The following is a 144179-nucleotide window of genomic DNA, read 5'->3' as shown; positions in this document are numbered from 1 at the left end:
TACTACATAGACTGATCATTTCTTCATCAGCCCTTTGCTCTTTTGTGTAAAAGCTGATGAAAAGCCTTGGGCAAAGTTGAGACTTAGACTTCTATTGGACCCTTTTACCTCCAGTGTTAAAGTAATTAACTATACATTTTGGGAGAGTGACCATTAAAAATTTGACATTTAACCTTTTAAAATCTGTACCTTTGAATATTTTGCTCCAATTTTTAAAGTTCTACTATATAAATCTTTAACAGTCTTCCTTAACAGACTAAGCTATCCTCTGTTCTTAATAAAGGGGAAAAACATTCTCTAGGAATTTGGTCTATAATTACATTTTTAAGTACAAGTTTTTTTTTTTTAGTGATTTTGTTATCTCTGGAATAATACTCTTCTAAGTATTTTACATAGCAAAGATTCATGGTAAGTACTCAATATATGTCCATTATTATTTTCAATTCATTTCCCATATACAAATTCTTGTCCTTTAACTCAGGATAATTAAGTCCTATTAAAAGCATCTTAAAGAAGTGTATTTATCCTGTTTCTTTATGCTTCCCCTGAATAGGGTCTAGTACTGCTGATTTACAGTGGTTAATTTAAAAGATATAGTTGACCTAAATATAAATTTAGCTTTGTTTGAAATTTCTGCAATTCCATTGAACATATTATTGTCCATCTGGATGATTAATCACTATAAATATAAAAAAGATGATCTCATATTGCCATTACATATACATTTTATGGCAAGGTAGAGTTAAACATAATCTTTGATAAATAAAACATTTTATTTATAAGGATACAAATAGAAACATTATTTGTTTACACTCTCTGACATTTTATAAGAATAGGGGAAAAAAGGCCCAAACTGGCTTAAATGATTAGATTAGTGAAAAAATTATTCATGAGAAACTTTTTCCTATTGAATTGAATTTGCAATTGATAGCAGAGTGTTAAAAAGTTCCGTTTACTTAAATGTTTATCTTGTTAAATATTACTGTCCTTGGAACTAGTGATTAAACAATTCTTTTAGGCAGTAGTTCAATATAAAAGTTAGTGAACTGATTACATCTTATTTTGTCCTACTGCAAAGTACAGCATTATAAAGGTTTCACACTGTAATTTACAATCACAAACCATTAACTGTCTCAACATGCAACTAAATGGTGTATTCCAATTTAGAAGGTGGCTCTAATTAGCTCTTAAGTGAATTTATTTTAAAAACACTGAATGCTATACAACAGCATTTGGTAAACACAGTATTTGAGGGATATTATTAAATAAAAAAAAAAAACAGTATGGCAATCACCAAATGAAGAAACAGAATGGAATTTTACAAAAGTTGTATTGAGAAATGTGATATATAACACTCTCAGGTGTACAACTTAATGATGCAATATGTGTATATACTGCAAAATGATCACCACAATCAATTTAACAGCTATTACCTTATGCACTTTTTCTTGTGATGAGAACTTGTAATATCTATTCTTTTAGTAACTTTCAAATATACAATGCAGTATTTTTATCTGGAGTGATCATGCTCTACATTACATCCCCAAGACTCGCGTTTTATAACTGGAAGTTTGTACCCATTTCTCCCACCATCATCCCTTGCCTCTGGCAACCACCAATCTGTACACTGAAATTTTTTTAGCCATTAACATAAAAACTGTACAAAAGTTTTCACAGTTTACTGTTAAATAGCCAACTATGATACCTTAAAATGGCCCTACTATTCAACAGAATGGATAACAGTTGATGTTGGATATAAGTAAAGAAAATCTGAGTAGTTGTCAGCTTTTAGGTTTTGTCATGCCCTCTAGTCAAAGACCAAATAAGGAACACGTCTATAGTTGAACAAGTTAGGTTTGTTGCTTGCTATTGTGAGAGAGAAGGCATGCTACGGAGAACTGTGGAAGTTTTCAGAGATCTAGACTCTGGCTACACAACGTTGGGGAGGGTGCAAGCAGTGATGTCCTGAAGTTGATTGTTAGAAAATGGGACAATTTTATGATTGGGTATCTCAATAAATCTTATTTATAAGAAAGGTACACTAGAGTGAGGCTAAAGCTATAATTGGTAAAGAAGCAATAGTCATTCATATTAGCTAGAAGACTGAAGTGTTTGCTCTTCTATCGTTCCACAGTTATTTATGTTCTTTTGTGTTCAGACATGATTAAGTGGGCTTGTTTTTGTCTTGCTCCATCATGGTCACACAGTAGCTTTGTCTAATCTTGGCATTCTGTAAAATTATTCTATGAGCAACAAAAAGAACACCAACATTTAGCTAAGAATGGCAGGGAAACTGATAAGAACACTAAGCCTATGTTGATAGTACCAGGCCAGCCCCCAAACGTTGGCAGTGGCTTTTCTCTTCATCAGTATTCATTTATGTAGACATTTAGTTGACTTTTTTCCTCTTCTTTGACAATTAGTTCATTTAATTCAGTAAAAATGTATACAGTGGCTTTGTTTTCACTGAATTCTGTACTATATTATCATGAATATTTAAAAAAAAGTTTTTCTTCCAGTTTTAATGAGATAAAATTGACAGTCAGGCCTGGATAAGTATAAGGTGTACAGCATAATGATCTGACTTACATTTATCATGAGATGATTACCATAATAAATTTAGTGAACATCCATTATGTCATATAGATATAAAAGGAAAAAATTGTCCTTGTAATAAAAACACAGGATTTACTCTCTTAACAAGTTTCACATATAACATTAAGCAGTGGTAATTATATTACTCATATTGTACTTTAGATCCTTAGTACTTATTTATCTTACAAATAGAAGATTGCAACTTTTGACCATTTGTCATCACATGTAGATGCAAATGTGCTCCTGAATAAGCAATACGGGTAGAGTGTGTGCTAAATCACTTCAGTCATGTCTGACTCTTTGCAACCCTATGGACTGTAGCCCACCAGCCTCCTCTGTCCATTGGATTGTCCTGGCAAGAATACTGGACTGGGTTGCCATTTCCTCCTCCAGATGGGGTAGAGTGACTCAGTATTATCTTTACTAAGTTTAATTTTTTTATTACAACTAATGATGTGATCTTTTAAAAATGTTTTAATGATACTGGGTGGACTTCCAATTTATATTAAGGACTTATGTAGGGGAAATTTTATCATTAAAACTAGTAATTCAAAAAGATTTGAAATAAATATGGAGAAAATAAAGCTGAAATAGGAACTAGATTTTTTGTTAACTTTGGAGAATCAAGGTTTACATAAAGTAAAAATAATAAAGAGCATATGGGATAGAAATAGCTAATGGCTAACATTTATTAGAATTAAATCAATAATATTAACATTTTGAGTGCTAACTATGGGCCAAGTACTAGACTTGCAAAAATTCATTTACTCCTTGCAAAAACAGCATGAGTTCTAGTATTATTCCAATTTCACAGATGAGGAAAAAGAATAAGACAAGTTGCAAAACTTACCTTAGGTCATCCAGACTAATATGTAACAGAAACAGATATGTGATATGAAACCATGTCTATCTGCCTTCAGTGCCAAGACCTCAATCTTTATGCTATCACTTTATTTTCTAAAGAGGTTTCTCTAGGAAGATAATAAATCATAAGATTTAAGGTTATTAGACATCAGAGTGGCTGTCTAGTATGAGGACACAGAGAGTATGATGCCAATCACTGATGAGATCATTATTTTAGACTGCTAAGTCACTTCAATCATGTCCGACTCTGTGTGACCCCATAGATGACAGCCCACCAGGCTCCCCCATCCCTGGGATTCTCCAGGCAAGAACACTGAGTGGGTTGCCATTTCCTTCTCCAATGCATGAAAGTGAAAAGTGAAAGTGAAGTCGCTCAGTCAGTGTCCAACCCTCAGGGATCCCATGGACTGCAGCCTTCCAGGCTCCTCCATTCATGGGATTTTCCAGGCAAGAGTACTGGAGTGGGTTGCCATTGCCTTCTCTGACTAGATTTTAGATTTATTTTAGACTAGATAATATAATTTAATATAAATATAAAGAGTGAGAAAGGTAATACATAATTTTATGCTATTTCTAAGAGGTAGAGGAACCAGAGATCAAATTTTTAACTTTTGTTGGATCATGGAGAAAGCAAGGGAGTTCCAGAAAAAAATCTAATTCAGCTTCTTTGACTATGCTAAAGCTTAGTAGTGGCCACAGGACTGGAAAAGGTCAATTTTCATTCCAATCCCAAAGCAAGCCATTGCCAAAGAATGTTCAAACTACTGCACAATTGCACTCATTTCATATGCTAGAAAGGTAATGCTCAAAATCCTTCAAGATAGGCTTCAACAGCACATGAACTGAGAACTTTTAGATGTACAAGCTGGATTTAGAAAAGGCAGAAGAACAAGAGATAAGTTGTCTACATCTGTTGGATCATAAAAAAAGCGAGGGAATTCCAGGAAAACATCTACTTCTGTTTCATTGACTATGCGAAAGCCTTTGACTGTGTAGATCACAACAAATTGTGGAAAATTCTGAAAGAGATGGGAATATCAGACCACCTTACCTGCCTCCTGAGAAACCTATATGCAGGTCAAGTAACAGAACCAGACATGAAACAACTGACTGGTTCAAATTGGGAAAGGAGTATGACAAGGCTGTATACTGTCACCCTGCTTACTTAACTTCTATGCAGAGTACACCATGAGAAATATTGGGCTGTGTGATTCACAAGCTGGAATCAAGACTGCCAGGAGAAATATCAGCTACCTCAGATATGCAGATGATACCACTCTAATGGCAGAAATCAAAGAGGAATGAAAGAGCCTCTTGATGAAGGTGAAAGAGGAGAGTGAAAAAGCTGGCTTGAAACTCAACAGTAAAAAACTAAGATCAGGGCATCTTGTCCCATCACTTCATGGCAAATGGGGAAAAAGTGGAAGCAATGACAATTTCTATTTTCATGGGCACTAAAATAAGTGCAGATGGTGACTATAGCCATGAAATTAAAAGATGCTTGCTACTTGGATGGAAAGATATTGCAAAGCTAGAAAGCATATTAAAAATCAAAGACATCTCTTTGCTGACAAAGGTCCATAAAGTCAAAGCTATGGTTTTTTCATTAGTCACATATCTATGTGAGAGGTGCACCATAAAGAAGGCTAAGTGTGGAAGAACTGATGCTTTCAAATTGTGTGTTGGAGAAGACTCTTGAGAGTCCTTGGACTGCAAAGAGATCAAATCAGTCAATCCTAAAGGAAATCAGCCCTGAATATTCATTGGAAGGACTTATGATGAAGCTGAAACTCCAATACTTTGACCATCTGATGTGAAGAGCTGATTCACTGGAAAAGACTTAGATGCTATAAAGACTGAAGGCAAAAGGAGAAGGGAGCAGCAGAGAATGATATGGTTAGATAGCATCACTGCCTCAATGGACAAGAATTTAAGCAAACTTTGGAGATAGTGGAGGACAGAGGAGCCTGGTGTGCTGCAGACAATGGGGCCACAAAGAGTCAGACATGTCTTAGTGACTGAACAACAACAACATAAAAAGCACAAGAACATAAAAAGCGCTCTGGAGCCTATATGCTACAACTAGAAAGTCAGTGTGTGGATCCCACATGATGCAACTAAGACTTAATTAAGCCAAATTAATTAATTACTTAAAAATAAATTATTGTTTTAATGAATGGATAATTCACAAAAAGGTAGCTAGTACTTTTCATGATTCTGCCACTATTTCCTAGAACATATGTTTCTTAGTGGATAAAGTACAAACCTAGATCTCTCTCCTTAAAGTTAGTATTAAATTTTAACAAGATCCACTCATACTGTCAGGAGTATTATATTTCTTTAGTGCATCACTAGATCATGAGTAAAAAGAATTAACAGAAGCCATGTTGTAAAATGACATAATCCTTTCAGAAAGTTGCCAATAACTTGACAAAACTCAAAAGCATTAAAAGTCTTCATACCCAGCTTCCTTATTACATATCAATAATCTAATAAAGAAAAAAAGATTAAAACCCAAAATGCAAAAAAACAAAAAGCAAAATGCAGGAAAAAATTGTGAGCAAAGAATTTCATCAAAATGGAGTATTACTTCAGCCATTAAAAAGAATACATTTGAATCAGTTCTAATGAGGTGGATGAAACTGGAACCTATTATACAGAGTGAAGTAAGCCAGAAAGAAAAACACCAATACAGTATACTAATGCATATATATGGAATTTAGAAAGATGGTAACAATAACCCTGTGTATGAGACAGCAAAAGAGACACTGATGTATAGATCAGTCTTATGGACTCTGTGGGAGAGGGAGAGGGTGGGGAGATTTGGGAGAATGGCATTGAAACATGTATAATATCATGTATGAAACGAGTCGCCAGTCCAGGTTCGATGCACAATACTGGATGCTTGGGGCTGGTGCACTGGGATGACCCAGAGGGATGGTATGGGGAGGGAAGAGGGAGGAGGGTTCAGGATGGGGAACACAGGTATACCTGTGACGGATTCATTTTGATATTTGGCAAAAGTAATACAATATTGTGAAGTTTAAAAATAAAATAAAATTTAAAAAAAAGAAAAAAATATTTATAATGTTGGAAACATACAAAATTTGTAATATCAGAGGACTAGCTAGGTGAATCACATACCCAAATAATTTAATACAATTCAGTCATTTATAATTTATCTTTTAATGTTTCTAAGGACGTAGTGAAATATTTACACTATGTTAAGAATAATAAAAAAGCAAAATAAAAGAATATGCACAAACATAAGATCATAACTATGCAAATGTATATACAGAAACTGGAGAGAAATATAGTATGTTGTTTATGAATATTTAAGAATAGTAATGACATATTGGGCTTCCCTGGTGGCTCAGTTGGTAAAGAATCCACCTTTAATGTGGGAGACCTGCTTTTGATCCCTGGGTTGGGAAGATCCACTGGAGATGGGCATGGCAACCCACTCCAGTATTCTTGCCTGGAGAATCCCCATGGACAGAGGAGCCTGGCTGGCTAGAGTCCATGGGGTCACAAAGAGTCAGACACGACTGAGCAATTAAGCACAGCACAATGACATATTATTTAAATATTCCTTAAAATTCTACTTTCCAAATTTTTGACAAGTATAATAGACATGTCTGTTATTTGCTTTCTTAAATACTCATTTTCTAGAATCTACTGTAAACGCAGACCCTTGAAAGGCAGACCTTACAACCTTTTAACTCACCTCCTCATATCCAACCATGGATAATCATCTATCCCAAAGCCAGTCAAGGCACTGGAAGTCCAATGCTAAATATTTCAAGAAATGAACTAAGACAGAATGCTCATGTCAATTACTGAAAAAAATAGATGCTGAACATTCTTAATTTCAACTTGTTGCTGGTGGTCTAACGATCATTATACAAAAGGAGGAAGAAGGTGGTGAGAGAAAAAGAGAAACCAAGTAGTGCAGCAGCAGATAGAAAGGTAGAAAGCTGATTTTAGAGTTCATAGGATTTCTTTTATTTATTTATTTATTTATTTTTTAAATTTTATTTTAAAACTTTACAATATTGTATTACTTTTGCCAAATATCGAAATGAATCTGCCACAGTTATACATGTGTTCCCCATCCTGAACCCTCCTCCCTCCTCCCTCCCCATACCCTCCCTCTGGGTCGTCCCAGTGCACCAGCCCCAAGCATCCAGTATCGTGCATCGAACCTGGACTGGCAACTCGTTTCATACATGATATTATACATGTTTCAATGCCATTCTCCCAAATCTCCCCACCTCTCCCCTCTCCCACAGAGTCCATAAGACTGATCTATACATCAGTGTCTCTTTTGCTGTCTCGTACACAGGGTTATTGTTACCATCTTTCTAAATTCCATATATATGCGTTAGTACACTGTATTGGTGTTTTTCTTTCTGGCTTACTTCACTCTATAATAGGCTCCAGTTTCATCCACCTCATTAGAACTGATTCAAATGCATTCTTTTTAATGGCTGAGTAATAATCCATTGTGTATATGTACCACGGCTTTCTTATCCATTCATCTGCTGATAGACATCTAGGTTGCTTCCATGTCCTGGCTATTATAAACAGTGCTGCGATGAACATTGGGGTACACGTGTCTCTTTCCCTTCTGGTTTCCTCAGTGTGTATGCCCAGCAGTGGGATTGCTGGATCATAAGGCAGTTCTATTTCCAGTTTTTTAAGGAATCTCCACACTGTTCTCCATAGTGGCTGTACTAGTTTGCATTCCCACCAACAGTGTAAGAGGGTTCCCTTTTCTCCACACCCTCTCCAGCATTTATTATTTGTAGACTTTTGGATCGCAGCCATTCTGACTGGTGTGAAATGGTACCTCATAGTGGTTTTGATTTGCATTTCTCTGATAATGAGTGATGTTAAGCATCTTTTCATGTTTGTTAGCCATCTGTATGTCTTCTTTGGAGAAATGTCTATTTAGTTCTTTGGCCCATTTTTTGATTGGGTCATTTATTTTTCTGGAGTTGAGCTGTAGGAGTTGCTTGTATATTTTTGAGATTAGTTGTTTGTCAGTTGCTTCATTTGCTATTATTTTCTCCCATTCTGAAGGCTGCCTTTTCACCTTGCTAATAGTTTCCTTTGATGTGCAGAAGGTTTTAGGTTTAATTAGGTCCCATTTGTTTATTTTTGCTTTTATTTCCAATATTCTGGGAGATGGGTCATAGAGGATCCTGCTGTGATGTATGTCAGAGAGTGTTTTGCCTATGTTCTCCTCTAGGAGTTTTATAGTTTCTGGTCTTACGTTTAGATCTTTAATCCATTTTGAGTTTATTTTTGTGTATGGTGTTAGAAGTGTTTCTGAAAATAACAGAGTGGTCTCAGTTCCTGACATCCCAAATCCAGATTTCATGAAGCCCACCATTAATTATTTTCATTCTTTGGAATCCTGAGACATCTGTGGCTTTATAATAAACAACTTTTTACTTGAATTAGTTTAAGTTGGTTTCTGTACCTTGAAGCCAAAAGAATTTGACAGGATAAATGAAAGAATATGTAGCAGAACATCTTAACATACATCGGTTCAGTTCAGTTCAGTTGCTCAGTCGTGTCCAACTCTTTGTGACCCCATGAATCGCAGCACGCCAGGCCTCCCTGTCCATCACCAACTCCCGGAGTTTACTCAAACTCATGTCCATCGAGTTGGTGATGCCAGCCAACCATCTCATCCCCTTCTCCTCCTGCCCCCAATCCCTCCCAGCATCAGGGTCTTTTCCAATGAGTCAAATCTTTGTATGAGGTGGCCAAAGTATTGGAGTTTCAGCTTTAGCATCAATCGTTCCAATGAACACCCAGGACTGATATCCTTTAGGATGGACTTGTTGGATCTCTTTGCAGTCCAAGGGACTCTCAAGAGTCTTCTCTAACACCACAGTTCAAAGGCATCAATTCTTCGGCGCTCAGCTTTCTTTACAGTCCAACTCTCACATCCATACATGACTACTGGAAAAACCATAGCCTTGACTAGACGGCCCTGTGTTGGCAAAGTAATGTCTCTGCTTTTTAATGTGCTATCTAGGTTGGTCATAACTTTTCTTCCAAGGAGTAAGCATCTTTTAATTTCATGGCTGCAGTCAACATCTGCAGTGATTTTGAAGCCCAGAAAAATAAATTCTGACACTGTTCCCATTGTTTCCCCATCTATTTCCCATGAAGTGATGGGACCAGATGCCATGATCTTAGTTTTCTGAATGTTGAGCTTTAAGCCAAATTTTTCACTCTCCTTTTTCCGTCTTATGAAAAAGGGAATGGGAATATCAGCTGGAAAAGTACAAGTTCCAATTGTGTCCCTGTGAATATAAAATTCAGTTGTTATTTTGAGTTCCGGAGTTAACATGCTTTCTTTTATGACTAGCTGAATTTTCATTTAAAAGCAGAAGAATGAGTCAGAGAGACTGGAAGAAGGGGAAGTACAAGAGATTCCAAGCATGAGAACGATTCAAAACACTGATGCTGGTTCTGATATGTACAAGAAAAAATTCCTCTATTAGCTAAGGTCAACCCCCAGCTAACAGAAAATGAGGATCTCTGCCCTATAACCATGAGGAATTAGATTCTGCCAACAGCCCGAAAGAGCTTGGAAGTTGATTCTCCCTTGAGTCTTCTCATAAGAACTCAGCTAGCTAATACATTGGTTTTTGTTCCTTGTGAAATCCAGAGCAGAGAAACCAGCTGAGCCAATTTAGACTTCTGACCTATGGAACTGTGAAGCAATAAACTTGTGTGTTTTAAGCCTCTATATCTGAAGTAGTTTATTTATGGTAGCAGTAGGAAACTAATACAATATCTTAGACTATCTATCCACAGTTGAACATTCAGAAGACTACAGACATATAAGAATCACAGTGTGAGCCTCTTCCATTTGTGATGCACAGAAATGTGTGATGTTTTAAGCCACCAAATATTCATATGATTCATTAGGTACTAAATAAATGATACAGATATAAGTACTGAGAATTGGGGTCTGCTGCATTAAAAATCAAAGCAAATGTCATTGGCTTAGAGACTAGGTGAAGGGTGAAGCCTTGGAAAGTGGAGAGTAAGTTGTTAGTGAAGGCTGAAAATATGGTGATGAAACTGCGATAGGAAGCTATAAGTAGAAACCAGGTGCCTAGATAATAAACAGAACCCTTCTACCAAATCAGGCAGCAGGAGAGGTAAGAGATGTGGGTTTGATCCCTGGATCAGGAAACTCCCAGGGAGGAGGACATGGCAACTCACTCCAATATTCTTGCCTGGAAAATTTCATGGACAGAGGAGCCTGGTGGGCTACAGTCCATAGGGAGGAGGAAATGGCAACCTATCCAGTATTCTTGTCTAGAAAATCTCATGGACAGAGGAGCCTGGTGGGCTGTAGTCCACAGGGTCACAAAGAGTCAGACAGGACTGAAGCTATTTAGTGCATGCACACATTCGTATGTGTGCACATGCGCGCACATACACACACACATAAGAATGGATAGTGAGAAGGGCATAATTAGATTCCTGGGAATCAGAAACATTTAAGGGATTCAGAGAGAAAGAGGCTATTAGTAAAGGAGATTGATTGGCAATGTCCTAAGAAATAGGCAGAGGACCAAGAAAGAATGATGCAAGCAAATCGATAATGATGGAGGTGCCAGAAAGTTGTTTGACTATGTTAATGTATGTGTGTATCAGAAAAAAAAATCAGATGAATGGATAAGCAAGCTGTGGTACATATACACAATGGAGTATTACTCAGCCATTAAAAAGAATACATTTGAATCAGTTCTAATGAGGTGGATGAAACTGGAGACTATTATACAGAGTGAAGTAAGCCAGAAGGAAAAACATAAATACAGTATACTAACGCATGTATATGGAATTTAGAAAGATGGTAACGATAACCCTGTGTACGAGACAGCAAAAGAGACACTGATGTATAGAACAGTCTTATGGACTCTGTGGGAGAGGGTGGGAAGATTTGGGAGAATGTCATTGAAACATGTGAAATGTCATGTATGAAACGAGATGCCAGTCCAGGTTCAGTGCAATGCTGGATGCTTGGGGCTGGTGTTAGGCCCAGGGGATGGTATGGGGAGGTTGGGAGGGAGGAGGGTTCAGGATGGGGAGCATGTGATTTTTTTTTTTAAAAATATTTAATAAACTTAATAAAAAAAAAAATATAAGTATATAAAGTGAAATAGTAATGGTGATAATCTTTAGTTAATAGGATTAATATTTATTTCTTCTCCTATTTACTTATATTTTCTATTTTTTCCTATTAAAAATATGTGTAAGCAAAGGGTTTTTCCTACTTTAACATTAATGAAGATATCTTTCTGTACAAAGAAACACTAAAATGCCACAGAGAAATAAATAAAAATGAAAAAGGTGTTGACTTGATCTGGCAATTAATACATTATTTTCAATTTAAAAAGCCATTTCATTTATCAAAAGAGGAATGGACAAAGAAGATGTGGTTGTTGTTGTGGTTTAGTCACTATGTTGTGTCTGACTCTTTTGCAACTCCATAGACTGTAACCTACCAGGCTCCTCTGTCCATGGGATTTCCCAGGCAAGAATACTGGCATGGGTTGCCATTTTCTTCTCTAGGGACTTTTCCCCACCCAGGGATTGAATCTGTGTCTCCTACATTGGCAGGTGGATTCTTTACCAATGAGGCACCAGGGAAGCCCCAACAGAACATTACTCAGCCATAAAAGAGAATGAAATAATGCCATTTGCAGCTACTTTGGATGGACCTAGAGACTGTCATACTGAGTGAAGTCAAACACAGAAACACAAAAATCATATGATGTCACTTATACGTGAAATATTAAAATGGGTACAAATGAACTGATCTACAAAACAGAAATAGAGTTACAGATGTAGAAAGAAATCTTATGGTTATAGGGGTCAGGGAAAAATTAGGAGGTTGGGATTAACATATACATATACTATATATAAAATAGATAACTAATAAGGACCTACTGTATAGCAAAGGAAACTCTACTCAGTACTCTGTAATGACCTATATGAGAAAATAATCTAAAAATGTATATGCTTAACTGATTCACTTTGCTGTATATCTGAAACTAACACAACATTATAAATCAACTATACTCCAATAGAAATTTAAAAATAAAAAATAAGTTACTTAGGAAGTAAAAAACATTTTTAATTAAAAATGATTTCATATGAATTTGGAAGATGAATGGAGGTTGAGGAATATATGGGAGCATCCACTTCACAGAGCTGTGGTAAGTAACAAACATGAAAAAGTGGGTAAAGAGCTTGGCCAGTGCCTTAAACATATTAATAGAGGAAGCACTCCAACAGCGAACACCAGTTAAGAATTTTAAGAAAGGATGACAATATCTATATTATGGTGAACACTTTTTGGATATAGGTTACCTTCAGCAAATCCTTTTGTTTGAATCTGTCTCCTCATCTGTAAATTGTGACTAGGAATATCTACATATGTTTGGTCACAAGGTTAATAATTTGATATTATGTGCAAAGCCCAAGCTCTAAGCTTTGGTTTTGAAATATTTCTGAATTACTGAAATAAAGAGGTGGAGACAGCAAGCCTATAAAATCCCTTACAAAAAGTTTGGCAGTGAAATAAAGGAGTGAGTGTGATCAAGATACACAGAGCTAAGGGAGAGTGTTTCAAGACAGGAGAAATCAAGTATATATGTTTATTTTCAGAAGAGAAAGAAATAATGAAGAGTGATAAGATAAAGCTATGAAAAAAGAACTGATGATTAACTTATGAAACAATATTATTGAAGGAATGGGAGTAGATGGGCTCTAAAGCATGGGAAAGGCTTTATCTCAGTGATCTTTCCTGTGAGAGCTGAAATCTGGGAAAGTATTTTCATGGTGTGTCCCAGCTTGAGTATGTTTCCACCTTAAGCTTGAAGAATATTCACTGACCCTTACAAGTTTGAAAGTGAAGAAGAACTAAAGAGCCTCTTGATGAAAGTGAAAGAGGAGAGTGAAAAATCTGGCTTAAAGCTCAACATTCAGAAAACTAAAATCATGGCATCCAGTCCCATCACTTCATGGGAAATAGATGGGGAAACAGTGGCTGATTTTATTTTTTGGGGCTCCAAAATCACTGCAGATAGTGACAGCAGCCATGAAATTAAAAGACGCTTACTCCTTGGAAGGAGAGTTATGACCAACCTAGACAGCATATTCAAAAGCAGAGATATTACTTTGTCAACTAAGGTCCATCTAGTCAAGGCTCTAGTTTTCCAGTAGTCATGTATGGATGTGAGAGTTGGGCTATAAAGAAAGGAATTGATGCTTTTGAACTGTGGTGTTGGAGAAGACTCTTGAGAGTCCCTTGGACTGCAAGGAAATCCAACCAGCCCATCCTAAAGGAGATCAATCCTGGGCGTTCATTGGAAGGACTGATTTTGAAGTTGAAACTCCAATACTTTGGCCACCTGATGTGAAGAGCTGACTCATTTCAGAAGACCCTGATGCTGGGAAAGATTGAGGGCAGGAGGAGAAGGGGACAGCAGAAGATGAGATGGTTGGATGGCATCACTGACTGAGTGGATATAGGTTTGGGTAGACTCTGGCAGTTGGTGATGGATAGGGAGGCCTGGAGTACTGCGGTTCATGGGGTCACAAAGAGTCAGACATGACTGAGCGACTGAAATGACTGAACCGACAGAACCGACAAGTTTGAATGTGATCATCATCATAATAATCACTTCCTTGCTTTTCTTGTTGTATAATAAAAATCATCCGTCCCCCCCCAAATAAAAGAAATTTAGAAAGATATTTGACTGAATAAAAAAATGAGAGAAATATATTTACTTGAGTAATGCCTTATACAAACACCTTACCCCAAAATTATTGCTAGATTCCAGATATCCTTATACAATTAAGCCTCAGTAATTTGAATTCCCACTTCATATAAACACTGATTAGCACAAGGTATGTGCTTGTTCCTTTAGTACCCTGAATTAACATTTGAGCACTTTTAATTTTGGAAGTTGTGTAAAAGGAACATTTTTAAGGTATTTTTGGCAGGTGCTTTGGCTAGCTTAACTGAATCTATTCATTAGTACAAGGGGACATTTTCCACTAGTTGAAGACCAACCATAAGGTAAAGCTTACTGAGTAAACATTTCTGTTTACTTGTCATGGCAAATTATTTGATTTACATTTGAACTAGTTTGCTATAGACAATAGATTTCCTTGATAAATTAATAAATAACACATAGGGGCCAAGGTACATGGCTGGTAATATGTTAAGGACAACATAACATTGAAAGGTTTTAAATAAAGTGAATAATAATATAATTCAGTTCAGTTCAGTCACTCAGTCGTGTCCAACTCTTTGGGACCCCAGAATTGCAGAATGCCAGGATCTCTGTCCATCACCAACTTCTGGAGTTCACTCAAACTCATGTTCATCGAGTCTGTGATGCCGTCCAGCCATCTCGTCCTCTATCGTCCCCTTTTCCTCCTGCCCCTAATCCCTCCCAGCATCAGTGTTTTTTCTGAGTCAACTCTTCATATGAGGTGGCCAAAGCACTGGAGTTTCAGCTTTAGCATCAGTTCTTACAAGGAACACCCAGGACTGATCTCCTTTAGGATGGACTGGTTGGATCTCCTTGCAGTCCAAGGGACTCTGAAGAGTCTTCTCTAACATCACAGTTCAAAAGCATCAATTCTTCGATGCTCAGCTTTCTTCACAGTCCAACTCTCACATCCATACATGACCACAGGAAAAACCATAGCCTTGATTAGATGGACCTTTGTTGGCAAAGTAATGTCTCTGCTTTTTAAAATGCTATCTAGGTTGGTCATAACTTTCCTTCCAAGGAGTAAGCGCCTTTTAATTTCATGGCTGCAGTCACCATCTGCAGTGATTTTGGAGCCCAGAAAAATAGTCTGACACTGTTTCCACTGTTTCCCCATCTATTTCCCATGAAGTGATGGGGCCACATGCCATGATCTCAGTTTTCTGAATATTGAGCTTTAAGCCAACTTTTTCACTCTCCTCTTTCACTTTCATCAAGAGGTTTTTTAGTTCCTCCTCATTTTCAGCCATAAGGGTGGTGTCATCTGCATATCTGAGGTTAGTGATATTTCTCCCAGCAATCTTGATTCCAGCTTGTGCTTCTTCCAGCCCAGCGTTTCTCATAATGTACTCTGCATAAGTTAAATAAGCAGGGTCACAATATACAGCCTTGACATATTCCTTTTCCTATTTGGAACCAGTCCGTTGTATCATGTCCAGTTCTAACTGTTGCTTCCTGACCTGCATACAGGTTTCTCAAGAGGCAGGTCAGGTGGTCTGGTGTTTCCATCTCTTTCAGAATTTTCCACAGTTTATTGTGATCCACACAGTTAAAGGCTTTGCCATAGTCAATAAAGCAGAAATAGATGTTTTTCTGGAACTCTCTTGTTTTATTGATGATCCAGCAGATGTTGGCAATTTGATTTCTGGTTTCTCTGCCTTTTCTAAATCCAGCTTGAACATCTGGAAGTTCACGGTTCGCGTATTGCTGAAGCTGGCTTGGAGAATTTTGAGCATTACTTTACTAGCATGTCAGATGATCATACTTACCTTATCACTTTTGCTATTCTGGATAAGTAAGTTGTCTGCAAAACACTTCACTCTGACTTTTTTGATCTCCACTCCCACTCTCTAACCCTTATACCTACTTTGAAGACATTAATCCTATTGTTGCTGTTGTTTTAGTCACATTAATCCTATTGTTGCTGTTGTTTTAGTCACTAAGTCATCCTACTCTTTGGGACTTCATGGACTGTAGCCCACCAGGCTTGTCTGTCCATGGTATGACCCAGGCAAGAATACTGGAGCAGGTTGCCATTTCCTTCTCCAGGGGATCTTCCTGTCCAAGAATCAAACTCGCATCTCCAGCATTGGCAGGTGATTCTTTACCACTGAGACACTAGGGAAGCCTCAAAATTAATCTTATGTTAGCCTTATTAAAAAATGCAAGCAGGCAATAAGTGGCATGTCATATGTTTCTCCCCTGCTGCCACTCCCCTTCTCTTCTCCTCTGCTTCTGTCTTCTCCCCTCTTCTCTTTGGTAGCCTCTAAGCCCAGGGACTTGTGAACACTGCTCTGGAGAGGTACGTTTGACATTAATACCTTACACAGGAGGGAATGAACACATGACAACTGGCCTAGTCAGGCAAGTGCAATAACAGCACCAAACTCTTAAGACCCGTCCTAGACAAGAGAGTGCAGAGGGTAAGATTTCTAATTTCTTACTCAATGCATAAGCACACTAACACATATATTTTGTAATTTTTAAAAATACGTAAAACATTAAGCCATCTAATTGGAATAACTCAGATGACTATGATATGCATTTTTATGATACACATTTCAAATATAGCATTACCAATGGCACAAATAAAACAGAAATTTATTCTCACACAAGTTAAGGGCCCATGCTGGTGTGGCAGTTGTGCTACACAAATTAATCACAGAGTCAGCTTCCTTCTATCCTGTGTCCACCTATGTGTTCATAGAAGATTCACTACCATCTATACAAAAGTAAAAAGGAAAGAGGGAAGGAAAGATATTTCCTTTTTCTTTAAGGGTATTATTTACAGGAGGTGGAGAGTAGGTCTGTTTATATGCCACTGTCCAGTACATAAATATATCTAGCTTGGAGGGAGACTGGAAAACTTCTTTTCCAGTCTAACTGATGTATCATTATTATAAGGGGAAAGAAAATGGATGAGGGGCATTAATAAATAGCAGTGTTGACCACAAATCTAAATTTTAGCTTAATAATTATTATATACATATATAATTTTATATATGTGATTTATATTATTTATATATAATTATTCTATTACATATATGTAAAAAATTAGGAACTGTAGCCTAATTTTCATTTTCACAGTGGTCAAAGTTTAAGTAATCCAAGTCTATGCCCCAAACACTAATGCCGAAAAGCTGAAGTTGAACGGTTCTATGATGACATACAAGACCCTCCAGAATTAACACCAAAAAAAGACATCCTTGTCATCATAGGGGACTGGAATGCAAGTGTTGGAAGTCAAGAGATACCTGGAATAAGCAGGCAAGTTTGGCCTTGGAGTACAAAATGAAGCAGGGCAAAGGCTAACAGTTTTGCCAAGAGAACGCAATGGTCATAGCAAATACCCTCTTCTAACAACACAAGAGATGACTCTACATAGGGACATCACCAGATGGTCAATGCCAAAATCAGACTGATTATATTCTTTGCAGCCAAAGTTGGAGAAACACTATGCAGTCAGCAAAATAAAGCCTGGGACCTGACTGTGGCTCAGATCATGAATTTCTTACTGCAAAATTCAGACTTAACCTGAAGAAAGTAGGGAAAACCACTAGACTATTCAACTATGACCTAAATCAAATCCCTTAAGATTATACACTGGAAGTGACAAATAGATTAAAAGGATTAAATATCATAGACAGAGTCACTGAAGAATTATGAATGAAGGTCGGTAACATTGTACAGGAGGTAGTGATCAAGACCATCCTCCCCCACAAAAAATAAAAAAGGCAAAATGGTTGTCTGAGGAGGCCTTACAAATAGCTAAGAAAAGAAGAGAGGCTTAAGGCAAAGGAAAAAAGGAAAGATTTATCCATCTGAATGCAGAGTTCCAGAGAACAGCAAGGAGAGATAAGAAAGCCTTCCTCAGTGATCAGTGCAAAGGAACAGAGGAAAACAATAGAATGGGAAAGAAAACTAGAGATAACCAGGGAAATTTTCATGCAAAGATGGGCACAATAAAGGACAGAAATGATATGGACCTAACAGAAGCAGAAGATATTAGGAAAAGGTGGCAAGGATACATAGAAGAACTATACAAAAAAGATTGTAATGACTCAGATAACCATGATGATGTGATCACTCACCTAAAGCCAGACATCCTTGAATGGGAACTCAAGTGTGCCTTAGGAAGCACCACTACAAACAAAACTATTGGAGGTGATGGAATTCCAGTTGAGCTATTTCAAATCCTAAAAGATGAAGCTGTGAAAGTGCTGCACTCAATATGTCAGCAAATTTGAAAAAACACAGCAGTGGCTACAGGACTGGAGAAGGTCAGTTTTCATTCCAGTCCCAAAGAAAGACAATGCCAAAGAATGTTCAAACTATCAGACAATTGCACTCATCTCACTCTAGCCAAGTAAGGCTCAAAATTCTCCAAGCAACGCTTCAACAGTACATGAACCAAGAACTTCCAGATGTGGTGTTGAAGAAAGGACATCTATTTTAGGTGTTAGTTCTAAAAGGTCTATAGGTCTTCATAGAATCATTCAACTTCAGCTTCTTCAGCATTTTTGGGCATAGACTTGGATTACCATGATATTGAATGGTTTGCCTTGGAAATGAACAAAGATCATTCTATCGTTTTTCAGATTGCATCCAAGTACTGCATTTTGGACTCTTTTGTTGACTATGATGGCTACTCCATTTCTTCTAAGGGATTCCTGCCCACAGTAGTAGACATAATGGCCATCTGAGTTAAATTCACCCATTCCAGTCCATTTTAGTTTGCTGACTTCTAAAATGTTGACGTTCACTCTTGCCATCTCCTGTTTGACCACTTCCAATTTGCCTTGATTCATGGATCTAACATTCCAGGTTCCTAGTTAATATTGCTCTTTACAACATCAGACCTTGCTTCTATCACCAGTCACATCCACATCTGGGTGTTGTTTTGCTTTGGCTCCATTCCTTCATTCTTTCTGGAGTTATTTCTCCACTGATCTCCAGTAGCATAGGTGAAAAGGAAAGATACACCCATTTGAATGCAGAGTTCCAAAGAATAGAAAGGAGAGATAAGAAAGCCTTCCTCAATGATCAATGCAAAGAAATAGAGGAAAACAATAGAATGGGAAATACTAGAGACCTCTTCAAAAAATTAGAGATACCAACAGAATATTTCATGCAAAGGTGTGCTCAATAAAGGATAGAAATGGTATGGACCTAACAGAAGTAGAAGATTATAAGAAGAGGTGGCAAGAATACACAGAAGAACTGTACAAAAAAGATCTTCACAACCAAGATAATGATGATTTTGTGATCACTCACCTAGAGCCAGACATCCTGGAATGTGAAGTCAAGTAGGCCTTAGAAAGCATCTCTACGAACAAAGCTAGTGGAGGTGATGGAATTCCAGTTGAGCTATTTCAAATCCTGAAAGATGATGCTGTGAAAGTGCTGCATTCAATATGCCAGCAAATTGGGAAAACTCAGCAGTGGCCGCAGGACTGGATAAGGTCATTTTCATTCCAATCCCAAAGAAAGGCAATGCCAAAGAATGCTCAAACTACTGCACAATTGCATCATCTCACACGCTAGTAAAGTAATGTTCAAAATTCTTCAAGCCAGGCTTCAGCAATATGTGAACCGTGAACTTCCAGATGTTCAAGCTGTATTTAGAAAAGGCAAGGAACCAGAGATCAAATTGCCAACATCCGCTGGATCATCGAAAAAGCAAGAGAGTTCCAGAAAAACATCTATTTCTGCTTTATTGACTATGCCAAAGCCTTTGACTGTGTGGATCACAATAAACCGTGGAAAATTCTGAAAGAGATAGGAATACTAGACCATCTGACCTGCCTCTTGAGAAACCTGTATGCAGGTCAGGAAGCAACAGTAAGAACTGAACATGGAACAATAGACTGGTTCCAAATAGGAAAAGGAGTATATCATGGCTGTATAGTGTCACCCTGCTTATTAAACTTCTATGCAGAGTACATCATGAGAAATGTTGGGCTGGAAGAAGCACAAGTTGGAATCAAGATTTCCAGGAGAAATATCAATAACCTCAGATATACAGATGAGACCACCCTTATGGCAGAAAGCGAAGAAAAACTAAAAAGCCTCTTGACGAAAGTGAAAGAGGAAAGTGAAAAAGCTGGCTTAAAGCTCAACATTCAGAAAACTAATATCATGGTATCTAGTCCCATCACTTCATGGCAAATAGATGTGGAAACAGTGGCTGACTTTATTTTTTGGGGCTCCAAAATCACTGCAGATGGTGACTGCAGCAATGAAATTAAAAGATACTTAATCTTTGAAAGGAGAGTTATGACCAACCTAGATAGCATATTAAAAAGCAGAGACATTACTTGTCAACAAAGGTATGTCTAGTCAAGGCTATGGTTTTTCCAGTAGTCATGTATGGATGTGAGAGTTGGACTATAAAGAAAGCTGAGTGCTGAAGAATTGATGCTTTTGAACTGTGGTGTTGGAGAAGACTCTTGAGAGTCTCTTGGACAGCAAGGAGATCAAACTAGTCCATCCTAAAGGAGATTAGTCCTGGGTGTCCATTAGAAGGGCTGATTTTGAAGCTGAAACTCCAGTACTTTGGCCACCTGATGTGAAGAGCTAATTCATTTCAAAATACCCTAATGCTGGGATAGATAGAGGGCAGGAGAAGAATGGGACGACAGAGGATGAGATGGTTGGATGGCATCCCCTTCCGACTCAATGGACCTGAGTTTGGGTAAAGTCCAGGAGTTGGTGATGGACAGGGAGGCCTGGCGTGCTGCGGTTCATGGGGTTGCAATGAGTCAGACATGACTGAGCGAATGAACTGAACTGAGATGAACTAAGAGACCTTTTTAAACATTGTTTTTTAACAAACAATTTTAACAAAAATTTTAAGAAAAAATTATAAATATAGTAATAAGAGGTTGGTGGAATGATAGAAATGCTAAAATGAATTACTATATAAAAAGATGAGCTAGTCAGAGGGTAAAGTACACAATGAAATGAAGCAGAATAAAATATATGCAATTCTTCTTTTATGCTTAAACTTTCAGATTCCTTTCATCTCACCAACCTTACAAACACATATATGACATTTGCCCCAATTTTGTGCCCTCATTCTTCAGTCTGAGGTCTCAATACCAGCAACATTTGCCTTGTCTATGACACGCTTGCCATCTAGTGACAATGACTTGTAACTACAGAATATGGGAATGTCGTTAGTGCATACAAACATGGATGTGCTTGTGTTTGTGCTTAGTCACTAGGCCCTGTCCAACTCTTTGTAGCCTGCCAGGATACTCTGCCTTTGGGGATTCTTCAGGAAGGAATATTCAAGTGGGTTGCCATGCCCTCCTCCAGGGCATCTTCCCAACCCAGGGATCAAACCCAGGTCTGACCCACATTACAGGCAGATTCTTTACCAACTGAGCCACTAGGGAAGCCCACAAACATGCATGCTTTACCTCAAAACAAACCATTCTTTTTTGTTTCCCCCAACGAATATTTATAGAGTTCATGTTATGAGTTGGAATGTGGAGAGACAATGGTTGGAAACAATTAATATGGCTCCTAAAAGTTTAGTGGAAAACAGATATCCAAATAATCACCAGTTAAATGCAAAAAATAGCAAATATAATTACATCTCTAGCACCAAAACTCTGCCAGAATAATTCACTTAATACTTACAGCAATTCTAAGATAAAGACATTGTCTTCTTACAGATCAGAAAACTGAAGAAGAGAAGTAACTTTCCCTATGTCACAAAGCAGAGCAAGATTAGAAGACACAGACTGTTTCACTCTCAAATCTATGTTTTTAAATTGACTATGAATGTAAAACTGAAACTGTGATATATGAAAGCAAGATAAAAATATGACTTGACAACATTCATTAATTCAATAAATATTTACCAACCTCCTACAATGTATCAGATACTATGTTTGGCCTGTAGATAAAGAAGCAAATAAAGACAAACATTCTAACCTCATGGAGCTTATATCATAAGCACATATATGCATGCACACACAAATACACATATAAGAATTAATATATAACTTTTAGGTTGTTATATGCCAAGAAATGAATAAGGCAAGTAAGTGATTACTACTACTACTACTACTAAGTCGCTTCAGTCATGTCCGACTCTATGTGACCCCATACACAGCAGCCCACCAGGCTCCCCCTTCCCTGGGATTCTCCAGGCAAGAACACTGGAATGGGTTGCCATTTCCTTCTCCAATGCGTGAAAGTGAAAAGTGAAAGTGAAGTCGCTCAGTTGTGTCCAACTCTAGCGACACCATGGACTGCAGCCTACCAGGCTCCTCCGTCCATGGGATTTTCTGGGCAAAAGTACTGGAGTGGGGTGCCATTGCCTTCTCTGAAGTAAGTGATTAGTGATGTTTAAATGAAATGGCATGCTACTTCCAGAGAGCACTGGCAAAGTCCTCTCTGAGGACAGGACATCTGAAAAGAGACTGAATAAATGTGAAGGATGTGCACATCTAAACCAAGAATGCTAGAAAAGAGTGACAGCAAACACAAAGGCATTAGAAGGGAGCCCGTTTTTCCTTTGGTGCCTTCACCCCAATATCCCCAACCCCCACTGAAGCAAGAATGACTAAAGGGAAGTATTCAAGAAGAATAGTAGTGGGATATCAAATTACAGCAGTACCCAGAAAACCTTAGAGGGCGTAAGAACTTTATATTTTATTCCAAGTGTGATGGGAAATCAAACTTTTAAGGAGGGAAGTAACATGATCAAATTAATTTTTTAAATTTCACATTAGTTAGTGTGAGGAAAGTAGACTTTAGAGTATATAAGGTAGAGGATAGTGCAAAATTCCAGGTAAGGGATATTGATGAAGAATCAAATCAAACTCACAAATAACCATAATTCAAAAAACTATAAATGTCGTAACAGAAGGTACAAAGTACATAGGGAATAAAAGAAAAGGTCACATTTGAATGAGGATCAAGAAAACATGAATCAGAGTCAAGTAATGGAGGGACCCAAAGAATTAGGGGAAAAAAAGATTAATCTCTATTTTTTTTTTTCCTCCATGCTTTCTTAACACAGCTTCCAGGTAGTCCTACAACAATTCTATTATTGCTGGTTTCTGACAATGTGATTAGTATATGTATTTTTAAGTTCTTGGAGTGTTGAGCACAGAAAATGTTGTTTGGAAATGATTAATAAATCTGCTCAAAGACCATTAAACTGCGGCACATTCATAGTCTGACAAAGTTATGTTTATTAATTTTCTGCAGTAAGAGATTGCACATCAGCAGAACTGGTGGAGAATTTCATCAGAATTAAGGAAGGAAAAACCAATATTCTCACTGGTATGGGGGCAAGGTGAAGTTTAAGTAAAATTTAAGTGAATAGTTCTTTGATAAGCTGAAAGCAAAGGATCAGGACTGGATTGAGAAATGGGCTTAAGGTCCTGTTTCCTTGGAAACTATGAAGTAAAAATGAATGCGGAATCATATCTGAGAACACATTATCTGACGCTTTACACTTGGGTAGGAAATTGAGGCTACTTCTCTGTATCAAAATAGCCACACAGTTCATTCCTCAGGAAGTATGGGGGTGTTCCCATCTCACTAAGGTGATTGCAAAAAAGCAAAGTTTCTTGTTGTCTATTATTTAAAGGAACAAAGTTTTTTCAGTGGTACATCACCGGAGTTAATTAACAAAGAGGTTTTTATCTATTTATTTTACAGTTTTTCACCCTCGTGCATAGCTTTTAACATTATTATCTCATTTATTAGAGAAAAATTTTTAAATGCGAATTTTGCCTAAAATGTTGAAGTTCAATTTAATAAAGCTCTTGAGAGTCCCTTGGACTGCAAGGAGATCCAACCAGTCCATTCTAAAGGAGATCAGTCCTGGGTGTTCATTGGAAGGACTGATGCTAAAGCTTAAACTCCAGTGCTTTGGCCACCTCATGCGAAGAGTTGACTCATTGGAAAAGACTCTGATGCTGGGAGGGATTGGGGGCAGGAGGAGAAGGGGACAACAGAGGATGAGATGGCTGGATGGCATCACTGACTCGATGGACATGAGTTTGAGTGAACTCTAGGAGTTGGTGATGGACAGGGAGGCCTAGCATGCTTCGATTCATGGAGTTGCAAAGAGTCGGACATGACTGAGTGACTGAACTGAACTGAACTGATGAAGCAGGCACATGCCTGTTTTGGGAATGAATGAATGAGAAGAGCACAGCAGTTTAGAGGTGAGTGGAGACATCTGCCATTTTCTCAGCCCACTTGTGAGTTAGTCATAAGAAAGCTGAAACTTCCTAGAAAGTAACCGACATTTAAGCTAGCAAATCACTGTAAGAAATAGCTGGATTACTTGTGCATAGGGTCTATCCAACAGGGTCATTTCCTTGAATGAATGGCTCCAAGTGATTAGAAGCAGTAACTGAAGGGGACTCATAAGTAGTCAGCTAGAAGTGGAGTGGAGTGTTAGTTGCTCTTTGTGACCCAATGGACTGTAGCCCATCAGGCTCATCTATCCATGGAATTCTCCATACAAGAATACTAGAGTGGGTTACCATTCTCTTCTCAAGGGGATCTTCACAACCCAGGGATCAAATCCAGGTCTCTAGCATTGCAGGCAGATTCTTTACCTTCTGAGTCATCAGGGAACCATCAATATCATGAAGTTGTATGGCAGAGATCTTGCCCTTTAAAGGTCCACCAAAATGACCCATATAGTTGGATATCTGCCACAAAGAGGAAACCAAGAGCCAAGAAAGAACTACATCTTTTTCCAGGGGCTCTTAAAGCAGAAAGAGGTGAAGGAACGCTGAAAGAAAAGATTACCCTAGCTTCTTCACTACAGATTTCCACAGAGAAGGGTATATATAAACTTAGAACTGAGATTACTATTTTAACTAGACTGAATGATAAATAATAGTGTTTTTTTAAATCAAAATGTAAAAAAATAAATAAATAAAAAATAAAATAAAATAAAATAAAAATGTAGGAAACCTAAGGGACATGTCAGGGAATGCAGATCCAATAAAACATGTTTGAAGCTGTAAAATACATATATATTTGTTACCATGATTTACATCTTGAAGAAACTGCAGATAAAGTTTATTTGGAACTTACTTATGTCACTAAACTGGAATTATGGGAAATGTACATGTTGTGAACAGAGGTCAGTACCCACATATTCATAATACAAAGATAGATGATTATACAAGACAAAGGTTTTCCAAAAACAGATCACAAAATTATTTTTAAGTAATATTTTTATTCCACAGTACTTCCAGAGACTTGAACTCATTTATCTCAAAAGAGAAAAATTAAATCCATAAAGAGACTAGTAGAATTATATATGTGTAAGCAGATGACAAAGGAAGAGATGGTTGGATGGCATCACCAACTCGATGGACATGAGTTTGAGCAACCTCTGGGATTTGGTGATGGACAGGGAAGCCTGGCGTGCTGCAGTCTATGGGGTCCCAAAGAGTCGGACATGACTGAGCAACTGAACTGAACTGAAGGTTCATGTGCAGAAAGCTAGTTTACTTACTACTCAGCAAACTAAGCTGTAAAGTGACAGGTGTAAGTTGTTAGGTCACAAAGAAAAGCTTGATTTGGGTCTCAGAAACATATATAATTAATTAAAAAATATATATATGTAATTAGGTTAAGATGAAATCATGATGGTGGGGCCCTCATAATGGGATTATGCCCTTTTAAGAGTTATACCAGAACATTCACTCTATCTATCTCCCTCTCCCTCTCTCTTCTACCATGTGAGAACACAGCTAGAAGGCCAGCCAGGAAAAGAGTTGTCACAAAAACTTGACAATGCTGACACTGATTCTGGACTTTCAGCTTCCAAAACTGTAAGAAAGTAAATTTCTTTAGGTAACCCACTCAGTTTATGGTATCTTTTTTATGGCAGCCCAAGCTGCTGCTGCCAAGTCACTTCAGTTGTGTTCAACTCTGTGCGACCCCATAGACCGCAGCCCACCAGGCTCCCCCATCCCCGGGATTCTCCAGGCAAGAACACTGGAGTGGGTCTAATGTAAATTCTGAAAACAGAATTGCTAGATGAAAAGGTGTATTTATATTTTATTTAAGCAAAGGTTAAGGATTTACTCTTCTGAAAGCTATGACAAAATCTACCATCATATGCATGCCAACATAAGATTTCACAGCTGGTTAAAAGGCTTATTTTACCCAGAAGTAAATCTACACAGGCTATCCATGAGATCCACACATCATCATCTCTCAATAAGTAACACAGTATAACACTGACATTTTGTCTTGACCAGCATGATAATTTTGCAATGAATTCTTTAGCCTAGTTTCTTAAAGTCAGCATGCAAATCAATGAATATGTAACCCCTAGTTGCCAGCAGGATATATTTTAGTTTCTTGTGAGCAATATTAATTTACATATTACATTCAGTGACCACTAATCTACTTATAAAGCATACGTTGGACCATTCAACTTCAGCTTCTTCAGCATTATTGGTGGGGGCATAGACTGGGATTACTGTGATATTAATGTCCTTTTCATTATAGGGGACCAGAAAGCAAAAGTATGAAGTCAAGAAACACCTGGCTGCTGCTGCTAAGTCACTTCAGTCATGTCCGACTCTGCGCGACCCCATAGACGGCAGCCCACCAGGCTCCCCCGTCCCTGGGACTCTCCAGGCAAGAACACTGGAGTGGGTTGCCATTTCCTTCTCCAATGCATGAAAGTGACAAGTGAAAATGAAGTTGCTCAGTCGTGTCTGACCCTCAGAGACCCCATGGACTGCAGTCTTCCAGGCTTCTCCATCCATGGGATTTTCCAGGCTAGAGTATTGGAGTGGGGTGCCATTGCCTTCTCCAGAAACACCTGGAGTAACAGGCAAATTTGGCTTTTGAGAACAGAATGAAGCAGGGCAAAGGCTAATAGACTTTGCCAAGAGAACGCACTGGTCATAGCAAACACCTTTCCAAAAACACAAGAGAAGACTCTACACATAGACATTACCAGATGCTCAATACCGAAATCAGACTGATTATATTTTTTGCAGCCAAAGATGGAGAAGTTCTAAACAAGACTGGCAGCTGGCTGTGGCTCAGATCATGAACTCCTTATTGCCAAATTCGAACTTAATTGAAGAAAGTAGGGAAAACCACTAGACCATTCAGGTATGACCTAAATCAAATCCCTTACGATTATACAGTGGAAGAGAGAAATAGATTCAAGGGATTAGATATGATAGACAAAGTGCCTGAAGAACCATGCATGGAAGTTCATGACATTGTAAGGAGGCAGGGATCAAGACCATCCCCAAGAAAAAGAAATGCAAAAAGGCAAAATGGTCATTTGAGGAGGCCTTACAAATAGCTGAGAAAAGAAGAGAAGTGAAAGGCAAAGGAGAAAAGGAAAGATACACCCATTTGAATGCAGAGTTCCAAAGAATAGCAAGGAGAGATAAGAAAGCCTTCCTCAGCGATCAATACAAAGAAATAGAGGAAAACAACAGAAAAGAAAGACTAGGGATCTCTTCAAGAAAATTAGAGATACCAAGGGAACTTGTCATGCAAAGATGGGCACAATAAAGGACAGAAATGGTATGGACCTAACAGAAGCAGATTTTAAGAAGAGGTGGCAAGAATACACAGAAGAACTATAAACAAGATCTTCATGATCCAGATAATCACAATGGTATGATCACTGACCTAGAGCCAGACATCCTGGAATGTGAAGTCAAGTGGGCCTTAGGAAGCATCAGTGAGAACAAAGCTAGTGGAGGTGATAGAATTCCAGCTGAGCTATTTCAAATCTTAAAAGATGAAGTTGTAAAAGTGCTACACTCAATATGCCACCAAATTTGGAAAACTCAGCAGTAGCTATAGGAGTAGAAAAGGTCAGTTTTCATTCCAATCTCAAAGAAAGGCAATGCCAAACAATGTTCAAACTACTGCACAATTGCACTCATCTCACAGGCTAGTAAAGTAATGCTCAAAATTCTCCAAGCCAGGTTTCAACAGTACATGAACTTCAAACTTCCAGATGTTCAAGGTGGTTTAGAAAAGGCAGAGGAACCATATATCAAACTGGCAACATCTGTTGGATCATCAAAAAAGTAATAGAGTTCCAGAAAAACATCTACTTCTTTTATTGACTACACCAAAGTCTGACTGTGCGGATCACAACAGTGGAAAATTCTGAAAGGGATGGGAATACCAGACCACCTGACAGATTTCTTGAGAAATCTGTATGCAGGTCAGGAAGCAACAGTTAAAACTGGACATGGAACAACAGACTGGTTCTAAATCAGGAAAAGTGTACTTCAAGGCTGTATATTGTCACCCTACTTACTTAACTTACATGCAGAGTACATCATGATAAATGCTGGGCTGGAAGAAGCACAAGCTGGAATCAAGATTGCCAGGAGAAATATCAATAACCTCAGATATGCAGATAACACCACCCTTATGGCAGAAAGAGAAGAGAAACTGAAGAGCCTCTTGATGAAAGTGAAAAAGGAGAATGAAAAAGCTGGCTTAAAACTCAACATTCAGAAAACTAAGATCATGGCATCCGGTCCCATCACTTCATTGCAAATAGATGGGGAAACAGTGGAAACAGTGGCAGACTTTATTTTCTTGGGCTCCAAAATCACTGCAGATGGTGACTACAGCCATGAAATTAAAAGATGATTGCTCCTTGAAGAAAAGTTATGACCAACCTAGACAGCATATTAAAAAGCAGAGATGTTACTTTGCCAAAAAAGTCCATCCAGTCAAAGCTATGGTTTTTCCAGTAGTCATATATAGATGTGAAAGTTGGACTATAAAGAAAGCTGAGTACCAAAGAATTGATGCTTTTGAACTCTGGTGTTGGAGAAGACTCTTGAGAGTCCCTTGGACAACAAGGAGATCAAACCAGTCCATCCTAAAAGAAATCAGTTCTGGATATTCATTGGAAAGACTGATGTTGCAGCTGAAACTCCAATACTTTGGCTACTTGATGCGAAGAACTGACTCACTGGAAAAGACCCTGATGCTGGGAAAGATTGAAGGTGGAAGGAGAAGGGGATGACAGAGGATAAGATGGTTGGATGGCATCACCAACTTAATGGACATGAGTTTGAGTAAGCTCCAGGAGTTGGTGAGGGACAGTGAGGCCTGGCTACTGCAGTCCATGGGATCACAAAGAGTCGGACACAACTCAGAGACTGAACTGAAGGCATACATTAATGCTTAGGGGATACAGAGAACAATACAGCAATTACTATTTTCAAGCTTACTAGCAAGAGGGAAACCATACACACATTCAGTTAACTATAATAAAATGTATATATGATGATTTGAACCATAAAAATAAATTCTGCCTTAGGAAAAGGAGTCTTTGGTGGTGGTTGCATTAAACTACAGAGTTTTGGCATGGTTTATTACACAGCAGTAAACAACAAAACCATTGAAAAATCTGCTGCTGCTGCTGCTGCTGCTAAATCGCTTCAGTTGTGTCCGACTCTGTGCGACCCCATAGATGGCAGCCCACCAGGCTCCCCCATCCCTGGGACTCTCCAGGCAAGAACACTGGAGTGGGTTGCTATTTCCTTCTCCAGTGCATGAAAGTGAAAGTGAAAATGAAGTCGATCAGTCGTGTCCGACTCTTAGAGACCCCATGGACTACAGCCTACCAGGCTCTTCCGTCCATGGGATTTTCCAGGCAAGAGTACTGGAGTGGAGTGCCATTGCCTTCTCCGTTGAAAAATCTAGTTTTCTGTATTTCAGCTGCTGCAACACAAAGGAGAACAGAAAGTGCAGAGATAGTGTTGATGGACAAGGAACAATATAGTGAAAATGTAACATTTGAACACATGAACAAAATTAGGAGCCAAAATGCAGATGTCTGTGGGAAAAATATTTTTGAAAGTTTTAGCTAGTATAAAGATCTTAGTCACGGGTCTGAAGAACTCAAGAACAGAGAGAAGGTTCATATGTCTATAGTACTGTGTGAAGGAGGGGGAAAAGAATAGATGAAGTTCGAAAAGTATTAAATACTACCCTGAAGAAGCCAGATCACATAAGCTCTTACAAATCAAAGGAAGAACTTTACCTTTTAGTCTAAGTGAGAGGAAAGGCCACTGGAGAGTTCCAAGGGCATAACAGAATCACTGTGGCTTTTGTAACAAAAACATATTGAGGAATGTATTATACATAATATTACACATGTACAATAAATTCTAAAATATAAAAATACATAAAATTGAGCATATGATTTATGAATGTATTTTCATACTTGAATAAATAAAAATAAAATTATATATTTATTATTGGGTTGGTCATAAAGTTTGGGTTTTTCTGTAACATCTTATGGAACATTTGAACAAACATTTTGTCAACCCATTATATATTTATATTTTATAAAAATATATAATATCATTTATTTATAAATTAAAATATGTATTTATTTATATATTTTTAAAATATAAATATATATATTTATTACGAAGAATTCCAAGAAGGCAATGGCAACCCACTCTAATACTCTTGCCTGGAAACTCCCATGGACAGAGGAGCCTGGTAGGCTGCAGTCCATGGGGTGGCTAAGAGCAGGACACGACTGAGCGACTTCACTTTCACTTTTCACTTTCATGCATTGGAGAAGGAAATGGCAACCCACTCCAGTGTTCTTGCCTGGAGAATCGCAGGGTCGGGGGAGCTTGGTGGGCTGCCATCTATGGGGTCACACAGAGTTGGACACGACTGAAGCGACTTAGCAGCAGCAGCAGCAGCAGCAGTATGAAGAATTGGCTCATGTGACTATGGAGGCTGAAAAGTCCCATGATGTGTCATCTGCAAGCTGGAGATCCAGAAAAGCTGGTGGTGTAATTCAGCCTAGGTTTGAAAGCCAAAGAACCAAGGGGAATTGATGCTGCAGAACTCAGTCTGATTGTTGAAGATGAGATGTCTCATTATAATCAGTGAGGCATGATAAAGGGGATGATTCTTCTTTTCTCCACCTTCTGTAGTATTCTGGCCCTCAGTGGATTATATGATGCCCATTCATATTAGGGAAAGCAATCTACTTTACTGAGTTCACCAAGGCAAATGTTAATCTCATCTAGAAACACCCTCAGCTACATACCCATAAATAATGTTTCATCTGGGTACTTATGGTCAAACTGACACATAAAATGAGCTGTCACAGAGTATATTTTTAATGGTGAAAGAATAGGCTTTACTATGGAAAAAAAAATTAGCCCTAAACTAACAGTGTATTTATTTAATAAAAATGAATAAAAGCTATGTCTTACTTATGCAAAATTTGGAGAGAGTCAAGCATCTTTGATATGGTGACCAGGTAGGTATTCTATGTAGTGTTTATCTCACAGCTCTTTGACCTTAATATGTAGCCCCCACAATCACTGCTTTCACATCTCTTCTTCTATAATATAGTTTGAAATTGACACATGTTGCTTTCATTAGCAGCCCACTGACCAGACTGAATTGTACAGTCCCACCTAACAAGGGAGTTGGAAAATGTAGAGAAATAATATGGAATAATTGCTGAGCCTTACTGAGTCTGCCCAGGTGGCAGTGCCTCTTAAAAATCAAAAGGTAGGACTTCCCAGGTGGCCCAGTGGCTAAGACTCTGCTCTCTCAATCCAGGGGGCATTTCCAGGTCAGGAAACTAGATCCAACACGCCACAACTAAGAACTTACTTGTTGCAACTAAGATCTTAAAAAAAAAAAAAGAGGGATAATAGGCAACAAGGAAGCACTGAGGGATGTTGTGAAAAAATTACTAAAACAATAAGGGTACCATAAGCTGAGAAAAGTTTGGGAACCTCTGGGCTATAGCAAGAAAAGGAAATGAGAAAAGCACAACTCAAAGCAGACCACAGCCACTTCCACTTAAACATAAAAGAAATGAAAGCAAATTACATTTTCCTCCTATCCCTCAGGTCAAGCCTTATAAGAGGGGAGGGTAAAAATTGTGAATTTATTAGAGTTTGAAGTTGATATTTCAAACCAACTTGGACTGTTAGTAACTGAGGGTGACCAAGATATTATGAAATCCACCTGAGTTACTGTCAAGGGAAGGATAAGGTGTATTTAATTGAGTACCACTAAAAGCAATTAAGTATAGAGAAAATAAAATTCTGTCATGTTCTTATCTCACTGAGTTGTGACAGCTCAATTATAGTAAAGACAATTAAACTCATCTTAATGATTCATGTAGTTATTACTGACTATAAGAGGAAGTGGTAATACTAAAGTTAATCCATTCATGAATTCATTCATTGAACAAATATATACATATGCCTACCATATGCTAGGGCTTCCTTGGTGGCTCAGACAGTAAAGAGTCTGCCTGCAATACAGGAGACCCAGGTTCAATCCCTAAGTTGGAAAGATCCCCTGGAAAAGGAAATGGCACCCCACTTTGGTATTCTTGCCTAGAAAATCCCATGGACTGAGGAGCCTGGCAGGCTATAGTCCATGGGGTCACAGAGAGTCAGACATGACTGCTGACTAACACACACACACACACACACACACACACACCCCATATGCTAATTATATATGATAACTGTTAGAGATGCTGGAGAAAGCATGCAAAGATAGTGTTTAAAGCAGCATGCTCCAATCAGTTTGGGGTTCCCAGGTGACTGAGTAAAGAACTGGCCTGCCAAAGCAAGAGACGCAAGAGATGAAGGTTCAATCCCTGAGTTGCGAAGGTCCCCTGAAGGAAGAACTGGCAACCCACTCCAGTATTCTTGCCTGGAAAAACCCATAGACAGAGGAGCCCAGTGGGTTACAATCCACGGGGCTGTAAAGAGTTGGACACGACTTAGCAACTGAGCACACCAATCCGTTTCTCTCTCTACCTTGGCTGTAGTTTTTTTTCTTTCTTTCTCACTCAAAGCACTTATTAATTCTCCAAAAGGAACCCATTTACTTACTTATCCACATGTTTCAGTCCGTCTTTACTACTAGAATATAAGTGCCAAGAGAGAAAGGATTGCTTTGTTCTTCCTCCTCTCAATTCTCAACACTGGCATTCCCCATGGATCAATACTGGTCCTGTTTCTCTCTACCTACACTCTTACACCTTGGATATAAATATTATATGTGCTGATGCTACATATGTACCCAGTGTTGCTGTTTCACCAGAATGCCGTACTTACACATCTAATTGCTGCTGCTGCTGCTGCTAAGTCGCTTCAGTTGTGTCTGACTCTGTGTGACCCCATAGATGGCAGCCCACCAGGCTCCCCCGTCCCTGGGATTCTCCAGGCAAGAACACTGGAGTGGGTTGTCATTTCCTTCTCCAATGCATGAAAGTGAAAAGTGAAAGTGAAGTCGCTCAGTCGTGTCCTACTCTTACCGACCCTATGGACTACAGTCCACCAGGCTCCTCCGTCCATGGGATTTTCCAGGCAAGAGTACTGGAGTGGGGTGCCATTGCTTTCTCTGACACATCCAACTACCTACTTTAAAAATGGATACTGAATAGGTTCTTTAAATTTAATGTTTTCCTTCCTCCCCTACAGTTCTTAAACTAGCTGCAATTTAGGAACTCTACTCATCCTCAGTAAATGACATCATCATTCACCTAGATGGTTTGGGACTTAAGCCAAAACCCCCAACTTTATGTGTAACTACTCTTTTTCATCTGCAAATCTATTAATTCTACTTACAAAATATATCCCAATTTCTGTTTGTTTTCTCCATATCTACTGTTACCAAGGGCTTCCCTGTTGGTTCAGTGATAAAGAATCCATCTGCCAATGAAGGAGAGGTGGGTTCCATCCCTGGGTTGGGAAGATCCTCTGGAGAATGAAATAGCAACCCACTCCAGTATTATTGCCTGGGAAATCCCATGGACAGAGGAGCCTGCTGGGTTATATCCATGGGGTTGCAAGAGTTGGACATGACTTAGCGACTAAACAACAACTGTTACCATACTATTTCTAACAGTGTCTTTTGCCTAGGCTGCTGCAGTAGCCCAATTAGTCTTCCTGCTTCTACTCCATTTTTCATATTGCAACTAGAGAAATTTTCATATCTAAAATGTAATCATTACATACATATTTACACAGGGCTCTACTAAAAAATTGTGTCGGTTTCCAATTGCTTTTCAGATAATCAAGACTCCGAACTAACCCACAGGACCCTCATGGTCTGGCTCTCCATACATGACATTTTGTGGATGGGTTCGTCACGGTTTCTCTAGTTTTTATTCGTTTTTCCCTTCCCAGCTCCCCAATCCGTTTTCCATAGAAGCCAAACTTTGGTATACTATTTATTGCTATATAGTTATCATCTGATCGAGTAGCAAATTAAAAAGAGCAGTAAGAGGCACCTTAGACCTCCAGACTGTAGTAGCTGCACCTAAAATACCTCTACCTAGAATTCTCAAGGCCCTCACTGAATGGAATCAGTAAAACATCTCAGCTTCACTCCATTCAGAAACAGAGCAGAATAGTCTAAAGTCCAGTCTTACTAGCAGGGTCAAATTCCAGCTCTCTCATTTACTAGCTGTGTGATTTACACCTCCTTGTACACAACAGAGTCTTCAACTGTAAATAGGGACTGATGTTAGGGTATCTCTCCCTGCATGCCAGTCCTGTCCAACTATGTGCGACCCTAAGGACTGTAACCTGAGAAGATCCTCTGTCCTCATGGGAGAATCCCATGGAATACTGGAGAGGGTTGCCATTTCCTCCTCCAGGGGGATCTTCCCGACCCAGGGATCCAACCTGTGTCTCCTGCATTGGCAGGCGGATTCTTTTACCACTAAGCCCCAGAGGCCGCTAGTTTCATGAAAGGGAACAATGGCCATACCTTATCAGGCTGCTGTGTCCCATGATTCAACAAAACAAAACACTGTTTGTGTCTCAATTTTTTCATCCTTAAAACTGAGTTAGCCTGGCTATGCGAAGGCTGCTGAGCCGAAAAACAAACAAACTTGCAACCGTCAGGTATTACCATCCCAATGCCGTGGACAAACACCCTGTATTTGTCAGCCAATCACAAGCACTTGGAAATCTGCCAGGATTAGAAACCTAACCAGCGTCTTTCGGGACCGTCCCGGTGCCACGCCCAGACCGGCGCGCCGCTCGCACATGCGCAGCAGTAAGTCCTTCTGCCCTTGGGGTTACTTCCTCCTCGAAAAAGGAGGCTGAAGTCCATCGTACTTTAACATATTTTAATCCTCACACCTCTCTCGGGGGAATTTTAGTTTTAAACATCATCAGCAGCTACCTGGAATTTGAATCAGTTTGGTTTCCCATCACTGGAACTTCCCCTTTCAATCTAAGGAACTTGTCTCCGAAAAGTTGTCATCAGTCTGTATTGCAGGTCTCGCGAGAAGGCGACCGTCTCTCGCGTTATTTCCTTGTTTCCAGAATCCTTAGCGCGGAGTGGAAGAAGACTCTTTTAGCTCCGCTTCTTTTGATGACTGCGGTTTCCTCAGCGGCTTCCCAGGTGCTGAGTCTGTGTGAGAAATGGCGGCCCCAGAACAGCCGCTTCCGATGTCCAGAGGATGCCAGAATTCTGCTTCGCTTTCTCCCCCGCGGGGCGACCGAACCCTTCTAGTGAGGCACCTGCCAGCCGAGCTTACCGCTGAGGAGAAAGAAGACTTGCTGAAGTATTTCGGGGCGCAGTCCGTGCGCGTCCTATCCGATAAGGGGCGCCTGGTAAGAGCGCGCGAACCCCTAGTTTCCGGGGAAGGTCCTAGGCCGGTGACGTGGGGAAGGGAAGTTCTGACAGAAGGAAAAAGAAGAGTGGGGAAGATGCGCTGGTGGAGTGGAGGCTTCCTCTTCCCCTTCCCAGTCTTTCTTCTTGCATATCAAAATATCTTTCGTCCCAAATCAAGTTTTAATTGGCTTGTGCCTCGATTAGTCGCCGCGCTGCGGAAAAGGGCGATTGAGAAAGGCGAAGCAGAAAGAATGAAAAGTAACCTTTATTATATTCCGTTTCTCACCCACCCTGGGAATCTCGAAACTCCTCGGAATTTAGAAATATTTCTCTTAAACTCAAGAGTACTCCCAAAAATATGTAACAAAGGGATACTTAAAAATCTTGGTTTGCTTATAAGCCAGCGTTAAGATATTCATCAAAATAGAGGAGAAACTACAGAAGTCGGCAACTTGAGTAAGCTAATTACAGGATTTCTACTAGATTTTTGAGGAAGATGTTCTTCATAAAAATTGTACAGCGTAGTCTTTCAGGGAGTGATAATTTAAAACTATTAAAAGTCCAACCCAGGAATGTACAAAATTACTTTATTTTCCATTATACCCGAAGATGTTTTACATGATTGCTCTTCATTAAAATAGTGACGGTGATGTTATTAAGTTTCTGCCAGATGATCTATGACGGGACAGGACATCAATAGTTGTCTCCCTAGGTGATTTTAATATGCAGCCAAGGTTGTGAATTGAGTTAAAAGAAAGACCCATTTAAACTTTGCATTTGGCTATATAGTGAAAAGTTTAGATCTTTGGATGCGTTACACATGGAACATATTTTATGATTTTGGATAGTTTAAGAATGGACCTCCCTGGATAGTAGAGGTTTTTAAACTTAAGGATTGTTGAAGTACATGAAAATATATTTAAAACATGCTGTGTGTGTGCACTTGCAAGGCTTTCATTTCAAAGAAGTCTGATCCTAAACTGATTTAAAAACTGTCCTGAAATTCGTAATCAGTTAAATGATCTCGATTTCCTGCCTTTTCTGTGATTTTATTAGTGTCAAATCACTGTCAGCTGGTAAAATATCAGATGTCCTTATGAGAAATTGAAATTATATTTTAAATAATTTGTACCTTAATTGTTTTTCAGAAACATACAGCTTTTGCAACTTTCCCTAATGAAAAAACAGCTGTAAAGGTACGACTCCTTCTTTTGTGTTACTTATTACCAACTTTCTATTATCCAGGCATAGTTAAAAAATGAAACATTAGGCTAAACTATAATTTTTAAAAGCAAAGTGAAGTAAGTGAAAGTCGCTCAGTCCTTTCCTTTCCTACTCTTTGCGACCCCGTGGCCTATACAGTCCATGGAATTCTCCAGGCCAGAATACTGGAGTGGGCAGCCTTTTCCTTCTTTGGAGGATTTTCCCAACCCAGGGATCGAACCCAGCGTCTCCTGCATTGCAGGCGGATTCTTTACCAACTGAGCTACCAGGGAAGCCCTTTCAAAAGCAAAAAGGTTTGTATTTCCAGAATTTGCCTCATTGGCTACATTCGGCTTGTCAGTTGGCAGATTTTGCCCAAAGTGTAGATATTTGGGCATAAGACTATTATGAGTTGACCAAAAGATTCATTGGGGTTTTTCCTTATGATGTTATGGAATAGATTAACAGGAACATGAATAAAAATTGAATTGTAACCTTTTGTATAATTAAAAATGACAAGCTTTGAAGGATGAAAACATCCTTTAGACATAAAAATTGTAAGGCAAGATGCTTTAAGCATTAAATAGAGAATGTATATTTAAAAAATCCTGGGGATCATTTGCAAAGGTGACCTTTGAGGTAGACCTTTAATGATTAGTTGGATCTTGAGACGAAAACAAAGGGAAATGGGCTTTCCATGTTTTGAGACCACTAAAGAAGACTGTGGAGCATGGAAAGCTCTAAGTGAAGCAAAAGCTGAGGGTTGAAATAGGACTTGGAAAGTAGGTTGAGTCTAAATTTGGGTTGAGGGGAGGAAGGGATTGAATTTTGTTTAGTAGTTATTCTTAAGGTACTTGATAAATTTAAGCTGACCAGTAATATAGTCAGCTCTATGAAAGATATCTTGTAGAGTTCATGTAATGGATTAGATGGGGAAAAAGATTAGACGTAGAAAAATCAAAAGGAAAACCTAGACAAGAGAACTGTTACAGTGGCCAAGGCAGGAGAAAAGATCTGAGTAAGGAAGTAAGAAGACAAAAGAAGAAGTAGATATACATTGGGTAGAGATTGTGTTTGTAGGTCCTGTGATCCCTGTAGATATGGTTGAGAGAGAGGGAACACTTGAAGATTTTCAGACTGAGTTCTTGGGTTATTACTTTAGCTGATATGAGGGGCAGGACTCAGAGAGTGTTTTCAAAGGTATGTAATGAATTCATATGTTATCTATTAACTGTGAGGAGTCGGTGGGCTACTTCTGTGGAAATATTTTAAAAAGCAATGAAAAATATGGGTCTAGAGTGGAGGTAGGCTTAAAAATGGAATTTCTTCAACAAAGTGAATGAATATGGCTGGCCAAAGGAAGAAGAACCAGCAAAGAAGACAGGGAGGGAGGGAGAAGTTAAAAAGGAAGTAGAACTAGAAAACAAATTCTCATGGATGCAAAGAGAAGAGAGTTTTAAGAAGACAAGATCCTCTAATGACACAAGGTGAAGAATTAACAGTCTAATAGTAAAGTACTTTTTATTGGGAAACTGTAGAAATGACCAAATTCTTAATAAGGGGAAAGGACACTTTAAATTGTAGTGTATCCATACACTGGACTACAACCCTCAGAAAATGAAGTCAAATGAATATGTATTGATCAGAAATGTAACCCAGATAGATTCATAAACAAAGTTGGGAAATACATATTATGTAACCTCGGAGTTCTTGAAAACTAGTACTATGTATGTTAGTGTATGCCTAGAACAAAATGTAGCAGAGCTATATACCAAATAATAAATGTTTTTCTCCCAGGGTGGAATTACAGAAGACTTTCACATTGTATATATTAAAATATAGGAAAACATTTTTTTCAAAAAAGATATTTTGAAATACAGTTTTAAAATATTGTTGGTAAAATATGGTAATGAACCACATTGTTTTAGAGTCAAGATTAACTTGTAGGAGAGGACATGGAGCCCGTCATTATCTTTGGGAAATACTTGTATCGAAAAGAAGGAATGAGAAGATGGTAGCAGTGATAGAGTTTTTAGGCTATAGTGCACCTGATTAATAGTTTTTTAAAACAAAGGGAGAGAGATGTTTATAGTAAGTAGCTGAGAAAGCTATGAGGACTAGTTAACATTAAAAATTAAAAGCTATAACTTTGAAGAGAACGTGTAACACATTTTGAGAGGAAGAAACTTGAAGTAATTCAGCTGTATTTCAGATAATCAGAGGTTCGTTGACAGTGAAGAGGTCTAGATTGAATTAAGGACTTGAAAATTATTAAAACATTTAGAAACTTGGTTTGTATAATGGAGTCAAATAAGAATGCATAAAGATGGTAAAATAAAATTATAGTCCCAGTTAAGCCCTAAAGTTCCATTTGTTCAAAAAATCCACGGTACCTGCTATGTGCTGGATGCTCCTTTAAATCTTGGGATCTATTAGTAAGTCAAACGCAGGTTTATGCCATCATATGAACTCATGTTCTTGAATGGAGAGACAGACCATAAATAATAAACTTAATAAGTTATTTAGTATTTTAGAAAATGAAGGATCAGGAGTGCTGGGTTGAGAAGGTTAAGCTACAGTTAAGGTAGTTAGGGTTATGTTTGACCAATATTTTGAAAGAAGTAAAGGAAGTTAGCTAAGGAAATAATATGGGGAAAGTGAATTCCAGTAAGGGGAATAAGCAAAATGCACTAGCTTGTGATCAAGGCATAAAAAATGGGGGGAGAAACTGAATTTGAGGTCAGAGAACTTAGAGAGGGCCATGACATGTGCATTCTAAGTACATTAGATTTTGCTGAATAAAATTGGGTGCCATTGTAGTACTGTGAGCAAAAGAGCATCATAATTTGACTTATATTTAGAAACTATGAGGACTAGTTGGGAGAAGGCAATGGCAGCCCACTTCTTTACTCTTGCCTGGAAAATCCCATGGACGGAGGAGCCTGGTAGGCTGCAGTAGAGTTGGACATGACTGAGTGACTTCACTATCACTTTTCACTTTCATGCATTGGAGAAGGAAATGGCAACCCACTCCAGTATTCTTGCCTGGAGAGTCCCAGGGACAGGGAAGCCTGGTGGGCTGCCGTGTATGGGGTCGCACAGAGTCAGACACGACTGAAGCGACTTAGCAGCAGCAGCAGAGGACTAATTAACATTAAAATTGAAAGCTATAACTTTGAAGAGAATGTGTGACACATTTTGAGAGGAAGAAACTTAAACTCAACACTTTGTGTTGAGAATAGATGGAAGGCAGGGAAGAGTAGAAACAGGAAAATGTGTTAAAAGATTAAACTGCTAGTTCAGTCCAAAGATGGTGGTTTCTTGGACCATGGTGGTAGCAGTGGAGATGGTAAGGAGTAGTTAGATTTTAGATTAATTTGGAGGTAGAAGCAAATAGCAATTTTTGATGGCTTGGTTATGCAACATGGGAAAGAGGTGTTAAGGGTTATTGCAAGATTTTTGACATGAGTAAATGAAAGAAGGGAGTTGCCATTGAAAGTTTCCAGATGGGAAACATTTGAGGTGAGGGTGGGGAGAGAAGATTCAATTCCTGGAGTGTTAATTTTAAAATGTTTAAAATTAAGAGAAGCTATCCAGTAGTTTGGAAATATGTTCCTTGACTTAAGGACAGAGATTTTGACTGAAATTATAAGTTGGGAAATTATCAGCGTAGAGACAGTCTTTAAATTTAGGGTACTGGATTAGATCCAAATATAGATCTCTGGAGTATACCAACATTAAGAGTTCAAGACAGCATAAATAAACCAAAGTGATTGAGGAGTAAAACACAATAACGTGGAAGAAAACTGTAGGGAAGTTATAATGTCTAGGGAAGTTATAATGTCTAGACTCCAAGTGAAGAACATGTATAAAAAAAAGAGTGATTGTGTTAAATACTATAAAATGAAGATTGAGAGTTGACCATTGGTGTGGCAGTACAGAATTTGTTTGTGACAGGCAGTGTCAGTGGACTGATTAAGGTATAAACCTGATTGGAGTGAGTTTGAAACTGGATGGGAGAGGAATTTTAGATAGAGGGCATAGATGTTCCTCGAGGAGCTTTACTGTAAGAGTAATTTAAGGGGAGGGAGGGGGAAGGGGGGAATAGTGATAAGTGGGATCTATTAATGAGGAAAAAATACTTTGTAGGATGGGAGAAATCAGATTGTGTTTGTATGCTGTTGGGGACAATCCCGTAGAGGACAGAAAATTAGCAATGTAGGTAGGAACACACCCTGTACAGTTCCAGAAAGAAGAAGAGGGGCTGGGATTTAGTGTACAAGTGAAGTGAAGTGAAGTTGCTCAGTCGCGTCTGACTCTGTGATCCCATGGAATGTAGCCTAGTAGGCTCCTCCATCCATGGAATTTTCCAGGCAAGAGTACTGGCGTGGATTGCCATTTCCTTCGCCAGGGGATCTTCCTGATTCAGGGATTGAACCCAGGTCTCTCACATTGCAGACAGTCACTTTACTGTCTGAGCTACCAGGGAAGCATATACAACAAGTCAACTAGATTTAAATAAGAACATAGATCGTTGATATGTGATAACAGATAGAAGGTAGAATATGTGGATTCAGAAGATGGTAAATGAGAAATTATGGTTTGGAATCCGAAATTCTCATTTTGTAGCTTCAGTTTTCTTAAAGTAGGAAGCGATATCCAAGGCTAAAAGAATGGGACAGGACTATCATGAAGTTAAGGAAGAAGGAAATAGTGCAAAATATTATCTTAGAGATTGGTAGAAAAAAATGAACTGAGAATGTAGTATGTAACTGGTTGGCTTCATTAGAGGTTGCCCTCAGATTTGTGATTGTGATTGTGAATTTAAAGTGAGACCAGCCCAGTTCATTATGTTTGTTTTTCTAAACATTTTCTGCTGCATTAGCACAGGAAAAGTTGGATTTAACCAGATCTTAGTTTTGCTAAGCGATTGGAAGTGATTGCCTAATGAGTAATGAAGGCTTGGCAGCCTGACATTAGAAATGGGTGAAAAATAGCCAAGGAAATGTTATCAGCATTAACAAAAAAAGTGTATAAATTACTTTATATGTGGTCTGTAACAGATAACTTAGGTACAGTTATTAATTATTTTACTCTTTTGTTCTTCCAACTGAAGGCATTGACAAGACTTCATCAACTGAAACTTTTGGGTCATACTTTAGTTGTTGAATTTGCAAAAGAGCAAGATCGAGTTCATTCACCATGTCCCTCTTTGGGCACTGAAAAAAAGAAAAGGTATGTAGATAGGTTTTCCTAGCCTTTTAAAAGTTTATTATTATTTTTTAATTTTATTAAAAATTTTTTTAAATTAAATTACTAATTTTTTTAAAGAGTTGTATCGCTCTTGGATTATTTTCAGACTAACAAGTAAATAATCTGAAACAGTAAATGATTGTATCTCTCTACTAAATCTAGTACTTGAAAGCAATACATTTGTTTGTTCCTAATTATGCATTCGTAACCTGAGTATTGATTTAATATTAGGACTTAACCAGTGTGAAATGAAAAGAGAGTAGGTGAAAGCGTTCAACTATTAAGTGGAGGGAAGGTAACTAGTATAAAGTCCTAATATATAGCAAGGTATCATTAATAGGCACAGACTTGATTCCTAGCTGTAATTCTTTGTAGCTATATAACCTTTATAAATTGCTTTACACCAGTGGTTCTCATAGTACAATCCCTGCACCAGCTGCATCATCTAGAATCTTGACTGAAGGAAAGATTGTTCGTCCTTAACCTAGTCGTACTGAATCAGAAATTTGGGTTGTTGGGGGTGGTGAGGAGGATAGGCCCCAGCTGTCTGATTTTTAAGAAACCCTTGCTGATGGACATTAAAGACATTTGTGTGCCACTATTTTATACCTGTGAACTTCAGTTTTGGTGGGTGAGGGCTGTCAGTAAGATTCATCATACCATCTTCGTGTCATTGCTATGAAGAATAAATGAAAACGTGGCTTGCCTTATATCTGGAATTAGTTTTCTTTTTCATTGGTATTTACTTAATAGCTGAAAATTGTACTTTCGCAGCTATTTTTATAATGCTGTGTTTGAAAAGATAGTGTCATTTTTGTCATTCTGTTTCTTCTATAGATAACATCAATTTTGATTCCATATTTCTTAGGTCTGATGATCCTGTGGAAGATGATAAAGAAAAGAAAGAACTTGATTGTTTAACCATAGAAAATGGAATTGCACCAAACCATGGGTTAGCATTTTTGTTTGTATTTCATTGTGTCTTTTGCTTTTATTTTGGATAGGTAGGTTTGTGTGTGGGGGTTATGTGTGTGTGTGTGTGTTGTCAAGATATTTTTAAAGGATATTTTAGTATATATAATGAAGATTTTTAGTGTGTTGATTAAACATATAGAGCATTAAGAGTTTGTCACTGAATTTGGTTCCATTAAAATGTTCAAAGTTGTAAGATAAGCTCTGAAAAGAAATGCTATATTCTATAATGCAGAGAGAAGGCAACTTGCTGTTTAAATGTAATCATTTAGATCTTTTAGGAACAGAGTACTCTTAGATTTACTGAATCATTTGAGCAATTTGTATGTTATTAGGTTACCTAAAATAAGTTATTGATATGAATCTTACTAAAACACAATAAGCATTTTAAGTATTTTTTTTAGGCTGACTTTTCCTCTAAATTCATGCCTCAAGTATATGTACCCACCACCTTCAAGTACAATCCTAGCAAATATAGTAAATGCTTTGGCAAGTGTGCCAAAGTTCTATGTGCAGGTAAGTAGAATAAACATTTCTCAAAGTAAATACTTTCTCGTACTTTTTAAAAAATAGTTGTATTAATCAGACTAATTCCTATAAGGGTGATAATATTACAGAATTTTAAAGATGCCTTAGATTGGGCTGTTATAGCTAAGTACCATGATCTGGGCGGTTTTTAAATAATAGAAAATTATTTTTCACAGTCTGGAGGTTGGAAGTTGTATATCAGTGTGCCGGTAGAGTCAGGTTCTGGTGAGGGCCCTCTTCTGGGTGGAAGATGGCCATTTTCTCTTTGTAACCTCATGTAACTGAAAGAGCGTGAGAGAGCTCTCAGTTGTGCTTTTTATAAGGTACACTAATCCCATTTATGGGAGTTCTACCCTTATGACCTAATAACTTCCCCAAAGCCTCATGTCTTAATACCATACCATTACATGTTAGGATTTAACATATGAATTTTTGAGAGGGACATAAACATTCAGTCCATTGCAGAAAGTATTGAAAAAATAACTACATTCAAGTAAGGGTTTTTATAAACTATAGTGTAAAAATACTATGTTTAGTATTAATACTAATAAGCATAAGCTAATTTGGGAAATGTAATTTCTGGTAATTCTTCATTACTTTAGCATATGCTTTTTCCTTTCTTAGAGGAAAAGATATAGAGGATCCCTCAATAAATGCTTAGAAATATTGACAATAAAAGATACTTTTAAGTACAAAATATAGATGATGATTTTCTTTATTTTTCTCTATGTTTAATAATTCGCAATAATCAAGGAAAAAACACTTTAGTAAATTTCACATTGTAAGAATATGACATTTTTAATAATGAGAATAATGGTATTTTGTACAATTGATAAATATTTTAGGAAGGTTGATCTTCTAAGATATACCAGTGCCTGAGATATACCAGTTTAGCCCTTTCCTGGTATTATAAAGGCAAGAGGTGATCCTTCCTTTGCACTAAATTAATCACTAGTATTATTGCAGAGTTTTTAAGTACACTATCAGATGTGAGTTGAATCATGATTTTTCTATTTGATTTCACATGTTTTATCCCTTTTATTAAGGTGCTTCATCTTATGAATAAAATGAATTTGCCCACACCTTTTGGACCAATTACTACCCGGCCTCCCATGGTAAGAAAGCTTTTGGAATTTTCAACATTCAAAATTTCGCTTCTTGTGGTGAGATTATTGAGGCTAAATTTTACAAATGTTGTGCCAGTGATCTCTAACGTGTATTGAAAATGAAGAACAAATACAAAGTTAACGTAATAATAGTCCTGTGGAGAACTGAAAGTGGGAAAAAGCCAGAACTTTTTTTTTTTTTTAATTTTTTCTTACTTGGCCATGCTGTGCAGCATGTGGTATCTTAGTTCTTTGATCAGAAATTGAACCCATGACTCCTGCAGTGGAATCATGGAATCCTAACCACTGAACAGCCAGTGAATTCCCCAGAATATTAAAGTAATGTTTTTGGTAATAGAGGCCATCATTTCTCTTAGGGTTATTCAGTCCTTTGATCTAGAACATTGTGCTATCCTACAAAATAGTAACATTTAACAAGCTGAATTGCCTAAAATTTCCATTTTTCTGGTTTTATTGCTAGTAAGTTACATTTGCAGAAAAACGGTTGATAATTTTTTTTATTAGAATTTACTATGCAAATCTATTGATACTTTTGTTGGTAGGTTATGTCTGCTCTTCAGTAATTTTAGTAGTTTTATTATTTTGCTGTAATACTCAGTACTGTTTGGTTTTTTTTTTTTTTTTTAAATTAATTGGAGTATAGTTTACAGTGTTGTATTTCAGGTGTGCAGTCACACCTAAATCAGTTATATTAATACATATAGGTATGCTGCTAAGTCACTTCAGTCGTGTCTGACTCTGTGTGACCCCATAGACGGCAGCCCACCAGGCTTCCCTGTCCCTGGGATTCTCCAGGCAAGAACACTGAAGTGGGTTGCCATTTCCTTCTCTGATGCATGAAAGTGAAAAGTGAAAGTGAAGTCACTCAGTCGTATCCGACTATTAGCGACCCCATGGACTGCAGCCTACCAGGCTCCTCCATCCATGGGATTTTCCAGGCAAGAGTACTGGAGTGGGGTGCCATTGCCTTCTCCGACATATACGTATAGCCACTCTTTTTTAGATTCTTTTCCCTATATAGACCATTGTAGATTATTGAGTGGTTTCCTATGCTATACAGTAGGTTCTTATGTATATTATGTATAGTAGTATGTATATGTCAATCCCAATCTCCCAATTTATCCCTCCCTCACTTCCCACCTGGTAATCATAAGTTTGTTCAGATTCATGAGTGATTCTTAAGTCATGTTGTAACTCTTTTATTTCTGTTTTCTAAATAAGTTCATTGTACCATTTTTTTAGATTCCATGTATAAGCAATATTATATGATATTTGTCTTTCTCTGACTTAACTTCATTTAGTAAGACAGTTTCTAGGTCATCTGTGTCACTGCAAGTGACATTGCTTCATTCTCTTTAATGGCTGAGTAATATTCCATTGTATATATGTCCCTTTAGTACTTTTTCAGATAACAGCAATGAGAAATTATTTTAGAAGGCTAACAAATTGAAAATTTGCTTTTGTATTGTGCATTGATTGCTTTTCTAATGTCTATATTAGCTTCATAATTTTTCTTTGTAACTCCAAAACCTCAATGCCTGGCATGTTGCGAGGATAATAGTTAAAATTACACTAGCTGCTGTTAACAAAGCTCAAATCTTAGTCACTTAACACAATTCAGATTATCTCTTGCTTGTGCCAGGTTCATTCCAAAAGTAGGGCAGAATGGTGTTCTTTCCTGAGTTACTAAAAAGATTCAAGTTAATCTGCACTATGTGCATTCCCTGGTTGGTGAGGACGTTACTGTGCAGCCTGCAGATAAAGAAACGAGAGAATTTTATGTGTGGGAAGTCTTTATGCTTACCTTTTCATTGACTAAAACTCGGGTGAAATCTAACTGCAAGGGAAGTTTGGAAATTTAGTCCAGCTAGGTGCCAAGGCAGAAGAAACAAGTTTTGTGATCGACTAAAGTCTACTAAGGCAAGTGTTCCATCAATATATGTTGAATGTGTAAAAGAAAATCATGAGGAATAGAGAAATGTGAGAATCATGTACCTGAATGGAAATAGTTTTCTATTCATAAACATCATAGATTACCATAGTATTTTTTGTTTTTACTTAGTATGAGGACTATATGCCATTACATGCACCTCTTCCACCTACATCTCCTCAGCCACCAGAGGAACCTCCTTTGCCAGATGAGGATGGGGAATTATCTAGTAAAGAATCAGAATATGAAAGCAGTGATGATGAAGACCGTCAAAGGTATGTAATGTCAGATATTTGTGTAGATTCTAATAAACATAGAATATATGAATGAGATTCTCTTACTCTTCATAAATTTTGCATATAGTTCTTCCTAATTCAGGGTCCTTAGCATTTGTCCATTCCCAGCTCCCCATCATACTATAGATTAAGGCCTGAGACTAGAAATCAAGACCTAAGGAAAAATTTTTGCATGATGAGTAATTTTTTTGATTGATCATGGTATAAAGTTGATCATTGTTTTTTATTGATTCTGTATTTGAGAACTTGCCCACTTGTTACAGTTTATTTATAACTTCAACATCAGTAATTGCAGTGCTTTTACGGTCTTCTAGCAGACATGGGCATGTACGGAATGGTGAAAAATTTGAGTCATTTGATATGCACATCACTCATGAGGTAGAACAAAGTGACATTCTGTCTTCTTGTTTCAGCTTATACTATAAATAAGGGTCTTTTTCGCCATGCTTTTCACATTTTTGTGCTGTTTGTTGTTGGTTTTGCTGTTTAAAATGCCCCCAAGTGTAGTGTTGAAGTGCTGTCTAGGGTTTCCAAAATCAAGAAGGCTGTGATGTGTTTTATGGAGAAAATTCTGTGTGTTAGATAAACTTTGTTCAGGCCTGAGTTATAGTGCTGTTGACTATGAGTTCAGTGTTATTGAATCAAAAATATATATTAAATAAGATGTTCTTAAAAGTAAACAAACATAAAACGAGGTGTGTAATGATCAGTTGATGAAATGTGAGCACGTGCTTGCAGGAACCTAATCCAGAATTTCCTTTAGGGACAGTGATTGATTATTCACTAATTCAGTGTTTGCGAAGGCTTTACAGAACAAAGTTAGGTTGTATTTCTGTTTTGTCAGTTTACTTCCCTGGAATTTATTTACTTCAAAGTAATTTCTAGAGCAACTTTATAGAATTTTATACAAGAATATTCACAATAAAATTACTGCAAACGAATTATTCTTTTATTGGTTGTTCTTGACGATCTACATATATTTTATTTAAAGCTTCTGGCAAAGAGCAATAAGTTGTTAATAATGTTCAGCAGAGCCTAAAATAGAAATTGCTAAACATTTTCTGTAAAGAGCCAGAGTTCTGTTGTAGTGGGAAAGCACCAGTGGATGATACCTAAATGAATGGATGTTGCTATCTTCCAATAAAACTTTCTATTTAAAAATGAACAGACAATGACTAGATTTGGTCCTTTGGCTGTGTTTTGTCAACCCTAGCCTTGAAGACCTGTATAGGCAAATGGTGAGAATCATAGATACACACAGAAGCCACCAGATACAGAGGGAGTGTTTTAACAGGAGTCAGAATCCAAGCAGAGAATCTAGGCACCGTATACAAGTAATCAGCAGCAATTTGACTGTTATTGAGGCAACATCCACTTGTATAGTGTGGCTCCTTATACATTCTCTTTCTAGGGAGAGAGTTAAAAGTCAAAGCTTAGGTGGGGTTAAAACTACCAAAACGGGAGTTAATAGATCATCGGTCTTGAATAGAAATATTTTTAAGGCTGGCAGCTTTTGATAGACTAATTTGTTGCTAAATAAAGAACAAGAAGTATTACAGTGGATTAATTAACCTCTGTAAATTTTATTTTCTTTATGAAAACAATGATAATAATGAGAAATGTTTTATAGGCTGGCCACAACTGTTTTCGTTTTATTTGAATTTCCATTTAGGGATGTAGTGAGGAAGTCTGCAACTAATTCATCTCAAGTCATGAGAACAAAGCCTTTGAATGAACTAAGCTCTGGTTTCATGCTTCTCTGTTATCTTTTGGAAATATTATAAAACATGCTACTATATATTTATCAGCAAATATTTATTGATTACATAAAATATGCCTTGCACTGTTGTAGAGGCTTAGTATACTTTTGGAGAGCAATTTATGAATATAGATATATGTTTCATATAACTGGATTTATTCATAAAATTTCTGTTAAACCATGGTTTTTAAGAGGCTTTAAAAATTTGTAGCATATGTTTTCATTTTTTTCTTGCTTATGGAAAAAGGGTTTAATACTTATTTTAACTCTTCTTAACTACATTTTATTGTGCTTGTTTTCAAATTTCACAAATTTAACTCTGGAGAAGTAGAGCTGTGACTAATGGTTTTGAACTTGCTTTGTGGAAACATTGTATCTGATCCTGTGGAAGAGCCAATAAAGACTAGAGAAGATCTATTCTAAATATTCATAATCATAATGGAGATAAGTTATATACAAAGTATCAATTGTCGCCCTTTGGTTGATTAAGCTACTTTAGAGTATAATATTTGAAAACTGTGTTTTCAGGAACAGTGTAAGTTATCTTGTTTATATAAGGATGCTTTCCAACAATTATGCACAAAATATTTTAAAATTAAGTGTTTAAGTCTAGGTTTTCTTTAATAATTAGAATATTAATCAAAATAATTTTACTGTGTTTGTAAGATCTGTTGACTATCTGTCAAGGCAAGAGCAGTAAAGTTACATAGATTTTATTTAGTGTATCTTGTTTAACTTTTTGACACAAAGTTCAGTCATTTATTTGGGGAACTAATAATTTTCGTAATAAAACATATCTTTAAAACTTGACAAGTTGCAATTAAGTAAATTCCCAGTTCCTTCAGGCTAAGATGAAAATTGATCAAGGAGATTGATAACTTGAGCTTTTGTCAAATGAATTATATCTTAAATTATGACTTAGAAATTCTACTTAAGCCATACAAATCATTTTATAATTTATAAGCTCAAATAAAAATTTAAGCTTAACAAAAACAGTGGTAAATAACTGGGCTTTTACATAAATCTTTTTTACTCTTCTTTCCGCTAATGTAGAATGACCAAACTAATGGAACTGGCAAATCTTCAGCCCAAAAGACCAAAACCAATAAAGCAGCGCCATGTGAGAAAAAAGAGAAAAATAAAGGATATGTTGAATATACCATCATCTGCTTCACACAGGTAGTTTTGTTTTAGATTATACGATAAGAGTTCTTTATATAATTTGTTTAATTGCTTCACTGAAATCATTTCTCATTCTGACTTCTATCAGTGCATTTCGTTTACCAATGATTTCTTATTTGCCAAATTCACAAGTATCCCTAATTTTCTCAAAGTTGACCAGCATTTGATACTATTGACTATGCCAGGTTTCAAAACTGTCCACCTTTAATTTTTTTGTTTCTCATATTTAACTCCGTCTCTTCTTCTTTTTCTTCCTACTTTTTTCTTTTATGACTTTCACTGACTCCCTTACTTGCTTTTTAAGTATTGGATTCCATATATTCCTGTCTGTAGTCATTTTCTATTCATATATTTTTACTTCTTGTTAATATCATTAATTTTTATGATTCACCAGTTGTAACTGATAGATTCCAAATCTCCATCTCTAGATTTAAACTCCTGAGTTTTATTTCCAGTTTCCTGTTTGTATACTCAATGTCTTGTATGCACTTAAGGTAGTATTCAAAGCAAAATTAATGTACTTTCATTATGTCTTTCTCTTCCTGTACTGACAGTTTTGATAATGGCATCACCAGTGTGCTTATATGAAAGTTTGTTAGTTTTTCCTAACTTCACTACCTGATATCAAACATTTTTTTGCTTCAGAGTACCCTCGCAGGTAAAAGTTCACATGGCTTAGCACACAGGACCCACCTTTAAATATTTATTAAATGTGTGATAAGTTCTATGCTAAATATTGTGGGGTTTGGAGCATGCTTCCAAAGCTCAGTGCTATCTTTTCAAACAGTGAGTTAATAATCTTATGGGCAGGTAAAACATACGCACAGATGACTGTTGTATTATCAATTATAATATTAAATGATATAACAAGATGTAACTGAGAATGAAAGATTGTGAGAAAGGAGAAGTCACAGCCAGTTAAGAAATCTGGAAAGACTTTAAGACAGAGGAGACAATTTGAGCTGGGCTTGAAGGACGAGAGGCAAAAATGAGTCAGGGAAGAGAGATGCAGTTTGAATAAAATAGTACATTTCCAGAGGTAAGGCAGTTTGGTGCGTAGGAATAGAAATGATGAAAGGGAAAGCTAGAAGGATGTGGAGATACCTGCCTTAAATGTTATGTAATGATATTTGAATACATTGAAGGAGCTGTTTTAATACATTAAAAAATTAAAAATTTCTCTCAGATTTTATCATCTTATAGTAAGCTTTCAGGAAATATACTGATGTGGGGTGATGATCAGGGCAATGCATATGAAAGAATTTTATTAGATATAAATTAACTTCCCAGTATGTCTTAAACTTTGTGTTAGAATAGAGAAATTGCCAATGTAATAGTGTTTATTACTGTGTATTTTGTTTGAAATGTATTATCCCTTTTGACTGATTATCTGACATTTTGCATTAACAAATTTTTTTTTGTTGAAATTATGGTAGAAATTATTAGCCTGTTTGCCATGGATTTCTGTGTACTTAAATATCTTAATCAATGAAAATTGCCATTAATTGCAGTTTTAATTCTGTTCAGCTTTTCTACAAGGTAAATTTCCTTTGAACTTGTAAGTAACTTCATAAATTGAGAAAAGTTTGTTAAAATGATGTTTTTACATTTTTCAAGGAATGGGTCTTTAATCTTTGGATTTTTTAGAATTATTTTCTCATGTTAAGTGTACATAATATGATGCATATTTCCCACCTATGTATGTTTTGACACCACAGTCCCGTGCTTTTAATCCCTATAACAGCACCAAACAATTAAAAACTAATATAGTTGACCCTTAAACAACATGGGTTTTAACTGTGTGGGTCCACTTGTATGCAGATTTTTTCAGTAAATACTACAGTACTACATGATCTGAGATTGGTTAAGTCCATGGATATGGATCCATGAATACAGAGGAACCATGGATATGGAAGGCTGACGAAGTTACATACATACAGGTTTTTGACTGCTGGGGTCAGGGCCATTAACTTCTTGAGTTGTTCAAAGGTCAGCTGTAATGTGAACCAATTAAATTTTCCAGTGACTACATTAAAAGGTGAAATTAATTTTAATAATGTATTTTATTTAACCAGTTATACCTGAACTGTTATTTCAAAATACAATTAATATAAAACATTGAAATGTTTTACATTTCTTTTTTTCCACACAAAGTTGTCAAACTCTGGTGTATATTTTGTACTTAGAACATAAGTACAGATTAGAACATAAGCAAGATTTCAAGTGCTTATTAGCCACATGTGGCTTATGGCTACTCCATTGGCCAGCATAGATATGTAGTATATAGAATACAGTGCATAAAATGCTTACATTACACACAGAATGAACTTTTTTGCATATTGGCCAATATCCTGACGTTTAGAATCAGTAGTCCTAAAGTTCTATCTCTTGTCATTTACTGACTGACTTTATGCAATTATTTAACATCCTTTAACCTCAAACTCCTTACCTGTCTAAACTGAGAATTTAATAATATCCATATGAGAATAGTTGTTAGGATTTTTGAAGCATTAAATGTAAGTTACTTTGTTCAGTGCCTCTAGTGTGTTTTATTAGCTTTTTAAATTTAAAGTTAATATGAAATTATGTTTTTCTCAAAATTTTGTTTGCAATTACAAAGTAATGCTATCATTGTTTATAAACAGCAGTTTACATCCAGTGTTGTTACCTTCGGATGTATTTGACCAACCACAACCTGTAGGTAATAAAAAAATTGAATTCCATATATCTACTGACATGCAAGCTGCATTTAAGAAAGATTTAGAAAAGCAACAGAATTGTGAAGAAGAAAATAGTGGTAAGCATATTCTAGTTCTTTAACATGCTATGTAAAAATTTTTCTCAGTCAGTTTTTTGTATTAGAATTAAATTTTATATGCTTCTGTTTTTAGTATTTGTGAGTATATTTAAAATGTGCAATTAGATCTTCCTTAGTGTCATGGAATACTATTCATTTTAAACTTTTTAAGTAAAACTAAAATTGGTGCTAAATGTGTTACCTTTTATTAGTAATGAACTCTAGGGTGAAATTTAGTCTGGTTTTTCCTGATGTTTACTTACCCCAAAAATATAAATGTTTCTTGTATTGAATTATTTTTCATTGCTTACTAAATGTGTGATGCTCTGTGGTTTTATTAGTACAGTTGAATTACTGGTTAGGAAAACAAGCTGTGAAATCTTTAGTAGATTTCATGTAATTTTTTTTAATCCAAAAGACACGGAAGGTTGTTAAACAAGATACCATTCTTTAGTTTAAAGATAATATACTGATATTACAGATTTCTTTCCTGCTTATTTTAAACATTATTTTGATATTATACTACAATGGCATTTCTTTATTCTTTTAATTTTTAAATTTTAGAAATAATACCAGCCTATAGAAAATATAATCAGAACAGAAGCCTGTGAAATTTTAAAAAGTTAACACCTCAAACCCCACTTTTCCCTATTTGACTTCTTAGAGATAAGCATTGTTAGTAATTTGATATGAAGATAGTCCTTCCAGATCTCATCCTATGCTTGTGTATAAACATTTTATTTTCTCTTTTTTTTAATAATCATCATAGGTTACTTTTTGAGGCTGCATTACACTCCATGATAGAGTTATGTCAATATTTCAATCAAACTCTAATGATTGAAGTTGAGGTTTTCATTTTATTATTACAGAAATTCTGGTATGTACATTTTTGTACATATATCTTTAAAAGCCCTTGTATGAATATAGGGTAGAGTTCTAGTAAGTATTGCAGATGTACTGAATGAATAACTAGTTTTAAGTCTTGTCTCTCTGATGGTAGTGAGAACACGTTGCCTTTACAGATAACTTTTTTTTTCTTTCAGTGTCTGTATTTGATGGCTAGTGACCCTTTGATGCAAATTTCTATTTTTTAAGCATAATTTACTCAAAGACTTAGACCTTATTGAGGGGTGTGGCAGTCATCCCATTCTGCATCACTGTAGAGTAATGGTGAATAAACAATGAAAACAGTTCTAAAGGCTCTTTTCTTCCTGATGCCTTCAGGCCATAAAAGATCTCTTGGAACAATAGTTTTTCTACATTAGGAGACTTTTAAGATCCTAAATGTGGCATGCAAATGTGGCATGTTTGCATCATTTTCATAGCTTTTTTAAGGTTTTGTTTGCCTTTTTAGGTAGTATAACTGGGAATTTTTATACTGCATGTTTAATCCTGTTCTTCCCAACCCTCTACCCCAAATCAGTTTAACTTTCACTGAAGCTAAAATTCATGTTTTCTGAATGAAATTCATTATATTGCTATGTTGTGAATTTAAAATTTATAATGATTTTAATTTTCTTAATTGAGTAAGTGTGCAAATACATATTTTTCTTGACTTCTTGTAGGACCACCAGTATTGACCTTTGTGTTTTTTGTTTTTTTTTTGGTGGGGAGAAGTATAATGGATGGATTTTTTTTTTTTTTAGTATCCTCAAATGGAAGTGTCTTATTTTATGATTTTCATGTTATAGTGACAGAGTTGAACAGTCATGATAGAAACCATATGGCCTGCAAAACCTAAAATATTTACTGTTTGAACCTTTATAGAAAAAGTTTGCTCACCCGTTTCAAAGTGTTGAGAAAAACACCAAAGAGGTTTAGTGCTAGAAGATATCTTAAAAATTAAAAATGGAAAAGAAAAACTATTTTGAAGGGAAGATTTTTAATGGCTAATGTCAATGTTAACTCTAGATTTACCTGCTACTGAAGCTGATGCATCTAATATAGGATTTGGAAAAATCTTTCCCCAACCAAATTTGAACATCACAGAGGAGATTAAAGATGACTCTGATGAAATGCCATCAGAATGTATTTCTAGAAGGGAGTTGGAAAAGGGCAGAATTTCTCGAGAAGGTAATTGCATGAAATAAACCAGAACTTACTATTTTACATTTCTTTGGCCCTTCAGAAGCAAAATAAATCTCTTCATGTTATTTACCTTAACTAAAGCATGTACTTCAAGACATATCTTCAGTTAAATGTTTTTAATCATTACTTTTGGTTTTTAGTGCTCATACTTTTATAGGGAAGAAACTATCAAAGTATCGCTCAATACAATGTTCCCAAAGTATATTTGTTTGGAAGACTGTTTTCATTTCTGAGACTTTTATATGACATCTTAAGTCAGTGTGACCAACAGTTTGGAATTCTGTATTCAAGATACAGTTGATAGACCATCACAATACTGTGTCTGAGATGTATGCAAAGCAGTTGTTTGTCTAAAAATATAGTTTTAACTCTTTGGTAATTAAAAGCTTGTGTTTATGAATTTTATATCCTAATATGATAGTTTTTTTTACTTCTAATGGATTTTTTCCTATTTTAATATATCTTAAAATATTTAGGGATTTTAGATTGACATGTGACACATAATATTTTCATAATAATTGGAAACTGACTTTCAAATAGCATTTTTGCTTAAACATCTAGTTGTCAGGAACACATTTCAGAGACTGAATAGAAATAGCTAAATAGAGATTCAGAGCCCACAGTTTGTCTGAAATACTTGATAATTACATTTTGAGTAATTTATTTTACATTTGACTATACTGGTTTCTGGTACTTAGGGAGATTGACTTTAATCAGAAAATAACACAGATGTTTGATAGCATCTTTATTTGCTTCAGTCTTTCAAATAAATTAAAATTAAGCTTTAATAAAAATATTTTGTGGATACATTTTAGTAATTTTAGATGCCTGATATTTTTTAACATCACTTTAGATTCTTAATGGGTATTTTTATACCATTAGTAACATTGTCATTAATTTCTATGATTTTAACATTTTCTTAATGCTTATTTTGTCTATTTAGCAGTTATATTTGATTTCTGTTAAAGTTTTTCTTCAAAAAATTGATGAAGCTGTCTTAATTTTGTATCCTTGTCTTGCTTTGTTTTTATGTAAGAAATGGAAACACTTTCAGTTTTTAGAAGTTACGAACCTGGTGAACCAAACTGTAGAATTTATGTAAAGAATTTAGCTAAACATGTTCAGGAAAAGGTAAGTTGAAATTTATAAATTGGTTTTATTATTTTGCATGTTTTCCCCTGGTTTTCCTTATTAGTCTTTTCTTTGTTGAAATTCTAGGACCTTAAATTTATTTTTGGAAGATATGTTGACTTTTCATCAGAAACCCAACGGATAATGTAAGTGGCATGTATATTCTCAAATTTTGTTTTGTTTTTAATCTGTTAGAAATTAACCCTTTTTAAATATCATTTTCCCTTTAGTGATTAAAATTATATGAAGAAATTGTTCATACCTATTGCATAATTAATCTTTTAGACATCTAGATCAGGATTCAGCAAATTTCTTTTTAAATGAACAGTAAAAATTTAATATTTTTATATTAAAATATTACAGTGTCTGTTGCAACTACTCAGTTTTGTCTTTGTAGCATGAAAGCAGCTGTAAACAATACATAAATGAATATTAATGACTGAGTTCCAGTAAAACATTTATAGAAACAGGCTTCATCATAAATTCTAGACTTCTTTCCTAACCCTAAAGCAGTGGTCCTCAAACTTTAACCTGTCTAAGAGTTTAGTAAAACCATTTCCTTGGCTCATCCTAGAAAGTTTGGTTTTCTAAACTGAGATAGGATGGATGAATTGGTGTTTCTAAAAAGCCTGTGGATAATGCCACAGCTGCTGGTCCAAAGATTAGATTTTGAAAACTAGTGTTTTAATGACTAAACCAGCAGTATATGGTACTAAAGCCAAGTGTTTTAGTCTTCCTGTAGTGGCAGCTTCTCTCTCAGTTGGAAAGACTTCCGTTTTATGAGTGCAAAAGAGAAGGATATGATTGTAAATGATTTAAAAGGTAATGTTTGAAGTTAGAATTTCATTCTTTGAAATTTTATAATTAGTTAAGTCTAAAATATGTATGACCTTGGCCATATAAATTGGAAGTAAAAATTAGAAAATGTAAGGAGGGAGACTCTTGAATGGAAGTTAGATAGAAAGTGACTAATTAATGTAAAATTAATATTTTAAAATCTTAACCCGGGCAATATACTTCTTTATATAAGCATGCACTGTATTTTAAAAATGTCCCATTTATACTCATTAGTGGCAGATACCTCTTTTTATTGGGATACCAAAAGTTTATTTTGCTGGACGTGCAAAATGGTAACCCTTGTTCCTGTTGTTGCTTTTGTATAAGTGGAAAAAATTTAAAAATATATACATTTGTGTGTGTGTGTATGTAAATGTATGTATGTCACACACAAATGTATTGTGTTATTGTGTGTGCCGAAAAACATCTATTTCTGCTTTATTGACTATGCCAAAGCCTTTGACTGTGTGGATCACAATAAACTTTGGAAAATTCTGGAAGAGATGGGAATACCAGACCACCTGATCTGCCTCTTGAGAAATTTGTATGCAGGTCAGGAAGCAACAGTTAGAACTGGGCATGGAACAACAGTCTGGTTCCAAATTGGAAAAGGAGTACGTCAAGGCTGTATATTGTCACCCTGCTTCTTTAACTTCAGTGCAGAGTACATCATGAGAAACGCTGGACTGGAAGAAACACAAACTGGAATCAAGATTGCTGGGAGAAATATCAATAACCTCAGATATGCAGATGACATCACCCTTATGGCAGAAAGTGAAGAGGAACTTAAAAAGCCTCTTGATGAAAGTGAAAGTGGAGAGTGAAAAAGTTGGCTTAAAGCTCAACATTCAGAAAACGAAGATCATGGCATCCGGTCCCACCACTTCATGGGAAATAGATGGTGGAATAGTGGAAACAGTGTCAGACTTTATTTTTGGGGGCTCCAAAATCAACTGCAGATGGTGACTGCAGCCATGAAATTAAAAGACGCTTACTCCTTGGAAGGAAAATTATGGCCAACCTAGATAGCATATTCAAAAGCAGAGACATTACTTTGCCAACAGAGGTTCGTCTAGTCAAGGCTATGGTTTTTCCTGTGGTCATGTATGGATGTGAGAGTTGGACTGTGAAGAAGGCTGAGCGCCAAAGAATTGATGCTTTTGAACTGTGGTGTTGGAGAAGACTCTTGAGAGTCCCTTGGACTGCAAGGAGATCCAACCAGTCCATTCTGAAGGAGATCAGCCCTGGGATTTCTTTGGAAGGAATGATGCTGAAGCTGAAACTCCAGTACTTTGGCCGCCTCATGACAAGAGTTGACTCATTGGAAAAGACTCTGATGCTGGGAGGGATTGAGGGCAGGAGAAGGGGACGACAGAGGATGAGATGGTTAGATGGCATCACTGACTCGATGGACGTGAGTCTGAGTGAACTCCGGGAGTTGGTGATGGACAGGGAGGCCTGGCGTGCTGCGATTCATGGGGTCGCAAAGAGACATGACTGAGTGACTGATCTGATATATATATATATATATATATATATGTGTGTGTATATATATATGTGTGTGTGTGTATGTACACACCATGTTTATGCATCCTTTCTATTTCCAGTATTGCCTCCCATTAGCATTTGAGAGGAAAAATAATTCTGTATTGAGAAACTGTACACATCAAAATGATAAATTAATAATTGTTTCCTGTGGGACTAGTCTTGTGAATTTTTTAGAAAAAAATTTAACTGCACATTTTGATTCTTAAAATTTCTTTATATGCTTTTGCTAGTCTCATAGACTAAATGCTAGGCAGTATTTTAGTTGTAAATTATAGTCTGTTTTTTAAGTAGTTTATAGTTTCCTCCCCTGAAATATGGACAGGAGAATACACTGTGGAATAATAGAGTAACTTGGAATGCAAAATCTGGTTTGTATTTTTGGCCCTAACTTTAGCTATCGGTATAACACTGAAGAATTCACTCAATCTCTGTACACATTGTCTGTAAAATGGTAATTTTTGACTAGGTGATCGATAAGGTCCCTTTCTCTTCTGAAATTCCATGTTACTTTTCTATAGTTTCTGTCAACCCTTTTATTCTTGGTTGTATAGTTGTTTTTGTCACTTGAGTAAACAGTATTAAATTGGCTGCATAAAACTTTTAAAAAAGAGAGATGAAAGAAAAACTTATTTACTTTTATAGTTGCAAGTATATATGATTTTTTAAAATCATATATACTTTTATGATAGTTAAAAAATGATAAGAACATCATCAAACTTATATTACCTACTTATGAAAACAATTTTAAAACAGAATATAAAATATAATTTTAGAATGCCTAAATAATGTGCTAATCAGATAGTGGAGTCATTTTTATTCTGAAATAGCAGAATTTTAACTTAACACATTCTCATTCACTTTATCAGAATTCTTTGACATTCTTTAAGTCAAAACATTATTTCTTCCTTGACTTCTAGGTTTGATATACGCTTGATGAAAGAAGGTCGCATGAAAGGACAAGCTTTCATTGGCCTTCCAAATGAAAAAGCAGCGGCAAAAGCGTTAAAGGAAGCTAATGGATATGTTCTTTTTGGAAAACCTATGGTGGTTGTATCCTTCAAATTAGTTGGTTCCAGATTGAGTTTATAGCAGTAAGGGTATAGTTGAAACTAATTTTTATATTATGCTTTGGAAATCTCAACAGCTTGCATTCCAGCTTGAGAATATTCAGTTATAATATTTATAATACAAACATTTGAGTCAGATGACAATGTTATTTAGATTTTTATTGGAAAATAAGCATAATGAGGCTATTAAAATCCAGCCAAGTCTAAACATTTTATTTAATACTTAAAATATATATACTTGCTAAACCAAAGATAGTACAGTATCATTTTATTGTATTGTAATTCATATTTATGTTTAAGAATTTTAATAACAATATATCATTGATTAGCCATCGTGCTTTCTGCAGTTAATGCAATTTCAAACTAGAAATTAGTGGGATAAATGAAGGAGCAGAGGTATAGGTGTAAAAAATGACTATAAAAGAAAGGGAAAATTTTTTACTTCTCCCCCAGGTCATAGACAAGTAGGAGGCAGTCAAGAAATACTGACGAATGACTGAGTAGGAAGACAAATAGAGAAATTAAAAACTCTGCTCCTACCCTACATTAGGATGTTCTTGATAATTCTTTAGAAAAGATTCCTTTCATGTTTGTGAAGTTAACCTTAATTTTTAAATATTAGCAATTTGCTCGATCTGCTAGACCAAAACAAGATTCTAAAGAAGGAAAAAGAAAGTGTTAAAAATTAGTTAAAGGTAAGTGTGGCGATAACATACTAAAAGGACAAGACTTTCTTGAGAGAAAATTAAGAAAGGATAACAGCCTGAGTAATGTTTTTAAAGGATGCATCACTCTGACTGTCTAACTATGCTGTTAATTTTCATTAAACTTCACAATTATGCAATAAAGTTCATTTGTATGTAAAAAATTAAATTTGGACAGAATGAATTTTATAAGGGCAATGTATCTTTATTATTCTTAATTTACTTTCTTTTCTTAGAAAAAAAGAGTACTTCTTAAATTTTAACGTGTATTATAATCACCTAGAGAGCCTGATAAAACACAGATTATGGGGTTTCCTCTAACCCCTACACAGAATTTCTGATTCAGTAGGTCTGCAAGGGTGTTTGGCTTTGGGTAATCAATTTTCCTAGTTTTCCGGTGAATAAGAGATTTTCTAGGATACTGGACTTTTTAATGCTAACACTGGGAAGATGTCTGCCAAGTCAGGACAAATTGGTTACCCTTGGTGGGACCTGAGAATTTGCATTGCTAATTACTAATTGTCCTCCTCACAGAAATATGTCCATATTTTTTGGAATGAAGTATTTCAGCTTTAAAATAAGTAATTTTAATTCATAATTAAATAATTTCATAATTAAGAAGTGGTAAAATGAAGCACTTTATGTCAATGTTGATTTAAGAAAGATGAGTGGAACTATATTCATTTTGTTTTAAATCTTTCTGCTTTAGAATAATGAAGAACATGAATAAATGGGCCAAAATTATTGATGGTTAAGCTGAAAAAATTATATAAAGAAAGTTTTGCTAATGTTTATTCCTTTTGGGAAGCACCTTGAATATTTGAATTTTGTAATAAAGTATCTATACTGATATAGTCAGACAGATGTCTTACAAATACTTTAGAAGAACAGATGAAAATAAACCATTTTCTATGTGTTTAAAAAAAATTACTTGTAAATTTAACATGAAATATGAGAAAAAAAATTAAACTACATTCTGCTGTTCTTCTTTAGAAGCATCCCTGCGTAAATACTGCTGTAATACTGTCATACAAAGTGTATCCTTTCTTGTCGTATCCTTTTGGGGCAGTGTTTTTTTATTTTCATAGAAGTGTTTTGTCTCTCCCCAACCCACTGATCCAGCTTATGCAATAATTTTTCTTTTTAACAATGTACTGAAATTAAGTATTTCTAAATTATCTGTGTTGATTGAATAGATCTTTTATGTGGTTTTTAGATTTGTTGCTGAATTTTCTGTGCTATCCTTTAAGTTATGTAGTTTTTCCAGAGAAAGTTAGTGAATCAGGTCAACTTATTTACGTGGAGAATGGATACATTTGTTTTAACACAGATTTTATTCTTGCTTCTTCTATTTATGTATTTTCTAATTCAGTAACATAAATGCTTTCTCTTTCATGATACATGTGGTTTAGGCATTCTGTATAACCTATTATAAAATTTGGGGAAAAGGGTTTTTCCCCCCTATAAAAAGTACATGTGTTGAAATTTTAAATAACTGAATTTCAGTGTGAATTCCAAATAAGAGTAGCAGACATCTGAGGTTTTATTATTGAAATCTCCTTTGAGATAGCAACTAGAAGTATCTTTTTTCCCTTTCTTTTTCGAAACAAAAGGATTAAGAAAAGAGTAACAGAGAGGAGAAGACATAAAGTTGACTCAGGGTAGCACAATAAGTGGAAAGAAACAGTTCTGGAAGGTATGTAAGTGGTTTCCAGACCTGTTGATAATCAGAACTGCCCAAATAGTGGTTCTCAATTTTGGCTGCATATTAGAATGACTTGCAGAACTTAAAAAAAAAAAAAAACTAAAGAAAAATAATAAAAAGGGTTTCTTCCCAGAGTTTTGTTTTAATTGGCCTGGATTTCTGCATGGATATCAATATTTTCAAACCTCACAGAGTATTGGTTCTAATGTGCAACCAAGATTGAGAACCACTGAGGAAGGATTTTTATATGTTAAGATTCCTGGACTCTATCCTAGAACTGATAGATAAGAATCTCTGGAATCAGGACCAAGAATCTAATTTTCCCTTATTCTAAGGACTGACCAATTTGAATACTGCTTTGTTAGATTAAACTGATTACATGGATCCAAGATATCACCCTAGCCATCTAAACTTTTCTTAGTAGGAAAATACAGCATTGGAGTCTTTACATCCCTTTTCTTACTAATCCTACTAATAGTAGGATTTTCTTACTAAATCCTACTAATAGTACAATGAAAACAATGCAAAATTCTGTTAATCATTATCATTCAAAGATACAAAAAGCAGGAGATATTGAAATTGCTGTTGCTTTTTTCTCTTGACACAGTTAAATATTTGATTTTTTAATGTTATAAATCAGTTTACGTGCTGTTAGATAATTAAAATTTTCTTGCACTGACATGATTCACTAATTTTCCAAATATAAATGTTCTAGCTTTTAGTTATTTTAGAACTAGTGAACTGTTCAATAATCATTTTTAATGAATTTTTATGGTGTTTTAGGTTCCTTTTATCTCTCAAGTACTTTCCACCTTTGTGGAGATGAAATTGACCACCTGGACTATGGAACTGTGCGTAATAGCTTTTAAAGTGTATTTAAAAATTAAATCTATATGCATTTAAATCAGTTTATTAGAGATCTATCACATGTATTTTAATCATCTTCCTCATATAATAAATTATTTTCTTTCCAATTAAAATAATGATCTTAATTTTTCTTTGTTATTTATATGTTGAGGAAAGTATAATTTGATAATTACATAAATTTTTATCAAGTAATTTTATAATACTAAATATAAATTTTCTTTTATGGTTACAAATATTGCCCTTTTTCATTCTTACTTGTATACTGATGCACTTAATACTTTTTTTTTAATAGTAATCTTATTTTTTGTAGTTATTCTCAGAGTAGTTTTACTTGGTTGAGTTTTGATGATTTTGATGTTGTTGTTTTGATTTTGTTTTTTCTCTTAAGTGGTGGGGGATTTTTCACAGGTTAGGGAATTTGTATACTTGCCCTAACAGGTTTTCATTGTTGTGTCTCCCAGTGTATCAGAATGTCACTCAATAAATTCTTCCTATATAAAATTATTCTGTTCCCTTAGTAAAATTAATTTCAGCTGTATGTTAAGTAGGAAACATTGATATGTTTTATTGAATTTGTTCTGGTTGATACTCTTCTGTGAGTATGTAGTAACAGTTTTACCTTAGAGCCACTTAGATCTTTGTTGGAATGATATTGTGTATCACAGCTTCTTCCCTTTTACTCATAGCTTTGTGAAGTAAGGTAAGTGAAAAGTTTAAAGGTAGGAAATAGAAGAATGGGATTTGAACCCTGGAACAATTTAATATTTAGATGTCAAGTGGTAAGAAAATGTAACTAAGAGTAGGTAAACCCAAATGAAGAAAGAAGCCCAGCTAGGAAGGAGTGATTAAATATGTTAGGTCTGTTGATGATGTAAGAAAGATGAGTTCCAAAGACAACTGTTAAGGAGTCTTGCTTTCTGAGGGAATAGTGAAATGGGTTGTTAATACAAGGGGATATAGTATCAAGAAGGTTTTGTTTTTATTTGCTAAAGATTGAAAATATAGCCGATTTGTATGGTGAAATGTAGTAGAGAAAAAACAGAGACATGATACAGGAGTGAGAGGAATGTCACTGGAACCATAGTTATGGTGTATAAATAGAAGAGTTAGTTTTAAAGATGGGTGTGTAAACAGCTCATTAATAGCAGTGGAAGGAAGGACAGATTATAAAGATCTAGATATTTGCAGTTTGGTATAGCTAATGGGAGCATATAAAATTTTTGTTGTATTTTCTCAGTAAATAGTAAGCAAGGTCATAAAGTAGAGGGAAGAACTCTTGGGGAAAAATGGATTGAAGAAAGAAGATATAGATATTTAGGGAAGTGAGAAAAAAATGCTTAGAGGGATTGCTGGATATTACTTAAAAAGTGCCTACTTGAAGTCCATGGTTGTTAATTTAATTGAGATCAGTCAATGTGGTTTTGTGTTTTTCCCAATTTAGCCTTTGTACTGCTATTGAGTAGACAGTCAGATTTTTAAAATTAGTATTTTCTAACATGAATATAACAAAAAGGGAGAAGGGGAAAAGTGTTGACATAATCAAAAGAATGATTATGAAGGATGGACATGGAAAGTAATTTGGTAATAAGCAAATTGAGAAAATGGAGTTTCAGGCACAATAGACAAATGGTATGATCCATTGAGATTGCAGTGTGGTTGAAGATGTGTTGTTATTTCTTAGAGGTAGGAAATTTGGGAGGTTGAAATAGAGTAAGGGACTGAGATTGAAAATATTAGAGCACAGTAATTAGTGACGTCTAGAATGTGAGTATGGTAGTTGAGTGAAAGTGAGGTTATGGAAAGAGATGAATTCAAGAAATTGAGAAACTTGGATTACAAAAGGATCATATGTGTTATTTGAAATTATCATTAATTATGATAGGAGTAGTGAGCCAAAAGCTAAATTATTCCTTGGAATGTGTGAGTTTGTCAGGTCTATGACAGTCCACTCCAGTATTTGTGCCTGGAGAATCCCATGGACGGAGAAGCCTGCAGGGCTACAGTCCCTGTGGTTGCAAAGAGTTGGACACAACTGAGTGACTAACACAAACTCTATCAAAAAAGAATATTTTTAAAAAATCAACCTAAATAAAATCCTGGAGTACCTATCCTCCTGTAGTGTTAAGAATTTCACTCTTAATAGTTCACTGAAAAATAGTGTATTAAAGTTGTTTTACAGGTATAGGTTCAAAATTCAAATCTTGTGTCCATGCCTTAGTTTGCTTTATGACTTTTTCATTTTTTTTGCATCTTCCATGGGAATAATAAAAATGCCTAATTTGGGATTGTTTTAAAGTTGATTAGATGGATATAAAGTACTTACGTCTGATTGTGTGTGTGTGTGTGTATATATATATATAGAGAGAGAGAGGGAGTCACATTTTCAATAAATATTAGCTCTCATAAAGCGGTAGTTGTGGTGGTTCTCAACTCGCCTGATATTGAAGGTGATAAAAAATTCTGAGATTTTCAGTAAAACATCAGTCATCTTTCCGCCTTAATTATCACTGAGATGCCCAGATTCTTCCTTGCCACACCAAGGGAGCAAGAGACTATTTGAAAAGTTTAGGATCTTTGGTGTCTAGAAATTATGGAGCTGGAGAAGTACTTACAGAGCAAGAGCCCAAATAGCTAGTGTGTCATTGGATTTTTCAGTTACTTTAAACAATAAGTACCTTTTTCCTTTTGCCAGAGAGATTTGGCACACTGGCCAAGTGTGGGTCAGACATGTCACCTCTGAGGCGAGAAGTGAAGTTTCATATAAACCATGTGAAATGAGAGTTGGGCTTGTTCTCTAAAGGAAAAGCATAGCATTGTAAAATCAGAAAAGAAACTTAGATATTAGGCAGCTAAAAACAAATGTTTTGCTACAAAAAATATACAGTATATAAAACTCTTTTTGCCATGTGATTGTTTTCCATTTATGCCTTTTACAAGGGCCTGGACTAGTGTAAAGCAAAGGAAATTCCTAGGGTGTAAAATTTAAGGAGGCATATACTTTCAAGTAATGCAAGTGCTCCTCACTGTACCCTAGTCATTAACAGAATTAGCATAATCCTGATTAGGTAAATCACCACATTAAAAAAAAAAATGGTAGCATACAAGTTGGGCTTTCCTGGTGGTTTGTAGTAAAGAATCTGCCTGGCAATACAGGAGACGTGGGTTCGATCCCTGGGTCAGGAACAGCCCCTGGAGAAGGAAATGGCAACCCACTCCAGTATTCTTGCCTGGGAAATCCCATGGATAGAGGAGCCTGGCGGGCTACTGTCCAAGAGGTTGCAAAAGAGTTGGACACAACTTAGCAACTAGACAACAACAGCAAAGCATACAAGTTGCTGGTTTAGATGATTTGGAAAGTATTTGCTGTGCAAGTGAAACTCCTTCAGAAACCAGTGTCTTGAGAGATTAAGTCTTTGAAATTTGAAAGGAAGTAAGACAAAGGAATCAATACCTATTAAAAGTACCTTTGTCTTTAAAGACATTGTACTGTTTATGTATAGTAGTTTGATCTTTAACACACTATAAGAAGAGAACACTTCCCTTTGTGAGTAATGAAGTTTTTTGATAAACTTCAACTGTAAATTAAGATACTTTATTACATTTAATTGTTTTTACTAATACATGTAAAGCAAAAGATAGTGACTTCAGTAGGACTGTTCAGTAGAGATGACAGCTAAACTACATGTGTTAGGCACATAAGAGAGAACTGATGATTCTCAGAAATAGAATTCCCACCCCCATGACTTAAGCTACTATATATTATACACTGGAATTTCCTGAAAGCAAACTATAATAGAGATACAGCATTCACACAAAGGATAGTATAGGGAATTTTAATTAAACAACCCAAGACTCACCAAATACTGAAAAAGTACAAGGAAAGAGAGATTCTGTACCCACTGAGCTTAAGCTTTATTACCATGGGGAAGAACTGGGAGATCAATTAATTAATTATGATTTAATATACAAAGATTTAAAGGGATGATATTTTAAAATATGGGGAGGGAGGAGGGTTCAGGATGGGGAACACATGTATACCTGTGGCAGATTCATTTTGATATTTGGCAAAACTAATACAATTATGTAAAGTTTAAAAATAAAATTAAAAAAATAAATAAAATATATGTGTATATTTATATGTATATCAGAAATCAGTAAAAGCGTATTTGACTACATAGGACATTTTTTTTTTACATTATGGTATGGCATCAATATACCATTTCTCTAGTACTTATATACCAAGATCTTTGAAAATTTAAGAATTCCAGAAGAACATATGAACAGTTGATTAATTTCTTTATCATGAATCTTTTCAGAGCTTAGTATACATAAAATGTTATATATTATTTATGAAAACATTTAATATCTTTCTGTTGAAGAAGAATATGGAGGGGAAAGATTGAAATTTGGGTTGTTCTCTATATTGGATTTTTCTTTAAAAAAGATATTTGTATATTTTTCTAAATGTTAACATTATTAAATTTGGGTCTTGGGATATGGGATCTGTTACACTTTTTCACACTTTTCTGTATGACAAATATATCACCTCTTAAATGAAAAATAAAATAGTGAAACAGCTCTAATCCAGTGTTTCTTAGCCATTTTTTGTCCTTTTACCGCCATGAATTTTTAGACTTTTTTTTTTCCTAATCATCCTTATGAAATTTTAATACCACAGTATAATCTTGTCTCTTTTGGACTATTTGTGTATCTGTTCTTATGTTTTAAGAGTAAGGTTTTTCTTCCTGCACAACCCAGTGAACTAACCAGCAGTAGAATTTAGAAGATAATTATTCTTATTAGCGAACTAAGAATCTTAAATCATGCAATTCTCTGATCTTAGCTGAACAAAATCAGATATTGGTAACAAATATCTGAAAAAAATTCAAGTTTATAGATACTAAGTAATGCATTTCCATGTTATATGTATGGATCAAGATAGACTTTTTAAGAGAAATTAGGAAATACTTGAATGAAAATGAAAATACTACATCAGAATTAGGGAACTCCAGCTAAAAGGAGAGAATTTGGCATATTAGAAAAGAAGAAAAATAACAGATTTAACCTTCTACCATAAGGAACTGAAAAAGAATAAACAGAATGCAGAACAAGGAAATAATGAAAATAATTATAAATCAGTGAACTTGTAGACAGAAAAGAGTTGAAAATATTGGAAACAGAACTAGTTCCTGAGAAGATCAATTGAAAAAGTTCTAGCCTGAAGGCAAAGGAAAACCCCTCTTCCCTCTCAGGTTGTAAGAAAATGATTCTGGAGTATTTTTAGTAAATTTATTTCCATAAATATGACAACTTTGATGAAATGAGCTAACTTCCTGAAAGTATTAAATTAATTTGAGAAGCAGGTAACCTACTTCTCAACTCTGAATAACTCTGTACCTAATAAATTTACTTTGTAGTTAAAAGTTTCCCTGGAGGCCTGAAGGGCTTCACTTGTGAATTCTGCAAAACATTAAATGAAGAAACCAACAATACTGTACAACAAAACACTTCCAAATTCATGTTGAGATGCATGCATTACCTTGGTCATAAAAGAAAACTTTCTATTTCTTGTAAGTATAGATGCAAAAATCTGCAACAAAATATTAGCAAGTTGAATGAAGCCATATATAAAAAGGATTTAAATCATGACCAAGAGAACTTTATATTGGGAAAGGCAGTCTGTCGAACCTTTTGAGATCAATAAATGTAAATTATCCTGTTGACAGACTAAAGAAGAAAACGCATATGATCATCTTAATAAATGAAAGAAAAGCATTTGACAAAGCTAAATATCCATTCTTGGTAAAAACTCAGTGAACTGGGAATGGAAAAGAGCTTCCTTAAGCTGAAAAGTGTCCACAAAGTCTCCCAATTGTTCTTCAAAGTGAAGTCACTCAGTCGTGTCCCATTCTTTGTGACCCCATGAACTGTAGTCTAACAGGCTCCTCCATCCATGGGACTTTGCAGGCAGATGTACTAGAGTGGGTTGCAATTTCCTTCTCCAGAGGATCTTCGTGACCCAGGGATTGAACCTGGTTCTCTTGCATTGTAGGCAGATGCTTTGTCGTCTGAGCCACAGAGAAGTCCTAAAGGCTAAATGTTTTTCCCAAAAGTAAGGCGAAACAAGTCAAGGAAGGCCCCACTCATTACTATTCAACATCTCACTGACAGCCAGTTCATAAAATGAGAAACAGAAGAGTATACATATTGGAAATTAAGAAATAAAACTATTCCTATACAGAGGTGATATGATTGTTCATGTAGAAAATCCCAAAGATTTAAAGACTCCAACAATTGAGTTAAACAAGATTGTAAGATTAAAAGTAAATATGTAGAAGTCAGTAAATAAGCTAGCAATGAACTACTAAATCTTGAAAATTTTTTCTACAATTAACATTTGCAGTAGTACCAGAATTGAAATAATTAGGTATCAGTTCAGTTCAGTTCAGTCGCTCAGTCGTGTCCGACTCTTTGCGACCCCATGAATCGCAGCACCCCAGGCCTCCCTGTCCATCACCAACTCCGGAGTTCACTCAGACTCAGGTCCATCGAGTCAGTGATGCCACCCAGACATCTCATCCTCTATAGTCCCCTTCTCCTCCTGCCCCCAATCCCTCCCAGCATCAGGGTCTTTTCCAATGAGTCAACTCTTCGCATGAGGTGGCCAAAATACTGGGAGTTTCAGCTTTAGCATCATTCCTTCCAAAGAAATCCCAGGGCTGATCTTCAGAAGGGACTGGTTGGATCTCCTTGCAGTCCAAAGGACTCTGAAGAGTCTTCTCCAACACCACAATTCAAAAGCATCAATTCTTGGGCGCTCAGCTTTCTTCACAGTCCAACTCTCACATCCATACACGACCACTGGAAAAACCATAGCCTTGACTAGACGGACCTTTGTTGGCAAAGTAATGTCTCTGTTTTTCAATATGCTATTTAGGTTGGTCATAACTTTCCTTCCAAGGAGTAAGCGTCTTTTAATTTCATGGCTGCAATCACAACCTGCAGTGATTTTGGAGCCCCCAAAAATAAAGTCTGACACTGTTTCCCCATCTATTTCCCATGCAGTGATGGGACCAGAGCCATGATCTTCATTTTCTGAATGTTGAGTTTTAAGCCAACTTTTTCACTCTCCTCTTTCACCTTTGTCAAGAGGCTTTTGAGTTCCTCTTCACTTTCTGCCATAAGGGTGGTGTCATCTGCATATCTGAGGTTATTGATATTTCTCCCTGCAATCTTGATTCCAGCTTGTGCTTCTTCCAGCCCAGCATTTCTCATGATGTACTCTGCATATAAGTTAAATAAGCAGGGTGACAATATACAGCCTTGACGTACTCCTTTTCCTATTTGGAACCAGTCTGTTGTTCCATGTCCAGTTCTAACTTGCTTTCTGACCTGCATATAGGTTTCTCAAGAGGCAGGTCAGGTGGTCTGGTATTCCCATCTTTCAGAATTTTCCACAGTTTATTGTGATCCACACAGTCAAAGGCTTTGGCATAGTCAGTGATCAGAAATAGATGTTTTTCTGGAGCTTTCTTGCTTTTTCGATGATCCAGTGGTTGTTGGCTCTTTGGTTTCTGATTCCTCTGCTTTTTCTAAAACTAGCTTGAGTATCTAAGTCTACCAAAATGTGTACTAGACACTTATGCCAAAGGCCCTTCCCCAAATTTTGATAAAAAATAAAGACCTAAGTAAATAGAGAACTATACTGTATACATGACCTGAAAGAGTCATGATTATTGTGATGTCACCTCAAATAGATTCATTTCAAATTGAAAATCGTAGCAGGATAATTTGTTGATATTGCTAAACTGACTTTCAGAGCTCTTTGGAAAAACAGCAACCAGAATGTCCAGCACAATTTAAAAAAACAAAACAATTATATGACTTGTTACATACTTCTAAGGTTTATTATAAACCTAGAATAGCAGTGTATTTGGCAGAAGGATAGATGCATAGATCACTGAAATAGAAAAGTCCACAAGTAGACCCACACGTGTATGGCACATTAATTTTTGACAAAAATGAGAAGACAGTTCAGTGGAGAGGATTGCTATTTAAATATAAGATGTTGGAATAATTGGACACCTATACCCCCCCCCCCCACACACACACAAAAGGGAAACCTTTAAAAAATTTCTCTCACACAAAATTTGAAATACAGACCAAAAGTTACAGGAAAAAATATCTGTGTGACATTGCTTACACAAGGAATTCCTGTATACAACACCAAAAGTTTTCTCCATTGAAAATAAAGATAAATTAGATGTCATCCAATAAAAATCTTATTCAGAAGATGCTATGAAAAATAAAGAGGCAGTCACACACTGGGGACAGTCTTTGGGGAGCATATATTTGACAAAAGAATATCCAGGATATATATAAATAACTAAAAATAAAAATGAACAATAAATTTGTAAACACCAAAGATTTACAGATGACAAATAAGCACATGAAATGATGCTTCACATCATCATCCATTCAGTTCAGTCGTGTCCAACTCTGCAACCCCATGAACTGCAGCACACTAGGCCTCCTTGACCATCACCAGCTCCTGGAGTTTACCCAAACTCATGTCCATTGAGTTGGTGATGCCGTCCAACGATCTCATCCTCTGTCGTCCCCTTCTGCCCTCAGTCTTACCCAGCATCAGGGTCTTTTCCAATGAGTCAGCTTTTTGCATCAAGTGGCCAAACTATTGGAGTTTCAGCTTCAACATCAGTCCTTCCAGTGAACACCCAGGACTGATCTCCTTTAGGATGGACTGGTTGGATCTCCTTGCAATCCAAGAGACTCTCAAAAGTCTTTTCCAACACCACAGTTCAAAAGCATCAATTCTTTGGCCCTCAGCTTTCTTATAGTCCAACACTCATATCCATACATGACTACTGGAAAAACCATAGCCTTGACTAGATGGACCTTTGTTGACAAAGTAATGTCTCTGCTTTTCACATGCTGTTTAGTTTGGTCATAACTTTTTTTCCAAGGAGTAAGCGTCCTTAAATTTCATGGCTGCAGTCACCATCTGCAGTGATTTTGGAACCTTCCAAAATAAAGTCTGCCACTGTTTCCCATCTATTTGTCATGAAGTGATGGGACCAGATGCCATGATCTTAGTTTTCTGAATGTTGAGCTTTAAGCCAACTTTTTCACTCTCCTCTTTCACCTTCATCAAGAGGCTCTTTAGTTCCTCTTTCTGCCAGAAGGGTGGTGTCATCTGCATACCTGAGGTTATTGATATTTCTCCTGGCAATCTTGATTCCAGCTTGTGCTTCTTCCAGCCCAGCGTTTCTCATGATGTACTCTGCATATAAGTTAAATAAGCATAGTGACAATATACAGCCTTGATGTACTCCTTTTCCTATTTGGAACCAGTCTGTTGTTCCATGTCCAGTTCTAACTGTTGCTTCCCGACCTGCATACATGTTTCTCAAAAGGCAGGTCAGGTGGTCTGGTATTCCCATCTCTTTCAGAATTTTCCACAGTTTATGGTGATCCACACAGTCAAAGGCTTTGGCATAGTCAATAAAGCAGGAATAGATGTTTTTCTGGAACTCTTACTTTTTTGATGATCCAACGGATGTTGGCAATTTGATCTATTTAGACAAATACAAAATACAACCACAATAAGATGGCATCACACACCTATTAGAGTGGCTTAAAATACACTCTGATAGTACTAAGATTAGTCAAGAATGTGGAGCAACTACAGCTTTCATACATTGCTAGTGAAATTACAAAATGGTACAACCTGTTTTACAAAACAGTTTGAGGAAGTTTGTAGTAATGTTAACATGTGACCTATCCACCACACTTCTGAGTATTTATCTAAGAACAACGAAAACTATGTTCACACAAAAATCTATACCTAAGAGTTTTCTGGGAAGATGATGGAGTAGGAAGTACCAGGAGTCCAACCTAACACCTAATATAGTTGCACCAGAGTCACTATTTTGGAATTCTGGAGTCTAGGGCTTGCAACTTCCAGACGAAGCCTTGGACAATAAATTGTAGTTAATTTAGGCCAGTTTCAGCTCTTAGCATAGTAATAGCAACCAGTTTCCCAACCCCAACCATGTGGCAGGCATCCATATATGTATCCTGGAGCACCTTGCTGATAGGAGTCAAGGTGGGCAAAGAGAACACTGAACTCTTAAATATTGAGGGATCTATGCCATAATTGTTTATGCCACTTTTGATCACAGAGGTGCAGAGATTGGCAGTCATAGCTGTTATACCTCCCACGTTTGTAAGCCATATATCCTATCTCTACCACCCCCCAGTGAAGTGACTTACAGGGGAATAATAAGCCAGGTCCCCCCCTTTTCCTTTCCTCTTTAGTTTTCCCACTTTGGAGAGTCAGACATGCTTAAAGACTAGGACATTCCAAAAAACTGCACATATGGGGAAGATTAGAAATTGACCACTAAACCCAGGGAAAGGGTAAAAAATATGAGAAGACTTTGATTTTACAATTCAGGTTGATCCTTAACACAGATACAGCATGCAATAATTTAAAAACCAAAAACAATAACCAATGAGCAAACTGTAGAAGGGGGAGAATCTGAACTCCAGAGTTAACATAATGTAAAATCAAGTGACTAGTTTTCAACAAAAGAAAAATTTACAAGGCACACAAAGGAACAGGAAAATTTGAGTGATTCAAAGGAAAATAATGTATGGAAACTGTTCCTGAAGAAGATCTGATGGTAGATATACTAAGCAAAGAGTAAAATAACTGTTCTAAAGATGCCCAAGAGACTAACAGAAGATGTGGAGGAAGTAAAAGCAAAGCAATTTATGAATAAATGGCAGTATCAATAGATAGGAAACCTAAAAATCAAATATTTTTAGAGCTGAAAAGTACAATAACTGAAACAGAGAATTCACTAGAGGAATGCCCAGGAGATTTGAGTATGCAGAAGAAAGAATCAGTGTACACCAGACAAAAAATATAGGACAATGAAAATTATCAAATTTGAGGAACAATCCAAAGATTGAAGAAAAATGAACATAGGCTAAGTGTCCTGTGGAAAGCCATCAAGCAGGCCAGCAGGCACACTGAATCACAGGAGAGACAGAAAGAGAATAATTGAGGAAGTAATAGCTGAAAACAAATCTGATGAAAGTTATGAATATAAATATCCAAGAAGTTCAGTGAATTCCAAGTAAAACTGACTCAAAAGTCCATATCAAGACATAATAAAATTGCATAAGACAGAGAAGTGAATACCCACATAAAAGGGATTCTCAAAAATTATCAGAAGATTTTCCATCAGGAACTTGGGAGGCCAAAAGAAGTGGGCTGATATAAAGTGCTAAAAGAAGAAAAATTCAACTAGGAATTTCCTATCTGGCAAGACCATTTTGTTTGTTTTTTTCTCTTCAAAAGTGAAGGAGATATTGACATTCCTACATAAAGCTCAGAGAGTTTACCACTAGACTTTCCTTGCAAGAAATGCTCATGAAAATCTTGCAAGGGTCAAATGAAAGGACACTAGATCATAACTAAAGTCATATGGAGAAATGCAGAGCATAATAAAGAGAAATATAGGAACAATTATAAAAGCTAATATTGTAAAAGTGTTCAGTTACTACATTTGTTATCTACAGGATTTAATAGACTAATACATTGAATAGACAATGTTTAGTCAATACGTTTGTTTTATTGTAATTATGGTCTGTAAATCTACATGTTGTTTTCTACTTCATTTAAGGGACTAATGAATTTAAAATAGTTGTTTATGTTTAGGGGCACACAGTGTATAAAGATTTAATTCAGGGAACCTCAATGACTGAAGACTGGAAACAGAAGTGTAAAGACATTTTTTGTATGTTATTGAAGCTAAGCTAGTATAAAATGAATTAGAATTTATAACTAGTATGTTAAGTGTAAACTCCATGGTAACCACAAGGAAAAGAGCTATAAAATACACACATAAAAAAATGAAGAAGTATTTAAACCTTTTACTACCAAAAAATGTCAACGTAAAAGACACTGTGGTGCTGGAGTGGTGGCAGTGTGGCACTGAGCGAATTTGAAGAGATACCCCACATCCAAGGGCAAAGGGGAAACCCCAGCAAGATGGTAGGAGGGGTGAAATCACATTTAGACTCTAACCCCATACCTGCCAAAGATGCTCAGAGGGATCAAACATGCTTTGTGTGCACCAGAACACAGAGACTGAGACAGAACAGTCTTTGAGTATCTTCTGAGGAGACACATCACAGAAAAATAACCAGTCTGATCACATGGACCACAGCCTTGTCTAAATAAAACTATGAGCCATGCCATTCAGGGCCACCCAAGATGGATGGGACATGGTGGAGAATTCTGATAAAACGTGGTCCACTGGAGAAGGGAATGGCATACCACTTCAGTACTCTTACCTTGAGAACCCTATGAACAGTATGAAAAGGCAAAAAGCAAGGACACTGAAAGATGAACTCCCCAGGACAGTAGGTGCCCAATATGCTACTGGAGATCAGTGGAGATATAACTCCAGAAGGAATGAAGAGATGGAGCCAAAGCAAAAACAACACCCAGTTGTTGATGTGGCTGGTGATGGAAGTAAAGTCTGATGCTATAAAGAGCAATATTGCATAGGAACCTGGAATGTTAGGTCCATGAATCAAGGCAAATTGGAAGTGATCAATCAGGAGATGGCAAGAGTGAACATTGGCATTTTAGGAATCAGCAAACTAAAATGGACTGGAATGGGTGAACTTAACTCAGATGACCATTATATCTACTACTGTCAGCAAGAATCCCTTAAAAGAAATGGAGTAGCCATAGTTAGCAAGAGTCCAAATGCAGTACTTGGATGCAGTCTCAAAAAATACAAAAGGATTTCTGTTCATTTCCAAGGCAAACCATTAAATATCACAGTAATCCAAGTCTATGTCCCAACAAGTAATGCTGAAGAAGCTGAAGTTGAATGTTTCTATGAAGACCTACAAGACCTTTTAGAACTAACACCCAAAAAAGATGTCCCCTTCATTACAGGGAAGTGGATGCAAAAGCAGGAAGTCAAGAATTCCCTGGATTAACAGGCAAATTTGGTCTTGGAGTACAGAATGAAGCAGGGCAAAGGCTAATAGAGTTCTTCGAAGAGAATGCACTGGTCATAGCAAACACCCTCTTCCAACCACACAGGAGAAGACTCTACACATGGACATCACCAAGTGGTCAATAGTGAAATCAGATTGGTTATATTATTTGCAGCATTGGAGAAGGAAACAGCAACCCACTCCAGTGTTTTTGCCTGGAGAATCCCAGGGACGGGGGAGCTTGGTGGGTTGCCATCTATGGGGTCGCACAGAGCCGGACACGACTGAAGCGACTTAGCAGCAGCAGCAGCAGCATGCAGACGCTCTATACAGTCAGCAAAAACAAGACTAGCAGTTGACCGTGCCTCAGATCATGAACTCATTATTACCAAATTCAGACTTAAATTGAGGACAGTAGGGAAAACTGCTAGACTATTCAGGTATGACCTAAATCAAATTGCTTAAAATTATACAGTGGAAGTGACAAATAGATTCAAGGAATTAGATCTGATAGACAGAGAGCCTGAAGAACTATGGGTGGAGGTTTGTGATATTGTACAGGATACAGGGATCAAGACCATCCTCAAGAAAAATAAATACAAAAAAGCAAAAGGCTATCTGAGGAGGCCTTACAAATAGCTGTGAAAAGAAGAGAAGTGAAAAGGAAAGATACACCCATTTGAATGCAGAGTTCCAAAGAATAGCAAGGAGAGATAAGAAAGCCTTCCTCAGTGATCAATGCAAAGAAATAGAGAAAGACAATAGAATGGGAAAGACTAGAGATCTCTTCAAGAAAATTAGAGATACTAAGGGAACTCTTCATGCAAATATGGGCACAATAAAGGACAGAAATGGTATGGACCTAACAGAAGCAGAAGATATTAAGAAGAGGTGACAAGAATACATGGAAGAAGTATACAAAAATGATCTTTATGACCCAGATAACCAAGATGGTTTTTTCACTCACCTAGAGCCAGACATCCTGGAATGTGAAGTCAAGTGGGCCTTAGGAAGCATCACTAGAAACAAAGCTAGTGGAGGTAATGGATTCCAGTTGAGCTGTTTCATATCCCAAAAGATGATGCTGCGGAAGTGCTGCACTCAATATGTCACCAAATTTGGAAAACTCAGCAGTGGCCAAAACTGGAAAAGGTCAGTTTTCATTCCAATCCCAGAGAAAGGCAATGCCAAAGAATGCTCAAACTACTGCACAATTGCACTCATCTCATGCTAGCAAAGTAATGCTCAAAATTCTCCAAGTCAGGCTTCAACAGTACGTCAATGGTGAATTTCAAGATGATCAAGCTAGATTTAGAAAAGGCAGAGGAACCTAGATCAAATTGCCAACATCTGTTGGATCATCAAAAAAGCAATAAAGTTCCAGAAAAGCATCTACTTCTGCTTTATTGACTATGCAAAAGCCTTTGATTGTGTGGATCACAATAAACTGTGAAATGTTCTTCCAGAGATTGGAATACCAGACCACCTGACCTGCCTCCTGAGAAATCTGTATGCAGGTCAAGAAGCAACAGTTAGAACTGGACATTGAACAACAGACAGGTTCCAAATCGGGAAAGGAGTATGTCAAGGCTGTATATTGTCACCCTGCTCATTTAACTTATATCCGGAGTACATCATGAGTAATGTTGGACTGGATGAAGCACAAGCTGGAATCAAGATTGCTGGAAGAAATATCAATAACCTCAGATATGCAGATGACACCACCCTTATGGCAAGAAAGTGAAGAACTAAGGAACCTCTTGGTGAAAGTGAAATAGGAGAGTGAAAAAGTTGGCTTAAAACTCAGCATTCAGAAAACTAAGATCGTGGCATCAGGTCCCATCACTTCGTGGCAAATGGAGAAACGATGGAAACAGTGAGAGACTTTATTTTGGGGGGCTGCAAAATCACTGCAGATGATGACTGCAGCCATGAGATTAAAAGACGCTTGCTCCTTGGAAGAAATGTTATGACTAATCTAGACAGCAAATTAAAAAATAGAGACATTAGTTTTCCAACGAAGATCTGTCTAGTCAAAGCTATGGTTTTTTCAGGAGTCATGTATGGATGTGAAAGTTGGACTATAAAGAAAGCTGAGCACCGAACAATTGATGTGTTTGAACTGTGGTGTTGGAGAATATCTTGAGAGTCCCTTGGACAGCATGGAGATCCAACCAGTCAATCCTAAAGGAAGTCAGTCCTGGGTGTTCATTGGAAGGACTGATGCTGAAGGTGAAACTCCAGTTCTTAGGCCTCTTGATGTAAAGAACTGCTGCTGCTGCTAAGTCACTTCAGTTGTGTCTGACTCTGTGCGACCCCATAGATGGCAGCCCACCAGGCTTCCCCGTCCCTGGGATTCTCCAGTCAAGAACACTGGAGTGGGTTGCCATTTCCTTCTCCAATGCATGAAAGTGAAAAGTGAAAGTGAAGTCACTCAGTCGTGACCGACTCCTATCGACCGCGTATACTGCAGCCTACCAGGCTCCTCCATCCATGGGATTTTCCAGGCAAGAGTACGGGACTGGGTTGCCATTGCCTTCTCTGGATGTAAAGACCCTGATGCTGGAAAAGATTGAAGGTTGGAGGAGAAGGGGATAGCAAAGGATGAGATAGATGGATGGCATCACGCACTCAATGGACATGAGTTTGAGCAAACTCCAGGAGTTGGTGATGGACAGGGAAGCCTAGTGTGCTGCAGTCCATGCAGTCACAAAGAGTTGGACACAACTGAGCGACTGACCTAAACTGAAAAGTCACTAAAGGAATTAATGAGCTGCCCCCCACCTTAAAACAACAACTATGAGGCATATAGTAAGCAAGCAAAATAATAGTCTCTTTAAAGTATAAATGAATTAAACTCTCCCAGCAAAACACCAAGATTGAGAAAATGGATTTAAACACTGGAATCCACTGTGTACTCTAACTACAACAGTCACTTCAGATCCAAAGGCCAAATAGTTTGAAATTTTGAAAATAATACTCCATGCAAATAATAAGCAAAAAAGTTCAGGTGTGGCTGTATTAAAATAGACATATACAAAATAGACAAAGTCTAAAAAGTTGGAAGAAACAAAAACATTAATGCAAATTTCAATAGAGAAAAATGATATTATAATTATTTACATGCCTACTGACAGATTGTCAAAATATATGAATCAAAAACTGACAGTTGGAAGAGAATAATAGATAATTCTACAATAATAGTTGGAAACTCCTGGGCTCTGGTAATGATAATGTGTAGTTCAGTTAAACAGAAGTAAGGAAATAAATGACTAAGTAACTCCCTGCCTAACAGCCATATACAGAACACCATAGCCAACAATAGCATACATGTTTATCTCAAGTGTCCATGGAACATTTTCCAGAATAGACCATATGTCTGGCCACAGATTAAGTTTCAATAGATTTGTAAAAAGATGTATAAAGTATCTTCTCCAACTACAATGGGATAATGTTAGAAATAAATAAAGGAGGAAAACTGGAAAATCCACACTATTGTTGAAATTAAACAGTACACTGTTGAACAACTAGTGGGTCAAAGAAATTACATGGGAAATTAGGAAGTACTTAGAAACAAAAACAGAAACGCAACATGCCAAAACTATTGTTCATCGCTAAGCTGTGTCCAACTCTTTGTGACCCTATGAACTGCAGCACAACAGGCTTCACTGTTCTTTGTTATCTCCTGGAATTTGTGCAAACTCATGTCCATTGAGTCAGTGATGCCGTCCAACCATTTCATCCTCTGTCACCCCCTTCTTCTCTTGCCCTCAATCTTTCCCAGAATCAAAATCTTTTCCAGTGAATCAGCTCTTCTCATGAGGGAGCAAAATTACTGGAGCTTCAGCTTCAGCATTAGTCCTTCCAATGAATATTCAAGGGTTGATTTCCTTTAAGATTGACTGGTTGCTTTGACCAAAACTATGGGATGTATCAAAAGTAGTGCTTAGAGGAGATTTTATAGTTAGAATCACTAACATTAAAAAACAAAGATTTCAAATCAATGAGTTAGCTTTATAACTTTAAAGGACTAGAAAAAGAAGAACAAACTAAACCCAACGTAGGAACATAATAAAAATTAGAGTGGAGATAAGTGAAATAAGGAATTTAAAAAATTGAGAAAATCAATAGAACCAAAAGTTGATTGCTCAAAAACAAAATTGACAAACCTATACCTATAGTGATAAAGGAAAAAAAAAAATCACTAAAATCTGAAATGAAATTGGAGACATTCTACATTACAGATTCTATAGAAATAAAAAGGACTGTAAAAGTACTGTAATAATTCTCCACTAATGAAATATATAACTAGATAAAATGGACAAATTCCTAGAAACACAAACTTACTAAAGACTAAACTGCAAAGAAATAGAAATTCTGAATAGACCTGTAACTAGGACAGAGATTGAATCAGTGATCACAAATCTCCCAACAAAGATAAGCCTTGAGCCTTATGGCTTCACTATTGATTTCTGGCAAGCATTTAAGGAATAATTCAAACTGATTTTTCTTAAACTTTTCACAGAAATTGAAGAGGAAGGAAAGGTTCCTGATTGATTCCATGAGACCAATATTACCCTAATATCAAATAAAGAGAAAGACACTTCAAATAAAGAAGACTGCAGGCCATATCCCTTTGGTTCAACACTGATGCAAAACTCCTTAAAAGGAGCATATTAAAAAGATTTTACATCATGACCATAAGGGATCTATACTGGAATATAAGGATGGTTCAGCATTGAAAGTCTATCAAACCTAACAGAATGAAGGACAAAAACTACACTATCATCTTAATTGACAGAAAATAATTTGACATAATTCAATATACTTTCATGATAAAAGCATTCAACGAACTGGGAACAGAGGAAACTACCTCAGTATAATAATATTCTTAAATGAAAAACTCATAGCATCATACTCCATGGCAATAGACTTTGAAAGCATTTCCACTAAGAACCAAAACAAGTCAAGGAAGCCCACTGTTGCCACTTTTGTTCAACGTAGTGCTAAAAGTTGTACCCAGAGCAATCTGGCAAGAAAAGAATAAAAAGGATTCAAAGTGAAAAGGAAGAAGTAAATTATGTCTGTTCACAGATGATCTTTTTTTTTTTTTTTCCAGCTTTAGGGAGATATAGTTGACATATAAAATTCTAAAAGTATACAACACAGTGATTTAACATATGTATACACTGGAAAAGAATATCCACATTGATTTATTTCACACATCCATCATACCACATATTTTTGTTTCATTTTCTATTTTAATGAGAACATTTAAGTACTACTCTTTTGCTGCTGCTGCTGCTAAGTTGCTTCAGTCATGTCTGACTCTGTGCAACCCCAGAGACAGCAGCCCACCAGGCTCCCCCATCCCTGGGATTCTCCAGGCAAGAACACTGGAGTGGGTTGCCATTTCCTTCTCCAACTACTCTCTTAGCAAATTTTAATTATAGATTACATTGTTACCAACTATAGTCATTATACATCATGTCCTTAGTCCTTATTCATTTTATAACAAAGTCTGTAACCTTTACCAACCTTGCTCTACTTCCCACCACCCAGCCCCTGGCAGCCACTTTCCTACTCTCTGGATATGAGCTTAACTTTTTTTTTTTAAATAGAAATGATACCATGCAGTATTTGGTTGTCTTCTGTCTGGTTTCTTTAATGCCTCCAAGCTCATTCACACACAGTGAAATATTATGCATAAGTGTATGTATTCATGTGTGTGTGTGCATACATATATACGTATATCATGTTTTCTTGATCCATTGATTTGTTGATGGCCCTGTAGGTTCTCTTGCAATGAACATAGTAGTACAGATACCTCTTCTAAATAATGTTTTTTTGTTTTTTGTTTTACTTTGAATATATACTAAAAAGTGGAATTAGTGGATCATATAGTAGATAGATTTTAATTTTTTGAGGAATTCTCATGCTGTTCTTCATAGTGACTACCAGTTTACATTTCCACCTGCAGAGTATAAGCCTTCTCTTTTGTTCACATTCTTGCTGGCATTTCTTATCTCTTTCCTTTTTGATGATAGTCATACAAACAGGTGTAAGGTGGGTGATCTCATTGTGATTTTGGTTTGCATTTTTCTGTTGATTGGTTATGTTGAACGTCTTTTCATGTACCTGTTGCACATTGTATGTCTTATTTGGAAAAAAAAAAATCTGTTCCAGTCCTTTGCCTATTTTGAAATTGTTTTTTTTTCTATTGAATTGTAGATACGATCTTATTTAGAAAACCCTGAAGATCCCCCCCCACACACACACAAAATCAACATACAAAAATCAGTTGCATTTCTATACATGAATAATGAACAATATGAAAAGGACTGATCAATCTGTACATGGAAACAATTCAGTTTACAATAGCATGAAAGTAAGACCAGAAACTATAAAACTCCTAGAAGAAAACATAGGCAAAACACTCTCTGACATAAACCACAGCAGGATCCTCTATGACCCACCTCCCAGAGTAGTGGAAATAAAAGCAAAAATAAACAAATGGGACCTAATTAAACTTAAAAGCTTTTGCACAACGAAGGAAACTATAAGCAAGGTGAAAAGACAGCCTTCAGAATGGGAGAAAATAATAGCAAATGAAGCAACTGACAAAGAATTAATCTCAAAAATATACAAGCAACTCCTGCAGCTCAATTCCAGAAAAATAAACGGCCCAATCAAAAAATGGGCCAAAGAACTAAACAGACACTTGTCCAAAGAAGACATACAGATGGCTAACAAACACATGAAAAGATGTTCAACATCACTCATTATCAGAGAAATGCAAATCAAAACCACAATGAGGTACCATCTCACGCAGGTCAGAATGGCTGCTACCCAAAAGTCTACAAGCAGTATATGCTGGAGAGGGTGTGGAGAAAAGGGAACCCTCTTACACTGTTGGTGGGATGCAAACTAGTACAGCCACTATGGAGAACAGTGTGGAGATTCCTTAAAAAAACTGGAAATAGAACTGCCATATGACCCAGCAGTCCCACTGCTGGGCATACACACCGAGGAAACCAGAATTGAAAGAGACGTGTACCCCAATGTTCACTGTAGCACTGTTTATAACAGCTAGGACATGGAAGCAACCTAGATGTCTATCAGCAGATGAATGGATAAGAAAGCTGTGGTACATACACACAATGGAGTATTACTCAGCCATTAAAAAGAATACACTTGAATCAGTTCTAATGAGGTGGATGAAACTGGAGCCTATTATACAGAGTGAAGTAAGCCAGAAGGAAAAACACCAATACAGTATACTAATGCATATATATGGAATTTAAAAAGATGATAATGATAACCCTATATGCGAGACAGCAAAAGAGACACAGATGTATAGAACAGTCTTTTGGACTCTGGGAGAAGGCAAGGGTGAGATGATTTGAAAGAATAGCATTGAAACATGTAAATTATCATATGTGAAACAAATTGCCAGTCCAAGTTCAATGCATGAGACAGGGTGCTCAAGGTGCACTGGTGCACTGAGATGACCCAGAGGGATGGGATGGGGAGGGAGGTGGGTGGGGTTTCAGGATGGGGAACACATGTACATCCATGGCTAATTCATGTCAATGTATGGCAAAACCACTACAATATTGTAAAGTAATTAGCCTTCAATTAAATAAATTTAAAAAATAGCATGAAAGTGAATAAAATGCTTAGGAATTAATGAAGAAGATGAAAGACTTGTATAGTAATAACTATAAAACATTGCTGATATATAAATAAATGGAAACAAATCCCATATTTATGGATTGGAAGATCTAATGGTGTTGAAATATAAATTCTATGGAAAGAGATCTACAGACTCAATTCAGTTCTTATCAAAATCCCCAATTTTTTTTTTTTTTTTAGCAATAAGAAAATTCATTCTAAAATCTATATGGAATTTTAAGGGACCCCAAATGGCCAAAACAGTCTTTTGAAGAACAAAGCTGTAATACTCACACTTCCTGATGTCAAAACCTACTACAAACCTAAAATGTGATAATGTCATAAAAACAAACATATAAACCAATGAAATAAAATAGCTCAGAAATGAATGAATGTGTTATACGTATGGTGAAATGTTTTTTGACTAGGTTTCTAAGACCTGTTAAAGAGTCTTTTTAACAAATGGTGCTGAAAAAACTGAATAGTCACATGTAAAAGAATAAACTTGGTCACTTAGCTAACACTATATACAAAAATTATCTCAAAATGGATCAAAGATATAAATTTAAGAGCTAAAACAATGAAACCTTAGAGGAAAATATGGGATAAAGACTTCATAAGTCATGCTTTATCTGGCAATGATTTCTTAGATATGCCACCAACAACACAAGTAACAAAAACCAGTCAAATTGGATTTCATGATAATATTTAAAACTTGAATGTCAAAAAAAACAAACCACTATCTATAGAGAAAAAAATCCACCCACAGAATGGGAGAAAATATTTGCTAGTCATGTATCTAATAACAGATTAATATCCAAAGAGCAGTTAGACAGGTTCTGGGCCTCACCTCTCTTCCCTGAAGTTGCTTCTCTATCTTGTGGTTGTCAGTGAGGTGGAGTTATGTTTCCACACTCAGAACAAGAAGCTTCCTGGATATTTGTTGAAGTGCTGTCATCTTCACATATCGTAGTAGGGGCCAAAATTCCATCCTCAGTGCTGAAATGCATTAACAACAGAAGGATAAAGAAGGCAAGGTTCCCAGCCCAAAGGAAACACAGAGATGAAAGCCTCAATGACAATTTAATGAGAGCATATACATTTGGAGTCAGGAACTGCTGTGACAGACCTGTGACCTTGAAGCTACCATTTAGAGAGACTTTATGGAGAGGCTTCTTGGAAAGGAGAAGCTGCTATTCAACAGCGACAAACATAAGATAGATTTGGAAGAGATGAAATAATCATCTCACTTTAAACCCCAGAAAAGGAGGAGACTACTAGACAATTCGTGGATTACAGCCTTGTGGTGGTGAAGGGGCTTGTGTAACTCACTGAAGCTATGAGCTATGTCATGCAGGGCCATCCAAGATGGACAGGTCATAGTGAAGAGTTCTGACAAAATGTGGTTCTCTGGGGGAGGAAATGACAAACCACTCCAGTATTCTTGCCCGGAGAACCCCATGGACAGTATGAAAGGGCACAAAAATATAATGCCAGAAAATGAACCCCCCAGATTGGAAGTTGTCCAGTGTGCTACTGGGGAAGAACAAAGGCCAATTACCAAAAGTTTCAGCAAGAATGAAGCAGCTCGGCCAACGCAGAAATGACATTTAGTTGTGGATGTGCCTGTCAGTGAAAGTGAACTCCAGTGCTGTAAAGAACAATATTGCATAGAAATCTGAAGTATTAGGTCTATGAATCAAGGTAAATTGGGACAAGGTCAAGCAGGAGATGGGCTTGCCAGGTTGTTCAGTAGTAAAGAACCTGCCTGCCAACCAGGAGATTCAGGTTCAATCCCTGAGTCAGGAAGATCCCCTGGCAAAGGAAATGGCAACCCATCCAAGTATTCTGGGCTTCCTTGGTGGCACAGCAGTAAAGAATCTGCTTGCCAATGCAGGAGATGTAGGAGACCCAGATTCAATCCCTGGGTTGGAAAGATATCCTGGAGCAGGAAATGGAAACCCACTCCAGCATCCTTGCCTGGAAAGTTCCATGGACAGAGGGGCCTGCCAGGTTACAGCCCATGGGGTAGCAAAGACTTGGTTATGGCTGAGTGAGAGAGCACATAAGCAGGAGATGGCAAGATTGAACATTGATATCTTAAGAATCAGTGAACTAAAATGGATGGGAATGGGCGAATTTAATTTGGATGACCATTATATTTACTATTGTGGGCAAGAATCCCTTAGAAGAAATGGATTAGTGCTCATAGTCAACAAAAGAGTCCAAAATGCAGTACTTGGGTGCAATCTCAAAAATGACAGAATGATCTCAGTTTGTTTTCAAGATACACCATTCAGTATCACAGTAATCCAAGTCTATGCCCAACCACTGATGCTGAAGAAGCTGGAGTTGACTGATTCTGTGAAGACTTAACAACATGTTCTAGAACTAACACTAAAAAATCATTTCCTTTTTATCATAGGGAACTAGGATACAAAAGTAGGTAGTCAATAGATACCTGGAGTAACAAGCAAGTTTGGCTTAGGAGTACAAAATGAAGTAGGGCAAAGGCTAACAGAGTTTTGTCAAGAGAACACACTGGTCATAGCAGGCACCCTCTCCCAACAACACAAGAGACAACTCTACAAATGGATATCACCAGAAGGTCAATACTGGAATCAGATTGACCATATTCTTTGCAGCCAAAGGTGGAGAAGCTGTATACAGTCAACAAAAACAAGATATGTGCTGACTGTGGCTCAGATCAAGAGCTCTTTCTTGCAAAATTCAGACTTAAATTGAAGAAAGTAGGGGAAACCACTAGGCCATTCAGGAATGACCTGATTCATATCCTTTATGATTATGAAGTGGAGGTGATACATAGATTCAAGGAATTAGATCTGACCGACAGTGTCTGATGAGCTAAGGTCAGAAGATGGTAACATTGTATAGGAGGAAGTGATGAAAACTGTCCTAAAGAAAAACAAATGCAAGAAGGTGAACTGGTTGTCTGAGGATACTTTACAAATAGCTGAGGAAAGAAGAGAAATGAAATGGAAGGGAGAAAGGGAAAGCTGTAGCCAACTGAATGCAAAGTTCTACAGAATAGCAAAGAGATATAAGAAGGCCTTCTTAAATGAACAGTACAAAGAAATAGAGGAAAACAATAGAATAGAAAATACCTGAGATTTCTTCAAGAAAATTGGACATATCAAGGGAACATTTCATACAAGGATGGGCACAATAAAGGACAGAAATTGTAAGGACCTAATTGAAGCAGACGTGATTAACAAGAGATGGCAAAAATACACAGAAGAACTATACCAAAAAAAAGTCTTAATGATCTGGAAAACCACAATGGTGTGGTCACTCACCTAGACATCCTGGAATGTGAAGTCATGTGGACCTTAAGAATCATTACTAAAAACAAAGATCGTGAAGGTGACAAAACCCCAGCTGAACTATTTCAAATCCTAAAAGATGATGCTGTTAAAGTACTGCACTCAGTTCAGTTCAGTTCATTCACTCAGTTGTGTCCAACTCTTTGCAACCCCATGAATCGCAGCACACTAGGCCTCCCTGTCCATCACCAACTCCCGGAGTTCACCCAAACTCATGTGCATTGAGTCGGTGATGCCATCCAGCTTCTCATCCTCTGTCGTCCCCTCCTCCTCCTGCCCCCAATCTCTCCCAGCATCAGGGTCTTTTCCAATGAGTCAACTCTTCACATGAGGTGGCCAAAGTACTGGAGTTTCAACCTCAGCATCAGTCCTTTCAATGAACACCCAAGACTGGTCTCCTTTAGGATGGACAGGTTGGATCTCCTTGCAGTCCAAGGGACTCACAAGAGTCTTCTCCAGCACCACAGTTTGAAAGCATCAGTTCTTTGGACTCAATACGCCAGCAAATTTTGAAAACTCAGCTGTAATCACAGGACTGGAAACGGGCAGTTTTTATTCCAGTCCCTAAGAAGGGAAATGCCAAAGAATGTTCAAACTACCATACAATTGTGCTCATTTCACATGCTTTCCCATTATACCAAGGTTATAGACTTCTTGGTGACTCAATAGTAAAGAATCTGCCTGCAATGCAGGAGATATGGGTTCAATCCCTAGGTCAAGAAAATCACCTGGAAAAGAAAATGGGAGTCTATTGCAGTATTCTTGCCTTGAAAATCCCATGGGCAGAGGAGCCTCCAAGGTCACACTCTTGGGTCACAAGAGTCAGACATGATTTAGCAAGTAAACCACCAGCTGCAACCTCAGCACCGTTATGCTCAAAATCCTTCAAGCTAGGCTTTGGCAGCACGTGAACCAAGAACTTCCAGATGAACAAGGCAGGGTGTTAAGAGGTAGAGGAACCAGAGAGCAAATTGCCAACATTCTTTGGATCATGGAGAAAGCAAGGGAGTTAACAGAAAAATATCTATTTCTGCTTCATTGGCTACCCTAAAGCCTTTGACTGTGTGGATCGCAACAAATTGGAAAATTCTTCAAGAGATGGGAGTAGCAGACCACCTTACCTGTTTCCTGAAAAATCTGTATGCAGGTCAAGAAGAAACAGAACCCAACATGGAAACGCTGACTGGTTCAAAATTAGGAAAGAATTATGACAAGACTGTATAACGTCACCATGCTTATTTAACTTGTGTGCACAGTAAATCATGCAAAATGCTGGGCTGGATGAATCACAAGCTGGGATCAAGACTGCCAGGAGAAATGGCAACAACCTCAGATATGCAGATGATATCATTCTAATGGTAGACAGTGAAGATGAACTAAAGACCTTCTTGATGAAGGTAAAAGTGGAGAGTGAAAAAGCTGGCTTGAAACTCAATAGTTAAAAAAAATAATAAGAAGAAAATGGCATCTGGCCACATCAGTTCATGGGAAGTAGAAGGGGAAAAAGTGGAAGCAGTGGCAGATTTTATATTTTTGGTTTCCAAAATCACTGTGGACCATGACTGCAGCTATTAAATAAAAAGTCACTTGTTCCTTGGAAGGAAAGCTATGACAAACATAGAGTATAGAAAAGCAGAGGCATCACTTTGCCGACAAGAGTCCGTATAGTCATAACTGTAGTTTTTCCAGTAATCATGTCCAGATGTGAAATTAGTCCATAAAGAAGGCTGAGAGCTGAAGAATTTATGCTTTTTAATTGTGGTGTTGGAGAAGACTCGTAAGAGTCCCTTGGACTGCAAGGAGATCAAACCAGTCAATCCTAAAGGAAATCACCCCTGAGTACTTATTGGAAGGACTATTGCTGAAGCTGAAGTCCCAATACTTTGGCTACTTTATGCAAAGAGCTGACTCATTGAAAAGTACTCTGATGCTGGGAAAGACTGTAGACTAAAGGAGAAGGTGACTTCAGAGTATGAGATGGTTAGATAGCATTACCAACTCACTGGACATGAATCTGAGCAAACTACAGGAGATAGTGAAGGACTGAGGAGCCTGACATGCTGCAGTCCATGGGGTCACAAAGAGGTGGACACAAGGATGGAGGAATGGGGAGCTGAATTGGTACAGAATTTCAGTTTTACAAGATAAAAAGAGTTATGTAAATCAGTGGTGGCAATGGTTGTACAATTTAATACCAACTTATTTGGTATTAAATACCAATACCAATTTATTAATACCAATTGAATTTAATACCAATGAACTATGCTTAAAAAATTAATGGTAAATTTTTATGTATGTGTTTACAGGAATTAAAAAAACCTGCCTATAAATAAATATCCTGCTTTATTCATCATCCTCCAAATTGGAAACAACCCAAAAGTTTTTCAGTTATTTTTGTACCTCTACATAAAACAGTGACAACTGATCATGGAATTGTATGGATTTATCTCAAGTGTATCATATTTGGTAAAATAAACCAGACTCAGAAAAACACATACTATAGGCAAAACACTCTATGACATACATCACAGCAGGATCCTCTATGACCCACCTCCCAGAATATTAGAAATAAAAGCAAAAATAAACAAATGGGACCTAATTAAACTTAAAAGCTTCTGCACAACAAAGGAAATTATAAGCAAGGTGAAAAGACAGCCTTCAGAATGGGAGAAAATAATAGCAAATGAAGCAACTGACAAACAACTAATCTCAAAAATATACAAGCAACTCCTATAGCTCGATTCCAGAAAAATAAATGACCCAATCAAAAAATGGGCCAAAGAACTAAATAGACATTTCTCCAAAGAAGACATACAGATGACTAACAAACACATGAAAAGATGCTCAACATCACTCATTATCAGAGAAATGCAAATCAAAACCACTATGAGGTACCATTTCACACCAGTCAGAATGGCTGAGATCCAAAAGTCTACAAGCAATACATGCTGGAGAGGGTGTGGAGAAAAGGGAACCCTCTTACACTGTTGGTGGGAATGCAAACTAGTACAGCCACTATGGAGAACAGTGTGGAGATTCCTTAAAAAACTGGAAATAGAACTGCCTTATGATCCAGCAATCCCACTGCTGGGCATACACACTGAGGAAACCAGAATTGAAAGAGACACGTGTACCCCAGTGTTCATCGCAGCACTGTTTATAATAGCCAGGACATGGAAGCAACCTAGATGTCCATCAGCAGATGAATGGATAAGAAAGCTGTGGTACATACACACAATGGAGTATTACTCAGCCATTAAAAAGAATACATTTGAATCAGTTCTAATGAGGTGGATGAAACTGGAGCCTATTATACAGAATGAAGTAAGCCAGAAAGAAAAACACCAATACAGTATACTAATGCGTGTATATGGAATTTAGAAAGATGGTAACGATAACCCTGTATGCGAGAGAGCAAAAGAGATGTATAGAACAGTCTTTTGGACTCTGGGGAGAGGGAGAGGGTGGGATGATTTGGGAGAATGGCATTGAAACATGTATAATATCATATATGAAACGAGTCGCCAGTCCAGGTTTGATGCACGATACTGGATGCTTGGGGCTGGTGCACTGGGATGACCCAGGGGGATGGTATGGGGAGGGAGGAGGGTTCAGGATTGGGAACACATGTATACCTGTGGCGGATTCATTTTGATGTATGGCAAAACCAATACAGTATTGTAAAGTTAGAAAAAAAAAATCACATACTATGTGGCTACATTTTTAGATAATAGTATAAAATTAAAACTATAGAACAGCTAGTGAATTGGATAACCTGGTGAATGGTTACCAAGGGGCCAGGTCTGGTAGACAAGTTGACTACAAAGAGAATTGTGAAGTGTGATAGAAATATCTATTGTAATCTTTTCAAAAGTTCCATAAATCTTTATTGAGCTCCCATGGGTTGCAACATAGAGATATAATTTTATTGTTCTCTGTGTGTTTATCCAGTTTGCCAATACCAAATGTTGCAGAGACTATCCTTTCCCCTTGGGTGTTCTTTGTTCTCCTATACAGTTGACTGTATATTTAGAGGTTTTAATTTGGGGCTTTCTGATCTGCTCCACTAGTCTATTTTTGTGCCATTCCCTACTGTTTTTTTGTTTTTATTACTATAGATTTAAAGCATAATTTAAAATAAGGAAATGTGATACTTTCAGTTTTGTTCTTTTTCCTTAGTACTGTTTTTGTTATTTAGGGTTTTGGGGGGATCCATACAGATTTTAAGATTGTTTTCTTCTGTTTCTATAGAGAAAGTCATTGACATTTGATGGGAATTGTGTTGAATCTATAGGTGGATTTGGGTAGTATGGGTATTTTAGTAACATTAATTCTTCCAACCCATGAACACAGGGTATTTTTTCATGTGTTTGTGTCTTCTTCAGTTTCTTTTGCAAACTCATGATTTTTGTTGTACCAATGTTTCACTTTCTTGGTTAAAATTATTCCTAAATATTTTGTTATTTTGAATGAGATAGATTTCTTTATTTTTTTAGATGTTACATGATTAAATCAATGTATAGAAATATAATTGATTTCTGTATGTTAATTTTGTATCTTGCAACTTTACTGAAATTGCTGACTAGTTACAATACTTTCTTTGGCTGAGTCTTTGAGATTTTCAATGTACAAACCCATATTATCTGGAAATAACTACAGTTTTACTTCTTCTTTTTGGATGTGAATGCCTTTTGTTTCTTTGTCTCACCAAATTGCTCCAGTTAGAACTTCTGCTGTATTAAATAAGAGTGATAAAAGAGGACCTCTTTGTTTTGTTACTGATCTTAGATGAAAAGGTTTCAACTTTTTTCCTTTGAATATAATGTTAGGTGTGTATTTCTTGTATATGGCCTTTATTTTGTTGAGGTATGTTCCTTCTATGCCCAATCTGTGTAGTATTTTTATCGTGAAAGGATGTTGTGTTTTGTAAAATGATTCTTCTATATCCAGTGAGATGATTGAGATATTTGTCTTTAATTTTCTTAAAAAGTTACATTTATTATATATGTTGAACCATTCTTGCATCCCAGGGATAAATCTTACTTGGTCATGATGTATACGCATTTTAATGTATTCTTTAGTTGAATTTGCTAATATTTTGTTGAGAATTTTTACATCTATATACACCAGAGATACTGTCCTATAGTTTTCTTTTCTTGTGGTGTTCTTAGGTGACTTTCATATCAGGATAACATGGGCCTCATGGGATAAGTTGGAGGTATTTCTTCTCAATTTTCTGGAAGAGTTTCAAGAAGGGATGGTGTTAATTCTTCTGAAAATGTTCAGTAGAATTTGCCAGTGAAATTGTCTGGTCCTGGGGTTTGGGTTTTGGAAGGGCTTTGATTACTGATTCACTTTCTTTACTTGCTAATTTATTTAATAACTTTCATGATTCAGTCTTAATAGGTTGTGTGTTTCTAGAAATGTTTCTACTTCTTCTACATGATTTAATTCATTAGCATCTAATTGTTTTTAATAGTTTCTTATGACTTTCTGTATTTCTTCAGTATTATCATCTTCTTCGTTTCTTTCTAGTTTTATTTCTCTTTTCTTCATAGTTAGCCCAGCTAAGGCAATGGCAACCCACTCCAGTACTCTTAACTGGAAAATCCCATGGACGGAGGAGCCTGGTAGGCTGCTGTCCATGGGGTCGTGAAGAATCGGACACGACTGAGTGACTTCACTTTCCCTTTTCACTTTCATGCATTGGAGAAGGAAATGGCAACCCACTCCAGTGTTCTTGCCTGGAGAATCCCAGGATGGCGGAGCCTGGTGGGCTGCCGTCTATGGGGTCACACAGAGTCAGACACGACTGAAGTGACTTAGCAGCAGCAGCAGCAATCCAGCTAAAGATTTGTAATTTTTAAAAATCTTTATGAAGAAGCAGCTTAATTTTGTTGAACCTTTTTATTTTGCTGATCTCTATTCATATTTTTTCCCTCTAATCCTTACTACTTTCTTCCTTATGCTAACGTTGAGCTTACTTTGCTCTTTTTTCCTAGGTCCTTGAGATATAAAATAAGACTTTTTTGTAATTTTTCTACTTTCTTAATATCTACATTTAACACAATGAACACATCTCTCAAAATTGTTTTTGCTTTATACCATGCATTTTGATATGTTGTATTTCCATTTTCGTTCCAGATAGTTTTTTTTTTTTTTACTTTACTTTTTTTTTTTTATTGATTTACACAATTTTGTGTTTTCTGTCAAAGCTCAACATGAATCAGCCATAGGTATACATATATCCCCTCCCTTTTGAACCTCCCTCCTATCTGCCACCCCAGCCCACCCCTCTAGATTGATACAAAGCTCCTGTTTGAGTTTCCTGAGCAACACAGCAGACTCCCATTGGCTGTCTATTTTATGTATGGTAATAAAAAAATGCAAAAAAGCAAAATGGCTGTCTGGGGAGGCCTTACAAATAGCTGTGAAAAGAAGAGAAGCGAAAAGCAAAGGAGAAAAGGAAAGATATAAGCATCTGAATGCAGAGTTCCAAAGAATAGCAAGAAGAGATAAGAAAGCCTTCCTCAGCAATCAATGCAAAGAAATAGAGGAAAACAACAGAATGGGAAAGACTAGAGATCTCTTCAAGAAAATCAGAGATACCAAGGGAACATTTCATGCAAAGATGGGCTCGATAAAGGACATAAATGGTATGGACCTAACAGAAGCAGAAGATATTAAGAAGAGGTGGCAAGAATACACAGAAGAACTGTACAAAAATGATCTTCACAACCCAGATAATCACAATAATGTGATCACTCACCTAGAGCCAACATCCTGAAATGTGAAGTCAAGTGGGCCTTAGAAAGCATCACTACGAACAAAGCCAGTAGAGGTGATGGAATTCCAGTTGAGCTATTCCAAATCCTGAAAGATGATGCTGTGAAAGTGCTGCAGTCAATATGCAAGCAAATTTGGAAAACTCAGCAGTGGCCACAGGACTGGAAAAGGTCAGTTTTCATTCCAATCCCAAAGAAAGGCAATGCCAAAGAATGCTCAGACTACCACACAATTGCACTCATCTCACATGCTAGTAAAGTAATGCTGAAAATTCTCCAAGCCAGGCTTCAGTAATACGTGAACTGTGAACTTCCTGATGTTCAAGCTGGTTTTAGAAAAGGCAGAGGAACCAGAGATCCAATTGCCAACATCCACTGGATCATGGAAAAAACAAGAGAATTCCAGGAAAACATCTATTTCTGCATTATTGACTATGCCAAAGCCTTTGACTGTGTGGGTCACAAAAAAATGTGGAAAATTCTGAAAGAGATGGGAATACCAGACCACCTGACCTGCCTCTTGAAAAATCTGTATGCAGGTCAGGAAGCAACAGTTAGAACTGGACATGGAACAACAGACTGGTTCCAAATAGGAAAAGGAGTATGTCAAGTCTATATATTGTCACCCTGCTTCTTTAACTTCAATGCAGAGTACATCATGAGAAATGCTGGGCTGGAAGAAACACAAGCTGGAATCAAGATTTCTGGGAGAAATATCAATAACCTCAGATATGCAGATGAGACCACCTATATGGCAGAAAGTGAAGCACTAAAGAGTCTTTTGATGAAAATGAAAGAGGAGAGTGAAAAAGTTGGCTTAAAGCTCAACATTCAGAAAACTAAGATCAAGGCATCTGGTCCCATCACTTCATGGGAAATAGATGGGGAAACAATGGAAACAGTGTCAGACTGTATTTTTGGGGGGCTCCAAAATCACTGCAGATGGTGACTGCAGCCATGAAATTAAAAGACGCTTACTCCTTGGAAGGAAAATTATGACCAACCTAAAGAGCATATTAAAAAGCAGACATTACTTTGCCAACCAAGGTTCATCTAGTCAAGACTTTGGTTTTTCCAGTGGTCATGTATGGATGTGAGAGTTGGACTGTGAAGAAAGTTGAGAACCGAAGAATTGATTCTTTTGAACTGTGATGTTGGAGAAGACTCTTGAAAGTCCCTTGGACCTCAAGGAGATCCAACCAGTCCATTCTGAAGGAGATTGGTCTGGGTGTTCTTTGTAAGGACTGGTGCTAAAGCTGAAACTCCAGTACTTTGGCCACCTTGTGCAAAGAGTTGACTCATTGGAAAAGACTCTGATGCTGGGAAGGTTTGGGGGCAGGAGCAGAAGGGGACGACAGAGGATGAGATGGCTGGATAGCATCACCAACTCGATGGACGTGAGTCTGAGTGAACTCCGGGAGTTGGTGATAGACTGGCTTGCTGCAATTCATGGGGTCACAAAGAGTCAGACACGACTGAGTGAACTCAGCTGAACTGAATGTAGGTTTCCATGTTACTTTTTCCATATGTTTCCCCTTTCCTCCCCTCTCCCTATGTCCATAAGCCTAACCTCTATGTCTGTTTCTTCATTGCTGCCCTGGAAATAAATTCTTCACTACCATTTTTCTAGATTCCATATATATGCATTAGAATATATTTGTCTTTCTTTTTTTTGACTCACTCTGTATAATAGGTTCTGGGTTCATCCACCTCATCAGAACTGACTCATATGTGTTCATTTTTATGGCTAAGTATTATTCCATTGTGTATATGTACCACAATTTCTTTATCCATTTATCTGTCAATGGACATCTATGTTGCTTCCATGTTCTAGCTATTGTAAATAGTGCTGCAGTGAACAATGGGATACATGTGTCTTTTTCAGTTTGGTTTCCTCAGGGTATGTGCCTAGGAGTGGGATTGCTGGGTCTATGGTGGTTTTATTCCTACTTTTTTTTAAAGGACTCTCCATACTGTTTTCCATAGTGGCTGTATCAATTTACATTCCCACCAACAGTGAAAGAGCATTCCCTTTTCTCCCCATCCTCTCCAGCATTCATTGTTTATAGACTTTTTGATGATGACCATTCTTACTGGTGTGAGGTGATATCTCATTGTAGTTTTAATTTGCCTTTCTCTAATAATGAGTAATGTTGAGCATCTTTTCATGTGTTTGTTAGCCACTGGTATGTCTTCTTTGGAGAAATGTCTCTCTAAGTTTTTTTCCCACTTTTTGATTGAGTTGTTTGTTTTTCTGGCGTTGAGTTGTGTGAACTGCTTATATATTTTGGAAATTGATCCATTGTCAATTGTTTAATTTGCTATTATTCTCTGCCATTCTGAGGGTATGTAGTCTATTCACCTTGCTTATAGTTTCTTTTGCTATGAAAAAGCTTTTAGGTTTAATCAGGTCCCACCTGTTTACTTTTGTTTTTATTTCCATTACTCTAGGAGGTGGGTCATAGAACATCTTGCTTTGATTTATTCATTGAGTGTTCTGCATATATTTTCCTCGGAGTTTTGTACTTTCTGGTATTACATTTAGGTCTTTAATCCATTTTGAGTTTATCTTTGTGTGTGGTGTTAGGAAGTGTTCTAATTTCATTCTTTAACGTGTTCAGTTCAGTTCAGTCGCTCAGTCATGTCCGACTCTTTGCGATCCCATGAATCGCAGCACACCATGCTTCCCTGTCCATCACCAAGTCCTGGAGTTCACTCAAACTCATGTCAATCGAGTCAGTGATGCCATCCAGCCATCTCATCCTCTGTCGTCCCCTCCTCCTCCTGCCCCCAAAACTTCCCAGCATCAGAGTCTTTTCCAATGAGTCAACTCTTCGCATGAGGTGGCCAAAGTACTGGAGTTTCAGCTTTAGCATCATTCCTTCCAAAGAAATCCCAGGGCTGATCTCCTTCAGAAGGGACTGGTTGGATCTCCTTGAGGTCCAAGGGACTCTCAAGAGTCTTCTCCAACACCACAGTTCAAAAGCATCAATTCTTCGGCACTCAGCTTTCTTCACAGTCCAACTCTCACATCCATACATGACCACAGGAAAAACCATAGCCTTGACTAGATGGACCTTTGTTGGCAAAGTAATGTCTCTGCTTTTCAATATGCTATCTATTTGGACAGTACTTTCCTTCCAAGGAGTAAGCATCTTTTAATTTCATGGCTGCAGTCATCATCTGCAGTGATTTTGGAGCCCAAAAAAATAAAGTCTGACACTGTTTCCACTGTTTCCCCATCTATTTCCCATGAAGTGATGGGACCGGATGCCATGGTCTTGATTTTCTGAATGCTGAGCTTTAAGCCAATTTTTTCACTCTCCACTTTCACTTTCTTTTTTTTTTAATTTAATTTAATTTTTTAAACTTTACAATACTGTATTGCTTTTGCCAAGTATCGAAATGAATCCACCACAGATATACATGTGTTCCCCATCCTGAACCCTTCTGCCTCCTCCCTCCAGAGGCTTTTTAGTTCCTCTTCACTTTCTGCCATAAGGGTAGTGTCATCTGCATATCTGAGGTTATTGATATTTCTCCCAGCAATCTTGATTCCAGCTTGTGTTTCTTCCAGTCCAGCGTTTCTCATGATGTACTCTGCATTGAAGTTAAAGAAGCAGGTGACAATATACAGCCTTGACGTACTCCTTTTTCTATTTGGAACCAGTCTGTTGTTCCATGTCCAGTTCTAACTGTTGCTTCCTGACCTGCATACAGATTTCTCAAGAGCCAGGTCAGGTGGTCTGGTATTCCCATCTCTTTCAGAATTTTCCACAGTTTATTGTGATCCACACAGTCAAAGGCTTTGGCATAGTCAATAATGCAGAAATAGATGTTTTCCTGGAATGCTCTTGCTTTTTCCATGATCCAGTGGATGTTGGCAATTGGATCTCTGGTTCCTCTGCCTTTTCTAAAACCAGCTTGAACATCAGGAAGTTCACGGTTCACGTATTACTGAAGCCTGGCTTGGAGAATTTTCAGCATTACTTTACTAGCATGTGAGATGAGTGCAATTGTGTGGTAGTCTGAGCATTCTTTGGCATTGCCTTTCTTTGGGATTGGAATGAAAACTGACCTTTTCCAGTCCTGTGGCCACTGCTGAGTTTTCCAAATTTGCTTGCATATTGACTGCAGCACTTTCACAGCATCATCTTTCAGGATTTGGAATAGCTCAACTGGAATTCCATCACCTCCACTGGCTTTGTTCGTAGTGATGCTTTCTAAGGCCCTCTTGACTTCGCATTCCAGGATGTCTGGCTCTAGGTGAGTGATCACACCATCGTGATTATCTGGGCCATGAAGATCATTTTTGTATAGTTCTTCTGTGTATTCTTGCCACCTCTTCTTAATATCTTCTGCTTCTGTTAGGTCCATACCATTTATGTCCTTTATCGAGCCCATTTTTGCGTGAAATGTTCCCTTGGTATCTCTGATTTTCTTGAAGAGATCTCTAGTCTTTCCCATTCTTTTGTTTTCCCCTATTTCTTTGCATTGATCGCTGAGGAAGGCTTTCTTATCTCTTCTTGCTATTCTTTGGAACTCTGCATTCAGATGCTTATATCTTTCCTTTTCTCCTTTGCTTTTCACTTCTCTTCTTTTCACAGCTATTTGTAAGGCCTCCCAAGATAGCCATTTTGCTTCTTTGCATTTCTTTTCCATGGGGATGGTCTTGATCCCTGTCTCCTATACAATGTCACGAATCTCATTCCATAGTTCATCAGGCAGTCTATCTATCAGATCTGGGCCCTTAAATCTATTTCTCTCTTCCACTGTAAATCATAAGGGATTTGATTTAGGTCATACCTGAATGGTCTAATGGTTTTCCTACTTTCTTCAATTTAAGTCTGAATTTGGTAATAAGGAGTTCATGATCTGAGCCACAGTCAGCTCCTGGTCTTGTTTTTGTTGACTGTATAGAGCTTCTCCATCTTTGGCTGCAAAGAATATAATCAATCTGATTTTGGTGTTGATCATCTGGTGATTTCGATGCTAGAGTATTCTCTTGTGTTGTTGGAAGAGGGTGTTTGCTATGACCAGTGCATTTTCTTGGCAAAACTCTATTAGTCTTTGCCCTGCTTCATTCCGTATTCCAAGGCAACTTTGCCTGTTACTCCAGGTGTTTCTTGACTTGCTACTTTTGCATTCCAGTTCCCTATAATGAAAAGGACATCTTTTTTGGGTGTTAGTTCTAAAAGGTCTTTTACATGTAGCTGTCTGGTTTTCTAGCACCATTTATTGAAGAGGCTGTCTTTTCCCCATTGTATATTCTTGACTCCTTTGTCAAAAATAAGGTACCCCTAGGTGCATGGGTTTATTTCTGGACTTTCTATCTTGTTCCATTGGTCTATATTCTGTTTTTGTGCCAGTACCATACTGTCTTGATGACCATAGCTTTGTAGTATAATCTGAAGTCAGGAAAGTTGATTCCTCTGGCTCCATTCTTCTTTCTCAGGACTGCTTTGGCTATTCAGGGTCTTTTGTGTTTGAATATGAATTGTGAGATTTTTTGTTCTACTTCTGTAAAAAATGCCATTGGTAATTTGATAGGGATTGCCTTGCATCTGTAGATTGCATTTGCTAGTGTACTCATTTTCACAATATTGATTCTTCCTACCCAGGAACATGGAATATCTCTCCATCTGTTTATGTCATCTTTGATTTCTTTCACTAGTGTCTTATAATTTTCTGTGTACAGTTCTTTTGTCTCCTTAGGTAAGTTTACTCCTAGATATTTAATTCTTTTTGTTGCAATGTTGAGTGGGATTGATTCCTTACTTTCTGTTTCTGTTTTTTCATTATTAGTGATAATGCAAGTGATTTCTCAGTATTGATTTTGTATCCTTCAACCTTGTTAAATTCACTGATTAGCTCTAGTAATTTTCTAATACTATCTTTGTGTTTTCTATTTACAGTATCATGTCATCTGCAAACAGTGAGAGATTTACTTCTTCTTTTCTGATCTGAATTCCTTTTATTTCTTTTCCTTCCATGATTGATACAGCTAGGACTTCCAGAACTGTGTTGAATAATAGTGGTGAGAGTGGACACCCTTGTTTTGTTCCTGATTTTAGGGGGAATGCTTTCAGGTTTTCACCATTGAGAATAATGTTTGCTGTGGGCTTATCATAAATGACCTTTGCCATGTTGAGGTAGGTTCCTTCCATGCCCATTTTTTGAAGGTTTTAATCACAAATGGGTGCTGAATTTTGTCAAAAGATTTTTCTGCATCTATTGAGATGATCATATGGTTTTATCTTTCAATTTGTTAATATGGTGTATCACATTGATTAATTTGCATTAATTGAAGACTTCTTGCATTCTTGGAATAAACCCAACTTGATCATGGTGTATGAGCTTTTTGATGTGTTGCTGAATTCTATTTGCTAAAATTTTGTTGAGGATTTTTGCATCTACGTTCATCAATGATATTGGCATGTAGTTTTCTTTTTTTGTGTTGTCTCTGTTTGTTTTTGGTATCAGGGTGATGGTGCCCTCGTAGAATGAGTTTAGAAGTGTTCCTTCCTCTGCAATTTTTTCAAAGAGTTTTAGAAGGATAGGCATTAACTTTTCTCTAAATGTTTGATAGAATTCTCCTGTGAAGCTATCTGCCTGGGCTTTTGGTTTTTTGGGGGAGATTTTTGATCACAGCTTCAATTTCAGTGCTTGTAATTGGGTTGTTCATAATTTCTATTTCTTCTTGGTTCACTCTTAGAAGATTGAACTTTTCTAAAAATCTGTCCATTTCTTCCAGGTTATCCATTTTATTGCCATATAGTTGTTCATAATATTTATTGCCATATAGTTGTCCATTGTATTTCTGCATTGTCATTGTAACCTCTCCTTTTTTCATTTCTAATTTTGTTGATTTGATTCTTCTTTTTTTCTTGATGAGTCTGGCTAAAGGTTTGTCAATTTTGTTTATCTTCTCAAAGAACCAGCTTTTAGTTTTATTAATCTTTGCTATTGTGTCTTTCATTTCTTTTTCATTTATTTCTGCTCCAATCTTTATGATTTCTTTCCTTCTAATAATTTTGGAGTATTGTTGCTCTTCCTTTTCTAGTTGTTTTAGGTGTGAAGTTAGGTTGTCTGTTTGATGTTTTTCTTATTTCTTGAGGTAGGATTGTATTGCTATAAACTTCCCTATTAAAACTGCTTTTGCTGCATCCCATAGGTTTTTAGTTGCCGTGTTTTCATTGTCATTTGTTTCTAGAAATTTTCTGATTTCTCTTTTGACTTCTTCAGTAACCTGTTGATTATTTAGAAATGTGTTGTTTAGTCTCCATGTCTTTCTGTTTTTTGCAGTTTTTTTCTTGTAATTGGTGTCTAGTCTCATAGCATTCTTATCAGAGAAGATGCTTGATATAATTTCAGTTTTCTTAAATTTACTGAGGTTTGATTTGTGACCTAAGATGTGGTCTGTCCTGGAGAACGTTCCATGTACACCTGAGAAGAAGATGTATTCTTCTGCATTTGAATGGAATGTCCTGAAAATATCAATGAGATCCATCTCATCTAATGTATCATTTTAGACTTGTGTTTCCTTATTAATTTTCTGTTTTGATGATCTGTCCATTGGTGTGAGTGGGGTGTTAAAGTCTCCTACTTTATTCTGTTACTGTCAGTTTCTCCTTTTATGTCTGTTATGTATTGAGGTACTCCTCTGTAGGTTGCATAGATATTTACAATTGTTATGTTTTCCTCTTGGATTGATCCCTTGATCATTATGCAGTATCTTTCCTTATTTCTTGTAATATTCTTTATTTTAAGGTCTATTTTCTCTAATAGGAGGATTGCTACTCCAGCTTTCTTTTGCTTCCCATTTTCATAGAAAATATTTTTCCATCCTCTCACTTTCAGTTTATATGTGTCTTTAGGTCTGAAGTGGGTTTCTTGTAGACAGCATAAATATGGGTCTTGTTTTTGTATCCATTCAGCCAGTCTGTGTCTTTTGGTTGGAGCATTTAATCCATTTATATTCATAGTAATTATTGATATATATGTTCCTATTGCCATTTTCTTAATTGTTTGGGGTTCATTATGTAGATCTTTTTTCTTCACTTGTATTTGTTAGCTATATAAGTCCCTTTTACATTTTTTGTAAAGCTGGTTTGGTGGTACTGATTTCTCTTTACTTTTGCTTGTCTGAAAAGCTTCTTATTTCTCCATCAATTTTGAATAAGATCTTTGCTGGGTACAATAATCTTGGTTATAGATTTTTTTTCCCTTTCAATATTTTAAATATATCATCCCATTCTCTTCTGGCCTGTAGAGTTTCTGCTGAAAATTAGCTGTTAAGCATATGAATTTTCCTTGTACGTTACTTGTTGCTTCTTCCTTGCTGCTTTTAATATTCTTTGTGTTTAGTCTTTGTTAATTTCATTAGTATGTGTCTTGGCATGTTTCTCCTTGGGTTTATCCTGTAAGGGACACTTTGTGCCTCTTGGACTTGATTGACTATTTCCTTTTCCATGTTGGGGAAATTTTAAACTATAATCTCATCAAAAATTGTCTCATAACCTTTCTTTTTCTCTTCTTCTGACACCCCTGCAATTTGAATATTGGTGTATTTCATATGGTCCCAGAGATCTCTGACACTGTCCTCAGCTCTTTTCATTCTTTTTACTTTAGTCTGCTCTTTAGCAATTATTTCCACCATTTTATCTTCACTGATTCGTTCTTCTGCTTCAGATATTCTGCTATTGATTCCTTATGGAGTATTTTTAATTTCAGTAATTGTTTTGTTTGATTCTGTATATTTATTCTTTAATTCTTCTAGGTCTTTGTTACTTGATTCTTGCATTTTCTCCATTTTGTTTTCAAGGTTTTTGATCATATTAACTATCATTATTTTGAATTATTTTTCAGGCAGTTTGCCTATTTACTCTTCATTTATTTGGACTTCTGTATTTCTAGTTTGTGCCTTCATTTATGTAGTATTTCTCTGCCTTTTCATTATTTTTTTAACCTATTGTTTGAAGTCCCCTTTTCACAGGCTTCAAGGTTAAATTCTTTCTTCCTTTTGCTTTTTGCATGCCTAAGGTTGTCCCAGTGGTTTGTGTAAGCTCCCTATAGGGTGACATTTGTGTGGAGTTTTTGTTTGTTTGTTTGTTTTTCCTCTGATGACCATGCCTGAGTGAGGTGGCAATCCTGTCTGCTAATGATTGTGTTTGTATTTTTGTTTTGTTTGTTGTTTAGATGAGGCATCCTTCACAGGGTGCTACTGGTGGTTGGGTGACCAGGTCTTGTATTCAAGTGGTTTCCTTTGTGTGAGTTCTCACTATTTGGTACTCCCTAGGGTTAGTTCTCTGGCAGTCTTGGGTCTTGGAGTCAGTGTTCCCACTCCAAAGGCTCAGGGCTTGATCTTGGTCAGGAACAAAAATTCCACAAATGATTTTTTATGGCATTAAGTGAGATTAAAACAAATATCCAACAATGAGAAACCAAAGATGAACCCCAGACAAATGGCAGTTACAAAATCAGGGAAATAATAATTAAAATAATGGAAGATACACATATACACCCTTGAGCAAAGTGAATACAGTCCACCAAAAATAAAGTACAGCAGATTGACCTGGCGAACAAATTAAATCAAAAATTGTATTTACTACTTAAGAACAAAATTAACTAAGGCACAAAGCACAAAAATGGAAAACAAAACTAAACAAGGTGCCAAGTGAGGAATAAAGCAATCAAAACAAAACTAACAAATACATTGAGAAGAGAGGAAAGAAAGAAAGAACAGATATGCAAAGTTAAATAGAGGTAGATGAAGAAGATTTATATATATTAAAGATTAACTGTAAGGGGAAAAGAACAGTAGGAAAGGCAAACGAAGTAATAAATGTACCAAAAAATATAATAGGTTTTTTTTAAAAATTAAAAATATAAAAAGAGAAAAGAAAAAAAATGGAAGAAGAAAGAAAAAAGGGGAGGGGGAAGGAAAACTCCACAGAACTGCAAAAGCCCAATGTAGACACCAAGGTTTATAACAACAAAAAGTGTGACTGCATATTCGCATATACATATACACCCATAAGCAAAATCAAAACTGTCCAACAAAAATAAAGTACAATAGATCAACCCGGTGAACAAAGGAAACCAAAAATTATACCTACCAGAACAAAACTAACTAAAACACAAACTGGAAAACAAAACTACAGCAAGGTGCCAATTGGGGAATAAAGCAATGGAATAAAACTAACAATGTTGAGAGGAAAGGAAAGAAAGAACAGATATGCAAAGCTAAATAGAGATAGATGAAGATTTACATACATTAAAGATTAATTGCAAGGGGCAAAAACAGTAAGAAAAGCAAACAAAGGAATAAATGTAGAAAAAATAATAATAGGTTTAAATAATTAAAAAAGAGAAAGAAATAAGGAAAACACAGAACTACAAAACCCCAACACAGAGGCAGTTTTATAACAACAATTTAAAAAAAAATGTGATCGAGAAAAGAAAAAGCTCAAAAGCTTAATTAGATTTCATAATGCCAATAAAATCAACAACTATAACATGGGGTGGGGGGAGAAAAAAATACAAAAGAATCTATCAAGCAAATCAAAACATAAGAATAATAAATGTTTTTCTTGAGTCACTGCTGTCAGCTCAGATTCTAATCTGTCCTTACACCTATGTGATCTTTCTTCCAATGTCCACAGCTATCAGAACTAGTGCATTTTCTTTTGTGGGCACTCTCAATGAGCTTTTATATATTCCATAGACACAGAGTCTGCCTAGTTGATCGTGTGGATTTAATCTGCAGTTTGTACAGCTGGTGCGAAGGTTTTGTGTCTTATTCCTTAGCCACACTGCCCCTGGGTTTCAATTATGGTTTTATTTCCACCTCTGCATGTGGGTTGTCCACTGGGGTTTGCTCCTGAGGCTGCCCTGGAGGACTTGGGTTTGCCCCTGTGAGGGCCAGATGTGGAGGTGGTACAGCTGCTTGGGTTGCAGGGGTTCTGGCATCACCAGGTACTCAGGGGAGTTGGTGGCTAGGGCAGCAGGAAATATACTGGTCTAGAAGGGTATGGCAACCAGTATTGGCCAATATGCTCCAGTGTTTTTGCCTGGAGAATCCCCCTCCCTGACAGAAGCCTGGTAGGCCACAGTCTATAGGGTGGCAAAGAGTCGGACATGACTGAAGCAACCCTTCATGCATAGACTCAAGACTCTTTTTTTGCCTGTGACACCTATGCCCCAATAAGAGTTGAGTGTGAAGGTGGCACAGCTGCTTGGGTTGCAGGGACCTAGCAGCACCAAGTGTGCAGGAACACGGACTGCCTCTACTGCAGGAGTTATGGCCCTGTCAGAGTCTTTTTCTGAGCCCCTTGTAGCTGGCGATCAGAAGGCCTCTTTGGCCAGTCTTTCTCCATAGCTCCGCCTGTTCAGGTACTTAGAGGACTCCCTTGCCTGGGGTCCTTCTCTGTTGTTTGGAGCATCAGGCACATAGAGGGGGCCCACCTGACTGGGCTCCTACTCTGTGGATCAGCACATCAGGCCCTTAAAGGGGCTCCCTGGGTGGGATCCTACTCTGTAGTTCAGCACATCAGTCACTTAAAGGAGCACCCTGGGTGGGGTCCTACCTTGTAGTTCAGTGCCTCAGGTGTTTGATGGGCTAGCTTCTCTATTGTTCAGCTGCTGATGCTGGCATGTGGAGAGAGAGAGGCTATGGTGATGGCTCCACTCCCTATGGATGACTCAGCAGTATCGCCTTGCTTTCATGGCTGCCTGGCTTTCTTCCACAGGCATATCCCACCATGATCTCCTCTCTCCCATCCCTCGATCTGTCTCTCCTCAGTCAACAGCAGCTCTCACCCTGGGATTGCTCCACATTCCCCAAACTCCAACTCCCAGCCACTGCACCTTCCAGGGGCCCCTAATTCTTGTTTGTAGTATGTATGACTGGCAAGGACTATCTGATTGTCATTCCATTTAGGCTGCTACAGATCAGCTGTTTCACTCTCAGCCATAAATGTTTCTCCTCTAACTCAGACAGTTGCCCTGATGTGGGGATCAGACCCTTGCTTTAGTTCCCCCATCCGCCGAGGGCAGGTCCAGTGCTACTAACACTCCTGTTTTTCCCCCTAGTTCCTTCGTCCTACAGAGTTTTGGATGGTTCTGTATATTATTTTCCTCTGCTCAGGTACTACTGTCCACTCACAGCTGGTGTTCTCCATGCACTTCTGTGTCTGAGGGTGTATTCCTGATGTATCCTTGGAGAGAGATGTACTCTAGGTCCACCTACTCTTCTGCCCTCTTGTTCTTCTCCCAAGATAATTTTTAATTTTCCTTTTGATTTCTTCTTCTGCTCATTGGTTATTCAGAAATGTTTTGTTCAGCTTCCACATATTTGTAGACTTTACAGCTTTTCTCTTGTAGATTTCAACTTCATACCATTCTGGTCATACAAGACAGTTGGTATGATTTCAGTCTTCTTAAATTTGCTAAAGTTTGTTTTAAATCCTATCATATGATCTATCCTGGAGATTCTGTGTTCACCTGAGAGGAATGTATTCTGCTACTATTGGGTGGAATGTTTTATAAATGTCTGTTTGGTCCATTTGTTCTAAAGTTTGGTTCAATCCATTGTTTTCCTTTTGATTTTCTGTCTGTATGACCTCTCCATTGCTTACAGTAGCATCTTAAAGTACCCTACGATTGTACTGTTGTCATTTTCCATTTGCTTAATATATTTTAGTGCTCTGTTGTTGGTTTCATGTATATTTACAGTTGTTACATCTTCTTGAAGTATTGAACTCTTTGTCATTATATTATAACCTTCTTTGTTGCTTGTTCCTGTTTTTGTCTCTAAGTCTATTTTGTCTTATATAAATATGGGTAACTTACTTGGAATATTTTCTTCTGTCCCTTCACTTTGAGCCTATGTATGTCTTTAGACATGAAATAAGTCTCCTATAGGCAGCATACAGTTAGGGCTTGTTTTCCCCAGCCCACTCTGCCTTTTGATCCATGAATTCAATATCTTTACAGTTAGAGTGATTATTGATATGAAAGGACTTACTACAGTTATCTTATTATTTGCTGTCTGCTTATATTTCATCTCTATTTTTTTCTTTTCCCTCTGTTTTTACCTACCTTTGTAAATTGGTGGCTTTCCCTAGTGATTTTCTCAGTCCCTCTTTTTATATTTTGTGTCTATTGTAGATTTTTGCTGTTTGGTTATCCTGAAGCTTACATAAAACATCTCATGGGAATAAAACAGTCTTTTTTTTTTTATCCTGATAGGAACTTTTCTTTTCTCATATATAAATATTCCATCAGTTTACTCCTTTTATATTTTTGATATCACAATTTTCTAATTTTTTTCTGTGTATTCATTACCAAATTATACTAGCTAGAGTTATTTTTAATGCTTTTTCATTCCACCTTTATACTATAATTGAATGGTTAACACACCTGTATAATATAGTTTTATAAATGTGATCTTTTATTTTTCATCTTTACTGAAGTATTGCATATTTTCAGATGTCTTTGTGTCACTAGTTGCATCTTTCCATCTCAGCTTGAAGAGCTTTTTTAGCATTTCTTGTAAGTCAGGTCTAGTGACTTCAGCTTTTGTTTGTATAGGAAAGCCTTTCAGTTCAGTTCAGTTCAGTCACTCAGTCGTGTCCGACTCTTTGTGACCCCATGAATCGCAGCACGCCAGGCCTCCCTGTCCATCACCAACTCCTGGAGTTCACTCAGACTCACGTCCATCAAGTCAGTGATGCCATCCATCCATCTCATCCTCTGTCGTCCCCTCCTCCTCCTGCCCCCAATCCCTCTCAGCATCAGAGTCTTTTCCAGTGAATCAACTCTTCGCATGAGGTGGCCAAAGTACTGGAGTTTCAGCTTTAGCATCATTCCTTCCAAAGAAATCCCAGGGCTGATCTCCTTCAGAATGGACTGGTTGAATCTCCTTGCAGTCCAAGGGACTCTCAAGAGTCTTCTCCAACACCACATTTCTTCTCCAACACCACATTTCAAAAGCATCAATTCTTTGATGCTCAGCTTTCTTCACAGTCCAACTCTCACATCCATACATGACCACTGAAAAACCATAGCCTTGACTAGACGGACCTTTGTTGGCAAAGTAATGTCTCGGCATTTCAATATGCTATCTAGGTTGGTCATAACTTTCCTTCCAAGGAGTAAGCGTCTTTTAATTTCATGGCTGCAGTCACCATCTACAGTGACTGGTTCCAAATAGGAAAAGGAGTACGTCAAGGCTGTATATTGTCACCCTGCTTATTTAACTTCTATGCAGAGTACATCATGAGAAATGCTGGGCTGGAAGAAGCACAAGCTGGAATCAAGATTGCCGGGAGAAATATCAATAACCTCAGATGTGTAGATGATACCACCCTTATGGCAGAAAGTGAAGAGGAACTCAAAAGCCTCTTGGTGAAAGTGAAAGTGGAGACTGAAAAAGTTGGCTTAAAGCTCAATGTTCAGAAAATGAAGATCATGGCATCTGGTCCCATCACTTCATGGGAAATAGATGGGGAAACAGTGGAAACAGTGTCAGTCACTCACTTGTATCCAATTTTTTGTGACCCCATGGACTGCAGCACACAAGGCTTCCCTGTCCATCACCAACTTCCGGAGCTTACTCAAACTCAGGTCCATTGAGTTGGTAATTTATTTCTTCGTTATATCTGAAGGATAACTTTGCCTGATAAAGTATTCTAGTGACAATTTTTAATCTTTCAACATATTTAATGTATCATGTCATTCCTTCCTGGCCTGTAGAGTTTCTTGTGAGAAATCCACTGATAGTCTAACAGAGTTCCTTTGTAGATCATGTTCCTTTTTTCTCTGGCTAAATTTAGGATTCTTTCTTTATCATTGATTTTTTTTAACAGTTTTCATTGAATGTGTATTGGAAAGATTTTGATATTGAGATAATAGGCTGTTCTATTACCTTCATGAATGTGTATGTCTAATTCCTTCCCCAAGTTTGAAAAGTTCTCAGCTATTATTTTTCAAATAAATTCCCTGCCCCCTTTTACCTTTCTCCTCCATCTGGTATACCAATTATTCTTATATTTGCTTCTCTGATTAAATTCTTAGGGTTCATAGTGTTTCTTTATTTAAAAAATGATCATAGTTCTTCTAACTGGATCATTTCTAAATTCTTATCTTCGCAGTCACTTATTCTTTCTTTCATCTAATCTGTTCTGTTACCTTTGCTGTCTAATGACTTCTTTATTTTATTTATGGGTTTATTCAGCTTCAGAATTTCTGTTTGGTTCCTAAAAATTCAGCTTATTTGGTAAACAATTCCTTCTAGTCATTAATTTTGTTCCGGAATTCATTGACTTTCCTTTCTGAGTTTTCTTATAGCTTATTGAATTTCTTCATAATAGCTACTTTGAATTCTTTATCAGATCTCAGTATTCTATGCCTTTGAGTTCAGTTCCTGGAGAATTATTATTTTCTCCTTGTGATACCATATTTCCTTGATTTTTCATGTTTGACATATGTGCCTCTGCTTTCACAGTTGAAGCAGCAAATAATTTCTCAGCTAAGAATTGCTTACTTGGGCTGTTACAGCTCAGTAGGCTGACAATTAGAAAGCTTTCTTTTGTTTTCCAGAAGGAGGCACTGTAGCTCAAGTTTTGCTGGCTCTTGGGACTGTGCTTGGGACTTTAAAAAGAGTTGGCATCAAAATGGGGGTAGGCTTGCTTAGGTTTAGCAACTGAGATTTTGAGGGTGCCAATGCTTGATAGGGGAATCCTAGAGTTAGGGAATTCAAGGATCCTGAAGCAGATAGTAGGAAATAGGTTCCTTCAATGCCTTTATCTTATCTGCCCCTTTTCCTTTCCTCCCCTCCTTCCCATCATAGAAGTCACTCCACAGAACTCCAGATCTACTAGGGAAAAATGGGACCTTGCATGTGGTCAATTTGTCACTCACCACTTTTGTTTTTCTCCTCCTCCTCTAACACAGAGGTAGCTACTTCCACTGCCAAAAGCCCAGTGTCATTTAAGGGTTACCTTGGAAAGGAGAGCTGCCTCAGCAAGTTCTTCCTTCTCCTCTACCTACAACCATGTCTCAGTCCTGCTCCAGTGGCATGCTGGGTTCCCTCATCAAGCTGGCTGGACCTCCGCAAATTCTGTCTCTAGTGAGGGTCCACCCAATTGTGCGTTCTCCAGGTTATACTTCTCCCAATTGGAGCAAATGAGAGTGGGGCAGACTCATCCATTCCCTTGGATCTGTAGCCCTCTTTGAGGCCCTATCTACCTATAGGAGGGTAGAAATCTTCTAAGTGTCCTGTATAAAAAATTCAGAGGACTTTTGTTTGGTTATGGATGTCCAATTAGTTATAAGTCAAATGGGAGAGGAAAAAAAGGAACAATTCATACCACCATGATGCTGATATCATGTCAGTTTTGCTCCTTTTTAGAGTGGTTATTTATCTAGTGTTAATGCTGCTTGTCTTGCTCTTAGTTCTTATTTTCTACATCAATAAAATGATTAGATAAGTGTTTTAAAATGACCAAAAGTAGGACAAGAACAATGTATTAATGGCAGATTTTTTATAAATCTATAATTTCATGATTTTATATTAAATATATATATATATTTTGAAATTTTGGTTATTACTGAAAATCTAGAAACCACTGGACTAGTTTTTTCCAATAATCTCTCTCAATGTTAACATTCTCTGATCTTATGGTTTATCCTTCCCTTGACTTCTTATATTCCAAGAGAAAGAAAATGTCATTTAAGAATATTTTATAAATCAAAGATCTTAAGGGAATTTAGTGGTTGTATCGGGAGAAGGCAATGGCACCCCACTCCAATACTCTAGCCTGGAAAATCCCATGGACAGAGGAGCCTGGTAGGCTGCAGTCCATGGGGTCGCTAAGAGTCAGACATGACTGAGCGACTTAACTTTCACTTTTCACTTTCATGCATTGGAGGAGGAAATGGCAACCCACTCCAGTGTTCTTGCCTGGAGAATCCCAGGGACGGGGGAGCCTGGTGGGCTGCCGTCTGTGGGGTCACACAGAGTCGGACAGGACTGAAGCGACTTAGCAGCAGCAGCAGCAGCAGTGGTTGTATCACTCAGGAGAGAATAGGTTATGCTGTAGTAACAACTAAAAATTCTCAGTGCCTTATAGTAACAAAGTTTTTCTCTCATGTTCATCTCAGATTAACAAGGGGATTCTTCATATTAGTCACTTTATAATCTGTCACAGAAAATCATCTTGACACATGTTTTACAATCATAGAAGCCTCAAAGTAAAACGTTACTTCTGTTTGCATTTCATTGCCAAAGCAAATCACATGAGCACACCTGAATTCAATAGGACAGGGGTGTATATTTCACCTGCAGGGAGGAGCACTGAATATTTATAAGCAACGTATAATACCAGAAATAAAAACTAACAGAAGTATTAATTTTTATTTAGAATGAAAGAAAAAATAGGAAATTTTGGAATAACTCTTACTATTTCTATAATCTTCTGAACATATTAACTAAACAGAAATTTCCATATTTTAAGATATTGTCACATATAATTTTTTGTTTGATTTTTTAGAACCACCCAATGAGGGAGATTAAAAAGACTGAATTGTGATAAAAACTCACTGCAGTGTTATTAATAGATCACTTGGTTTTGGATTTCAGTGTCAACATTTACTAAAATATAATCATGGACAAACTGCATTATTCCATTTCTTAGTTTCTCAGGTTTCTTCTTTAAAGACTGAGTATAATCATAATTCTATCCTGAATTTATATATCTGTGAGGAGTCAAAGTGATAATACATGGAAAAGGCACATAGTAATACTTGATGCACATCGTTAGTTGTAATTTTTTGAAATTTTATCATATTTATCAACAGTACTAGTATTCTCATTTTTCAGATGAAGACCTAAATGCAATCTACAGATTTTAATGTTTTCTCTAAGCTTCACATAGTAAATGGCAAAGCTTGGATTCAAAATTAGATTTCCAGTTTAGAGATTTTGTTTATAGTCTACTTACACTTAACTAATTTGACACAATTATACTCTAATCTGTGTCTTTAAGGTTATTTTAACAAAAAGTACCCCACCATAGATTTATATAAATGGATCAGGGAAAAAAAGACTGATTGAGATTGGGAGAGGATATTGAGAATGAGAAAGGAAAACAAATAGAAAGTAAGCAACTGAAAAGGCGTGGTGTCATTAGAAGAGGAGGCAGGGGAGCAAACTGAGCTGGGGGAGGGAAGTCAACAGTTTGCTCAGGAAGCAGGAGGCAGAGTGGCCAAATCTGGTGTCATGTGGAGCTCAGAGTATACTTTTTGTACAAATTAGATTTGGAGACTTTGAGCAGGATTGTAAGAGCACCTCTTGAAAAGAAGAGTATAGGAAATCTATAAAATCCTGAATTCAGATTTTTTTTTTCCTAACTGAAAAGAAAACTAAACCAGAACTGTGTGATTTTGTTGTTTTATAATTGGAAAGACTGAACTATGGATTTGGGAGACCACTGACTTAGGGAAGTTGATGTGGTAAGTTATTAAAATGGTTTTGAGTGTCATATAGTTCTTCCATTTTTTTCTCAAAATGAGTGATTTCTGTCATATGCTTTGATACGTTCAGAGTTCACAATCTATTTTAAACTTGTTGACAACTCAAGTTTCAGTATCCAGCAGCACAAAATGTACTCTGTGTTGAAATGCATCTGGGCCGTGGCTCAAAATGTTTCTCTCATTTTATAAGTGTGGTATGTAAATTTGATTGTCTTTACCTTCATTTCTCTAATCTTTACATGTGACTTATCCTGAGAATAAACCTTGTAGATAAGTCTAAGTAAACAGAACTTTTTTTCTTCTTAACATTAGATATGTTTTATTGAAACTTCAAATATAAATGCTCCCTAAAGAATATTGCTTTGTTAAAATATTATCAAAGATCCTATTTAATGTTTTTTAGGAATTCCTAAGACATGTCATTTGGTAAATTATAGTAACTATTAGAGTTTTAAAATAAAAATAAATTTCCACTTTTTAGAACAACCCAGAAAATATGAGGTGTGGGCAACAGAGCACTGATACTAGTATTACTGTGAATAGCTTCTCTGAGTAGAACCACTTTAGAAAGACTATAATAGCAAGTAGACTATAATAACAATAGAAGTAGATATAAAAACTACTTCAAGTTCTTATTTTTCTGTTTTATTATTAATGCCAAAGATGTCAAGAATTTGCAGTATTTACTTTTCAAGATATAAATATCTGTTTTAATGTCTCTGCTCTGAAGTTTATAATTCTTTAACTTAGATGAAAATTAAGATTACGTGAGAAAACATATGACAATGGCTGATCCTTGGTAAAAGTTATTATATGTTTTCATATCTCCACCTATGCTCTAATACTAATAAAATCCCCCAAATTGTGTCTGCAGGTTATCCTTTATTCTAATAATATTTTTATATGCTTTGTGAAAAACGCTTGTTGTTTAAAGGACAGTTCAGAGATAACTGATGAGGCAATGATGAGAAGTTTTTACAAAACTAATTTGTAGTCTGCCAGAACCTCTAAAGAGGTTTAAAAAGAGAGAGCTGGAAAGAAAGAAAAAGAAAAGAAAATGGGGAAAAATTACAAGTGAAAAACATTCCTAGTTTCTTCTTATCACCATCTGTTCCTCTGGGGGGATATGAAAATACTCTGAGATGTAGGAAATACTTGAGAATTTGGGAAGAGTGGAATGGAAAGACAATATTTAAGATGAAAAGTGAAAGTAGGATGAGAGCATGAGTTTCTAGCAGTTGAATAGCATCAGAAGTAAAAATAACAATATAATAATAGCATTACAGCAATGAAATATTGATACATTGAGCTTTTACTGTATCCATGCACTGGTATAACAACTTTACATGTATTGATCAGTTTAATCATCATAACAGCTCTATGCAGTACATATTGCTTTTTTCTAGTTTATAGATAAATTTTAAGGTCACACAGCTGATAAACATCAAGGTCAGGATTTAAACTATATTTTGTGTAACTCCTAAAGTCTCATTCTTAACCATTACATTTTAATATTTGAAACCTTGAGTCAAGTGTGAAGTTCAAATGATGCTCTTTTTCTCTCTCAACTCTTTATCACCATCAGTGCTATGTCATCCACTCTCTACTCAGTCTTTGCTATTCTGTTTCTAATATTCATCTATATTCAATTAGTTTCTTGTCCTCTTTGCAAATTTTCCTTCCTTTCTTGTTATTGAAAACATTTATTTGGTAATTAAACTCCTCTCCCTACTTTGAAGGCAACTTTATATGTTCCCTCCTAGCTGACCCGTCATATAGACTGCAAAGCTATAACACTGGATTCAACATCCGTATTGGTATCTTGTCAACTTTCAAGAGTCTAGCTCTCCAGGTCTGATAATCCCACCAGAGTGCATTGGCCTATACATGCTAGTTGCTTATAATGGCATTTGTTTTGATTGGTTGGCGTCTGTGCTAAATCAGTTGTTAAATATTTTGTGCGACATTTCTGAAACTATCATTTCTTTGTTGAAAACTGCCAAATCTCTCTTCTTTCTCCATATCTAGTGTTTTTTAATACAGTAAACTCAATATATCCCATAATCACTCTTCAGGGTCCCTAAACCAAGTCTGCCTCTAGATTACACTATGAATAATAATAGTATTGTCATTGTTCTACTCACTAACTTTTAAATCATAGAGTCACTAACCTTTAAATCATAGAGTTCTCTTTGATTCTTCCTTTTCTCTATTCCCCTACATTTGATTAGCTACCATTTTTGTAGAATTATCTCCACCAAATGTATTGTTGGGCTTCCCTGGTGGCCCCGACAGTAAAGAATCTCCCTGCAATATGGGAGACCCAGGTTTGATCCCTGGGTTAGAAGATCCCCCAGAGAAGGAAATGCCAACCCACTCCAGTATTTTGCCTGGAAAATTCTATGATCAGAAGAGCCTAGCAGGCTATAGTCCATGGTGTCAAAGAGTCAACACGACTGAGCAACTAACACACACAAATCTATTGTCTCTCTCCCCTTTATATCATTTCATTATTGCTGAATAACAATAATAACTTACTATGTCTCAGATATCTCTTTGTCGACTAAGTAGTTCTTCTATTGATTTAGCTATGGAACAATTGTTCAACTACAGTTAGCTGGTAGGTCAGCTCACATGATTGGAAAGGCTCAGGCCACTTAAATCTCTCCACATGGTCTTCTATCCCAGTTATCGCACCACAATGGTTCTCAGATTTTCAAGAGATGTACAGATGACAATCAAACTTCTGACTGTGTCTGTATCTTGTTTGCTGATATCCCTCTGGACAAAACAAGTTATAAACCAACTCCATAATCTATGTAGGAAGAGATTCCACAAAAATATGGATACTGGCAAATGTCATTCATTGGGTGGCACTTATTGGTACATAGTCTCCAATTTTTATTTTACTACTGAAATCCTAGTTCAGGTTTTTCATCACTAGTCTGTTTTACTACTGCATAAGTTTCTATCTTTGCCTGCCAGTTCTCTTTGCCTGCCAATCCAATCCATCTGCTATACTCCAGAAACTCTAATCTTGTTACATTCCATTTTAAAAACAAGCAAAACCTTCTGTAGCTTCTCATAATTTTCAGGAAAGTCTGCTTACTTTTCCCTGACTTTGCAAGACTCTCAATATAATTTTACTAAGTCCTATTGCTCCAACACTTCTAATTCAGTGTTCTATAAAACTATATTCAGTTCAGTTCAGTCGCTCAGTCATGTCCGACTCTTTGCAACCCCATGAATCTCAGCACCCCAGGCCTCCCTGTCCATCACCATCTCCCACAGTTCACTCAAACTCACGTCCATCGAGTCAGTGATGCTATCCATCCATCTCATCCTCTGTCATCCCCTTTTCCTCCTGCCCCCAATCCCTCCCAGCATCAGAGTCTTTTCCAATGAGTCACCTCTTTGCATGAGGTGGCCAAAGTACTGGAGTTTCAGCTTTAGCATCATTCCTTCCAAAGAACACCCAGGGCTGATCTCCTTTAGAATGGACTGGTTGGATCTCCTTGCAGTCCAAGGGACTTGCTATTCTCCTTGCCCAATTCCTACAATTGATACACATTTTTTTCTTATTTAAAAACCATTTCACTTTATTTTTTTTTTCATTAAAATAAAACTGATTCTTCAGGGCAGTTTTCAGTCAGTTCAGTTCAGTCACTCAGTTGTGTCTGATTCTTTGTGACCCCATGGACTGCAGCACACCAGGCCTCCCCTTCCACTAGCTCCTGGAGCTTGCTCAAACTCATGTCCATTAAGTCGGTTTTGTCATCCAACCATCTCATCCTCTGTCATCCCCTTCTCCTACCGCCTTCAATCTTGCCTAGCATCAGGGTCTTTTCCAATGAGTCAGTTTTTTGCATCAAGTGGCCAAGTATTAGAGTTTCAGCTTCAGTATCAGTCCTTCCAATGAATATTCACAACTGACTTCTTTCAGGATTGAGTGGTTTGATCTCCTTGCAACCCAAGGGACTTCAAGAGCCTTCTACAACAACACAGTTCAAAAGCATCAATTCTTTGGGCAAACCACTTCAGCTCTTGTGTTAAGAACCCCATGAACAGTATGATAAGGCAAGGCAATTTTACATTCCTCTATTCCTGTCAGTCACAAGGGATTTTCCTATAAATGGAATCCCAGAACACTTACTCACATGTCTCTTAAAATAATGATTATGTCTTTCACTTTATTATTGTTATTTGTATTTGTGCATGGACTTGTCCTTTCTCAGGCTTAATATGATAAAGGTGCTACAACAGTGCTGTCCAATAGAAATATAATGAAAACCACATATGTAATATAAAAGTTTTAGTAGCCATATTAAAAGAGATAAAAAGAAACTAGGGGATTTAATGTTAATAATAAAATTTTATCTAGCCTAATTGGGCTTCCCTGGTTGCTCAGATGGTAAAGAATCCTCCTGTAATAGGGGAGACCTGGTACGATCCCCGGGTTAGGAAGATCCTCTGGAGGAAGGCATGGCAACCCACTCCAATATTCTTGCCTGGAGAATCCCCATGGACAGAGGAGCCTGGCGGGCTATAGTCCATGAGGTCGCAAAGAGTCAGGCGCAACTGAGTGACTAAGCACAGCACAGCCCAGTGTATCACAAAGTATCTCATCATACAAATAAATTTTTTACATTCTTTTTCATACTAACTCTTCAAAATCTGAAGTATATTTTCCATATATAACATGTTTCTGTTTCAGTTCAGTCACTCAGTCATGTCCGATTCTTTGCAACCCCATGGACTGCAGCACACCAGGCCTCCCTATCCATCACCAACTCCTGGAGTTTACTCAAACTCATGTCCATTGAGTTGCTGATGCCGTCCAACCCCCTCATCCTCTGTTGTCCCCTTCTCCTCTTGCCTTCAATCTTTCCCAGCATCAGGGTCTTATCAAATGAGTCAGTTCCTTGCATCAGGTGGCCAAAGTGTTGGAGTTTCAGCTTCGGCATCAGTCCTTCCAATGAACATTCAGGGCTGATTACCTTAGGATGGACTGGTTGGATCTCCTTGCAGTCCAAGGGACTCTCAAGAGTCTTCTCCAACACCATAGTTCAAAAGCATCAATTCTTCGGTGCTCAACTTTCTTTGTAGTCCAACTCTCACATCCATACATGACTACTGGAAAAACCATAGCTTTGACTAATGGAGATTTGTTGGCAAAGTAATGTCTCTGCTTTTTAATATGCTGTCTAAGTTGATCATAACTTTGCTTCCAAGGAGTAAGTGTCCTTTAATTTCATGGCCTCAGTCACCATCTGCAGTGTTTTTGGAGCCCCCAAAAATAACGTCAGCCACTGTTTCCACTGTTTCCCCATCTATTTGCCACGAAGGGATGGGACCAAGTGCCATATTCATTGTTTTCTGAATGTTGAGCTTTAAACCAACTTTTTCACTCTCCTCTTTCACCTTCATCAAGAGGCTCTTTAGTTGTTCTTCACTTTCTGCCATAAGGGTGGTGTCATCTGCATACCTGAGGTTATCGATACTTCTCTGAGCAATCTTGATTCCAGATTGTGCTTCTTCCAGTACAGCGTTTCTCATGATGTACTCTGCATTGAAGTTAAAGAAGCAGGGTGACAATATACAGCCTTGACCTACTCCTTTTCCTATTTGGAACCAGTCTGTTGTTCCATGTCCAGTTCTAACCTGACCTGCATACAGATTTCTCAAGAGGCAGGTCAGGTGGTCTGGTATTCCCATCTCTTTCAGAATTTTCCACAGTTTGTTTTGAGTCACACAGTGAAAGGCTTTGCCATAGTCAATAAAGCAGAAATGGATGTTTTTCTGGAACTATCTTGCTTTCTCACTGATCCAGTGGATGTTGGCAATTTGATCTCTGGTTCCTCTGCCTTTTCTAAAACCAGCTTGAACATCTGGAAGTTCACGGTTCATGTATTGCTGAAGCCAGGCTTGGAGAAATTTGAGCATTATTTTGCTAGCGTGTGAGATGAGTGCCATTGTGTGGTAGTTTGAGCATTCTTTGGCATTGTCTTTCTTAGGGATTGGAATGAAAACTAACTTTTCCAGTCCTGTGGCTACTGCTGGGTTTTCCAAATTTGCTGGCATATTGAGTGCAGCACTTTAACAGCATTATCTTTCAGGATTTGAAATAGCTCAACTGGAATTCTGTCACCTCCAGTAGCTTTGTTTGCACTGATGCTTCCTAAGGCCCACTTGACTTCACATTCCAGGATGTCTGGCTCTAGGTCAGTGATCACACCATCGTGATTATCTGAGTCATGAAGACCTATTTTATACAGTTCTTGTATTCTTGCCACCTTTTAGTATCTTCTGCTTCTGTTAGGTCCATGCCATTTCTGTCCTTTATCAAGCCCATCTTTGCATGAAATGTTCCCTTGCTGCTGCTGCTAAGTCGCTTCAGTCGTGTCCAACTCTATGCGACCCCATAGATGGCAGCCTACCAGGCTCCCCTGTCCCTGGGATTCTCCAGGCAAGAACACTGGAGTGGGTTTCCATTTCCTTCTCCAATGCATGAAAGTGAAAAGAGAAAATGAAGTCGCTCAGTCATGTCCGACTCCTAGCGACCCCATGGACTGCAGCCTACCAGGCTCCTCTGTCCATGGGACTTTCCAGGCAAAAGTACTGGAGTGGGTTGCCATTGCCTTCTCTAAATGTTCCCTTGGTATCTCTAATATTCTTGAAAAGATCTCTGGTCTTTGCCTTTCTATTGTTTTCCTCTATTCCTTTACAATGATTGCTGAAGAAGTCTTCTTATCTCTCCTTGCTATTCTTTGGAACCCTGCATTCAAATGGATATATCTTTCCTCTTCTTTGCTTTTCACTTCTCTTTTCACAGCTGTTTGTAAGGCCTCCTCAGACAGCCACTTTGCTTTTTTGCATTTCCTTTTCTTGGGGATGGTCTTGCTCCCTGTCTGCCCTACAATGTCATGAACCTTTGTCCACAGTTCATCAGGCACTCTGTCTATCAGATCTAGTCCCTTAAATCTATTTCTGACTTCCACTGTTTCCCTACTTTCTTCAATTTAAGTCTGAATTTGGCAAGAAGGAATTCATGATCTGAGCCACAGTCAGCTCCTGGTCTTGTTTTTGCTGACTGTGTAGAGCTTCTCCATCTTTGGCTGCAAAGAGTATAATCAATCTGATTTCCATGTTGACCATTTGGTGATGTCCATGTGTAGAGTCTTCTCTTGTGTTGTTGGAAGAGGGTGTTTGCTATGACCAGTGTGTTCTCTTGGCAAAACTCTATTAGCCTTTGCCCAGCTTCATTCTTTACTCCAAGGCCAAATTTTCCTGTTACTCTGGGTGTTTCTTGACTTGCTATTTTTGCATTCCAGTCCCCTATAATGAAAAGGACATCTTTTTTGGGGTGTTAATTTTGGAAGGTCTTGTAAGTCTTCATAGAACCTTTCAAATTCAGCTTTTCATCATTACTGGTCAGGGCATAGACTTGGATTACTGTGATATTGAATGGTGTGCCTTGGAAAAGAACAGAGATCATTCTGTCGTTTTTGAGACCGCATCAAGTACTGCATTTTGGACTCTTTTGTTGGCTATGAGGGCTGCTCCATTTCTTCTAAGGGATTCTTGCCCACAGTAGTAGACATAATGGTTATCTGAGTTAAATTCACCCATTCCAGTCCATTTTAGTTTGCTGATTCCTAAAATGTTGATGTTCATTCTTACCATCTCCTGATTGATCACTTCCAATTTGCCTTGATTCATGGACCTAACATTCCAGGTTCCTAGGCAGTATTGCTGTTTATAGCATCGGACTTTACTTCCATCACCAGTCACACCCACAACTGCGTGTTGTTTTTGCTTTGGCTCTGTCTCTTCATTCTTTCTGGAGTTATATCTCCGCTGATCTCCAGTGGCATATTGAGTACCTACCTACCTGGGGAATTCGTCTTTCAGTGTCCTATCTTTTTGCGCTTTCATACTGTTCACAGGGTTCTCAAGGCAAGAATATTGAAGTGGCTTGCCATTCCCTTCTCCAGTGGACCACATTTGTCAGAACTCTCCACCATGACCTGTCTGTCTTGGGTGGCCCTACACAGCATGGCTCATAGTTTCATTGAGTTAGACAAGGCTGTGGTCCTTGCGACTAGATTGGTTAGTTTTCTGTGATTTTGATTTTCAGTCTGTGTGCCCTCTGTTGGAGAAGGTTAGAGGCTTATGAAAGCTTCCTGATGGGATAGACTGACTGAGGGGGATCGTATTTCAAGGGTTTAATAGTGAAGTGTTCCTTGTGGCTACCATATTGGACATTACAACTCAAAAATTCTATGAGAAACTTTGTTGTAGTACATAGAATGTTGACCTGTGCTAGGGCGATTATCAAATTTCAACTTTGTAACTTATTATGTGAGCCTGAACAATTTGTTCAGTCTCTCTAAGCCTTAGTTCCTTTATGTGTGCAAAGTTTCTGCAATGATTAGAGTAGACTATATTATACAATTTCTGACATAATGTTCATTTGTTTTAAAAAAAATCAATGTGGACATGACCCAAGCTACACCAGTGTCTTACACAATACCTGAATTTTAGAGTCTGTATGTTGCAAACATTTATTGATTATGCTATTTGTTTTGCAAGGACCATTAACTATGAAGTCTACCCTTAAGAAAATTTGTTCCAGAATCATGGCCATATAAATATTTACTTTTTACAGAATTAATCAAATATCACTTATTAATATCATATAAGTTCAAAAACTATCATGGAGAATAGTCCTACCTTACTATCAAGATAAACTTCATAAAGATGCTTTATGCATCTGAAAGGAAGAATAGTTACTAGGTATTCAAGGGTGATAGAAGGGAACTTGAAAATACTTGAAAGTCATGAAGGAATAAAGTTGCTTGTAAAATATAAAAGAATTTTAGTTTTGCAATGGATGGGTGTTAGGGACCGTGTTTGTGTTTCACTCCACCACAAAATTCAGATGTTGATACGCTACCTCTCAGTGGGATGATATTAGGCAATGACACCTTTGGGAAGTAATTATGTTAAGGTAAAGTCATGAGAGTGAAGCTCCCCTGATAGAATTAGTGTCCTTGTAAGAAGCAAAAAAGTGTAAAATTCTCAATGGTCTATACCATGTGAGGATACAAGAAGAAAATGTCCATCTGTGATCATGGAAGGGAGCTTTCACCAGACACTGGATTTCTGATATTTTGATCTTGGGTTCCCCAGACTCCACGAATGTGAGAAATAAACATTTAATTATAAGCCATCCAGTCTATGGTATTCTTGTTACAGCAGCTTGAACTAAATTATAATTTTTTTAAAAATTTGAATATAGAGATTATTCACAAAGTGGGTTGGAGAAAGGACTGAAGCAGAGCATTAGGATTCATAGAGTGCTCTTGGTATTTCCTCCACGAAGCTAGTACTTCATTTTTCCTCATCTTAGTAAATGGTGTCACCAAATACCCACTTCTTTAGTTTTTCTCTTTCCCTTATTCTTGAGCTCTAATCTATCTGTAAACCTATTGCCTTTTTACCTGTGAAATGTGTTCTGTCACTGCCCCAGTCCAAACCATTTACTTCTTTCCTAGACCACTGAAAAAGCCTACTGATCTGTTTGCCTCTATTCTTGTCTTCCTATAAGCTACTTTCTTCACAGCAGAGCACTAATTATTTTTAAAAGCTAATCAGAATCTTTTAGGTCCCTTTATTTGACCCTCAGTGGCCTTCTCTTTCATTATATTCCATAGGGCCCTACATGATCTGGCCTATTTCTCTTGACCTCATCTTGTTTTCCTCTCCGCTTTGCCACCTGCTTTAGTTGCACTGACTTTTATTTATTTTATTTTATCTTTTTAGTGTCATTTGAGTATTCTTAGCTTTTTCCTACTTTGGGCTTTTACTATTGCACTTTCTTCTAACTAGATTACTCTTTTTCTGATCTTAAAATAACTGCCTTCTTCTAATCTTTCAAATTCTACCTGAAAATCACTTTGTCAAAGGTACCTTCCCTGACTATTCAGTCTAAAATACACTGATGGTGAAGTCATTTTCTATTTTATTACACTGTTATTTAATACTAGTTCTTATTGTCATCTTACATTGTTTTACTATTATCTACTCATGTATTTTCTTTCTTTTCCACTATAATGTAAGTTGCTCGAGAACAGTATCTTGTCTGTCTTGTTCATCATTGTATCCTGAATATTATCCATGTTCTTAGCAAAAAAACAGACACTTAGTTAATGCTTGTTGAATGACTAGATTAACTTTTTTCCACCAGTACTATATTCTGTCTAGTAGAATTTCATGTATATTAAGAAGGAAAATGGATGTGAATTTATTAACAGTGTTTTATCATATATAAGAGATACTCGGTTATAAGAAATAAGAGGGGGAAAAAAGCCACACTCTACTGCTACAGCCAATGCATTAAGCACAGGATTTGATGAAGAGGGGAGGAAGGAAACTCTGTTTCCTCAATTCACGGTCATTCATCTTCCAAGTGGTTTCTTAAATCTTGGTGCAGAAAGTTAAATGATTACAAATTTTGGTTGAGGGTAAAACCAGAATGGAATTGAATAGTCTGTTTTTGTTTTGTTTTATTTTTTGAAACTGAAATGTTACGAATATTTGAAATATTTTGACTGTGAATTCAGTTGACTCCAATTGTTTTTTCCTTCTATTAATAGAGGACTTCAGAAATAAGGTCTAATCCTAGCTAAGTAATGCATGATTATGAACTTTATATATATTTTAATATTCTCTCAATAAGGAAAACATTGTTATAAAAGGTCATTTAGATCACGACTCTCCAAACTCCCAGCCATGGACCAGTACCAGTACCAGTCCATGACCTATTAGGAACTGGGTCTCATAGCAAGAGGTGTGTACAGCTTATGAGCCAACAAGGCTTCATCTGCCACTCCCCATTGCTCCCAACACTTGAATTACCACCTGTACCATCCCCCACCCCTGGTAGCCATGGAAAAATTGTCTTCCATGAAACAAGACCCTGGTACCAAAAATGTTGGTGACTGCTGATTTAGGTGGTATTCCTATGAGATTTTATGGATGTTCTTCATCCATTTAATGTTATTATTAATAGTTCTGTTCAGATTATGAATAAAGAGTCTGTGGTCCAAGTGTTTATTCATGTTAACATTTACTTTGTAAAATATTCTTCTTACAGGAATACAGATAGTTGCTGGAAAGAACACTGACAACTTCAATGCAAAATGAAGTTCTTTCTGTTGCTTTCAGTCATTGTGTTCTGCTGGGCTCAGTATGCCCCACACACCAAAACTGGACGGACATCTATTGTCCATCTGTTTGAGTGGCGCTGGGTCGATATTGCTCTTGAATGTGAGCGATACTTAGCCCCCAAAGGATTTGGAGGGGTTCAGGTGAGTATTGTTCATTGTATAAGTTGCAGACTTTGCTGTGCTGAGAGTAAGTGGTAGTATCCTCTGTGTCTGAAAGCTGGGACAACATTTTACCTCACAATTAAAGTACTCTAAGTAAAACAGTTTTCTGAGGGAAAAAAAAAAATTGAAATTGTTGGCGACTTTGTTTTATTTCTAAGATAATTTTTTTCACCAGGATATTCAATAGTTGCAAAGAAATGTAGCTGCAAATACAAAGATTCAGAAGTAATTTTAGACTATTGATTAGTTTCTAAAATATTCAGTGATATAAAGTAAGCCATAATTTGATGCTTATTAAGCTTGTTTTATTTGTAGATCTCCCCACCCAGTGAAAATGCTGTGATTACTGACCCTTCAAGACCTTGGTGGGAAAGATACCAACCAGTTAGCTACAAGTTATGTACAAGATCAGGAAATGAAAGTGAATTCAAAGACATGGTGACTAGATGTAACAATGTTGGTGTAAGTGAATTAAAGTTTTCTTTAAACATATTATATAGAAAAATAATTTATCTCTCTTGCCTCTTGTTCCTTTTAAGCAGAATAATTTTCATATATTTTGAAATTTTACTTCATACTTTAGCTACAAATAAATTTTATATTTTTTAATTTTATATTTTAAAAATATAAAATTTAGTTGTTACCTAATATTCAGCTTTTTAAATTATTTGTATATATGCCATTTGTCCACTAAAGAAGATGAAGGAAAAGTTTAAGGCCACAAGCTTAAAGCAAAATAGCAAGTTTTAACCCCTTTTTCTGTACACATTCCTCGGAAATACTTTTCCAGTTTTGAATAGGAAATTCTACTTATAATATTTACTGATAGGTTCATGTGACTTGTTTCTCCACCCATAATCCCAGGTCTTCCTTCCCACAGGTTTTATGATGATATGTAATTATTTTCTCTTTGATAAGGAGGATAATGAGAGACAATACCTAATTTTATTTCTTCTGATCCTAAATAGATACTAGAGGCTGGCTTCTGTTTTTTAGGATGACCCATGTAATTTCAAAAATCAATAATCTCTCCTTCCTCAACTGATTCTGATCTCCTGCCAATAATAGTGTCTTTGCATTTTTTTCATAGTTTGGGGTTCATTTAATTTATCATACTCAGCGCTTACGCGGTCATGTCTGACCCGTTGCAAGCCTATGGACTATAGCCCGCCAGTCTCCTTGGTCCATGGAATTTTCCAGGCAAGAATACTGGAGTGGGTTACCATTTCCTTCTCCAGGGGATCTTCTCTGACCCAGGGATCGATCTCATGTCTCCTGCATCTCCTGCATTGCAGGCAGGTTCTTTACTGCTTGAGCCATTTGACCAAGTGGCTGGAATGCATGTAGGGCTTCAGTTCACAATGCTTTCTTTTACACTTGACTGTTGCTTTTCTAAGATGGTAAGTTATAAAATAACAAATATTTTGGAGTGTCATCAATGTGCTATAAACTCTAAATAATAATATAAATTTCTACCTCTGTAAGCCAAACTGAAATAGAAATTTTTTTTTCAGGTTCGCATTTATGTGGATGCTGTAATTAATCATATGACTGGAAGTGGTGTGAGTGCGGGAACGAGCAGTACTTGTGGAAGTTACTTCAACCCTGGAACTAGGGATTTCCCAGCAGTCCCATACTCTGGATGGGATTTTAATGATGAAAAATGTAATACTGGAAATGGAGAAATTAAAAGCTATGATGTTGCTTATCAGGTACTTAGAAAAAACGAGCTATCTATGCTTTTTATTATCCACATGTAGTTTACTGATCTCCATTTTAAATGTTAGTTTAGATTGTTTAGAAAAACAAGATTCCAAGTCTGACTGTTAAAAATAATAATTTCAAATCAATATTTAAAACATTTTCTGAAATCTAATTTTTCACAATGAAAAATGTCATCCACTGCATTTTCTACATTCTCTATTTTTATAATGAAAAATATTTCTAAGGTATGTCCATAGTAGGATGTCAGTAACTTAAGAGACCAGTGCAAAGAAGGCACTATAGAAATATCTATGAATATTAATGAATAAATGAAAATAATTAAATGGATTCTCAGGCGGAGGTGATGTTCCAAGGATCAATCACAAAGTTTTACTTCTGTAGGTCAGAGATTGTCGTCTGGTTGGTCTTCTTGATCTTGCATTGGCGAAAGATTACGTGCGCTCCACAGTTGCTGAATATCTAAACCGACTCATTGACATTGGTGTAGCAGGGTTCCGAATTGATGCTTCTAAGCACATGTGGCCTGGAGACATAAAGGCAGTTTTGGATAAACTGCATAATCTAAACACAAGCTGGTTCCCTGAAGGAAGTAGACCTTTCATTTACCAGGAGGTATGTCAATACATGTGTATGCTAAGTCACTTCAGTCTTATCTGACTCTTTGCAACTCTATGGATCGTGTCCATATAAAACAATACCATTTATTATTCATCAGAGTATAATTCATCAGTATTCATCAATAATTTATCAGAAAATAAATGGCAGATTTCATTAAAAACACAGTTTCTGTAGATTAATGGATGAATCATTTATATAGAAGAGTGTTCCTTAACCTCCTTTTATTCAGACTGTATGTTTATCATAAGAGGTTTTTTATGCAAGTTCTGATAATTTATATAGGTTGCAAAAATCTCTATGTCATATAATGTCCCCAGAAGTCATTATAGAAGACAGATAATAATATAGTAATTGTCTTAAGACAGGTTATCTGACTTTAAATCTTGGCTAGAGCACTATTTAGATGTATAGTAAATTGATCAACCTGAGGAGCAATTTTTTCAAAATTTATCAAAAAGAATAATGATAATGGTTATATCTTTATATTATTTGGAGAATTAAAGAGGTAATATTTATCAAACACTGAGAAATATTGTCAGCCAGGCATTAAGTGCTATATAAATATGAGCTACTTTTATCATTTATGATTAAGACTAATTTGGACAGCATTCTTACAGGACAACAGGTTACTTTGTCATGCTCCTTTTAATATTGTAGTATATATTTTAGCAAAGAAAAATAAGAATTTTGATATAAGGAAAACTATTTGGGGCATTTCATAAAAATAGATAAAGCTATTTTCTATATAATTTTAACTTATTAGTTAAAATTCTTTCTTAAATGATATTTTTTTCTTCATTTCTATGAGGTAATTGATCTGGGTGGTGAGACAATTACAAGCAGTGATTACTTTGGAAATGGCCATGTGACAGAATTTAAGTATGGTGTGAAACTAGGCACAGTTCTACGCAAGTGGAGTGGAGAGAAGATGGCTTACTTAAAGTAAATGAAATATGATTTATCCTTTGAATTATTTCACAGATTTATTTGTGATATTACCCCAGCATGAGTTTTCTTCTTAATACATTTTATTTAGACAACTTTCAAGGATTCATTTATTAATAACAAGTGTTATACTTCCCTAACTGCTAAGGGATCATCATCATTATTTAGAATGTCAATCACAAAGAGGTGCTTTTTGAGATCCAAAGCATAATCTAGAGATTTTAATCTGTGATTTTGATCTAGAGATTTCAACATGACTCTACTAGATTTGACTAATGTTTGCATATAATTTTCAAGCCCAGGTTATTGTTAAAATGATTCTATAATTTATGAATGGCTTCCTACAATGAAGCCATGCTATAGAATTACATATATTAATCAACTAATTGATTTCAAATATTAACATTATAACAATATAATATTGAAGGCTTATTTAAACCCAGTTTCTCATTCTGTATAGTATGATAGTGGATGTTGGTCCTTCTAAAGCCCATCTAAATTATAATATACTGAAAATTTTAAAATATCTTTTATAACAAAAATCTTATATCTGTAACATGAATGTAATTTAAGTAATTCCTACATATATACATGCATGGAATATATTCCTAGATAAAATTAAGGTTCTTTCAGTTTTTAAGTATCAAAGAAGACACATTTTTCATTTTTACCAAGAATTTTATTGAACAACATATTCACCATTTAGTTCCACTATCTTCTGCCAGGCAACTTCATAATTTTATCTATTATACAGTATCTACTTTTCATTCTTTGTTGCAATTTTGTTTTTATTTATTTATTTTTTAATTAAATTTTATTTTATTATTATTATTTTTTTTTTTTTTTACTTTACAATATTCTGTTGGTTTTGCCATACATTAACATGCATCCACCATGGGTGTACACGTGTTCCCCATCCTGAACCCCCCTCCCACCTCCCTCTCCATACCATCCCTCTGGGTCATCCCAGTGCACCAGCCCTAAGCTTCTTGTATCCTGCATCGAACCTGGACTTGCGATTCATTTCTTATATGATATTATACATGTTTTAATGCCATTCTCCCAAATCATCCCCCTCTCCCTCTCCCACAGAGTCCAAAAGACTGTTCTATACGTCTGTGTCTCTTTTGCTGTCTCGCATACAGGGTTGTCGTTACCATCTTTCTAAATTCCATATATATGCGTTAGTATACTGTATTGGTGTTTTTCTTTCTGGCAGTTTTGTTTTTAAAATGGAATTTTTATTTATGTCTAATTAGAGAACTGCATGCAGAAATATAATCAAGAAGTTTTTTTCCCCACTTAACGATGTGGAACCCAAATATCAAAGCGATTAACCTAACCACGCTGGTACAAATGATTTTCAGTTCCTGATTTGGGTATTTTGAATGTGTTGGCTATCACATGTGTGGTATAACATTGATTACTCTCAAAAGTGTCTCAATTTGATTACTATAAACTTCATCTGGTCTACTAGACCATGGAACATCATCTAGTGTGGAATCTCAAACATGAAGATAATGTAGTTTAAAAAAAAAAAAAAACGATATAAATTCCTCCTTTTCCTCTGGCTTAATGAATATCATTTATTCAGTATAAAATCTTTATATGTTCCACATGTTAAGAATAAATGTACATTAAATCTTGAAAAAAAAAAAAAAGAAACTTTGTAAAACTTCACAAAAATTTGCACTTTTGACACATTCAATCAGTAACAGTGCCTTCTCCATAACCTGCTCAAATCGTTTTTTGCATTTCTGCTGCTGCTGCGTCACTTTAGTTGTGTCCGACTCTGTGTGACCCCAGAGATGGCAGCCCACCAGGCTCCTCTGTCCCTGGGATTCTCCAGGCAAGAACACTGGAATGGGTTGCCATTTCCTTCTCCAATGCATGAAAGTGAAAAGTGAAAGTGAAGTCGCTCAGTTGTGTCCGACCCTTAGCGACCCCATGGACTGCAGCCTACCAGGCTCCTCCACCCATGGGATTTTCCAGGCAAGAGTACTGGAGTGGGGTGCCACTGCCTTCTCCTTTTGCATTTCAGTTGCATTTAAATGTTTCTTGAAATAGTGGGCTTCCCTGATAGCTCAGTTGGTAAAGAATCCACCTGCAATGCAGGGGACCCCAATTCGATTTCTGGATTGGGAAGATCTGCTGGAGAAGGGATAGGCTACCCACTCCAGTATTCTTGGGCTTCCCTTGTGACTCAGCTGGTAAAGAATCTGCCTGCAATGTGGGAGACCTGGGTTCTATCACTGTGTTGGGAAGATCCCCTGGAGAAGGGAAAGGCTACCCACTCCAGTATTCTGGCCTAGAGAATTCCCTGGTCTGTATAGTCCATGGGGCCTCTAAGAGTCGGACATGACTATAATGAAGCATGGTATGCCAAAAATGCTGCTTTTTCTCTGCATCATTAATATTAAAATGGCTAACAAAAACTCACCAATTTTGATATTTTTTTTTAAATGCATACTGCTATGACAGCTGTCACAACACAATCTAACTAAGTTGTTTCAGTTGAAAGATAACTAAGCACTACTAGAGCCATCTAATGGCAAAAACCAAATGCAACCCAATATATCTATATATATTATATTTTAAAAGCCTTGAGAATAATTGTTTAATTAGAGAGAGCATTTCATTACAGGGTGCTATAGTGAAAGGAATACACATTTAGGTTATTCTAAAGTCATTGTAAAAGAATGCATATATGTGTTTTTAAGATTTGTTTTTTAATAGGAACTGGGGAGAAGGCTGGGGTTTCATGCCTTCTGACAGGGCACTTGTCTTTGTTGATAACCATGACAATCAGCGAGGGCATGGAGCTGGGGGAGCATCTATTCTTACATTCTGGGATGCTAGGTAAGAAACAAAGTTCTCCATTTTTAAACCTACATTTTAATGACGTTAAAAATATTATTTTCTTCTATAATGTTATAATTTTATGCCTTTTAGACTGTACAAAATGGGAGTTGGATTTATGCTCGCTCATCCCTATGGATTTACACGAGTAATGTCAAGCTACCATTGGCCAAGACATTTTGAGGATGGAAAAGTGAGTTTTGGTGCTGTCCAAAATATCTTTTTCTCAAACAAAAATAATTAATTTTGGTTTAATTTCTCATGATGGTATTACATTCACTAGTTTATCAAATATTTATTAAGTGTAAATCTGATATAGTGCTCTTTTAACAATGCAGTGGATATTTAAAAATCAAAAATGAATGATCTCTGTTGACAGAGTATGTAGGTTGTTTCAAATTATAACAAATATACACTCTCAGCCAACCGGCCTACAAAAAAAAATACCCCTTAAAAATAAGGATACAGTGAGTAAAATGTATATTAAGGTATTTGGAAATTTAGTGAAGTTTACTTTTCAAACTGGAGATTTCAAATGTAGCATCATACAGCAACTTCATACCTCAAGGGGAATATCTATCTTCAGATAGATATTTCTCTAATTTCTAGTAGGTCCTTTTCAAGTTTAGAAGTCTACTACTACTTTTTACAGCAACTCATTCTATTCTTAACAGCCTTAATATTTAGGTGTTCCTTTATATTGACCCAACTTATAATTTCCAGTACAATTAGTCTTTTTTTTATTTCTGATGTCAGGAGTCATGGCATATGTTCATTTTCCTTTCTCCATAACATTTGCAAGGCTTTTTCAAGACTTCTGCATGCTAACAACTCTTAGTTTTATCCGTCATTCATCATACCATATGATTTAAGACAGATATTGATAACCTTCCTTGACATAATCTGTCTTTTCCTATGATTATCTTTGAAAGTACCAGTCAGAAATTTGGTCAATTTAGTAAAGGATATTGTTATATTTTGATTAATATATTTATTGAAAAAAGGAGAATGAAATAAAATAATATGTATTTAGCAATTATCATCTGTAAAGCATTTTTACATATCTTATTCAATTTTTATAGAAACTAAGTCATATCTTCATTTTATAGAAGAGGAAAGTGAGGCACAGAAGTTATGTGTATTAACTAAGTTTTCCTTGTTAGTAGTAACAGAACCTGTTACTTATTCTTAGTAATAGAACCTAAGAATAAGAATTTAAATCTTGCTTTTTCTAACAATAAAGTCCTTGCCATTTCAATGACATTATACTCACTTCCAATAGTGATATTGAAAAGTCATTGTAATTCCTTGGAAAGATAATGAGAGGGTTAAAAAAAATCATTCCCTTGTTTGAAATACGGCACTAGAGAATGAAAAGTTAGGGATAAGAGAAATTCAGTAAAAATACTGAGCAAGTTGGATAGTAAATGAAGACACTACAAAGACACAAATAGGACAGATTGGGTTCGGTGTACTAAATGAGTGGCTCAGATGGTAAAAATAAGGACACATGTAATGTTAAAAATGTAAGCTTTTATCAATAAATGGTGCTGGGAAAACTGGATAACTACATGTAAAAGAACGAAATTAGACCACTTCCTAACACCATTCAAAAATAAACCCAAAATGGATTAAAGACCTAAATGTAAGGCCAGAAACTATAAAACTCTTGGAGGAAAACATAGGCAGAACACTGACATAAATCACAGCAAGATCCTCTTTGACCCTCCTAGAGTAATGGAAATAAAAACAAAAATTAAAAAATGGCACCTAATCAAACTTAAAAGCTTTTGCACAGCAAAGGAAACTATAAACAAGATGAAAAGACAGCCATCAGAATGGGAGAAAATAATAGCAAATGAAGCAACTGACAGAGGATTAATCCCTAAAATACATAAGCAGCTCATGAAGCTCAATATCAGAACAAATAACTCAATAAAAAAAGATGGGGGGGACATAAGACCTAAACAGACATTTCTCTAGAGAACACATACAGATGGCCAGTAAACACATGAAAAGATGCTCAACATCACTTATTATTAAAGAAATGCAAATCAAAACTACAATGAGGTATCACCTCACATCAGTCAGAATGGCCATCACCAAAAGATCTATAATTGAATGCAGGAGAGGATGTGGAGAAAAGGGAACCTGCTTGCACTGTTGGTAGGAATGTAAATTGATACAGTAACTATGGAGAACAGTATAGAGATTTCTTTAAAAATTAGGAATAAAATTATCATATGACCCAGCAATCCCACTACTGGGCATATACCCTGAGAAAACCATTATTAAAAAATACACATGTACCCCAATGTTCATAGCAACCCTATTTACAATAGACAGGACATGGAAGCAACCTAGATGTCCAGTGACAGATGAATAGATAAAGTTGTGGTACATATACCCAATAGAATATTGCTCAGACATAAAAAGGAATGAATTTGAGTGAGTTAAACTGAGATGGATGAACCTAGAGCCTGTTATATACAGTGAAGTAAGTCAGAGAAAAATAGATATATTAATGCATATATGTGGAATCTAGAAAAATGGTATGTTTGAACCTATTTGCAGGGTAGGAAGAGACTTAGACATAGAGAAGAGACTTGTGGACACTGCAGGGGAAGGAGGGATGGAAAATTGAGAGTAACATTGAAACATACATCACCATATGTAAAATAGATAGCTAGTGGGAAGTTGCTGTATTATTAAGGGAGCTCAACCTACTGCTCTGTGACAATGTGGAAGGGTGGTATTGGAGGGTAGGGCATTCAGGAGGGAGGAGGCATGTGTATACTTGTGGCTGATTCATATTTTTAAGCAGCAGAAGCCAACACAACATTGTAAAGCAGTTTTCCTCCAATTAAAAAAAAATTGAGCTTTTAAAATTGATTTTTTTTTTTTTTTTGCTAATTGAGGATGTTAATGATTGGGTCGGGCCACCAAATAATAATGGAGTAATTAAAGAAGTTACTATTAATCCAGATACTACTTGTGGCAATGGCTGGGTCTGTGAACATCGATGGCGTCAAATAAGGTAGGAATACTTATTTAGACATATCCTCTAACAATAAACTTTCTTAACATTTTATTTTAAACTATTGAAGCAGTCATCATTATTTCACATGCTCTTTTTTTTTTAGGAACATGGTTATATTCCGTAATGTGGTTGATGGACAACCTTTTACAAACTGGTGGGATAATGGTAGTAACCAAGTAGCTTTTGGAAGAGGAAACAAAGGATTCATTGTTTTCAACAATGATGACTGGTAAGTAAATATCAGTTAAAAATGATATTTTATGCTAATATTCTTGGTTTATTCTTTTCCTGCTCATTTGCTTTTTTCATCTCTGAAAAATTCTTTAGATGGCAGATTAAGAAAACATAATGATCAGAAAAGGCCAGAAGAAAAATGATGATGATGACTCTTATTCTTTTGAGCTCTGTTTATACGTACTTTCTTTTCTAAGTGGAGTTATTTTTTGTGCACTCTTGCATATCTTTGGTAGATATGATGCACATGTATATGCCCCTCATATAAAGTACACAGCATAGTTAATAAAAACTTTGTGAAATTTCTAGAAGAATGTCTTCTAGGGATTTTAAATCAATAATGGGAAAATGTTCCCTCTAGTCTGAAATATCTTTTTCTATAACTTTTTTTCACCTACTCTACTATCTGGTTTTTTGGTCTTCTTTTTCACTTTCCTGTCTCTTTGTGACAAATACTTTTTAAAGCATATATATAATGAATACATATAATACATATATAGGTCATTTAATCACCTCAGGAGATTTTTGAGTTTTTGTCTGAGACATCTCATACTGATTTTCATTTATGATACTTATAATTCTCTACCTCTAGCATACTGTTTCCCTTATAGAACTATAGCTCAGAAGACCTCTTTGCAGGCAGTTGCAATGTCTTAATCCAAGGCCAACTTCCATTCTTCTTAGCCCACTCTAGGCCGACATATATTTCACTGACAAAAAAATAAATAAAGTATATACTTATCTTCCCCAAGAATTCATTGCTAGTCCTTTGATGTCTGTCTTTTGTATGTCTGTCTTTTGTAGATGGGAGAAACAAGTTTATGAGACATCTTTATATTTTGAAACTGTATACTTCTTCATAGAAATGTGAGATTATTTTTATCTGCAACCTCAATTTATTTTAACTTCTTAAAAATTTTTTGAAGAAATAATCAAATTTAAATTCTTGAAAGTAATAAGTATATTCTTAAGTTCAGACAAAGGCAAATTAAAAATATTTGTGTTTACCAAAGGTAGTAATTTTCTCTAAGGGACATAAGTCACTCAAATCTTCACTGATACTCTTCAAACTTTTTTTTTTTCTATAAAATTTATTATTGACTAAGAAACTCTGAAGTCCTCTATAAGAATTTTGTTGGCTCTGATAAAACTATTTACATCCACCGAAGAGGTCTTTGTGTTTGAATTTTATTTTAATTGCGAAATTGACTGCTTAGAGTTCTATAGCACACAGTTAAACTATTTTAGAGACAGTCTCTAATCTTGATTTTACTTGTGGAGAATTCAAGTTAAATCTTAAATTTCATTTTTACAGGGCGTTATCTGCAACTTTGCAAACTGGTCTTCCTCCTGGTACATATTGTGATGTTATTTCTGGAGATAAAATTGGTGACAATTGTACAGGAATTGAAATCAATGTTTCTTGTGATGGTAATGCTTATTTTTCAATTAGTAACTCTGCTGAGGATCCATTTATTGCAATTCATACTGAATCTAAATTATAAAATTTAAATTAAATATATGTATATATATGCCCAGAGAAATAAAGTTTCTTTTATTATATATGTAATATGTAACTTTTCATGATTCATTAATTTTGGTAAAAGCTATAATAATCAACTTGAACAACTCAGAAAAGCATAAAAAATGATAATTATAAGTACAATCAACATTTTGTTTCATTTTAGAAGATTCTCATTATTTCTCAAAATAATTTCTAAGAACTCAGAAAGGCATGTTGAAAAATGTTTGTTGCCATTAACACCATTTGCCCAGCTATGTATCTTTAATCCACATCTGTATTTCTTACATAAAATGTTTCTAACAGCAGCACAGCATAGCTTATTTAATGATGATTCCCATACAGTCATACAGGTATAACACTTGGGTATTTTTCACAATATAAAGACCCTTTCATGGTTAAGAAATTAAAAAAATAAAATAAATTATGTAGTCTATAGTTCTTAATTCTCTTGAGCTCACAGGTATCTTCTCCTACTTTATATTCTTTCTTCTTTTTCTTTCCCTTTCATGTTAATAGCTTTAACATGATGATGATGTATGGCTTTTGTTCCATCTCTTAACCCCTAATGTGGATGTATGTTTAGGTAGGGCTTTCATGGCACCCTATACTCAGATTTTCTTCCTGATCTTTTAGCTATTTATTCTCCTTCACTTTGACTGTAAATTTGGAATTTGTTAAGTCTCTCATCTAGGGTTTCTTATAACTCTCAGTTGTTTTATTTTCATGATTGAATCAGAAAATAGAAGCCATATCTTGGAAACTCTCTTTTCACCCATAAATCTTGTATCTACATTTGCCCCTTTCATATTCTTCTTTCATCCTATCATAATGAGCATAGAGCACTTCATTTTACCGAAGTCCATGCCCTCCATTTTCACCTTTTTGAGGACTTTATTTCTTAGATTATCCCTTTTCTTCTGACTTAACAATCTTTCTTTTTTAGTCCCCTCTCTCAGCTAAATAAAATCCATGACTCTCAATTTTTCTCTTCCTTGTCAAACTCCTAAGTTTTCATGACACAGTCTCAACGTCCTCAACACCAGTCATTTTTCATCCCCTTACTCCAGTTTCCATCATTACTTCATTTAATCTGCTGTTGTCAACATAATCGAAAATATTTTTGTTACTAATACCATGTACTCCTTTATCCTCATCTTGCTCTGTTTCACTACACTATTCAATATGGAGAGACACTCTCACTTCCTCTCTTCCTTTGGTCTCTATGATTCTACTCTTTCCTTATTTTCCTTTTCCTTTGCTGATTGCTCTTTTTCAGTTTTTTTTTTTTTTTTGGATTAGCTTCTGTTTCACCTAAGAACTCAGTTGGATTTAATTCTCTGTCTCTCTAACCTCTCTCTAAGTGATTGCAATCATTTCCATGGATTTAAAACACATGCTTTGGCATAGAGACCTGAATCTGCCAACCAGAGCTCTTCTTCACCTTCACGTTTACAACAAATGCTTCACATCTCTACTTCAGTATTTCACAGACATCTCATATGTGGCATGTCCAAAATGTGACCTTCAATTTTTGTCTTCAGCAAACCTTTCATACTCCCTGCTGCTCTGTTTCACCACTTATTTAGAGACCTGTGATATTTCCTTCATTTTTTCCCTTTCTCTTAACTTGCCCTTTTCCCCCACATAAACCTTAAATCTACTAATTTTTATTCAAAATATTTCTTAATTCCTTGCACTTCCTTTCTTGTATGCTCTTCATTTTTCTTACCTGTGTTTCAAAACAACTCGTATCCTATTTGTACTGCTTTACTTCCTCAACTGATTTACTGGATTCCTTGATCGCTCAGTTGGTAAAGAATCCACCTGCAATGCAGGAGACCCCGGTTCAATCCCTGGGTTGGAAAGATCCACTGGAGAAGGGAAGGGCCAGAATACCCACTCTAGTATTCTGGCCTGGAGAATTCCATGGACTGTGTAGTCCATGGGATCGCAAAGAATTGCACAGATTCACTTTCAGATTGAGTTCTTAAACAATATGTACCAGACTCTGTTCTGAGACTCAAGATTCAATAAAGACCAAAATAGAATACTATCTCATAGTATTATGGTGAGTGGTAAGAAGGAAAGTATAGAAAGTCATGAAAATACGAGGGGAATTTGACCTAATCCTGGATAAATATCTTTGTAGAAGTGGCCTTTGAACTGAGATTTGAATGATAAATTTGAGTTAGTTAGGGAAAGAGATGAGAAAAGAACATTCCAAGTAGAAGAGACAGAATTTCCTAGATGGGTGAAGGAGCTGGGTGAGTTTGAGTAACTAAAGATTAGTATGGCTAGAGGAAAATATAAAGAGGAGAGTCTGGGAGATGAGGCTTCAGATGCAGACAGGTATAACCATCCTGTAAAGAATTTTGGCCTTTTATCCTAAGGTAAGTGGTAATCCACTGCTTAATTTTGGAAAGGTGATGGTGCTGGTAGTGGCTTTCTAATTTGAAAACATCACTCTGGATGCATATAGAGAATACAATGATTAGAGAAAGGGCTAAAGTAGATGCTGATATTGCAATGAACCCCTCCATAATCAAAAGAATAGGAAGTTCTGTTAGTCAGGTATTCTAATAGTAACAATTTCAGTAGATATATCCTTCATGTTTTATTTTCCTGGACAAGATCTTTAAACTCTAGACAAATATCCTTGCTGTCAAATACTGTTATCCAATAACAGAATGCCTTTCAAATATCCTTTTTGAAGTTTGCAACCTTAAGGTCATAATGTTCATCTTCCTTTCCCTTCCCCGGGTGGGTATAGACCTTATTATCATGGTTACTGACTCCTCTCTTGAAAGGGTCCTCTGGATAGAATTTTATATAAAAGAAAGCAGGTGATTCTGATATGTTACAAAACTGCTATGAATTGTTCCCAGGCCCTGGCTTGTGATTAGTTTCCTTGCATCCATCCTGCAATGCATTTGTTATAAACAATAAAGTCTGACTTTAAATTGTGAGTCTGTGGTGTTTTGTATATAATAATATTAGTAAAATAAGAGAGTTTAGTCATTTAAGAAAAGGATGGCTAGATAGTAGCAGTGGAGAGAAAAGAAAAGTCAAGAAATATTTAGATGGTAAATTAAGAATGTGATGCTGAATTGGACCTGAGTGACATAAAAGAACAGGGCTTCAATAGATGAAACCAGATTTCTGGTTTGCAGAACTGAATGACTGGTGATGCCAGTCACTGAGTTATGGGACCGCTTATAAAGAACAGGACTTCCCTTGTGGCTCAGCTGGTGAAGAATTTGCCTGCAATGCGGGAGACCTGGGTTCAATCTCTGGGTTGGGTAGATCCCCTGGAGAAGGGAAAGGCTACCCACTTCAGTATTCTGGCCTGGAGAATTCAATGGACTATACAGACTCCAGTATTCTGGCCTAAAAAATTCCCTGGAGTGTACAGTCTATGGGTCACAAAGAGTTGGATACGACTGAGTGACTTTCACTTCACTTCACTTCATAAAGAACAGGAGCCAGCTGAGCTAAAACCTGGGTTAAGAGCATCTGAAAAAAAGTAGGGGCAAACATTCAAAAATGTCTCCAAAGCGAAAAATAACATGTCATATTTGAGAAAATGAAGAAAAGCCAGCATGACTGAAGGTGTGGTATTGGCAAGGAAAGAGCAAAACTGAGGCTGGAGAGCTGGGTTCATACTAGGTAATGTATAGTTCTATAGGTTATCATAAGGGGTTGAGAAATTATACAAAATGTTTTAAAAATTTAGTGGTTTTAAGCCTGGAAGTTTGTAGTTTGACTTAAATGCTATGACTAGTATTCTGTGAAAGTGAAAATCCCTCAGTCGTGTCCAAATCTTTGGACTTCTATACAGTCCATGGAATTCTCTAGGCCAGAATACTGGAGTCTTTGTCTTCTCCAGGGGATCTTCCCAACCTCGGGATCAAACCGGGGTCTCCTGCATTTCAGGCAGATTCTTTACCAACTGAGCTATAAGGGTAACTGTTTGTAAAATAAATTGAGATAATGAAAGAGGAAAGAAAAATATGTCAATTTTTGAAAAGTAGAAACTTCTTAAGGATAAGGCCTTGGAATAGACATGCGCCTCTCAACCTCTTTCTGATTTTTCCCAAATTTAATTAATTCCCAATTACCCTGATTTCTCAGGTCATAAATGTCATAGGATCTCAATAAAAATATTATAAGCTTAGTACCAGATCACCATAATGATGAGAATATCTTAAAGCAATTCATACAAATTCTTTGGTTTCCCTGTACATATAAAAGTTATCTTTATACTGTAGTCTGTTAGGTATGCAATAGAATTAGACCTTTAAAAGTGTACTTACCTTAATTAAAAAATATTAATACTTTATTGCTAAAAGAGGCTCTCATCTGAGCCATCAGTGAATCATAATCTTTTTGAAGTAATATAATCAAAGATCACTGATCACAGATCACTATAATAAATATAATGAAAAAGTTTGAAATATTGTGAGAATTGCCAAAATGTATCAGAGAGACACAAAATGAGCACATGGTGTTGAAAAATTGATACTTATAAATTTGCTCATAGACCTTCAATTTTTAAGAAGTGCAATATTTGCAAAACAGCAAGGAATGAGATATGTGTGTATTTGACAAAATTCAATATCCTCTCAACAAATGAAGCACAGAAGGAATGTAACTCAACATAGGGCTTCCTTGATGGCTCTTTGGTAAAGAATCCACCTACCAATGCTGGAGATGAGGGTTCAATCAATAGTATCCTTTCCAGAAGGAAATGACAACCCACTCCAAAGTTTTGCTGACAATGCTCATGGACAGAAGTGCCTGGCGGGCTACAGTCCAGGATCATGAAAGAGTTGAACACGACAACTAAACAACAAGCTCAACATAATAAAAATCATACATGACAAGCCCACAGATAACATCATACTCAAATGTGAAAGTCTGAGAGTTTTTTCTTTAAAATCAGGAACCTCACAAGGATGTCCATTCTCTCCACTTCTATTCAAAGCAGTATAAGAACACATTAGGCAAGATAGAGATGTAAAAGGCATTCAAATTGGAAAGGAAGAAGTAAAATTGTCTCTGTTTGTAGATGATAAGATATTATATATGGAAATTCTTAAATACTCCAGAAAGATACCTTTTAGAATTAACAAACAAATTCAGTAAATTTGCAGGATACAAGATCAACATGAAAAAAATCATTATAATAACAACAAGCCATCAGAGAAATTAAGAAAGCAATCCTGTTTTCAACAGCACCAAAAATAATAAAATACTTAAAAATAATTAGTCAAGGGAGTGAAAGATCTGTTGGCTGAAAACTGTAAAACATTGAGGAAAGACACTGAAGAAGACATAAACAAGTAGAAAGATATCCTGTTTTGGGGTTGGAAGGATTAACACTATTAAAATGTACATATCACCAAAAATGATCTACAGATTCAATGCAATCCCTGTCAAAATTGCAATGGCATTTTTTCATATAAATAAAAAGCAATCTTAAAATTCATATGATATCACCATATACCTTGAATATCTGAGGAAATCTTGAGAAAGACAAAAAAAATCTGAAGCATCACTCTTCCTTATTTCAGACTAAATTTCAAAACTATAGTAATCAAAATAATACAATATTGGCACAAAAATAAGGCACATAGGCCAGTGGAACAGAGCTTAGATATAAACCCTCACATATATGGTCAAACAATCTTTGACAAGGGTGCCAACACCAGTCAGTATGGAAAGGATAGTCACTTCAATAAATGATGCTGAAAAAAATTATTTTCTACAGGCAAAAGGATGAAAATGGACCCCTGTCTTACAGCACTGAAAAAAAAAATTTGAAATGACTTTCAAGACTTAAATGGTGGCTCAGATAGTAAAGACTCTGACTGCAACGTGGGATACCCGAGTTCGATCCTTGGGTCAGGAAGACCCTTTGGAAAAGGGAATGGCAACCCACTCCAGTATTCTTGCCTGGAGAATTCCATGGACAGAGGACCCTGGCAAGCTATATAGTCCATGGAGTCGCAAAGAGATGGAAATGACTGTGCAACTAACTCTTTCACTTTTCACATGCAAAAGAATGAAACTCAAATACAGTGCATTTAGATGCTGGACCAGTATATGATAAAGGCTTCCTAAAGACATTTATGTTCAAGAAACCAAAGAGATTATACATTCTGTGGTATCAAGCAATAAGTCATAAGGTTTTTGCAAAAATAGAAAAATCTTTATTTAAACCAAATTTTTTAGAACATTTGCCTTTTGTTCTTATGACTGTATCAAAACAAATTCCTTCCTTCCAATTTGAAAGTAACTGGAAAAAATTCAGGGCCTTTATTTAGGGCTGGTTTAATTGATTTAATCTTTCTCTTCTTTTGTTTCCCTTTGCAAGCCTCTTTTTAAAAATCTAAAGATAAAGAGAAAACAAATCTAGATTTATCAAATGCAGCTTACAGTTTGTTGCAGAAAATTATAAAGTTTTAGAAGAAATTATTTGAGTGCCAATAAAAATAATACTTTAAAAAAACAGAAGGGAAAGTGATATATTTTAAAAAAACAGAAACCTTCAAAGGTCTTTCACAAGAAATTGAACAGATGGGCAAATATGCAGCCTATTTGCTCTTTTTGTCCTTGAACATGAACTCTGGGGAAAAAGTGAAGTATGGCTAAGAGCTACTCACATAATTTGTTTTTAGTGTGTTGGAAGAGTTTAGGTACAAAAAGCACCATTTACACTAGAATGAAAGCTAATATTTATTATTTCTCTGTAATTGCAAAATACAACCCATTTGAGAGGGATATTTTTAAAGGACTTTTTTTTTTGTCATGAAATGCTTATATTTTCATCAATTCAATTAATGGACATTTTGGAAACACTTCTTTGAACCTCAGTTTCCTCACCTCAGTTTAATTTTAATAAAATTAATATCTACTTTTGTAACCTGGTATATTAAATGAGAAATTGTATAATATACTGAAGCTGAAGCTCCAATACTTTGGCCACCTGATGCGAAAAACTGACTCCTTAGAAAAAACCCTGATGCTGGGAAAGATTGAAGGCAGGAGGAGAAGGGGATGACAGAGTATGAGATGGTTGGATGGCATCACCGTCTTGATGGACATGAGTTTGAAGCAGAGCTCAAACAGAGCTGAGCAAGCTCTGGGAGTTTGTGATAGGCAGTGAAGCCTGGCATGCTGCAGTCCATGGGGTCACAAAGAGTTGGACAACTGAGTGAACTGAACTGAACTGAACTGACATAATATACTAACCATTATTCCTGGATAAATGCATATTTCTTCAACTTCTCACTAAATATGTGGTTTTTATTCTTTTTAAAAATAAGGTATAGCTGATTAATAAACAATGTTGTGATAGTTTCAGGTGAACAGCAAAGGGACTCAGTCATACATATACATGTATCCATTCTCCCCGAACTCTCTGCCATCTAGGCTGCCACATAATATTGAGCAGAGTTCATGTGTTATACAGTAGGTCTTTGTTGATTATCCATTTTAAATATAGCAGTGTCTGTATGTCCATCCCAAACTCCCTAATTATCTTTTCCCCCATTTTTTCCCCCAGCAACTACAAGTTCATTCTTGAAGTCTGTGAGTGTTTTTAAATTCACTTGTATCATCTCATTTTAGATTCCACATATATGGTATGTCACAATATTTCTCCTTCTCTGTCTGACTTACTTCACTCAATATGACACTCTCTGTGTGTGTGCATACTAAGTCGCTTCAGTCATGTCTGACTCCTTGTGACCTTGTAAACTGTAGCCCACCAGGCTTTTCTGTCCCTGGGATTCTCCAGGCAAGAATACTAGAGTGGGTTGCCATGCACTCCTTCAGGGGGACCTTCCCAATCCAGGGATCAAACCCACATCTCCTGCAGCTCCTGCATTACAGGCAGATTCTTTACCACTGAGCCACCAGGAAAACCCACGCCACTCTCTAGGTTCATCCATATTGCTGCAAGTGGCATCATTTCATTATTTTTAATGGCTAAGAAGCTGTGTTATTTATTCTTAATGCTGACGTCAGTCAATGTGAACTCTCCTAAAATCTAACTCAAATAAGAAAATCACAAAGCACTGGAATTGGAGCAGAAAGTAAAATGCACCTCTAATTTGAAATCTTGCCAGAGTCAGTCTGTGTCATTAGCTAAATGTTCATTGACAGAAAATCTATGTCTTAATTTTAGTATTTATAATTCAGTTCTAGATCATAGGATTTGTAGGAATGCCACTATCAGAAATGTCAGACTTAGCTGTGTATATTTTCTTACATGTGCTGTAGGGCCACAAGTAAAGATTAAGTAAACTGTATGTTTTAATGCAAGTGCATATCAATCAATCCAGTGTATATTTATTAAGTGCATAGAACTCTTTAGGTACTTCAAAACTTGTTATCCATGTTTATGTACCAGGGTAGTTGGGAGAACAAAATAGAACTGCATCATACATTTATAAAAATAGAGGGAAATACTTAACATTGCACAATAAAATATAGATAATGTGTTGTTTGCTGCTCCATAGAACATACACAATCTTGTCATGGTGAGAGACTTGCATAACTCAGTGAAGCTATGAACCATGCCATGCAGGGCCCCCCAAGATGGATGAGTCATAGTGAAGAATTCTGATAAAACCTGGTCCACTGGCAGAGGGAATGGCAAACCATTCCAGTATTCTTGGCTGGAGAACCCCATGAACGGTATGGAGAGGCAAAAGATACAAAACAGGAAGATGAGGCTCCCAGGTTGGAAGGTGTCCAACATGCTACTGGGGAAGAGTGGAGGGCAATTACTAATTGCTCCAGAAAGAATGAAGTGGCTGAGACAAAGCATAAATGGCATTCTTTGTGGATGTGTCTGACAGTGAAAGTAAATCCAATGCTATAAAGAACAATATTGCATAGGAACCTGGAATGTTAGATTGATGAACCAGGGAAATTGGATGTGGTCAAGAAGGAGATGGCATGATTCAACATCAACATCAGGAATCAATGAACTGAAATGGACAGGAATAGAAGAATTTAATTTATATGGCCATTATATCTACTACTGTGGGCAATAATCTCTTAGAAGCAATGGAGTAGCCCTCAGAGGCAACAAAAGAGTCTGAAATGTAGTGCTTGGGTGCAACCTCAAAAATGAGAGAATGATCTCGTTTCATTTCCAAGGCAAACAATTCAACATCACAGTAATCCAAATTTATACCCCAATTACTAATGTTGAAGAAGCTCAAGTTGACTGGTTCTACAAAGACATACCAGACCTTTTAGAACTAACACCAAAACTAAAAGATGTCCTTTTCAACATAGGGGATTAGAATGCAAAAGTAGGAAGTCAAGAGATACCTGGAATAACAGGCAAGTTTGGCCTTGGAGTACAAAATAAAACTGGGCAAAAGCTAACAGTTTTGTCAAGAGAATACTGTGGTCATACCAAACAACCCTTTCCAACAACCCCAGAGATGATATGAATGTCAACAAATGGTCAATACCAAAATCAGATTGATTGCATTCTTTGCATCCA

General features: G+C 36.7%; 2 protein-coding genes across 6 annotated transcripts; both read left to right on the top strand.

Moving 5' to 3' along the window:
* The first annotated feature begins 35348 nt into the window (after positions 1-35348).
* On the top strand, positions 35349-80522 carry RNPC3 (RNA binding region (RNP1, RRM) containing 3). Of its 4 annotated transcripts, XR_011463650.1 has the most exons (16): positions 35360-35932; positions 37082-37129; positions 42253-42371; positions 43258-43341; positions 43766-43877; positions 44936-45004; positions 47079-47221; positions 50055-50180; positions 52829-52980; positions 54892-55053; positions 56105-56199; positions 56287-56345; positions 59502-59634; positions 60274-60346; positions 62844-62911; positions 80500-80522. XR_011463650.1 is itself a non-coding variant. In XM_070367583.1 (15 exons), the coding sequence occupies exons 1-14, from the start codon at positions 35741-35743 to the stop codon at positions 60331-60333; spliced, it is 1551 nt and encodes a 516-aa protein (XP_070223684.1). In that variant the 5' UTR covers positions 35349-35740; the 3' UTR covers positions 60334-60346; positions 61349-61392. The 4 variants fall into 4 exon arrangements, 3 of the variants coding, with proteins under 3 accessions (XP_070223684.1, XP_070223685.1, XP_014334353.1); XM_070367583.1 differs by lacking the exons at positions 62844-62911; positions 80500-80522 and adding an exon at positions 61349-61392 and having other exon boundaries at positions 35349-35932; positions 52832-52980; XM_070367584.1 differs by lacking the exons at positions 62844-62911; positions 80500-80522 and adding an exon at positions 61349-61392 and having other exon boundaries at positions 35352-35932; positions 47130-47221.
* LOC102275430 (alpha-amylase 2B) lies at positions 61476-137619 on the top strand. Of its 2 annotated transcripts, XM_070367585.1 has the most exons (12): positions 61476-62051; positions 62844-62911; positions 123473-123686; positions 124023-124169; positions 125222-125419; positions 125814-126044; positions 126859-126992; positions 129732-129854; positions 129948-130047; positions 132773-132891; positions 132998-133123; positions 134444-137619. In XM_070367585.1, the coding sequence occupies exons 3-12, from the start codon at positions 123519-123521 to the stop codon at positions 134631-134633; spliced, it is 1536 nt and encodes a 511-aa protein (XP_070223686.1). In that variant the 5' UTR covers positions 61476-62051; positions 62844-62911; positions 123473-123518; the 3' UTR covers positions 134634-137619. The 2 variants fall into 2 exon arrangements, with proteins under 2 accessions (XP_070223686.1, XP_005898011.1); XM_005897949.2 differs by lacking the exons at positions 61476-62051; positions 62844-62911 and adding an exon at positions 112018-112293.
* Positions 137620-144179: the final 6560 nt, after the last annotated feature.

This window comes from Bos mutus, chromosome 3 (assembly GCF_027580195.1).
Source record: "Bos mutus isolate GX-2022 chromosome 3, NWIPB_WYAK_1.1, whole genome shotgun sequence".
NCBI lineage: Eukaryota > Metazoa > Chordata > Mammalia > Artiodactyla > Bovidae > Bos > Bos mutus.
The sequence above is the reverse complement of the archived record's forward strand: the minus strand, read 5'-3'. Positions and strand labels throughout refer to the sequence as shown.

Bases quoted from the DNA above. Each gene is read 5' to 3' on its own strand.
- RNPC3 (XM_014478867.2), top strand. From the start codon at position 35,741: ATGGCGGCCCCAGAACAGCCGCTTCCGATGTCCAGAGGATGCCAGAAT. The intron at 43,342-43,765 runs GTTAGCATTTTT...TATTTTTTTTAG, and splicing joins GGAATTGCACCAAACCATGG to GCTGACTTTTCCTCTAAATT. The intron at 50,181-52,828 runs GTAGTTTTGTTT...GTTTATAAACAG, and splicing joins CCATCATCTGCTTCACACAG to CAGTTTACATCCAGTGTTGT.
- LOC102275430 (XM_070367585.1), top strand. From the start codon at position 123,519: ATGAAGTTCTTTCTGTTGCTTTCAGTCATTGTGTTCTGCTGGGCTCAG. The intron at 123,687-124,022 runs GTGAGTATTGTT...TTTTATTTGTAG, and splicing joins AAGGATTTGGAGGGGTTCAG to ATCTCCCCACCCAGTGAAAA. The intron at 126,045-126,858 runs GTATGTCAATAC...CATTTCTATGAG, and splicing joins GACCTTTCATTTACCAGGAG to GTAATTGATCTGGGTGGTGA.